At 46.7% G+C, this 128917-nt stretch overlaps 2 protein-coding genes across 2 annotated transcripts; one reads left to right on the top strand and one right to left on the bottom strand.

The window, feature by feature from the left end:
• Positions 1–7411: 7411 nt before the first annotated feature.
• POLR2C (RNA polymerase II subunit C) lies at positions 7412–97147 on the bottom strand. Its single transcript, XM_078668773.1, has 9 exons — positions 96962–97147; positions 65725–65774; positions 65282–65350; positions 22774–22826; positions 18774–18902; positions 18507–18558; positions 18122–18290; positions 8841–8915; positions 7412–8012 (listed from the first exon to the last, which is right to left on the bottom strand). Exons 1-9 carry the CDS (start codon positions 97045–97047, stop codon positions 7868–7870), a joined length of 828 nt encoding a protein of 275 aa, XP_078524899.1. The 5' UTR covers positions 97048–97147; the 3' UTR covers positions 7412–7867.
• A 475-nt stretch (positions 97148–97622) lies between these two features.
• CEBPZ (CCAAT enhancer binding protein zeta) lies at positions 97623–101761 on the top strand. The gene has a single exon (XM_078670905.1). The coding sequence runs from the start codon at positions 97863–97865 to the stop codon at positions 101220–101222; it is 3360 nt and encodes a 1119-aa protein (XP_078527031.1). The 5' UTR covers positions 97623–97862; the 3' UTR covers positions 101223–101761.
• The last annotated feature ends 27156 nt before the right edge of the window (positions 101762–128917 follow it).

Here is a 128917-nt window from a genome sequence, read left to right as displayed (position 1 = left end):
AGGAACTGTCCACCCCTCTAACTGAGGCACAATGGGAATATTGCTGCGGACAGCTAAGATAACTCTCTCCCAATTACAAACTCAGACTGATACATTTCAAATATCCTCACAGGTTCTATAGAACACCTTTAGGCCTGCACCACATGGGGCTTAGGGAAGATGACAGCTGTTTGCGTTGTAAATACTCACCTGCTTCCTTCTTACACATAGCATGGGAATGTCAGAGGATAGCGAATTATTGGACCAAAGTTTTTGCCACAGTGAGCCAGATGGTTGGAGGATCAGAGGTTCCATCTCCGGTCCTTGGGCTATTGGGATATGTTAAAGACACCTCGCCCAAATTGCATAAGTTAAATGCATTGCTGTTATTGTATGCTAAATGCCAGGTTGCGGTGCATTGGGGTAGGAGAAGAGCACCATCTCTCAAGGGTTGAATAGCGGACGTCACATATGGTCACACACAGCTGTCTGTTTGATTTGAGCTTGTCCCCTCTTCCTCCCGCCCTCTGGATATCTGGGAACCATTCCTGACATGGGTTCGGGGACAGACTGAAGCTACGGATGGGGAGCAATCTGGGAACCCACAGACCACGGAATAATGAGATGTTTTGGATTGTGTCATTGGATATTCTTTAATGCCGATGTATGTGTGTAATTTGTTTTCTGTACTTAGTGCTTTCTATTTTTTTTTTCTCTTGAACCAATGGTGTATGAGGGACGGATACAATGATTGTAACACCGAGATACTATATGCACTGTAACTAAGCCACAGTCAGGTTTATGGTAACAACAAACTGGCCTGTTATGTTGTTGTAATGTTTTGTATTTGCACAAAATGTCAATAAAAAAAAATCTACAGCTCCAAGATACATGCAGAACCATATACTAGGGACTTAAAAGTAAATTAAATGTACCTATCTGGTGTATGTCAATTTGCCCATGAGAGAGTTCACAAACACTTTGTTAGCAATGGCAGTCAGAGTTCCGGATAGAAACCAGTAAGGAGAGTCTGCAGGTCTGCTGATGCTCTGATCAAACTAATCGTTCTCTAATAGTCCTCTCTCCTACGTGCGCCACAGACACTGGGAGGTACTGTATCTCTGTATTTCCTGGACACACACTCTCCCTGCGAGGCTGATAGGCTTCTTTCCTCTTTCAGCAGGCAAGCAGGTTTCTAGGAACTTCGGGAGCTCTACAGGAGCTTGCAGCCTCTCTAGCAAGAGATCAAGACCTAAGGTAAAGTCCTATCACCCCGGGATACGGTCAGGCAGACAACAGACTTGGTTGCACAGCAGTCCTAAATATCTGTAGAGCACTCCCTTTTTTGCCCAGAGAGGACTTGGAACTAGAACAAGTGGGGTAGCGGGGTCCCACTTTGTAAACACAACTGGTAGACAGGAGATGTGGATCCAATCTGAAAACCGTGCATCTGGTTTAGGGTAAGGGGGTTCTCCATTCAAGTGCCCTTTCCAGGTTGTGCTCCAGACACAGCCTTTCTGTAGAGCAGCGGTTCTTAACCTTTTGACTTCTGTGGACCCCTACTGAATAATTACTAGAAGCCAGGGACCCCTGCCTAAGCAATTACTTGTACATCAAACAAATTTAAAGATTATGAAATACTCTACTTGAATCACAAAATTATTTTAAAGGGATGTTTGGCGTTTTCAAAATGTTTCATTTCTAAAAGACAGAGGTTAATGCTACACCCTAGCATATCACTTTGCCTTTTATGCTAGCTCTCTTTTTGTCAATGGCTGCCTGTGCTGCTTCAGTTGAGGCCACTGAGCTTCCATAGGAGGTTCTATTTTCTCCCATGAGTCAAGAAAAGAATGGCAACTTATTTTTAGCTTCCAATTTCACTTCCGTTCACATTTAAAGTGTGTTTTGAAATTTGCTTTCAGTTTTCAATTTTGCTTTTTTAAAGTTTTTTTTGCTAATACCATTTAATTTTTCAAAGTGTAGCAGACCCCTAAAGTAGGCATTGCAGACTCCCAAAGGTCACCGGACCACAGGTTAAGGACCACTACTGTAGGGTGATGTTTCTCACTGCAGGGTAGTCTCCAACACTGAGCACCCTACATAAGTGTGAGGTTTCTGCACCCAGTTGCCATCAGCCCACTGAAAGAGTAAACAGGAAAAGACATAAGGGTAGGCCTCAACTAAATATTTTCTCACCTTGCAGAATAGTCTGCAGTTCTACCCCTCACTCATTCCATCCACCATCCAGCAGCTCCATGCTAATGAAAAGGCCTAATGAAATATCAAAAAGAACCCTGTTCCCACTCTCCTCACTTCAGTGTCTAGTTCTCCTCCTTCTAGCTTTAAGAATGCAGGCAAAACACTGTCTAGGAACACAATACTAACCTTCATCTTGTACAAAGCCAGGCCAATGGTGTCCAAAATTAACCCCGCAGGCTCCATTACCCTGGCTTACTCATACACATCATGCAGGCTACACAAATTAGCATGCTCAATATGCACACTGGGTGTTAGCAAAAAATACTGGGTCAGAACCTGACCTTTACATGTGTGGGCGAATAGACCACCACTCCAGTGACTCAGAAAAATGTGCTGATCATACTGTGGATTCTAAAAAAGATGGTACGCTGCCATTACCACTTTGTGACAAACCAAACTGACAGGGGCACAGGTCCACTGCAACATAAAGTTAGCATTGTTTAATATTTGGGATCCCACTGACTTGAATTCCAGGGAGCGACGGTGGGTTACACTTGGGCTCATGATCGCTAAGAGGAACATCGCACGGCTTTGGAGAGCTCCGGGCCGGCAAAAAATAGCGGATTGGTCCAACGATATGGACTGGTGCATGGTGACAGAAAAATGTATCTATGAAGCAAGCGGGTGCCCGAGCAAATGGACACATATCTGGGGACAGAGGAACACCTACAGAGGGGAGATTTGTGTGCTGCCGACAGCTAGAGAAGTTGCGGAGGGATTTGATGTCACATTATGAATATTGCCATCTAGATATTGCAATATGTGCCACGGGAGGGAGTAATGACTGTATCGTGTGAGTTTCCTTGATTATCAGTGCCTTGATCATGTAACATGCCTATTTCTTTAATAAAAGTTTATTTAAAAAAAATTAAAAAATAACAAATTGACAGGGGCAAGTCCAAGACCTACGCGTGCCTGGAACAGGCCTATGCTCCTGCACATACTAGATTAGTGAGACTCCAGGGCCAAAAATAAAAAGTATAGCAGATACACGCCATCGGGCATTCAGGGAAGGGGAATATGCCTGTACACCATGCAGAGGACATTCGTGTTCCAAAAGACAAATGTCATCCCCATTCGTCAGATGCATCATCCCTTCCTTGGTACAGGTCATACGATGTTACAGGTAAGACCCGCTGAGGAGCTGGAGAAACTGGCTATGCTGGAATAATCACAGATCAAGTTGGACAGAAGGAGGTGGAGCAGATTGCGGAACCACTGGCTGTATAGGCATTACTAGCATTACTGGCAACAGCAGTTGAGGTTCCCGGAGGGAGAGTCTTTCTTATACCTCCTAAAACATAAGCTTCAAATCCTCCCTCCCCCCAAAAAAAGTCTGTTGGCCCTTGATAAGGGTTGAGACGTTACACTTAGTTAGTCTCTGCAATGATGCCTTTCTTCTCACTGATGTAGACGATAATGTGCATCTTCTTCCAATGGATCATCATGGATGTAATGAATGTCCAGATTTTGGTGAGTATGAGCAGAAGAGCCATCTTGTTTACATTCATCTTCTTCATCATCAGAATAGATCTGCATCAACTCTAGGTCTTCAGGTGCAAGCTCCTCACTGTAGTAATCTTGACGGCAGTTCAGCCGTGATCCTAATTGGTGAAATAACTGCAGAATAGGAATGTTTGATGTGAATGCGCCGATGGGTAAAAACGTAGCAAGTGCAGTCGTCGTCAGTGGCATCACCCCCAATGAGGTGACTGTAATCAAAATGTGACCTTGTTGGTGCAGTTGGTAACAGTGATGGAACCGCAGTTGAAGGTTTTTTCATCAAAGAAGCAGACAGTGGTAATGTTACTGTCGACTGCCAGATTGTCGCTTAGTTCTTGGGCATAGATGGGGCGGGGGCGTTACCATTTGACAAGGCTACCCTTGTCCTTGACAACAGAGTTTTCATAGACAGCATCTTCTTGCTCTTCATTGACGGAGGATCAGGCAACAACTTCCTGGATGATGTGGCTGTGCTCTTCGAGGGGTATCTGAAAAAACGGTCTCTATCGAAGAAAGTTTCACAGATCCCTTTGCAGGAGCCAACTATGAAAACTCACTGGTCTTCTGTGCTTTAGTCTTGACTGGAGGCTTCCTCTTGTGGCAGCTGTCTGGTTCTTAAGAGATTAAAACAGTGGGCGCTTAGCTGACAGAACGTTTAGAGTTGTCCAGGTTTTGCTTTTGGCAGCTTCCAGTAGAGAACTTTCTACAGTGTCACCATTTGGTGGCGTTGCCTTAAGTGCTAGTAATAGCCATCATTCTCTGTGCTGGAGCTACAATTCTTGCAAAGGATACATTTTTTGAAGAATGTTCATCCTTATTCAAGCACTAGACACTACGTATCAAGATCACAAAAAACACCTTTTTTGTTCCACAGGATTCACAAGAATTCAAGAGGCTTTCTAGAAGTGTCTTGCATGATGTGACAGATGTCACTAGGATCAGCCACCCAACCACAAAAAAAGAATATTGCGGCTCATCTGCTGCAGACAAGGGTGAAGGAAGAACAAATCAGCGACCAAAAGGCTGAAAGACACTGGGCAAGTTCACTTTTGGAGAGTAGAGGATTCCATTCCAGAAGCACTGAAGAAAATCAGACATCTGGTGCTCTTAAGGAGACATGGAGCTCTGTACCAAGCACCTGATTGGCTGGAGGTCGGGTACTGGTAGTACTGGTAGTATATGCTTCTTTTCAATTTGTTTTCAATGTTTGATGCTGCACTGGGATGGTGCTATGTTAACATGGACTACAGAGGGCTCCAAGCCCGACGCTGGGGAATAATTCAAGACTGTGACTCTATGATAGATCAAATGCTAGAGATGAAGACATTAGAGATGATTGAACCCTTTCCAGGGATCTGTGGTTGGGAATATCTATCTCTGAAGTGAGCCCCATTAGTGTGACTAGTATTTAATTTTGCTGTGCCATTAAAAAGCTTCTATTTTCTTAAGACAAGTAATGGGCACAGCTGTGAATTATTGTGTTTCTTAGTTGACTTTTGAGCTGAGTCTTTGTACCCCACACTACTTCCGCAAGAAGCCTTCGACCGCTCACCCTCACTAACCTTATAACCAAGTGCAAAAGGGGTGTAGCTCACCCAGTAGCAAGGCCTCAGCAGGAAAGAGCTAATGGCACCAAAAGCAAACTGCCTCAACCACCACAGTTGTGGCCCAGTAGCCCTCTGTCTGCCCTGTGGCCCACCCAAATGGGACTTGACACAAAGTTCTGAAATCTGGTGCATTGTCTTTCTCTTGGCTGGTCAGGAAATCATGTAAAAGGGGGACTTTATATTTATTTCTTTTTTCTGAAAGAGGAAGGCAGGCTGTTTTCTTCAGGTCTGGGAAAGGCTATTCTAAGCGATACATGCTTGGGAATAAAAGCCATGGTCACTTTTGGCGAGAGTTTATGGGGGGAAAGGTGGTCAGCAGATGGAAAGACTCGTTTTAAGAGTCCTAGAGGGATATATCTCAGCACCTCTGAAGACAATCAGCAGAATGGGATCCATAAACACTTTTGAAAGCTGCTGCAGCAAACTGTAAGCATATATGTGCTGCAATCAACAGCCAATGATACCTTCTGAAATTGGAGTTATGGATCTTTGTTAAATCCATAAAATGAGATTTTGAGCTTGTTGAAGTCTCTGGATGAGCCATGAGGTAAGCTTGCATAAAGGGTATTACTGTACACAAGTAGAGCACAAGTGTCTTGCATTTTAACAGCGGTATAATGGGCCATGGTTATGCCAGTTGTTAGTAGCAATATAACTGTACTAAAATGGGCATCTTCAAATAAAACAAAACCCCAGGATTTTTGGTTTGTATTTGTGCCACGATTTCGGGGGGTGGGAGGGACAAAAATGTGTTGGAGTGGATATTCTACAGAGCAGAAAAGCATTGTAGGCCAAAAAACATTGTTCTCCTTTAGCCACACTGAGTTGTAAGGAACTGGTGAACATGCACTTGTTTACTTTTTTAAAGAAAGACTCAAGTCTCAGCTCTAATTGTGATCAATACCTTAGTGCCCGTGCTAGACTGACACAAGATAGAAAAATAAAAAAGGGAGGAGGAAAATATCAAAATAGCACAAGAGAAAGACGAAACAAGGCAGAAAGTACGTTTTCAGAATTATCCCCATTAGCAATGGTGTTATTTAAAATCTCAGTATCAGCTTGAGGCTGCTTTATAGCTTTTAGTTGCTACTGTGAAGTTTATTTGCCTCTTATTGTGAAGTAAGTCGAAAGGAAGCACAGCAGTGAAAACGTCTAGTAATCTTGTCAGTGGTTATTTTTTCTGCTTCGTACAATTAAACATCTCTGTAATTGGAGCTTCAACAAGAGGTAGGAAAGTGCTTTAGTAGTGGTACAGGGCAATACAATGATCAGAAGTTTAAATCGTAGAACCACATATTTTACCTTTCGATAATACCTGAACATCTCCACCAGCCTTTTACTCCGTGAAATATGGTGTAATGACTGGTCGGAATTAAATTTCCACAAGTTTTACGCAAATTAGCAGACGGGATCCAAATACAGGCGATATGCAAGCTGCTATTACTAGCTCATGAATGTCTGTGCCATGTTTAAACAGTTGGCCGCAGGCCCTGCATACCAAAGAATTTTACAAATAGCCATTTGGACTTCGAAGGGGGAAGACAAATACATTCTGACCAATAATAACAGAGGCAAGACATTGCATAGCGCACTCTAGAATGTGCCGGAAGACAATGAGATGGCCAGTCTAGGCATCGTCTTTAGGGAAAGTCCTACCTGTAGGTCATACTGCTTTTAGAGTCTCAATGGCCGAGGCACTACATCACCAAAGCAGGAGAATAATTCCTCCTTGTAAAACTGTGTCAACTAACCTACCTCACACTCGCTCACTCTTCTAGGTGAGTGAAGCACACAAGAATAATCTGGGGAATACTGGGATAAATCATAATAATGCATTCTTGGTTGATACTCGGGTTAACAGCTTGCATCCTGTTGCTTTATGATTTTTATGGTCAACTGTACTCTACAAGACATTGCTATTTAGATTATGCAGTGAAGTATAGTTAATGCAGCTAAACCACTGGTTGGGTTCTATGTACAGCGTATTAATTTGGTACGCCCCAAATAGCGCTTTCATATAATAATCTTTGTTAATTCCTTGGATAAAAAAAAACGCACTTCTATTTAAAGAAAAACATTTAACTTTATTTCAATATTAAATAAACAAAATGAAAATCCTAAACTCACAGGGATTATTTTTTTTTTTTTTTAGAAAAATAGGATAAAGTGTGATACCTTGGACCACAAATGAACAATATATCCTGATGCGCATGAGAATAACAAATGCAACCTGATTATCGACAGACTCAGAGCCACTTGCTCAGCAGTCATAATCCCAACTATGGAACAAAACATCTACCTCCAAAGAGGAGATCTCCTTTTTATAAATCGGGCCTCTCGCACTATACTCTTATTTCTGACCATCCTAAGCTCAGGCTCTGAATCACATGATCACCTGCATTTCCAGTGCCACGTTAAACACTGATTAACTTATGACTGGGTCTTGCCTGGGAAATTAGGTGAGTCTTTCTGAAGTAAGCTAAGCACACTATCCACTACTCCACTGGACCGGGTGTGGTTCAGTTAATGGTCAGTACGTCACTCTGGATTTCATGGCTCAGCTGTGTCTGGAGGTCACTTAGCTTCTTCTTAAGGCCCGACAGGCCTGACAGAACAATGGTTTCCGGCCGCAGCGATCCGCAAGTCTCCACATTATAGTAAAATCTGAGGACAGAAATATAGAGAATCAGCATCTGAAAATGAACAATCTACGCCTCCCTTTCCTGGAAAGCTCCACCTGCTCCAGTGACTTCTAACCACCTCTCTGTACATTCCATTTACTAAGAACACTGGAGAGCTCTTGGTGTATGGTGTGAGCTTGACCAAGTTAGAGTAACACTCAGGATTACGGGATAGGAATGAACAAAAACCTACAGCAAACACCAGAAAATGTTGTGTTAGCAACAAACATTTCCAAGACGGACACATTTTCTAAACAAATGACACACATTCCTAACAAACTAAGTGCAGTTTTCTTGGAGCTCTCAATGAAAGTAATGGTGGCACATTAATTCAATTGAGGAATTCAAGGAAACCTGGCTAATCACAGACGTGACAAGGGCTCCAACCACAGCACGTACCAGAGATTTCCAACGGCATTTAACGATCCTTCAGGTACAACAGTGTGCCAGAAAAATGGACCATTACAGATCCAAACGGTTGCAACTGTAGCACTCACTTCAAATCTGGTCTACACATGAACCTCATAAAAAACACATAGTACAGCCCATACATTTTGGGCGCCATCCACTTATGAAAGCTCTCTATCAGGGAGAAATAAACTCCAAAAGAGTTTTACATGCATCCTTCAAAGGTCAGAATTACCGGCATAGCCAATGAATAATGCAACAGAAACTGTAATCGTCCAGTGAATTCTGTTAAACGCAGCTCGGTAGCAACTTCAACAGCAATTTAATGATCGAAGAGCTCTTTTGAAAGTAAACATGTTTTCATCTGTACAGCAAACTAGAATAATAGGCTCCGGCTCTTTACCTTTCTGGCTTCCCGTTGGGATCATATGGGGCTTCAGCTTCATCCTCATCTATCTCAGAGTACTCACTCTTTGGCCTGGAAGAAAATAATGGAGCAACATTTCAGACATCAAATACCATTTCACAGATCGATGACATCACTTCCATACTTTGTGGTCTCCACTGACTTATCATGCATGTAAGAATACAGTACAAACTCAGCCGCCTAGTTCGTAAGGCAAAAGACAACAATGTCTCATATCTGACGAATCCACTCTCCATCGGGAGATCTCAGAAACCACAACACCCAATATCTTTAACTTTCCAGATTCGGAAACTCCTGGGTACTGAAACAATTGTTTTAGAACTCTATCTTCTGGAGACTAGTGTACGCTATCTTAATTTTTCATGTCCAATATCAAAAGATCCTGGTTAGCTACATAAGAATATCAAATGAAATACAAGACATCTGGAAATTATACTTACTTTGAAATAACATAAAACTCTGGAAAACTAAACTACAAGGGTTAATGAACAATGATGAAGAAACCACCGGATTTCAACTTAATGGCTCTTCCGGATCTGCTTCAGGCAAGCATCACTTGTCCAACACAAGATCCTTCAAGTGATTTTTAAACCCCAATGAAAGAGAAGGATCTCTGAAAACTAGTAGTTTTAAAAAAGAGATACTGTTTTTAGATTCTGGTAGAAATAGGACAAGCCGTTGTACTTGAGGCACATAAATGTCCATAAAAGATCAATTATGCAGTGTCCATCTTATCTTTCTAGCCTCACAGGAGAAGTTTGGTGGCTAAACTAGAGATCTGATCGCAGCACACTAACCCTCAGTTCCATAGCCACTTGACAACACTTTTGCCAAGGCGGCTGGTGTTGTTCAAATGGCAAAGCCATAGCTGCCTGCAGGGGTACTTTTTTGTGCGTGCAAGAGAGATTTCTTGAGGGAGAGCCAGAAACAATTATTATTATTTTTTTTTAATTTTTATTGAAAATCAACAAACAAACAACATAGTACACTTCACAAGGCAGATAATCATTTCCGGGAAACATGAGGAGACGGGAATCAAATCCATAGCATATGCATACATTATTTCAAACATCAAATCCGGGTTGTGGGGGGGGGGGGGGGGGCAGCGAGGAAACCACTCTATATATTTAGTTAAAGTGCGAGGACCAGGAATACCATCTAGGGAGACAAAGGGAAGTCAAGGGTAGGGTCTTGAGGGGGAGTACATACATTCCCACGATACGCATTCCATTGAGACCAAATTCTGTTCCATTTCTTAGGTCTGCCCCGTGACAAGTACACCGTCTTTTCTCTGAACATGCACCAGTCCATGTTTTCCTTCCACACCGATATAGTGGGCGGTCTGTGGGAACCCCATAATTGCGCAATGTCTCTTTTCGCGATCATGTTACCGAGGATTGCCCAACAGATCTGTGCCGTGTTATAATCATTCGGTTCCCATACATTATGGAGACAGCGTCTGGCCTCAGGCAGGAGTGCAACCCCCATGACCCTTTCCATGGTGGTATGTACTCGGGACCAAAACGTAGCCACCTCAGGGCATTCCCACAGTATATGGAGGAAGGTACCACTCATACCGCACCCACGTTTACACAGACCATCCACAGAGTACCCCATTCATACCAGACGCGGACCAGTGACATACACGCGATGAAGGATCTTGAGCTGGACGAACCGAAGGCGGGCAGGGATGGCCACCTCCTTGGAGAGGATACGGCCATTTGCCAGTCCTCATCGTCCAACTCCAACCCGTCAGCAGTCCATAAGGCCCTGAGGCGCACAAGCAAGTCAACTCTATTGTTATTGAGCTTTTTATAGATCAGCGAAATTGTGCTATCAGGTACGTAGCCGTCAAGGATACGGTCCTCTAGAGGCGAGGACTCAGGGACCACCGTCTCCTTGGGGAAGACAGACAACAAGGCGTGCCGTACCTGAACATACCGAAAGAATTCCTTGTCGTCAAGCTCATATACATTCTTAAGCGCCTCAAAAGTCTTAACGTTCCCTTTGGACCAAAGATCGTCAACCTTGCATATACCTATCATGTCCCATTTATCAAAACCTTTTGTTCTCCACAAATTGCTCAAAGCATCTGAATCATACAACGGAGTTGCACGGGACAATCTATCACACCATCCCAGGGCAGCATTTGCATCACGCCACACTCGCACAGCAATTTTAGTGGGTCCAGCCAGAGTCTTATAGGGTCCCTTAGAGTATAGTGCCCTGTTGAAATTCCCACCTGGCAAAATATACTTATCCATTGCAAAAGCTGGCGTTAGACCGGGGGCATAAGTTGCATGATTGACCGCACTCAGCTGGGAGGCCCAATAATAGCGTCTGATGTCTGGGAGAGCAATGCCGCCATCGTACCATGGAAGAGTCAGCCGTCTCTGAATGCCCTCCACTTCACGAAAGTAGCCAGGAGGAATAGGATCAAAGGAGTTCTGGAGTGCGTATAAAAATCTGGGTAGCGACATCATCTTGAAGAGAGCCGCACGTCCCAAGGGTGACAGAGGCAGCCGGCGCCATCTTACAACGTCAAGTTTGAGCCGCTGAAGAGTAGCTCGAAGGTTACGGTCGTATCGAACGGCAGGATTCAAGGAAACATAAATACCCAAATACTTAAAGCCGGACGTAGCCAACTGAATCGGGAATCTACGGGGCAACGGAGGGAGCTCCCCGGCCAAAACATAGACACATGACTTGGTCCAATTGATGACAAGACCAGAGTTCTTCCCGAAGGAGGTCAGAACATCAAAAAGCACATTAAGGGGACGTGAGGTAAAGAAGGATATCATCCGCATATAGCGAGATTCGGTCCTCAAAGTCCGGAGTGCACCGAATGCCCTTCAGCGAGGGCTCCCAGCGAAGCCACTCAGCTAGCGGTTCCAAAGCGAGGGCAAAAAGCAATGGGGACAGTGGGCAGCCTGCCGAGTACCTCGCCCGAGCGTGAAAGTGCTGGAGACCCTTCCGTTAACAACTACCTGGGCCAGCGGCCAGCGGTCTTTCATACAGAAGCTTCACCCAGGCAATGAATGTCGGACCGAACCCAAACTTGGCGAGAGCAGCCCAAAGATACGGCCATTCTATGGTATCAAAAGCCATCGTGGCATCAAGGGAAGCCAAAATGGCCGGCTCAGTTAGAGTCCCAGTTCTCGCGAGAACTCCATGGAGCCTCCGCAGATTAAGGGCGGTGTTCCGGTGCGGAATAAAAACCAGATTGATCCGGATGAATCAAGTCACCGATCACCCTAATCAATCGGGTGGCCAACAGTTTAGCAAGGATTTTGGGTTCGGCATTGAGTAATGAAATGGGCCTATACGAAGCACAACGATCACGGGGTTTACCCTCCTTGTGAATTACAACTATGGTAGCCAGACGCTGATCGACGGGGAGGGCACCAGAATCAAGGGCCTCAAAAAACATGTTCCTTAAGTGAGGCGCCATTTTGTCAGGCCGTAGCTTATAGAGCTCAATGGGCAAACCGTTGGGGCCCATGGCCTTCCCCGACCGGAGGGCACGGATGGAGACTGCGACCTCGTCTACCGTGATAGGAGCATCCATTAGAGCCCTATCCTCATCAGAGAGGCAGGGCAAGGCAATATCGCGCAACAACAGCCGAGAGTCATGTTCATCCCTTTCACTGACCGAGGCATACACCATCCGAAAATGATCCACAAAACACCCAACAATACCCACTGGGTCAGAAACACGTTCACCAGTCGACCTCTCAATCACAGGTACGACTCGATTCGATAACGATCAGAAGTACCGGAGACCTCAGAGTTAAAATCCCCACCAAGAATCAGAAAACCTTCAGGCAGCCCCAATAGAAGCCGCCCGAGGTCAGCAAAGGTTGTGGCCTGTAGGCCTAGAGGGACATAGACGGTGACTACAGAAAGCGTCTTACCCTCCCATCTACCAGAGAGCGCAGCATAGCGACCCCTGTCATCGAGCCTTATCTCATCAATTTCAAGGGGAAGAGAGGACCTGATCAAAACACCCACCCCTCTGGAGCCAGAGGTGAATCCGGCATGTGCAACTAGTCGATATCCACGTCTATTCAGCGCCTGGCAAGCATTGCCAATTAAATGAGTTTCTTACAGTAGGACAGTATCAGGGGAGTGGCGTCGAAGGAACTGCAGAACAACCCCTCGTTTTATTCTGTCTCCCAAACCCTTGACATTCCAGGATAGCAGTCTCAACTCACTACCCCCCATCCCGAGAAAGGACCAGAGCCCCGCCCCCATGAAGCCCCGCAGGTGAAGGAGCTAAGCAGACAATACGATGCCATGTGAAGGAAACAAAGAAACAAACACTCCCTACCCCCACCCCCAACAAAAACCCGTTACAACACCCCCCACCCTGCACCCCTGCATTCGAACTGAAAACCACCCCAACTTGCAGTGTGCCTGTCTCCCAATCATGAAACTAGTCTACATGAAGAACCCCGGAGGTGGAAGAATCCCTTACACCCCGCCACCCTTGGACCCATCAAAAACAATAGTGAAAGAACAGTTAGCAAAACTCAGCTGACAAACGATTAAAAAGGAACACAGACGTCGGAAACCACAATGTCACTCTTGATCCGACGTGCCCCTCTCGGCGCCACCGGGGTGCTCAGATCGATCATCCCTTTTCGGCAAGGAATTAAGCCAGTCACTGACACTGTCCGGACGGTCAAAGAATAAGGTTCGCTCCTCATATTCGATCCGCAGCCGAGCCGGAAACAACATAGCGTACTTGAGGCCCAGGTCTCGCAGCCGCTTCTTCACCCCCTGAAACCCCAGTCTCTGTCTCTGGACCTGAGGAGTAAAGTCCGGATAAAAGTTCACAATGGTATTATCGAACTTCAAGGGGCCATGCTCCCGAGAGGCTTGGAGAATAGCGTCTCTATCTCGAAAATGAAAAAGCCTGGCAACAATTGGTCTCGTGGGGGCATCCGGCTTTACCTTCCCGCTCGACCGCAAAGAATTTGCCGAGTCCGGTGGGAGCTAAATGATTCAGGACCAGGTCCTCTACGAGGAGGTCGACAGCAGAGTTCTCAGGATTTTCCGGCACACCAATGAGGCGCACGTTATTGCGCCTGGCCCTGTTTTCATGCTCCTCAAGCCGACGGGCCATCAAGTTGTGTGATGATCTCAGGTTGCCGATCTCAGTCTGTGCGTCCGAAACATCATTGATCAGGCTAGAGGTCTTCAAATCCAATGCTTTCACTCTCTCATTAGTTTTGGCCATGTCCGCTCTAATCAGCGTGACATCTACGGCAACAGTGTCGATTTTAGATGCAAGAGCCTCTTATTGCTGTCCCATAGAGGCCTGCATACCTGTAATGGCACTCATGACTTCACGAAGAGAGACATCTGTAGGCGCGGTCGAATCGGCCCTGGAGTCATCAAGAATACGGCCGGTACCGCCGGGGGTTCCCATCGATTGGGTGTATCGGTCCATGACGTTGGTCTGGGTATGTCCCCCGCGGACCGGCGTCTTTGTCTTGCGCTTCTCGATTTCTGGTTTGGTGGCCATATTGGATGCTGTGCCCCGAAGGGGCCCTCTAGACCTGGTAAAAATGGCCGATCTTGGTGGGGCCAAGGAGGACAAGAAATAGGCCAAAACCGGTAAAATGTCAATAGAGCAGGAGGCCTAAACTCTCAGGAGAGGCAGAGCTCGACAACAGGGCAAAGCCACGCCGAATCCGGAATGAGTCTGGGAGAGTGTCGGCCACTCTGAGCTCAAAGTAGAAAGCGAAACCGAAAGTGGGGATGAGGCCGACTGGGGGGGATCCCCTCCGGCTGTTGTTGTTCAACTACTCCCCGGCCTGTGAAACAGCAGAGCCCCCCAGCCACGTCCGGGGCAGGCCGAAAAAGTTAAAGTCGATGTAAAAACAGCTCCCGGCGTCCAAATTCAATTTTGAAAAGGATGTTGAGATCAGCAAGAGTCCGTCTTCAAAAGCCCATAATCAGAATAAGGATATGTTAAGGATATTTGCAGAAGGGCGGCGCGGGTCTCGGGAGCCCTCGGCTCACGCGACCATCTCGGATGCCCGCGTAGCTCCTCCCTGAAACAATTTTATCACCTTTTGGTGGACCATGTGAATGCCTTTGCCATTCAAGCAACACTGCTGTACTATCTTCAAAACATGTTGACTTCACTACAAGGGGAGCATTGCCTCCAAGCATTAGCTCTACCAGCCACAATACTTCTCAGCTTCTTAACAGTGGTGCCAATCAATTTATTTTTCACAATATGCCTAAACAGTGGTGACTGTCTTTCTAACAGTGGGGAGGCTCGCACTAATACTCCAGCAGAAATAGTATCCTGACGAGAAGCTTTGTTAAGACTGCCAAACATATTGCACTTAACATTAGGAACAGTCGCTGGGTGAGATGGCATTTGATCCCAAGTAACTGGTGGCAAAAATCTTCTGCACCAGCCTGTGTAGGACAAGCAGAAGTAAAGCAGAAGCCGAAAGGACAACATATGATGGTCTGGAGAAGTTTCTTGAGGTGCATTAAAATTAAGAAGCTCCAGGTCAGTCTTCTTGCGTGCTTCCTCAGCTGAGGTGGGCACTCAGTTCACTTCCAATGTAAAATGTAGTTGTGACATCCTGGCATAACAGCAGCATGCCTGATCAATGTTTTAGTGTTGTTAACAAGCAGGTCTCATTTCTGCTGTAAGACCACTTGGATGGGTGCAAAGCAACAAGACCATAATCATCCTCACATCCCATTCGCTTTGCGAAAAATCGTCTCAATGCCTCTTCAGGGGTAGTAAGCTCTATATAAATGCAATTATAATTGCGTGTGTGAGGGGAGTATGCAGTCACTGGTTAGAGTTTTAATGCTTTCCAAACATTTCAGGATTACGATCCAAATTTAAGAATTACAAAATTTTGTGACCCACCTAGGTTTAACAGACATGAGGCGAGGTGATTTCTTGAGGCGAGGTGATTTCTTAAGGCGGGTGATTTCTTAATGTAATAGTAAACATGCTTTCAAAATGCTGTGAATTGCCAAAATAACATACTTTGTTTTGCACTCCTTTCTAACAGCAATTGTTTGTAAATGTTACGACATTGTCTATGCCCTTTGATATTTCTTTATCAGACTGTGCACAAGATGTTGATCTGCCCATAAAAGTGGCTGATGGTGAACTGTACTCCTGTACTGGAGCACTTTTCAGTCCCAGGTTCTGGCCTGTGGCTTCGGTTTACTATAATAACATGGTTTCTGAGAAATCTTGGTGTCGATACCAGTGATTTTAGCAAATTTGTTAAACCCATTCTGAATATATAAACAATGCAATGCACCATGTCAGGATTTGTGCTATATATCTACATATATATCAAGGGGCATTGTAATGTTTTATATGAGCACCAGATTACGCAAGGGCAGATTCATTTGATTTAAAAAAGGGAGGTTAGGTGATTTGCCCAGAGCCTAAGCCGGGACTCAAACTTGATCCCCAGATACAAAGTCAACAGCTCTGGCCATTAGACCACATCCATATAAAGTCATACACAAGTTGAATGATTGTCTATGATCATGCATAGTGAGCACATTTTCTGCTGAAATGGCTTTGTGAGGTAATAAAAACGTTGCAAAAAATACTGGAATGTTCACCGGGAGTCTTGCATGGGAATACTTAAGTGGGGATTCAATCGGGGCATCAAGGATAAATCAGACCTTTTTTACCAGTTTTCTTTTTATTCAATATGAACGGGATACCCTGCATTGTGCAATCAGGCTGACACATAGATTTCAACTTTTGTGCACAGCCTCCACCTACATAGTATCTAGAGGTTAACCTTACAAGGCAGCTGAAAAGAACTGCCTGAATGGATTTTTCACTTAGACTCTTACTATCTTTGGGTATTTTTTTGTTTTTGTTTTACATGAACTCTAGATATACTGGGGTGCCATCATTACCCATACTCCAAAACTTAAAACTTGCCTAATAATCTGCATAGGTCTATAAAACACATTCTGAATGTATAACAAAACCTTCCCCCTTTCTGAACGCCCTCCTGCTGCAGATGAAAATGAAGAAACCTGCTAAGGTTTATTGTTGGTAATTCCTTGTTAATGTCTCCGAAAACAGAGTTTTTTGGGTTGTTAGGGTGTTACTAACCACTACTAATGCCTCCAACATCCCTTGCATAGTTCCTTGAATTAACAGCAGCAGCTTGGTCATAGCCAGTGAGTCTGAATGCAAAAAACGATTATTTTGATCCATAGATGTCTCAACAGATTGTTTAAGTTTATCCACTGTGTTCTCATGGTAACACGTGTGACATTGAGAGGGAGTTAACTGGTAAGTTACTACGTTCTCTAAAAACAAAATCTTCTCGCAGAGAGAATGACGATGGAACTTAATTATACAAAAGAGGAAGTTTAGGTAAGAAAGACAGATATCACCCTTTCGATGAGACCACAAGAGGAGCATCCAACCAACCATTATCTCTTCTACAAAGGGAGAACGTCTGAACAGTTTAATTAAATATTCAGAAGGAACTGAGGCATGCTAAAGCCGTTTTAATACTGCTTCCCACTCAATCCCTTTGAAACATTTGTTCAAAGTTCTTAAATGATGAAGCCAGGACTGAAAAGCTCTATGCAAGCAGGCTCTGAAATGCAGATATATGTGTGGTCCACAACACTGCCATTCACTGCACCGTCTCTTTTCTTCCAAGAGGAACTTAAGAGAGGACCTATTGAGTTATGGCAAGGAGAGGGGGGCCATGTGGCTAGAACACTAGTGTTACTTCAGAGGACGTGCAGAGTCATATAACCTTTCCTGCGGTGCAAAGTATTAACTTTATTCACAAACCGCAATTTATGTGAAATCACTGGTGCAACTCATTGCATTAAAGCACCCCTAATTCTGAAAGAAGCAATGCAACTCTACTAAAGTCTCACTGCACTGCGTGCAGATGATGCTGGTCTGTATACAGTCTAGAACAGATCACCAGTTTCTTACCATAAACAACTATATGTAGGACTAATTTTTCATGAAGATCTACATGTGCTTCTGAACGAAAGTTTTCAATGAGGAGTCTTTAACCTGAAGGAGGAGGCAGATTGAAAGATTTGCACCTTAACCGTGTACAGAGCATTAAGAAATCCCTTTGATGAACAGTGCTGATCAACAATTTGTTTTTTTTCTTCTCCCATACGCACTCATCCTTTCACTCTTCCCACAGCACCACAAAAGTAAAGACCAATTTATCAGTACTTTTTAAACCTGCACTTACCATTCCTCGGGCTTTGGATATACCGTGTGTCGAAGAGCATTGTCAGGATCATATTCGAAAGCAACCCCTGCGGTTGGATTCCACTTGGCGTGCTCTTTGCCAAACCCCTTCTTAGCATAGGCTCGGAGTCGAAGTTCCTGTCCCTTACGGAGTTTTACAAGCAGAATATCTGTAAAGTGGAAGGAATCAACAATGATGAATGGGAAGGCTTCTGAAATTGTCCCACTGACTCAATGCAATGATGAGACGTAATAGGCTGTGAAAAGTTCTTAATTTGCTTCGCACACGGATCCCATCACACCACAAAGATAACCAAGCAAATGGTGCACACACTGATTAAAGACTAACATACATTCATTTGCATAGCACTCAGCATTTCTCTTACCTTCCCGCTCCAGGTACTCGTTCGGGTCACTATCTTTATTCCGAGACGTGACCTGTGTGAAATTAGTTAAAGTCATCAGGTGGGATATAAGAGCTGGACCCCATCAATTAAAACAAACAATAGCATAGCACACTAGGTCAACAGAGAAGGGGTAAATTCTGCAGTACAAACCTAGGCTCACTTTTGAAAGAAGGGCACTGAAAACATGTTTAAATAGTGAAGATAACCATAAAGGACAACTGGGTGAGGACAAGAGTTAGAACTGACCGGGATAACCCTGGGATTGTTGGAAATGAGGTCACGAGAGGTTACGTGCCGGGTCTGGTCATCAGTACACCGCACGTCCAGTGTAAACTCCACAGAACACTCCGGGCAAAACTCGTCACATATGCAATCCTGAGGGAAAAATGAGAAGATGGGTGCAAATGAAACCGTGACTTGCGTGAATACCTTGACAGGTCAACAGCTAAAGCAAAATCTGACCCAACTCAGATATTCTGTTAGGTAACTATATCTAGTCTAGAGAAAATCTGACATCCTAGCGCTATAATATAACAAAAAAGAATTTTGCACAGGATTACTCTAATAGGTATATCAAGGAAACAGTAATAATATCATGAATAACCGAAACCCAAGTCTCTAACTACCTGAATTGAACTTGTTCTAATAGGGAAGTAAAAATAAAGTGCTTTAGTTTAGTATACTAAAGCAAACATATGGAAATTTGTGAAGTGGATTAAGCAACACATCAAATTCTTCTTTCCATCCAGTAATTACTGTGAATCTCAGGAGTGAAGTTGCTTCAATAGATCATACAGTGACCTCAAGATCAGCTCAAAGAAAACTTTAAAGGAGCGAACATTCCAACTACACTAACTGTGGCAAAATGGAGACTTGCACGGGACTTCTAAAAAATCTTCCAGCTAAGACAAGCAAAAAAAGAAACCCTGTTCAAGTGTGAAATTAACATTCGAGTGACAGAAAGGTAAAAGTTGGCCTAGAGCAAAAGGCAATTGTGACTTCCCAAGTTAATTTTCCGACCTCACTTTGTAAAAGGAGAATTACTCACTTCATAAAACTGGGACTTGTGGAATCTTTCTATGTGGGTACACATACATGTTGTATAGAAAGGAGTAAGCAAATGTGAATGCCTCGTTAAGGATGCAACCTCACTTTGCAACAAGGGAATTATTCACAACGTACAACTGGAGCTACTAGAATCTTTATATATGATGTGAGTGCACACCCAAACACATTCTATAGAAAGGAGAAAAAGTGTGACTTTCTAGTTAATGTTGCAATCTCATTTCACAAAAAGTTGTTCAGAACATAAAATTGAGGCTACTGGAATTTTGCAGCAATGCATGACAATTATGCATTAGGGTTCGTTAAACTGTTGTGCAAAGGAAAATTAAAGCATGCATCGTATAGGTAGTTGAAAACAAGGTGCGTGGCATGGATTGCAAATATCTAGCCATTATGTCATTTTAACTTACTGATATAGCAGAAAGAAAAAAATAATATATATATATATATATATATATATATATATATATATATATATATATATATATATATATATATATATATATATACACACACACACAGACACATACATTTTATTTTATTTATTTATTTATTTAGAAAGTTTTATATAGCGCGAACAAGATCTTTGCAGATATCAGAGCGCTTTACAGGACACGGGGGTGATAGAGTAATAGAATGTAATAGTTGAGGTAATAGTTGAGGTAGTTAGGTACAAGGTGCATAGTTACATAGGTAGGTAAAAAAAAAAAACAAGAGGTAGGTCACAGGTGAGGTAGTGTCTGTACAAGGTGCATAGTCAAACAGTTGCGCCAATAATATAAAAGTACAAAAATAAGCATATACTTTTTTAAGCGTGCTTAAACTGTTTTTCTGGAGATAACATAAAGGTGGGCATAGTTGAGGTAGGTGAGTGCAGGATGTATAGTCACACAGGTACATCAGTAGTACAAGAGTAGGGATATTTGAGGTGGTGTAGGTACAGTGTGCAAAGTCAGACAGGTGCGTCAACAATATAACAATATACAAAGAGGGAACGTATACAATCAAATAAGTCATAATACAAGTAGTACAAGTAGACCAAGGGGTCAGGCAGGTATTACGGAGCGGATTCATGAGAAATACAGAATAATAGATCATGTGTATTTAGCTATGAGGATCGCTTTTACTTCTTTCTTAAACAGTTTGTTGGAGGAGATGAGCCTGGTTTCAGGAGGGAGTGAGTTCCAGATCCTGGGTGCCATTCCTGAAAAGGAGCGTTTATAGGTTTTTTCCTTCCGGAATCTTCGAGGCTTCAGTAGAAGATTGCTTGTGCTTCTAGTAGTTCTAGAGCCACCCGAAATTGTCAGCTTTTGAGTGAGGTAGGCGGGTGAGTTCATGTGTACAGCCTTGTGAGTCATACAGGCGATTTTCAGATGTATTCTGGCTTCAAAAGGTAGCCAGTTCAGGGATTTAAAGTCAGGGGAAATATGCGAGTGTTTTTTTGATCCAGTGATGAGTCTCGCTGCAGCGTTACATACATACATACATACATACATACACACACACAATACATATATACCTATATCACTGAAATAAGCAAAGTTTTATGTGACGTTATAGTTAGGTGATGAAACCTGTTAAAAACTAATGTTTGTAAGCACCCCCCCCCCAAAGAAAACAATGCAATTGTCCAGTTACAGTTTAGTAAACGGACTATAACTTGTGCCCCCATTCACACCTCATATTACATCACTCATGACAAGTTAAATTACACCACCGATATATTTTAAAATTACATCAATGATGACATCATCAATCTAATGCTCCTACAATTCCTTTTTAAACCCCTAAATCATTTTAGAAAATAAAGTATGCAGTAAAGATCCCACATATAAAAAAAAAGTGTATTTGAGACAATTCTGATTCACTATGGTAAGATTTATATGGTGCAAATTTTAACTACCAATAAACTTTTAACTGCAAACAGTACTTCATTTAAACAAGGTACAGTCTTTGGGTCTAGATGTAACTCACAGAATACCATCCAGTATGAAAAGGGTACAGCAAACTATCACATTCATTGGAATGATGTCTTCAATGACGTCATCAGGGATGTACTTTAACATGTCATGAGTGGTTTAATACGGGCAGTCATAAGCAGTGCATGGTGGGAGCGCAAGTTATAAATAGTTCGCTGAACTATTAATGGAGAATTTCAGTGTTTTTTTGGGTTTATTAAAATTAGTTTTTAACCCATTACAACATCTAACTATATGGCTATTTCAGAGAGAGAGAGAGAGAGAGAGATATACAAAATATATATAACAATGACATACAACTTGTTTTCAATAACATAATACAATGAATAGTGAATGTATAGATCTTTTTTAATGAACGGGAAGATCATATTACCCAACTACAACGTCTCTTTAACTTGTGTTTTTTCAGAGAATTTCTAGTTTAAAAAAATAAATCATATTCAGCCAACACCACAACTGTGCAAGGCCTTCGGCCATGTACAGTGTGGGTCTGGCTCAGGCCCGCCCTCCACACCCACAAGTGGCCAACCCACAGCAGCCTGTCCACCGGGGTCAGCTTGCTTTGTTCTCCACTAGCGTGCCCCTGGCCTCTGTGGTCATAAGGTACCCACTGTTCCCCCGGCCCCATGTTCTCCATGTGGGTGCCCCTTTCACCCTTCCTGTGTAGTCCAGTGTGCAGCGCATGCCTGCCTGTCATGAATGGTCAGCTTGCTGCTCCTGCCTGCTCCCTTCAGCCTTTGCAGTCAGCTTGCTGCCCCTGCCGGCCTGCCCTATGTGGTCAGCTTGTTGCCTCAGTCATTACATGAAAGAAAGGATCTCTGCATGTTTCAACACAATTTGGCACCCCATTTTTTTAAACCGGCTTACATAACATTGATCCTAATATCTTTTGGCAACCATTAACTGCTTCTTGGTGTATTCAAATTCGAAGTACAATTCTGCTTTTATTCAAGTCTACGATTAACATTATAGAGCATTGCCCTAAGCATTAAAGCAGTTTGTGGGAAGATTGATGGTGTGACTATGTATTATAAGGGATAAAATACCCTTCACTGTATACTGAAAGCATATAGCAATTCCCCCTGGTTTTTGTGACTTTATAAAGGAACTCAGCCTTTGCTGATTTGCAATATCCTAATAAGTGTGAGTGCTTTTTAAAATGTTCAAACAAAAATCAATTATTTTCATTTTTTTTTACTTACCCTGGAGTACTGCATCTTATCCACAATATCATCACTGGTGAGAGGGATTAGGCCTGAGGGTAAATGAAAAATGTTTAGTGATACTGGGAAGCAGAAAAGAGTCAACATGATATCAACCACCCAAACAAAGACCATAATCTCACAGAAAAAAAAAAAAAGAATAAGCCTGGAGAAATTACAGGCTTCTCACAGATCCAAATAACTGGAAATACTCAGAACCAAAAGATGTATGTGCCACATTGCTAAAACAATATGTGAGCCTCAGGGTTAGGGTTATGAGGGCTCCTCAACAAAGGAAGTCAATCTCTGCATGAGAGGATCATGTACTGCCAGAGTCAATCAATCAATCAATAAACTTTATTTGGTTTTTGTTTGGAAAACCATAAAAGTTGTACAAATACAATACATAAAAACAATTTATACATTAATACAGAATTTAAAAGAAAAGGCCCAGTACCACACGATAAATCAGCTAAAAACATATCTAAATAAACAGATTTTACATATCCATACAAGTCGTCGATTTTACAGATTCTTTTAAAAACCCTACTATAAAGAAAATACAATAATTTATTTATAAAGCTTTATATAGTGCGGACTAGACCCGATGAGGGTATCAGAGCGCTTTACAAAAGTTACTTCAAAAGGAAAGTTGAGTGCTAGTCACATAGAAATCAGAATCTAACATGAGATCGTCCTTCAACAATTGGAGATACACAAGGGCTGGTCTGACTGGTCTAAAATTCATCCTTTTTAGGTTTTGCCTGGCGTCCACTGCGCAGCAGTGTTCGCGCTGGCGAAATCTTATGTTAGACAGTACGGGGCTTTGTCCCGCCTCTCTCTTCCATTGGCTAGCTCCATAAATGAAGGCTAGCCATTGGAAGAGAGATCTATCCGTCATTGCCAGAGCAGATTTGTGGGCGTTCCGGCGATTTTTACTCATCCCGCCCCTTTAACAACGTCATGCGGCGGTGGGCGGATGTTATATATTTTTTTGTCTCTGCATGTTTTTGCCATTTTGGAGGTGTCTTTTGCAGGGGTGGGCGGCGCACTGAGGCCGCTGGCCGATGTCGGACGAGCTGCAGACGGCAGGAGTCACCGCAGCAGTGTGGTGTCGGTTGCGAGCTGCAGACGGCAGGAGTCACCGTAGCAGTGTGTTGCCGGTTGCTTTTGTAATTTGTTCACTTGTTATGTGGCCGCCAGAGGACGCCCTGCCCTGACTATCCCCGCGATCCCGGGCTCCCGACCCACATATCTCCGCTTCCTGCTTGGCAGAGCCGCCGCTCACATGCTGCTGAGCGGAGCCCCGGCGCCCGCTCCTCCGTGCCCGCCTCCCCGCAGAGCCCCGCGGCCCTGCTGGGGCCCCCGCAGGCCCACAGCACGGGACAGCAATGCATTGCCGGCATGGCCCGCTTGCTCAAGGAGCACCTGGGCTTCAAGAGCAGCGCCAAACCCGTGCCCCCGGCGCCGCACCGTCCGGACTACCGACAGACGCTCCCGGGGGGGGGGGGGGGAGCCCGCGAGCCCGCCTGCGCCGTCACCCCCGCCCCGCAGCTGGACATCGTCAGCGCCTACAAGCTGCAGAAGGAGCGGGACTTTGAGGACCCTTACAGCAGCGCTCCGGGGGGGTGCGCCGACCCATTCGCCCCCGGGGGGCCCCGGATGGCAGGTTCCTGTCCCCCAACCGCCGGCTCATTAAAGTGGAGGTGGAGAAGGCGCCCCCCCCCGGTGTCCCCGGGGGCCCCCTCACCTGGCCCCGCAGCAGCCAACAAGTCGACCCCGACGTCGCCATCACCGGAGCCGGCCAAGCAGGACAAGGTGAGCCTGGGCAGGTAGAGATCCGAGGGCAGGAGGGGGCAGTAAGTGGTGAGAGACCTACACTGTGCGAGTGCCACTTCATAACAACTACACACATACTTCGGAGCGGCAGGTAACCCCTACAGAGGGGGTAGTAATACTACCTGTGGGGCAGGGAGGTCACCCCTACAGCAGTCTTCGGGGCACGCCAGCCATATAGCTTGAAGAGGGGTAACGACCCGGATCCGCACTGAGGGTGGGAACAACAGCCCGATCGAGGGGGGCAGGCTTAGGAGCCCCAGACCAAGGGAGCGGGCACATTGATGCCAGCTAGAACATGTTGAAGGGATAAACTCCGTGCCCAGGGGCATTACTCCCAGCCATAAGCTAAGGACTGAAATGTTTTCGACTGGTCCTACAGTAGGAGCAGTGCCCCCTGCCTTGTGCCGTAGGTGAGGTACCCCCATACTAATGCAGAGCTGGGCTGCCAGCCCCTGGATGGGGCATTAGTAATGCCTGGATAGTGGCCGAATGCCAGGAGCTTCCTGGTGTGCCTTTAGTGTAGGTGATCGCTGCATAGTGAGTAGTGGCATTGTGCCCGACTTTGTGTACTGTGACCCCAGTCCCACAAACCCTTTTTGCCGTACCGCCCATGAATCGAGATTAGCTTCCCTTCCTGGAAGGTGACACGTTCTAAAGGTCGGGGATGCCGTTTAAATTCCCCACTCGCAGCTTCATCCGGACATAGAGCATTTCCCGAGCAGCGGCGTGTGAGCACCCCTCTTCCGCGCAAACACACTTCGCTGTTGCTCCAAGAATGTGTCTCTTTGTAACACTGCTTTCATTTACTTTCATTATCTGCTCGTGTCTGTGTGTAGTCCCTGGGTCAAGAGATGCCTGTCCGTAGCGCAGTGCCAGTGGGCACCCATTATGCGGCGACAACTCACGTTTCTAAGTGGCTATGGTACATGCCTACAATACCAGTGCCTTGATGTGATCTGTTATGTAGCCGAAGCCTCGAGATGGCAATACTGGCACTTTCACCTCAATGTAGCACTGACTGCGGCTGGGACACTAATCACACAGACAGATCTTTTATGAAATCTGGCACCCAGCCATGCCCAGTGGACACCAATCTATCGTTTTTTAAAGACCTTCAAATTTGACACATTGGTTTTCAAATTTTTTCCACTGGCGGAAGATGAGCTTGGGCTCACTTTGGGGACACTAAACTTGTGAAATGGATCCAATTTGCTATATTCGAATATAATGACAAAACAAGCATTTACAATGCAATGGTTTTGCCTTTGGAAAAGTTTGAGCTATTGACATTGTAAATGACAAAATTTGTATTTATGTGTTGGTTTTGAAAATAGATAAATAAATGGCATTGTCATTTACATTGCCATTAGCTTAATCTCTCGCAAATGTGAGACCTATTGTACCCTACGGACGAGCTCAGCAGACAGCAATTACTACCACACACACACACCCAGAGCCAGCCACACACACACACCCAGAGCCACACACACACACACCCAGAGCCACACACACACACACCCAGAGCCACACACACACACACCCAGAGCCACACACACACACCCAGAGCCATACACACACACCCAGAGCCACACACACACACACACACACACACACACCCAGAGCCACACACACACACACCCAGAGCCACACACACCCAGAGCCACACACACCCAGAGCCACACACCCAGAGCCACACACACACACCCAGAGCCACACACACACACACACACACACCCAGAGCCACACACACACACACACACCCAGAGCCACACACACACACACACCCAGAGCCACACACACACACACACACACACCCAGAGCCACAGGGATTCCTCGTTGGACTGCTCCTGCAGACATGTTACTCCTGGTAAACCAAACAGTGTCGCAATTCATACAGAGGACATATGCCCTATAGCACTGATCAATTGAGGTAAATGGCCAAAAAATCTATAGCCAACAGAAATAGGGTCAGAAAAATCTGGGGCAAAACAACAAATCCCATATGCTATTCACGGTAAACCAAATATTGTCACAATTCACACAGGGCCAGAAACCTATAACCAACAGAAACAAGCATTAGGAATGCATTAGGGCTCGGGTTTGTTTGAGTTAGAGATAATGGTATTGTAAATGGCAATGTGTTTTAGGCATGTGTTTTGGAGTGGAAGCATGTGGTGTGTGTTGGAGATATGTGTGTTGGATTGGAATGTTATCAATGGTGGCATGCTGCACTTTAACGCATTATCTTTAAAAGGTAGAGTGCAGCATAGTGCGATAGGTACAATATACATTTGTGGATGCCTTATCAATTGGTGTGCATTGATGGGTGCTGGGTGTGTGTGCCTGTAGGAATTGTGCAGTGATGGCTGTTGGTGTGTGTGTGTGTTTGGTAAAAGTTGCACTGACATTGTTTATGTGCGTGGGTGTTTAGCGCCACTGATGCATGGTCGTGTTTGTTTTTGGTGAAAGCGTACATTGATGGTTGTTGGTGTTTGTGCCTGGTGAAAGCATTCATTGACGGCTAGGGATGTGTTGTTGTGTGTATTTTGTGTGTGTAGTGGTGAGTGTGTGGTGGTAAGTCTGTGGGGGTGAGCCTGGGGGGGTGAGCCTGGGGGGGTGAGCCTGGGGGGGTGAGTGGTGACAAGTGTGTGGTGTTGAGAGTGTGAGGTGTGTGGTTTGTGTGTGTGTTGTGTGTGTGTGGTGTATGTGTGTGTGGTGTGTGTATGGTGTGTGTGTGTGGTGTGTGTATGGTGTGTGTGTGTGGTGTGTGGTATGTGTGTGTGGTGTATGTGTGTGTGGTGTTTTCTGCACACTCACACACTGCCCCTACACATTCACACACTGCTCACCCGCACACTCCCAATTTCACCCTGCATAGTCACACACTGTTTATCCTGCACACTCATTCTGCACACTCACACAATGTGCACCCTGCACCCTTACACACTGTCTCTGCAGTCACTCTGTACTCACTGTCACTCTACACTCACTCTGCGCTCACTGTCACTCTACACTCACTCTGCGCTCACTGTCACTCTACACTCACTCTGCGCTCACCGTCACTCTACACTCACTCTGCGCTCACCGTCACTCTACACTCACTCTGCGCTCACCGTCACTCTACACTCACTCTGCGCTCACCGTCACTCTACACTCTCTGCGCTCACCGTCACTCTACACTCTCTGCGCTCACCGTCACTCTACACTCTCTGCGCTCACCGTCACTCTGCGCTCACCGTCACTCTGCGCTCACCGTCACTCTACACTCTCTGCGCTCACCGTCACTCTGCGCTCACCGTCTCTCTGCGCTCACCGTCACTCTGCGCTCACCGTCACTCTGCGCTCACCGTCACTCTGCGCTCACCGTCACTCTGCGCTCACCGTCACTCTGCGCTCACCGTCACTCTGCGCTCACCGTCACTCTGCGCTCACCGTCACTCTGCGCTCACCGTCACTCTGCGCTCACCGTCACTCTGCGCTCACCGTCACTCTGCGCTCACCGTCACTCTGCGCTCACCGTCACTCTGCGCTCACCGTCACTCTGCGCTCACCGTCACTCTGCGCTCACCGTCACTCTGCGCTCACCGTCACTCTGCGCTCACCGTCACTCTGCGCTCACCGTCACTCTGCGCTCACCGTCACTCTGCGCTCACCGTCACTCTGCGCTCACCGTCACTCTGCGCTCACCGTCACTCTGCGCTCACCGTCACTCTGCGCTCACCGTCACTCTGCGCTCACCGTCACTCTGCGCTCACCGTCACTCTGCGCTCACCGTCACTCTGCGCTCACTGTCACTCTACACTCACTCTGCACTCACTGTCACTCTACACTCTCTGCACTCACTGTCACTCTGCACTCACTGTCACTCTACACTCTCTGCACTCACTGTCACTCTGCACTCACTGTCACTCTACACTCTCTGCACTCACTGTCACTCTGCACTCACTGTCACTCTGCACTCACTGTCACTCTGCACTCACTGTCACTCTGCACTCACTGTGACTCTACACTCACTCTGCACTCAGTGTCACTCTACACTCTCTGCACTCACTGTCACTCTACACTCTCTGCACTCACTGTCACTCTACACTCTCTGCACTCACTGTCACTCTGCACTCTCTGCACTCACTGTCACTCTGCACTCACTGTCACTCTACACTCTCTGCACTCACTGTCACTCTGCACTCACTGTCACTCTGCACTCACTGTCACTCTGCACTCACTGTCACTCTGCACTCACTGTCACTCTGCACTCACTGTCACTCTGCACTCACTGTCACTCTGCACTCACTGTCACTCTGCACTCACTGTCACTCTGCACTCTCTGCACTCACTGTCACTCTGCACTCACTGTCACTCTACACTCTCTGCACTCACTGTCACTCTGCACTCACTGTCACTCTACACTCTCTGCACTCACTGTCACTCTGCACTCACTGTCACTCTGCACTCTCTGCACTCACTGTCACTCTGCACTCTCTGCACTCACTGTCACTCTGCACTCACTGTCACTCTACACTCTCTGCACTCACTGTCACTCTGCACTCACTGTCACTCTGCACTCACTGTGACTCTACACTCACTCTGCACTCACTGTCACTCTACACTCTCTGCACTCACTGTCACTCTACACTCTCTGCACTCACTGTCACTCTACACTCTCTGCACTCACTGTCACTCTGCACTCACTGTCACTCTACACTCTCTGCACTCACTGTCACTCTGCACTCACTGTCACTCTGCACTCACTGTCACTCTGCACTCACTGTCACTCTGCACTCACTGTCACTCTGCACTCACTGTCACTCTGCACTCACTGTCACTCTGCACTCACTGTCACTCTGCACTCTCTGCACTCACTGTCACTCTGCACTCACTGTCACTCTACACTCTCTGCACTCACTGTCACTCTGCACTCACTGTTCCTCTACACTCTCTGCACTCACTGTCACTCTGCACTCACTGTTCCTCTACACTCTCTGCACTCACTGTCACTCTGCACTCACTGTCACTCTGCACTCACTGTCACTCTGCACTCTCTGCACTCACTGTCACTCTGCACTCTCTGCACTCACTGTCACTCTGCACTCACTGTCACTCTGCACTCACTGTCACTCTACACTCTCTGCACTCACTGTCACTCTGCACTCACTGTTCCTCTACACTCTCTGCACTCACTGTCACTCTGCACTCACTGTTCCTCTACACTCTCTGCACTCACTGTCACTCTGCACTCACTGTCACTCTGCACTCACTGTCACTCTGCACTCTCTGCACTCACTGTCACTCTGCACTCTCTGCACTCACTGTCACTCTGCACTCACTGTCACTCTGCACTCACTGTCACTCTGCACTCTCTGCACTCACTGTCACTCTGCACTCACTGTCACTCTACACTCTCTGCACTCACTGTCACTCTGCACTCACTGTCACTCTGCACTCTCTGCACTCACTGTCACTCTGCACTCACTGTCACTCTACACTCTCTGCACTCACTGTCACTCTGCACTCACTGTCACTCTGCACTCACTGTCACTCTGCACTCACTGTCACTCTGCACTCACTGTCACTCTGCACTCACTGTCACTCTGCACTCACTGTCACTCTACACTCACTGTCACTCTACACTCACTGTCACTCTACACTCTCTGCACTCACTGTCACTCTGCACTCACTGTCACTCTGCACTCACTGTCACTCTACACTCTCTGCACTCACTGTCACTCTGCACTCACTGTCACTCTGCACTCACTGTCACTCTGCACTCACTGTCACTCTGCACTCTCTGCACTCACTGTCACTCTACACTCTCTGCACTCACTGTCACTCTACACTCACTGTCACTCTGCACTCACTGTCACTCTGCACTCACTGTCACTCTGCACTCACTGTCACTCTGCACTCACTGTCACTCTGCACTCACTGTCACTCTGCACTCACTGTCACTCTGCACTCACTGTCACTCTGCACTCACTGTCACTCTGCACTCACTGTCACTCTGCACTCACTGTCACTCTACACTCACTGTCACTCTACACTCACTGTCACTCTACACTCTCTGCACTCACTGTCACTCTGCACTCACTGTCACTCTACACTCTCTGCACTCACTGTCACTCTGCACTCTCTGCACTCACTGTCACTCTGCACTCTCTGCACTCACTGTCACTCTACACTCTCTGCACTCACTGTCACTCTACACTCTCTGCACTCACTGTCACTCTGCACTCACTGTCACTCTGCACTCACTGTCACTCTGCACTCTCTGCACTCACTGTCACTCTGCACTCACTGTCACTCTACACTCTCTGCACTCACTGTCACTCTGCACTCACTGTCACTCTGCACTCACTGTCACTCTGCACTCACTGTCACTCTGCACTCACTGTCACTCTGCACTCACTGTCACTCTGCACTCACTGTCACTCTGCACTCACTGTCACTCTGCACTCACTGTCACTCTACACTCACTGTCACTCTACACTCACTGTCACTCTACACTCACTGTCACTCTACACTCACTGTCACTCTACACTCACTGTCACTCTACACTCTCTGCACTCACTGTCACTCTACACTCTCTGCACTCACTGTCACTCTGCACTCACTGTCACTCTGCACTCACTGTCACTCTGCACTCACTGTCACTCTGCACTCACTGTCACTCTGCACTCTCTGCACTCACTGTCACTCTACACTCTCTGCACTCACTGTCACTCTACACTCTCTGCACTCACTGTCACTCTACACTCACTGTCACTCTGCACTCACTGTCACTCTGCACTCACTGTCACTCTGCACTCACTGTCACTCTGCACTCACTGTCACTCTGCACTCACTGTCACTCTGCACTCACTGTCACTCTGCACTCTCTGCACTCACTGTCACTCTACACTCACTGTCACTCTACACTCACTGTCACTCTGCACTCACTGTCACTCTGCACTCTCTGCACTCACTGTCACTCTGCACTCACTGTCACTCTACACTCTCTGCACTCACTGTCACTCTGCACTCACTGTCACTCTGCACTCACTGTCACTCTGCACTCACTGTCACTCTGCACTCACTGTCACTCTGCACTCACTGTCACTCTGCACTCACTGTCACTCTGCACTCTCTGCACTCACTGTCACTCTACACTCACTGTCACTCTACACTCACTGTCACTCTGCACTCACTGTCACTCTGCACTCACTGTCACTCTGCACTCACTGTCACTCTGCACTCACTGTCACTCTGCACTCACTGTCACTCTGCACTCACTGTCACTCTGCACTCACTGTCACTCTGCACTCACTGTCACTCTGCACTCACTGTCACTCTGCACTCTCTGCACTCACTGTCACTCTACACTCACTGTCACTCTACACTCACTGTCACTCTACACTCACTGTCACTCTACACTCACTGTCACTCTGCACTCTCTGCACTCACTGTCACTCTACACTCACTGTCACTCTGCACTCACTGTCACTCTGCACTCAGTGTCACTCTGCACTCTCTGCACTCACTGTCACTCTGCACTCACTGTCACTCTGCACTCACTGTCACTCTGCACTCACTGTCACTCTACACTCACTGTCACTCTACACTCTCTGCACTCACTGTCACTCTGCACTCACTGTCACTCTGCACTCACTGTCACTCTGCACTCACTGTGACTCTGCACTCACTCTGCACTCAGTGTCACTCTACACTCTCTGCACTCACTGTCACTCTGCACTCACTGTCACTCTGCACTCACTGTCACTCTGCACTCTCTGCACTCACTGTCACTCTGCACTCACTGTCACTCTGCACTCACTGTCACTCTGCACTCACTGTCACTCTACACTCACTGTCACTCTACACTCTCTGCACTCACTGTCACTCTGCACTCACTGTCACTCTGCACTCACTGTCACTCTGCACTCACTGTGACTCTGCACTCACTCTGCACTCAGTGTCACTCTACACTCTCTGCACTCACTGTCACTCTGCACTCACTGTCACTCTGCACTCACTGTCACTCTGCACTCTCTGCACTCACTGTCACTCTGCACTCACTGTCACTCTGCACTCACTGTCACTCTGCACTCACTGTCACTACACTCACTGTGACTACACTCACTGTGACTACACTCACTGTGACTACACTCACTGTGACTACACTCACTGTGACTCTACACTCACTCTGCACTCAGTGTCACTCTACACTCTCTGCACTCACTGTCACTCTGCACTCACTGTCACTCTGCACTCACTGTCACTCTGCACTCACTGTCACTCTGCACTCACTGTCACTCTGCACTCACTGTCACTCTGCACTCACTGTCACTCTGCACTCTCTGCACTCACTGTCACTCTGCACTCTCTGCACTCACTGTCACTCTGCACTCACTGTCACTCTGCACTCACTGTCACTCTGCACTCACTGTCACTCTGCACTCACTGTCACTCTGCACTCACTGTCACTCTGCACTCACTGTCACTCTGCACTCACTGTCACTCTGCACTCACTCTGCACTCACTGTCACTCTGCACTCACTGTCACTCTGCACTCACTCTGCACTCACTGTCACTCTACACTCACTCTGCACTCACTGTCACTCTCGCACTCACTCTGCACTCACTGTCACTCTGCACTCACTGTCACTCTGCACTCACTGTCACTCTGCACTCACTGTCACTCTGCACTCACTGTCACTCTGCACTCACTGTCACTCTGCACTCACTCTGCACTCACTGTCAATGTGCACTCACTCTGCACTCACTGTCAATGTGCACTCACTCTGCACTCACTGTCACTTGCTGTCACTCTGCACTCACTGTCACTCTGCACTCTGCTGTCACTGTCACTCTGCACTCTGCTGTCACTGTCACTCTGCACTCTGCTGTCACTCTGCACTCACTGTCACTCTGCACTCACTGTCACTCTGCACTCACTGTCACTCTGCACTCACTGTCACTCTGCACTCACTGTCACTCTGCACTCACTGTCACTCTGCACTCACTCTGCACTCACTGTCACTCTGCACTCACTGTCACTCTACACTCACTCTGCACTCACTGTCACTCTACACTCACTCTGCACTCACTGTCACTCTACACTCACTCTGCACTCACTGTCACTCTCGCACTCACTCTGCACTCACTGTCACTCTGCACTCACTGTCACTCTGCACTCACTGTCACTCTGCACTCACTGTCACTCTGCACTCACTGTCACTCTGCACTCACTGTCACTCTGCACTCACTGTCACTCTGCACTCACTCTGCACTCACTGTCAATGTGCACTCACTCTGCACTCACTGTCAATGTGCACTCACTCTGCACTCACTGTCACTTGCTGTCACTCTGCACTCACTGTCACTCTGCACTCTGCTGTCACTGTCACTCTGCACTCTGCTGTCACTCTGCACTCACTGTCACTCTGCACTCACTGTCACTCTGCACTCACTGTCACTCTGCACTCACTCTGCACTCACTGTCACTCTGCACTCACTGTCACTCTGCACTCACTGTCACTCTGCACTCACTGCACTCACTGTCACTCTGCACTCACTGTCACTCTGCACTCACTGTCACTCTGCACTCACTGTCACTCTGCACTCACTGTCACTCTGCACTCACTGTCACTCTGCACTCACTCACTTATTTATGTTTCCTTATGTTTATGGCCCTCTCGCTACTCACTGCCACTTACTTTCACAAAAGGAAACGCCTGCCTTGTTCCATACACAAGATAATGTCAAACAGCCGACAAACAGTGCCACTATTTTTGTTCACCATGCTCCTAAAAATACTAAATTTATTTTATAGTGTTCCCTATTACAACATGTAGGCGTGAGGCTAAAGGCTGTTCGAGTTTATCTATAGAAGGGCTTGAGCGAGTCTTTAGGGGCCAAAAGTCTTGAAGAGAGGATATGAAAGTTGTCACTTGTGCCCTCAAAGACTACATTTGCTGGTACGTAGCAGTGGCTGCTGCTAGCAGCCATGAAGCACTCAGTCCCTTCCTTGCAGGCAGTGCTTAACTTGTGCCGGTGCTAAGCACCGGCACTTCTTTCTCAGGGCCGTGTCTACATGGGGTCGGTGCTGTTAGGAGATTCGCCGAAGAACAGTGAACAAAAGAAAAACTCACGCGCTGTTTCAGGTTGTATGTAACTTGAAACTCGTGTTTTTCAAGCGTGTGAAACCAAGTGCACAATGCAGATGCCCATGTGTGAACTCCGCGATACTTAGTCGCCCCAGAGGCACAAGGCAGTCACCTTGTCTTATCAGGATGGTGGGCGTGGAATTTTCTTTCACTTTCCTGAGGCCTGTTGAGTCCTCTGGCCTGGGGCGGGGACGGGTGCGCACAGCACTAGAGACAAGAGAGGCTGTGTTGACTTGGAGTAAACATGTGAATCTCTCCCTCACCCCCACCCCATGCTGGCCTGGAATGCTTTTGCTTTATAGAGCAGGGGCTGGAGGAGGGGCCCACAGTGTATTTGGCAGTTGGCGCACGTGGGAGAAGTAACGGGTGCAGATTGATTTTTGTTTGCAACTTGGCATGGTCTGCATTGCTCTGTAATGCCCCCTACTTTGGAGGTGCAGACAGTGTGTCTTTGTAGATTGGAGCCAGGCTACAGCCCCAGCCTGCACGTCATGATGAAATGGCTTGACTGACTGTCTAATGGGAGAGCAGGACATCTGCATTATTAAGTATGTGAAAATATCAGCTAATACATTACATCATTAATTCTGTAAAGTGTGCACAGCGTGTTGAGTTTAGTAAAGAGATGCCATCCGAAAATGGTCTAACTCATGGGCACCTGCATTGTACACTTGCACTCACAGTGCTTAAAAACGAGTATCAGTTTACATATACATCCTGAACCAGCTCGTGAGTTTTCGATAACACAGGTTAGGATTAACTTCAAGGGATATGGGTGAGTTTCCCAGTTGACTGATGCAGAGCTAGCACGTGTCACAAGCCCAGGTGTGGGTAACTGATACAGTCAATGCTGTTTATTTTCCCTACACAACGGAAATGGCTACATCACTTTGATCGTGATATTACGGATCATATCTCTCCTGACACCTGGCAACTTATTGGTCAACTTTCTCTTCGTAATAAAATTGCCCCTTCACTAATGCAATCTAAGTTTTTCTCTATGAATCTCCTTCATTGGACTCCTACTCGCTTATATTCGCTTCATCTTAAAGACGATAACTTGTGTTGGAGTTATGGTTTATTACCGGGCGATTTTCAGCATATGTTCTTTGGGTGCTCCCTCCTCCAACCCTTTTGGGATCTGGTGCACAAACATCTTATGCTTATTTTTGGTATTCAATTCCACCTTTCCTTTCCTTTAATTATATTAGGTCCGTTAGCTTCACCGGTCCCTCTTCCTTTGGATGCTACGGAATTGCAATTGTTGGACTTGCTGTTAACTGTGGCAGTGAAGATCATTCTCATGGAATGGAAGTCTTTTTCTTCAATTTCCTATCATACCTGGTGGGCTTGGGTCTCTTTTTTACGAAGTGCTCATACTTCAGTTGATCATGCTCATCTTTCTCCTTCCATATCGGCTGGTGTTTGGTCTGCCTTAGATTCCTATATGGAGTCAGCCTCGAAAGGGTTGGTTGCTCAATTCCCCTTTGATTTGTCTGTTTAAATGTGTTCTCCTTTTTTCAGGAGGGTTCTTTGGAAGTCCACTCTCTCTCGTTCTTCTTCTCTCTTCTTCCTTTCTCTGTCCTCTTTTTTCCTCTTTTCTATTCTCTCTTCTTCCTCCCCTTTTTTCCCTAATATGCCATGTGATAGTGTTACTCGACAGTTATGACTACGGTCTATTAATTTTTCTCATTTTACTGGTTGCTCTATCTGACTTCAGTAACCTTAATGTATTAGACATAGTTCATGAACTATTTATTGTTAGACTCATATGTTGCTTGTACTTATCTGATTTCCATGGTATCACTATTGTTTCCACCTTATTTCCTTATGTGCTCCTTTAAACTAATAAAATCTTTTGAAAAGAAAATGCTGTTTATTTTCCCACTGCATTCTGGAACTCGTAGTCCTGATTTTATAATAGCACCAAGTGACACCTAGCTGCACGTTGTGAGGGTGCCAGCTAGTCATTCCGTAATTTGCCAGCCAACAGAACCAAGCATGCAGGGAATTGTAGTTCTTATATTCCTTTTATTGGCACAGGTCTGCAAATCTCTGTATGCTTAGTGTAGTTGGCTGTAAAAACAACACTGCATGAAAGTCAGTCTCATTAAATGGATATCTGAAGTTCTGTGCAGCAAGGAAGTGGACTTTTGGTCCATATGAGAAGAGGCTCCTACTACGTCATAGTACTGTAGAGTCAGTGTGTAGGGCCAGGAAGAGGTTCTCCCAGTCTCCTCTCAGAGTAAACATGAGCTTTGTTTATGTGACACCACAGTGGCGGCCGTAAACATTTTACTTAGGGGCAGGCAGTACAGAATTTTTAGGATTAACTTCAAGGGATATGGGTGAGTTTCCCAGTTGACAGATGCAGAGCTAGCATGTGTCACAAGCCCAGGTGTGGGTAACTAATACAGTCAATGCTGTTTATTTTCCCACTGCATTCTGGAACTCGTAGGCCTGATTTTATAATAGCACCAAGTGACACCTAGCTGCACGTTGTGAGGGTGCCAGCTAGTCATTTCGTAATTTGCCAGCCAACAGCACCAAGCATGCAGGGAGTTGTAGTTCTTATATTCCTTTTATTGGCACAGGCCTGCAAATCTCTGTATGCTTAGTGTAGTTGGCTGTAAAAACAACACTGCATGAAAGTCAGTCTCATTAAATGGATATCTGAAGTTCTGTGCAGCAAGGAAGTGGACTTTTGGTCCATATGAGAAGAGGCTCCTACTACGTCATAGTACTGTAGAGTCAGTGTGTAGGGCCAGGAAGAGGTTCTCCCAGTCTCCTCTCGGAGTAAACATGAGCTTTGTTTATGTGACACCACAGTGGCGGCCGTAAACATTTTACTTAGGGGCAGGCAGTACAGAATTTGTGTTTGCGCATCATGTCTTGCACATGCACTCAACATCTTTTTGAAGAAGTAGGCACCTTTGTGCACATAGTCACTTAGTATGTGTCTGGATTGCTCCAAACAGTAATGTTATATGGGTATCAGCAACTTTCCAATATGGGGAATACGGCGCCAACATTTAACTGCACTAGCCTCGGGCATCTGAGCGTATTTTTTAGCACCGGCACCTTTTCTTTTACAAATTAAGCACTGCTTGCAGGGCATTAGCGAGCGTCCGTGGCCAGGAGAGCAGGAGTGCTGCTGCACCGACTCCGGCGTGAGTCTAGAGGTTCATAAATACTGGTAATAAAGGGGAGCATTTGAAGACGTAAAGAAGCAGGCACCTCACCTACGTGCTTGAAAGAGCCAGCCCAGTGGTCGAAGCAAGCATTCCCACATAGTTAACATCCACGGATAAGAGCAAAGTGTTGCAATTATAAAATTTTCATTTCAGTAAAATACAAATAAAAGTCTTTAGTTTACAATGTCAATAGGTGTGTTTCAAAATAAAAAAAAGGTAGATACGCACAGTGTCAAAAAAAGCAATTACTATTACAATTTGCTGCATTACAATTCACACACAGTGCGTCAGAATTGCAGACCCCACATAGTTAACACCCACGGATAAGAGCAAAGTGTTGCAATTATAAAATTTTCATTTCAGTAAAATACAAATAAAAGTCTTTAGTTTACAATGTCAATAGGTGTGTTTCAAAATAAAAAAAAGGTAGATACGCACAGTGTCAAAAAAAGCAATTACTATTACAATTTGCTGCATTACAATTCACACACAGTGCGTCAGAATTGCAGACCCTAGTGTAAAGTCGAATGGAAGCACAGGCTGAATATTACCATAGAATATTACACATTAAACGATGCAGACGAACGCGCGTCCGCCAAACTGACTGCAGAATGGTGAACGCGCCCCGACCATCTGGATTCCATTACCGCGGCACCCTGACAGCTCCTAATTGAAATTTATGGACTGCCGTGCACATAACCGCACAGAAAATGCAGGAACTGCCCAACGTGAAATATATATGGCCTATTGCGTTAAGGCTACTACAAACACGGCACCGCGAGGACCAATGAATGAATGAATGAATAAAATTTATAATGCGCAAAACAATAACCCGAAGGTATCAAGGCGCCTAACAGAACAGAACAATAAAAGAGGGAATCACTACATCGCTACAGGTACGCTTGCACAAAAAGGTGGGTTTTCAAGGCCCCTTTGAAAGCCTGAAGGGTGGGTAACGATCTTATTTCCAGGGGGAGAGCATTCCACCATTTAGGGGCCAGTGTGGAGAAGGCCCTGCCACCCCATTTCGCTCTCCTGACACGGGGGGTAGATAGCAGGAGTCTGCCAGAGGACCGCAAATTTCTAATGGGAGAGTATCGGGACAGAATAGATCCAAGACCAGAGGGGCTATTTCTGGCCAAAGCCTTATACGTCTTGCACACGATCTTAAAGTGAATCCGTGCCTCAACAGGGAGCCAATGAAGCAGCTTTCTAGCCGCTGTAGCAGAGGAGCGCTTAGGAAGGTCAAGGACAAACCTGGCCGCTGCATTTTGGACTACCTGCAAGCGCTGCAGAAGGCTCTTTTTCAGGCCCGCATACAGCGCATTGCAGTAGTCTATTCTTGAGCCTATAAGGGCAACGGCTATCTGTTTCCTGGCCTGAGGGGAAAGGTAGTTTCTAATCCTTCTCAGGATATGGATAATGCCCCAGCAGGTGGAGATGGTTCGACTGACCTGCTTGGTCATGTCGAGGGCAGGGTCTATCATGACCCCCAGATTTTTGGCAGAAGTAGGGGAGGGACAGGCTCCTAGTGAGTCTGGCCACCAGCTGGAAGACCAAATTTCCTCTTTTCCTCCGAACACCATCACCTCGGTGTTCTCTCCATTTAGTTTAAGCGAGTTGGTAATCATCCACTTGCCTACTGCCTCCATACAGGATCTAAAATTGGAGGCAGTCGGGGCGCTAGCAGAGGAGAGAGAGACTAGGATCTGAGTGTCGTCTGCATAGGAGACTATCTCCATCCCATAAGATCTGATAAGCCTGGCAAGTGGGGTCACATAGATGTTAAATAGGGTCGGACTAAGTGCCGACCCCTGCGGGACCCCACATTGCACAGGAAGGGATGGAGATAGGTACTCCCCCAGCTTCACTCTTTGCACCCTGTGAGAGAGAAAAGACGTGAGAAGATCCAGAGCTGCACCCCGCACCCCTATCTCACTCAGCCGAGTTGTTAATACTGAGGGAGAGAGGGTGTCGAAAGCCGCGGTTAGATCTAAAAGGATCAGGAGGGTGGTCTGGCCCTCATCAACCCGTGTACGTATGTTATCTAGCACGATGGTGAGGGCTGACTGCGTGCTGTGATCCCTCCTGAAGCCATGTTGGGAGAGATCAAGGCATTCCGAGCTTTCGATAAAGGCGGCAAGGTGCGAGTCGAGATGCGACACTAGCATCTTAGCTGGGGCAGGGAGTAGGGAAATTGGCCGGAAGTTTTTTAAAACCGACGGGTCCAAGGAGGGTTTTTTTTAGGAGTGGCTTTACAACCGCTCTTTTCCACTGAATGGGAAAGACCCCATCTCTCATGGATCTATTCATAATGTCCATGTTAGACGGCGACCTGGAGGGTCGGCCGAGCACAAGGGAGAGGCCTCCAGTGAGGACCGTCTCTAGCGATCGCACAGACAGGTAACTTCCCCCCCCACAGATGGACACCACACGAAGATCAGGGTAACACCTTTTATAGGCAGTTCTTGGAGTAGGGTGGTACGATACAAGGCGATCAGGACACGATGATCCTCTCAATTCTAGTCTCTAGTAGGGGAAGGGGGTAGCGGGACAGTCTTGGTACCCACAGGTACTGAGGTGTAATGGTGGTAGCTCACAATCCTCGAGCTCGGTGTTCGGACGGGTCAGGCCGCGGCAGCGCCAGCAGGTCCCGAAGAGGTCGTAGGTGGCAACGGGCCGCGGCAGCGCCAGCAGGTCCCAACGAGGATGAAGGTCACGACGGGCCGCGGCAGCGCCAGCAGGTCCCACGAGGATGAGGGTCACAACGGGCCGCGGCAGCGCCAGCAGGTCCCACGAGGATGAAGGTTGCAGAGGGCCGCGGCAGCGCCAGCAGGTCCCACGAGGATGAAGGTTGCAGAGGGCCGCGGCAGCGCCAGCAGGTCCCACGAGGATGAAGGTTGCAGAGGGCCGCGGCAGCGCCAGCAGGCAGGACAATAGTTCACAAGGCAGGGCTGCGGCAGCGCCAGCAGTCCGTCAAGGATGAGTTCGTCGCGGTGTCTCTCGACTCCAGGATACAACTACCTTCCTGTCCTGGGGCTGCCTCAGTTATAGGTCTGGCGCCCTTTGATGTCCGGACTCTCGCTCTTGGAGGTCGGGAGGTCTGGGATGAGGGAGTCCAGACACCCAGCAGGGGGGTGGAGCCAGCGCCCGAGGAGGCTGGGGGTGATCGGCACCTGGCGGGGGAGAGCCATCGACACTTCTTACTCCCATTGACCTGCCAAGTGGTCCGTTCACCTCCTGGGTGGATGGTGGTGCCGGGATGTCGGGGCCTGGCCAGGCCCAGGGTCGGGGTCGGGCTGAGGCCGCGCGGCCGCGTGGTGCCGTGTCCAAGATGGCGGCTGGGCAATGGTGCTGACGGTGGCCCGGGCCCGTGACACAGGGACATCCGGGAGCCGGCGTCCCATGGGGGACGGGTTGCGGGTTTGTTCTGTGGGTAGTACCTGGAAGGCCGGGACCCGGGCCCTGTCCTGCGGGGAGGGAGCGAGCCCTTCATGGGGCCTGTCCAACATGCGTCCCCCCCAGCTGAAGGCGGGGAGAGTCACCCATCTTCTTGGGGACTTTCCTCGTCGAGGCGGAAAAAGCGGGACAGGCCGTCCGCGTTGGCGTGGTCTTGACCAGGGCGATGCTCCACAGTGAAGTCCATCCCCTGCAGGGAGATGGACCATCGAAATAGTTTGGGGTTCTCCCCCCGCATCTGCATGAGCCATTGCAGGGGCCGATGATCTGTCTGTACCCGGAAATGGGTTCCGAAGAGGTACGGCCGGAGCTTCTTGAGGGCCCATACCACTGCGAAGGCCTCTCGCTCAATGGTGCTCCAGCGCTGTTCTCGGGGCAGTAGGCGTCTGCTGATGAAGGCCACTGGTTGGTCCACTCCCTCGGGAGGTGGAGGTGGTCTGTCCAGTGGCGGCTGTAGACCGCGATGTCGTCCAGGTAGGCGGCGCTGAATTCTTCGAGGCCCGCCAATACCTTGTTCACCAGTCTTTGAAAAGTGGCTGGAGCGTTCTTCCTGCCGAAGGGCATCACTCTGAAATGGTAGTGCCCGTCCGGGGTGGAGAAAGCGGAACGTTCTTGGGCCCTGGGGGTGAGGCCGATCTGCCAGTAGCCCGCTGTCAGGTCGAAGATGCTTAGGTAGCGGGCTGCCCCCATGCGGTCGACTAGTTCATCTGCTCGGGGGATAGGGTGAGCGTCGGTTCGGGTGACCGCGTTCAGACCCCGATAGTCGATGCAGAATCGGAGCTCCGGTGTAGTGCCCGGGGCCGCGGCCTTGGGGACCAGGACGACCGGGCTGGCCCAGGGACTGTCCGAAGGTTCGATGACCCCGAGGGCGAGCATCTTGGAGACTTCTTCTTGGATGCATGTACGTACCCGATCCGGTACTCGGTACGCCCGGTGTCGGACAGGAGGACTGTCCCCAGTGTCCACGTCGTGCAGGCACCAGGAAGTGACTCCGGGTGCGAGGGAGAACAGGTTTGCGAACGGCAGCAGGAGGGCCCGGCAATCTTGACGCTGCTCTGGGGTCAGGGCCTCGGAGAGTCGGACCCCGTCCACCGAACCATCTCTTTCCCGGGTCCTCAGTAGGTCAGGGAGGGGCTCGGAGTCTCCTTCTGCGCCACTGTCGGTAGCCATCAGCAGGCTGAGCTCTGAGCGCACGAAGTGGGGTTTGAGTCTGTTGGCGTGGAGGACCCGGAGGGGGTTCCGGGGGGACTCCAGGTCGATGAGATAGGTGACGGGACTCTTGCGCTCGATCACCTTGAAGGGCCCCGTCCATTTGTCCTGCAAGGCACACGGTTCGATGGGGGACATCACCCATACCTGCTGACCCGGTTCAAACTCGATGGAGGAGGCATGTTGGTCGTACCACTTCTTCATGTCCTCTTGACTGGCCTCCAGATTGGCTTTAGCGATCTCCCTGAATTTCCGGGTCTGATTGCGGAGGGTCAGGAGGTATTTGTAGACGTCTGGAGGGGTTTTTAGGGGGGCCATTTCCCATTCCTCCTTCACTAGGCTGAGAGGCCCGCGAACGGGGTGTCCGTACAGGAGTTCGAAGGGGCTGAAGCCGAGGGACTTCTGGGGGACTTCCCGGTAGGCGAAGAGGAGGCACGGTAGTAGCACGTCCCACTGGCGGCGTAGGGGTTCTTCCAGCCCCATGATCATCCCCTTGAGGGTGCGGTTGAACCGCTCGACCAGTCCGTTCCCCTGGGGGTGATAGGGTGTTGTGAATCGGTAAGTGACCCCGCACTGCTGCCAGAGGGATTTCATATACTTTGAAATAAAGTTCGTACCCCTGTCGCTGACGACTTCCCGGGGGAAGCCCACTCGAGAGAAGATCCCCATTAAGGCTCGACCCACTACTGGGGCTGTTATAGTACGAAGGGGGACCGCCTCAGGATAGCGGGTAGCGTGGTCCACCAGGACCAGGATGAAGCGATGCCCCTGTGCTGTTCGGGGGTCCAGGGGCCCCACAATGTCTATTCCCACCCTTTCGAACGGGGTGGTCACCACGGGGAAGGGTTGCAGGGGTGCCTTGAGTTTGCGGCCGCTCTTCCCGCTGGCCTGGCAGGTCGGGCAGGACCGGCAGTGGTTGGAGACGTCATTTCTCATTTTGGGCCAAAAAAAGTGAGTCACCAGGCGGTGGTAGGTCTTGTCTTGCCCCAGGTGCCCAGCCAGGGGGACATCATGGGCCAGGTTCAACAGGAAGTCTCTGAAGTGGAGGGGCACCACCAGCACTCGCCCGGCCCCCAGTTCTGCGATTCTCTGCTCGCTGTACAAGAGATCATTGTCCCAATAAACCCAGTGGGCCCCTGTGGTGTCTCCTTGGCCCTGGGCGAGCGCTTGCTGTCGCAATCCCTCGAGGGAGGGGCAGGTCTTTTGCTCCTGTCGGAATTGTTCTTGGGTGGGCCCCCCTTCTTGACGCCACTGAGCCAGGTCGGGAAGCTCGGGGGGCTGTGTGGACCCCTCTGTGGTGGGGTCCGGATGGTCGGTCTGGAGGAAGTCTTCTTCTGGAGCGATCGAGGGCGGAGGTGCTGCCCATTCGGGTTCTTCTGGTCTAGGGATGGTGCGGGTGGCCATGGACCGGGTGGTCACGCACGCCCAGTCCGGGAGACCCAACATCCCCAGATGCTCTCTTCTTTCAACAGCTGCCCACGGGGAGCTCTCGAGATCGTTCCCCAGGAGGCAGTCCACGGGGGCATCGTCGCGGACAGTTAATTTCAGCATGCCGGACACTCCTCCCCATTCGAAGGGGACGCAGGCCATCCGACACAGGCTCTCCGAGTTATCTGCCGATCGGACGGGGCAAAGCACGTTTGGCAGGATTTGTTCTGGGGTCACCAGGTGACAACGGACGGCCGTCACACTGGCCCCGGTGTCACGCAGGGCCTCGGCCTTGCGCCCATTTATGCTCACCCATTGGCTGTACTTCCGAGTGTTGGCGGGCAGGGGAGTCCGCGGGACCATGTCTCCTCCTCCTAGGCATGCCAGGGTCATGGCGGCGGGTTCCCACTCGAACTGCTCCGACTCGTAGGCCTCAGAGTCTTCGGAGACTTGTTCTTCTCCTAGGGCGGCGGCCGCCACCTGGCGGGGCCCGGGAACCTGGTTCTTCGGGCAGGTCGGGTCACTGGCATAGTGGCCGACTCGCTGGCATCGATGACACGTCACGTTGGCTCGGAACCCCGGGCGCATCGGGGGGTTTCCCCGGCCTGCTGGGGGCGGGGTGGCGTTAGCGGAAGCGGCTGGGACCGCGTCTCTGCCCCGGCTCGGTCCTCCACCTCCTCCCCGGGGGCGATGATGACCTTGGTTGGTTCTGTTCTGCTCGTTCGGCCCACTCCGGGCCACTCGGGTGCTCTCCCACCGGTCAGCCTCGGTGGCGAGCTGCCGTGGGTCAGTCAATTTACTGTCGAGGAGGTGCTGCCTGAGCTCGACGAAGCAGTTGTTGGAGAGGTGCTCCCACACAATGAGATTGAAGAGTTGTCCGTAAGTGGTTACGTTGTTACCCTTGATCCATCCCTCGAAGGCCCGGCTGAAATAGTTCACGTATTCCAGCCACTTTGTACCTGGGATCCGGGTGCAGTTGCGGAACCTCTGGCGGTACATTTCGGGCGTAAGCCCATATCGACTGAGGAGGGCGGCCTTCATGTGGTCATAGGACGTCATTTGATGGTCCGGAAGCTGCAGCAGGGCATCACGGCCCTCATTGACGAATCTCCCCCACAGACCGGCTCCCCAGTCACTTCGAGCGACCCGGTGGGCAGTCATGGCGATCTCATAGGCCTTGAACCACTGCTGTATGTCGTCGTTTCGGTGATATTCTCGGACCACATCCTTGGGGATGTGGACCTTCTGCTCGGTAGTACCCGGGGAGTGCGGTGGCTCGGGCACCCCTAGGTTTTTGTTTAGTTTGCGTATTTCTATCTCCGCTAGTTTGCACTCGTGCTCGTATGCCAGTCTTTTTTCTTTGAGATCCCTCTGTCTCTGTTTTTCCTCTCGCTCTTCTCTGAGCCGTAAGTGTTCTAAGTTTATTTTTTGTTCCGCCAGCTTCAATTCTCCGTCTAATTTGAGTCGTGCCAAGTCTAACTCGTGTAATCTATTTTTTTCCCGCTCCTGGATCTCTTCTCGGGAGGGGCCTGTTCTCCGTTCTTCCGTCAGGGTGGTGTTGACTTCCGGGGCTACGGGGTCCCGGGGGGTTGCGGTATTCGTCTCTGTCCAGGCCTCTAGGGCGTTTTTGAAGTCTTCCTTTGTGCTTAGCCCGGTGGTAGCAATGCCTAAGTCCATGCAAAATTGTTTGAGCTCTCGGTGGTTGTATTCTTCCAGCCTTTCCATCTGGAACTTCTCCGCCGATCCGCTCTCTTTGGTCGTCATTGTGGTTTTAGTCGTAGGGTGAGTTACTGTCTGTACGGTACGCGTTGGTTCGGATCGCGCCGCTGGCCACCAATGTTAGACGGCGACCTGGAGGGTCGGCCGAGCACAAGGGAGAGGCCTCCAGTGAGGACCGTCTCTAGCGATCGCACAGACAGGTAACTTCCCCCCCACAGATGGACACCACACGAAGATCAGGGTAACACCTTTTATAGGCAGTTCTTGGAGTAGGGTGGTACGATACAAGGCGATCAGGACACGATGATCCTCTCAATTCTAGTCTCTAGTAGGGGAAGGGGGTAGCGGGACAGTCTTGGTACCCACAGGTACTGAGGTGTAATGGTGGTAGCTCACAATCCTCGAGCTCGGTGTTCGGACGGGTCAGGCCGCGGCAGCGCCAGCAGGTCCCGAAGAGGTCGTAGGTGGCAACGGGCCGCGGCAGCGCCAGCAGGTCCCAACGAGGATGAAGGTCACGACGGGCCGCGGCAGCGCCAGCAGGTCCCACGAGGATGAGGGTCACAACGGGCCGCGGCAGCGCCAGCAGGTCCCACGAGGATGAAGGTTGCAGAGGGCCGCGGCAGCGCCAGCAGGTCCCACGAGGATGAAGGTTGCAGAGGGCCGCGGCAGCGCCAGCAGGTCCCACGAGGATGAAGGTTGCAGAGGGCCGCGGCAGCGCCAGCAGGCAGGACAATAGTTCACAAGGCAGGGCTGCGGCAGCGCCAGCAGTCCGTCAAGGATGAGTTCGTCGCGGTGTCTCTCGACTCCAGGATACAACTGCCTTCCTGTCCTGGGGCTGCCTCAGTTATAGGTCTGGCGCCCTTTGATGTCCGGACCCTCGCTCTTGGAGGTCGGGAGGTCTGGGATGAGGGAGTCCAGACACCCAGTAGGGGGGTGGAGCCAGCGCCCGAGGAGGCTGGGGGTGATCGGCACCTGGCGGGGGAGAGCCATCGACACTTCTTACTCCCATTGACCTGCCAAGTGGTCCGTTCACCTCCTGGGTGGATGGTGGTGCCGGGATGTCGGGGCCTGGCCAGGCCCGGGGTCGGGCTGAGGCCGCGCGGCCGCGTGGTGCCGTGTCCAAGATGGCGGCTGGGCTGGGCAATGGTGCCGACGGTGGCCCGGGCCCGTGACACAGGGACATCCGGGAGCCGGCGTCCCATGGGGGACGGGTTGCGGGTTTGTTCTGTGGGTAGTACCTGGAAGGCCGGGACCCGGGCCCTGTCCTGCGGGGAGGGAGCGAGCCCTTCATGGGGCCTGTCCAACAGTCCACCAAAGGGGGCAGAAGGATTTCCTTGCATTGTTTAAGGATCCTTAGGGGACATAAATCTAGGGGAGAACCAGATTTGGTCTTGTTGAGTAGATTGTCAAGCGTATCTACGGAGAGAGGGGGAAAGGAATCTAGGGTTTTCAGGGAAGTTGATACAATGGGGGCAGGGTCCGTGGTCTCTAAGAAGGGGGGCCCATTCAAAAGAGATTTTTGCAGCTCCAGGGCTGAGTAGATATCAGATATTTCAGTCTGAAAAAAAGGAGGCGATGTCATTACAAAGCTCTTGGGACGCCACTACAGGATCAGGGGATTGGAGAGTTACGAGAGAATCTACGACCCTGAAGAGCTCTTTAGGGGAGGACAAAGAAGAGGTCAGAATCGTGAAGTGTTCTTGTTTAGCCTTGATAATTTCGGCCTTGTATTTTCTGAGTAAGATCTTATGACCTTCCTTATCTTTAGGATTCCACCCAGTGTGCCAGAGGCGTTCCTGTCTCCTAACCTCCCGTCTCAGGAGTCTCAGATGCTCTGAGAACCAAGGGGCCGAGGGCCTTTTCCTGGTGCGTCGGCAGGGTTGTAGAGGGGCTAGTTCATCTAGAGCTTCCGTCAAGGTATTGTCAAACTGTGTCGCGGCTAGAGAGGCACTTTCCTCCTGAGCGGGGCACCACTTAGCTGCCCACTTGGAAAGGGAACTGTTAGAAATGGCCTTGTAGTTCCTACGGAGTTCCTGTTTGCTCGGTATGTTAGGGGGCAGAGAGATACCAGGAAACCTAAGTTGGAATGGAACGGCCATATGATCAGACCATGACAGATGGATCGGTTCTTCAATCAATATCTTCTCGTCATTGGTAAAGATGCCATCGAGGGTATGGCCAGCTCGATGAGTGGAGCCTTTGACCAACTGATTGAAGCCACAAGCTGACATCATATCCAACAAAGAGATGGTGTCTTTATTGTTGGACAATTCTAAATGAAAATTGAAGTCTCCAAGTAAGGTAAAATCTTTTCGGCCGAAAAAGGGTTCAAGAACTTGAAATAGCTGTTGTCCGAAGTTGGTACGAGGGCCTGGAGGGCGGTATATCAAAATGCCATTTAGGAGGGTTCTGTGGCCGCTTTTTATGATAAAAGAAAGGGCTTGGAAACTATCCTTGGGATCTGTGAGGGCGACCGTGTGGCAGTGTAAATGGTCCTTGTGAAGAATAGCAAGTCCTCCACCCACCCGACCAGATCTATCGTGACGGTTCAGGCAGTAGCCTTCAGGTATTGCTTCGATAAGATCTGGGGCAGAGGATTCCTTAGCCCAAGTTTCAGGGATGAAAACCAGAGAGGGTTTTCTGAGGGAGACAAATTCTTTAAATATAACGTTGTTTTTAATGAGAGATCGGGCATTCAGAAGGATACCCCGTTCTGTCTCAAACAAATTAACCGGATTTATGATGGGTGCCTTAAGCTGGAATCTAGGAAGAGATTGAGTGTTAGCAGCATTGAGAGTACTGCAGTTACAAGTAAGCGGACGTAGCAGGTCCTCGGGGGAGTAGGTATGCAGGCAGGAGTGAATCGGAGGTTTAAGTGCGAGTAAGATATGAAGGGCATATTTCAACTGTGGGGGCCTGGAAGTAGTATGATCAAACAACCAGCTGTCCAGCCCGTCCTCAGCGCGGACGGGCGCAGACGGGCTGGACTCTGGCGTGACTCCGGCGGGCATCCGACGCGTCCGCAATCGCGTCCGCTACGCGGAGAAGCCCTTCCCTCTTTTGAAGACAGCTAGAGCGCGTCACGGCGCACCCCCACACAATATGGCCGCTGTCCTAGCCTCGCCTCCCCGGGACCAACTCTCAGCGTCAACACTCAGCTGAGAGTGGCCCAGGCGGTAGAGGGAGGTGAGGAATCAATTCACAAATGAAGCGCTGATTAAAATCAAGCGACAAGCTTTTACACAGCTAACTTTTAAAAAACGATCCTAAAATGCTTTTTTTGTTCAAGCGTAGAATTGCTGGCAGTATAGGGAGGAGAAGAGCGTAAGAACCTCCGGCTTCCGCCTCAGAGGGTGAAAATAGGGATCTGCGCACAAGAAATGAGCCCTTTTGAAGACAGCTAGAGCGCGTCACGGCGCACCCCCACACAATATGGCCGCTGTCCTAACCTCGCCTCCCCGGGACCAACTCTCAGCGTCAACACTCAGCTGAGAGTGGCCCAGGCGGTAGAGGGAGGTGAGGAATCAATTCACAAATGAAGCGCTTATTAAAATCAAGCGACAAGCTTTTACACAGCTAACTTTTAAAAAACGATCCTAAAATGCTTTTTTTGGTAAGATGGTAAAATAAAGTACTGAAAAATCTCGCGCACTGAGGAATTTTATCTGCACGATTCAGAACCTCTTAACAATACGGCTCGGAGCTCCGCCCCACTTCTGACGAAGTGGTGACGTAGGCCGAGCCCTAAAAACGGGGTCAGACATATGGAGCGAACTAAAACAGGTAGACTATGTGTCCTCATACCGGAGATAGAGCAGTGACATCCCCTAGACACAGCGCCTGTTTACACTATGGCACCAACGTCACATGAGCAGCTCCGCAGAGCTATGCCCGCCATTGTTTCTCACCCCATTGGTGTGCCGCAGACTTTGCTGGTGTAGTGCATGGCTAATGCAGTGTGCCCCCACCTCAGACACTACCCACCTTCCCCCACAACCATGGCCAACACCCGCATGACTGCCACACCCCCGGCAACAATATTCCGAACACCATACCACTGGAAAATCACATTGAAATAATCAACCCCTACCGTACGGGCCATAGCCTCTGTGCAACACTCTTCTCCATCCCTGTGCCCCCGTGGGCAGGAAAACACCAGGCACATTTTCCTGGTGCTCCCAATTCATTAGTTGCTCATCACTTACCCACGACACCTCCTCAGCTCTACTGACCAAGAGACCCCCAGATTTCTTGGGCATCCAGGATCTCCCCCTCCCCTCCCCAATGAACCACAGTCCAGCTGCTGGGTGAATATTTCAACTTGCATGAAGACTGCTGACTTAGACTCTTCTCTCTGAGGTTCTCTCATTGCCTTGCAACTGCCTAGAGGCAACGTGCCTGCTGCGCTCTGGTCTTTCCCCTCAGTCCCTGACTGCACCACCTGCTCCTGACCACTGGCAGGTCATTACCATGCCTGGTCCATGCACACATTTCCAAGAATTAATCACAATGAATAGCAAAGCATTTACCTTAAAGTGCAGGCAATTCGTCCGAAAAATTTCAGTCACCAGTATTCATACTGGAACCACTTTGCAAAGAACTTACTTGCACTTTAATTTTAAATATATGGAATTTATGCACAGCAGCCCAGCAGAACGCACGAGGAGACTCCTGAACCAAAATCAAGTCGGAGGGCCTTGCACCTTTTAATCCGCCCCCCCGCCCCACACCTCCATTAAATCTATACTGTTTAGTTTGCATTAAAAACCACAGAGTCCCTGGTCGACAGTAGAATAAAAACAGTGTGCCATACAAAACAATGTGGTGGACGTCACCCTTCTTCTTCACTGAAGTACAGTCAAAAAGAGGTGATGGAAATAGAAACTGGAGAAGCAAATGTGCAGAGCAAATAAGGATCCTCGCGTCCACAGTGATCACAAAACAACTGTTAGATAATGTATGCAATAGCGTGCAGACTAAACAAACCCCCAAATAAGTTGGGGTTGACCGTAGGCCAAGGTAAAATTTACCTTGGATGAACCCATTTCTTCTGTACTTGTGCTAAAAATATATCCAATGGTAATCATCATAACCACGAAGTTAAGCAGCACACACACAGGGGGAGCTTTGGTACAGTAACACAAATAAAATGTGCCTTTGCTGCAAAGAGACAACCCATCATTATAGTAATAGACGCAAACTGTGCCCTTGACAGAATTTGCTTAAGTGATTACTAAGTGTCATTTTGAAACTACCCAACACCGATCGCTGCTCCAAGGCTTCTCCGTCTGATTTACTTTTATCGAAGTGTTAGCCGTTTTTGTAAATCGCTGAAACCACTAGTTAATAAGTGCGCCAGGAAATCGGTAATAACAAAACAGAGACAAAGAACCATGCGGTTTCATCCGAACTGTACAATGGGAGTGTTGAAGATGGAGAAGGCACAGAAGAGATGCCCAGCATACGTCACTATGTCTCCATTGGAGTGAAAGTCTTTAAAGCGCACCCCCCCCCCTCAGCCAATCTCCAGGACCTGACTAGCTAACAGGTATCTATAGGCATGGGGAAAGAGTCTTGGTGCCTTGCTCAGAAAAATCACCGCAGCGTTAACTCCCACCAATACAGTGCGGATATCCCCGTCCAAAACCCACAGAAACGGTCGCCTGAAGCTTAGGGTCAAACAGAGAAGTGCACGTCATGCAAGCTCAAAAGGGGCATCCCCGGCGAGAAACAGGAATCGCAGATGACCAAACTCTTCAAAATTTTGCATATTTATATAGCGCGAACCAAAAGCACTGGAGCGCCGCACCGGAGCACAGCATCAACACATTCGGGCACGGGGCGACCAAGTAACCGCCACAGCATCACAACTCGACAGGCCCAGCTTGCATAGGGGGCCAAGCAAAAGAGGTGCGCGGGCTGAAAGCGCACCGGCAAGAATACCTCCCCTGTCTCGCCAAACATGAAAGAAATTGGAATTCTCCACACACACACACACCAAACCCCCCCAGGCACAGCCGATCACACCAATCCTCGACAGACCTAGTTAGCAGAGGAGGCCAAGGAAACAAGCACCTACGGGCACACAGACAGCGGGAGGGGGGACGGGAACGGACAGCAGGAGGGGGGGCGGGAACGGGCACACGGACAGCGGGAGGGGGGGCAGGAACGGGCACACGGACAGCGGGAGGGGGGGCGGGATCAGACAGCGGGACATCGCGCAACCCACCCCTGAAAACGACACTTCAAAAATGGCGAAAACAAAGCTTTAAAATAAATAAATAAACCACCGCCCACCGCCGCATGACGATCGCAAAGGGGCGGGATGAGTAAAAATCACGGGAACGCCCACGAATCTGGTCCGGCCATGACGGACAGATCTCTGTTCCAATGGCTAGCCTCCATTTATGGAGCTAGCCAATGGAACAGAGTGGCGGGACATGAGTACACATCTCTAGACATAAGATTTCGCCCTGCGCAAAAGTCTGCTGCGCAGCTTTCCGCGAGGCGAAACCTAAAAATGTGTCATTTACAATAGCAATCGCTCAAAGTTTCCTAATGCGAGACCTATTGCATTGTAAATGCTTGTTTTAAAACGTCTGTGGGCTTTCAGGCAGCTGTCTTCAACCATAGATCTGTTGTTTCACTGTCAGTGATGGCAAGACGCACATCCACACACAAAGTAGTTCCCTTCAGTGCCAAGGAAAACGAGCACTAGCAATGTCGAAAGGCTGGCAGCCAAATTCAGACATTTTACCTATTCCTATGCTTGTTTTCTCTTCCTTCCAGAAACGAATATTATGCTAAACTTTACCAAATGGATTATGCGCAATGGGACAGATAAAAAAAAACACTATTAATTAAGTAATATTGACAGGAATGGGACAAATTAAAAACACCATTAAAATATTGGCAGGCTGTGTTTCTCGGGAGATTCCCACGAGTGTTATTTTTCCACTTCAAAGATTTCTTCATTGTTAGTTTATAGAATGGAGTCGTTCTTTGAACCCTGTGCTCTTCTGGCATGTGCACCCTCCCTGCCTATGACAGTCTGTCATGTATCCCCACTTCCGGGATCCTCACCCTGCCTCAGTAAGCCGTCAAGTGAGCGCATAGCACATTTGACATTCTATCGTACATGCCACTTGAGACCCACTGCCTGGCGGATGTATCAACCCGCTGCGACATCTCACATCGTGCAAAGGTGACATCTCGTTTTGGATGTGAACAGTGCGCGCATGTGAAGTGGTGGGAGTGAGGAGGAAGACGCTTGTAACTGAGCAGAGGTGGAAAGAGGGGTGGATATCATAACAGAAAGAAACTGGCTACAAATAGCTCACCTTCCCGCTTTTCTGAGAAAAAAATACCTAAGTGCACAGTCTTTAAATAGAAAAAAACTATGGATTATCACTGTACCATGCAAAATGTAAAGCGTCTTAATGATTCTTCTACCAGCACTTTCATTGATTCTGTCTGCTTGCAGCTGCAAAAGTGTTAACACAAGATTTTTATGGCAGTCTTTTTTGATGTAGGTATTCGCAAACTTGAAGTGACACTCTTTCACCATATTTGTGTATGCACGGCGGGCTTAGGCGATTTGCCCACAGTCATATGATGCTGAGCCGAGGAAGATTCGAACCTGGGTACCCAGCTCTAGCCGCTAGGGCACATCTCCTCCCAGACTGGAGAAATTAGCCGTCCTCAAACGTGTTTTAAACGCGTACACAGATCAGTCAGTCATAGAGCTGCTCTGTTCCTAAAAACGCGGAAAACCATTTGTGATTTTTCTCCGGGAACTGTTAATTTTTACCTGCAGACAAACCCCAGGTGCATCTATTTCTCGACAGGCCCAGCTTGCATAGGGGGCCAAGCAAAAGAGGTGCGCGGGCTGAAGGCGCACCGGCAAGAATACCTCCCCTGTCTCGCCAAACATGAAAGAAATTGGAATTCTCCACACACACACACACACACACACCAAACCCCCCCCACGCACAGCCGATCACACCAATCCTCGACAGACCTAGTTAGCAGAGGAGGCCAAGGAAACAAGCACCTACGGGCACACGGACAGCGGGAGGGGGGGCGGGAAGACGAACAGCGGGAGGGGGGCAGAACGGGCACACGGACAGCGGGAGGGTGGGGGGGCAGGAACAGGCACACGGACAGCGGGAGGGGGGGCGGGAACAGACAGCGGGACATCGCGCAACCCACCACTGCAAAGGACACTTCCGAAATGGTGGAAAACAAAGCTGTAAAAAAAAACAACAAAAAAAACAACACCTCCCACCGCCGCATGACGATCGCAAAGGGGGCGGGATGAGTAAAAATGGCCGGAAGGCTCACGAATCTGCTCCGGCCATGACAGACAGATCTCTGTTCCAATGGCTAGCCTCCATTTATGGAGCTAGTCAATGGAACAGAGGGGCGGGACATGAGTACACATCTCTAGACATAAGATTTCGCCCTGCGCGAAAGTCTGTTTGTGCAGCTTTCGGCTCGGCGAAACCTAAAAACGGATGCAGGAAAAAGTGGACGTTATATGGCTCGGCGCCTGCACGGCATTAGTTGAGATAGGACCTCGAGGGTCTGTGCTGGCCTAGCCTTTGCACCATCTCCTCGTACAGCTGTTACAAGTACAGCACTCTGATCTCACCTATCCATCCCCCTGCTGTGCCCCTTACCCTCCGTTTTGCCTGTCCCACTTTTCTACTGCCTGACTCTGATCTGCACCACCTTACCCGTCGATTTTCTTCCCGTATCACTGCCCCCTCCTGCCTGTCCGATACCCACACACCGTATTGCTTCGTGTCCTCCCAACACCTCTTCTGCTCCTTGTACCAGCCTCACTCTTGTCTATACACCCTCCTTCTCCATTTCATCTCTCCTTCTCCATATCACCCCTCCTTCTCACCCTGCTTCTGTGTCTGCAGACACCATCTCTGTACTGTTCACCTTTCTGCCTACACCACCTCCCCTCCGGCTTCACTCCCTGTACATGGCCAGCTTCCTCTAGCACCCTCCTGGTGGTCTAGTCCACCTCCGTGCCTATTTCACTCTGCTCACACAACCACCCACACTCCTGTGCCATCACCCTCTTTCCAGTCTGTGCCATTTATATTTTCTCTTTATCACCCTCCACCTCTAGTGCTTGTGCCAGCCTTCATACCTACTATAAACCCCTGTCTCTTAATTGTGCCACCCTTTATTCGCACTATATGCCCGCCTGTTACTTGTGCCACGATTCTTGGCCATATGACCCTGCTCTACCGTGTCTGTTCCACCCTGCAACCTGTCAATCCACCCAGCCGTCATTCCCTTTGTGACCTTGCACCCATCCCTTCTACGAATTTTCATCACTCGACCGCACTATTCGCTACACCACTGCCACCCTCTGCCATGACCCCCTTTAGCCCCTCCTCCCTTTTAACCTTTTGCATGCTCATGACGAGCTGAGCTCGTCATGAGGCACGGTGCTCATGACGAGCTCAGCTCGTCATGGGCCGTGGAACGCTCAGGTGCGGGGAGAATTCCCCTGCTGTGCTGAGCGTTCCACGGGAGCCAATGCACCTGTGACGAGCTGAGCTCGTCATGAGGACAGGAGCGTCGTAGCTCATGACGTGCTCAGCTCGTCATGAGCATGCGGGCGCTGTGCGCACCCCCTCCCCCCCAGCACAGCGGGGGAATTATCCCCGCAGCGTAGGGGTTAAAGATATTCACATTGTTTGTATTTGTTTGCACCCTCACGTTGTCACACCTGCGCCCACCTGCCAGTCCAGCCTCTGCAGGGAGACCCAGCTCTGTTAAAGTGCAGCACTGATGAAGATAATTAACCTTAATTTCGAAGGACGGAGTTCTGTGACGTCACCTTGATGAAAACATATCTAGCTATAAGTTGGAGTGAGGAAATCCCAGTTTCTCTTTAGAATATATGCATATTCCGTGAGCCCCTGGCTACTTTAGGTGGAGTTTTACCTTTACATGCAGTTTTGCGGTGCCCCCAGCCGCTAAAAAGTGTCGAAATTTTGGGTTGGGGAAGTTGCAGAGTGATTCATATAGCCTGCTCGTGTGTTCTTGAATGAATCCTTGTCTCAAGCTTTGCTCTCATCAGTTTTATTTTTAATTTATGTGTGTTGTGCAAAGGTTCCGTAAAATTGCTACATAAACTGTTTTCATGTCTTCAAATCTTGACTAAGGAAAGAAAATTGCCAATTACTGGGTGTTGCAACAGTGAATGTGTGCAAGCTCTGTTGGTACTTGCATTAGTCACAGAAAGTTATTTTTGTCTCCTGAACTAAGTGAGCAAGTCATACAGATGCCTTTGGGTATAAAATGGGCAATGATGTGGGTTTTTTTCTCAAAATGATTTAACATGTTCAGAAGGCAGGAAGGTCTGAAAGATGACTTTGCTTATCTGAGCGCGCTGTAGAAAAGTTTTGGCCTTTTTATTAGTTTTTGGGTCGCTCGCTTGATTTATAAATCCCTGGTAACACTTTCTTTAGTAGGGAATGGTGGTCACTGAAATGAGGATAAGTGTAAGGCATTAACGTCTATTATGCATGTTTATGGTGCGACGACATAAAGCTCTTGGTCTACAGCTGGGTTAAAAGCTCTTGGTCTACAGCTGGGTTAAACCACAAGGCAGGCAGCCGAGTGGTTTGTATGTATTATAAGTTTATTTGAGGACAGTTTAAACAGCTTTATTTTTTTTTTAAACAGGGAAATGTTTATTGAAAATGTAAGAAAAAAAGTGTGCCATTTGATTTTTTGTGTGTGTGTAGTGTGGGGCTCTGTGTGTGGGGCTCAATGTGTGTGTTATGGGGCTCTGTGTGTGTGGGGGGCTGTGTGTGTGTGTGTGGGGGGGGCTCTCTGTGTGTGTGGGGGGGCTCTGTGTGTGTGGGGGGGCTCTGTGTGTGTGGGGGGGCTCTGTTTGTGTGTGTGGGGCTCTGTGTGTGTGTGGGGGGGGGCTCTGTGTGTGTGTGGGGCTCTGTGTGTGTGTGTGGGGGGCTCTGTGTGTGTGGGGGGGCTCTGTTTGTGTGTGTGGGGCTCTGTGTGTGTGTGGGGGGGGGCTCTGTGTGTGTGTGGGGCTCTGTGTGTGTGTGGGGGGGGCTCTGTGTGTGTGTGGGGGGGGCTCTCTGTGTGTGTGTGTAGGGCTCTGTGTGTGTGGGGGGCCAAGGGAGACAATGACCCTGTCCACCTGACAATCTCACAGGTCCACAAAAAGTTGCTTGTGCTTGCTGTACTGCCCCCACTCGTTGCTTGTGCTTGCTGTCCTGCCCCCCCTTCGCTTGTGCTCGCTGTCCTGCCCCCCCTTGCTGTCCTCCCCCCTCGTTGCTTGTGCTTGCTCCCCTGCCCCCGTTGCTTGTGCTCGCTGTCCTGCCCCACCTTGCTGTCCTGCCGTTGCTTGTGCTTGCTCCCCATCCCCCCGTTGCTCGTGCTTGCTGTCCTCCCCCTTCAGTGCTTGTTCCCCTGTCCCCGTTGCTTGTGCTCGCTGTCCTGCCACCCTTGCTGTCCTGCAGTTGCTTGTGCTTGCTCCCCTGCCCTCCGTTGCTCGTGCTTGCTGTCCTCCCCACCCTCCTCATTGCTTGTGCTTGCTGTCCTGCCCCCTTGTTGCTTGTGCTTGCTCTCCTGCCCTGCTATTGGCATTGTAAATGACAATGCCATTTATTTGTGTTTTTTTTAAAAAAACAAATAAAAATAATGTCATGAGCAATGCCAACAGCTCTAACTTTTCCAAAGGCGAAACCATTGCATTGTAGATGCTTGTTAAAATAGGAACTAAGAAATGTCTTGGGGAAATTTATACAATTTGCAAAAAAACACAAAGTGCAGCAGATCCTGCAGAGACTTTCCGTCGCAGGTAACTAACACTTGGCCTCTGTTAACCCCCTTAGGTCTGGCTAGCAAAAGATGGAATAAATTCTTCCGAAATCTGTTTGAGCATTAAATACGTCCGGACACTAGCACTTCGAGGTTGGCTAGCAAAGAGAAAGGTCAAAGAGGTAGTCATAATAGTGCGCTAGACAGCAAAAGGGATTAGGTCGTTACAGTCTTATTTGCTTGCAGATTAGGAAGAAGGAATCATACTGGCGAAAAATCACAGAGGGAAGTAGAGTCAGATAAGGGTTCCCCCAATGATTTCCTCTCTTCCTTACTATTTCAGGTGCTGGAGATACTAGGGGGGGGGGGGGGAGGGAGTACAATCGGCCACCATTGCACATCTGGAAGATCTCCTAAGGCAAAGGCCAAGGAACTCGTGCACCATGGTGGCGGGTGACCTAAATTGTAAGTTCGAGCCCCTGGGCCTCGATGATATGTTAGGCATAGAGGAGGAGGATGCGAGAAAGGGGATTCCGGCCTTGGCTCTGCCCCCCATTAAGAAGTGGACGCAAGTGGCGTTACAAATCAACGCATTAAACTTGGAATTCGACCTGAGGGCGGTAAATGGGAGGTCCAAATCTGATCTGAAGGGCGCACATACATACAACAGGCCCAATCATACATCGAGAATAGATTATATTCTTCTCGATGTATGCTTATGGAACACTCTGAGCGACATGGAGAGTATTGAGAGTATTGAAAGTGATCATAATCTCCTGTCTCTTGGTCTGTCTCCAGAGTGGTTAAGAGGCAAGGTCGGGTCTCAACAACTCTTGTCGGCACCTAACACCCAGAGGATCAGTGTATCTAACTGCGGGAGGCGGCTAAAATGGCCCAAGATCGCCCTGTCCAGTGAGAAACTATCTGCCATAGGGGCCCTGCTGGCTGAAACTCAGAGTAAATTGAACTTATTGCCTGGTGCACCTAAGGAGGCCACGCAGGTTTTTTGTGCCCTAATTGGGGCACTGGGCAAACTCTGTTTCTCCCAGCAGCGCCCCGGGTAAGTCCAATAGGAAAGATCACGGGACAAGACAGGGCTGGTATACTGCCAAATGTAGGTCCCAGAAAAAGGCCTTGATAGGGGCTGTTAAATCTAAGTCCCCATTAGCTGTTAGAACAGCAAGGAAGGACTATTCTCTGACCATAAAGGCAGCGAAAAGAGAGTGGGAGGAGAAGTTCTGGGAAGATCTTTTGACTGCAAGTAAAGGAAAGGATGCAAGGGGTTTCTGGAGTTTGATTAGGAAAAAGAACAGGCCAGACGGTTCGCTGGTCACATGCAATATCCCCGCCCAGCTCTGGTACACTCACTTTGAGGCCCTGTATTCTCATCCTGAAGGGATTGTTAGCGAGTCCTTTTCCTTGGAGAACGACACAACAGTCAGCGATACGGTTGACTTCACCGAGAGGGAGGTGGAGGCTGTAATTAAGTCCCTGGTCCCTCTAAAGGCTGCAGGGCCGGATGGGATACCCGGTGATTTGCTTCTTGCCAATCCCAAGGAATGGGGAAAACTGGTCGCTATGTTATTAAATGCAATCATGAAGGGCGCTTTAGTACCCGATTCCTGGAAAGGGGCGGAGGTTGTCCAGATTTTTAAAAAGGGTTGTCGGGACAACCCCGCCAACTACAGGCCCATCAGCCTAATTGACTCTTCTCAAAAGGTGGCAGGGAAGGTGATTTTGGGGAGGGTCCTCCAATGGGCTGAGGAGCACAAGATACTGTCAGACTTCCAGGCGGGTTTTCGCTCAGGTACGGGGACGATAGAACAAGCATTCAGGTTGACCCTCCTGTACTGGAAGGTGGTGGTGCTGGGCAAGGGCAGTCTTTATTTGGCCTTTATTGACCTGAAGACTGCCTTGGACCTAGTACCGAGGGAGGAACTATGGAGGGTTCTGCAGGGGCTGGGTCTACCCGCCTATATCCTGTCGCTCCTGATTAAACTTCATTCAGATAACTATGCACAGGTGCGGTGGGGTAGTAACGGGGAGAAAAGCAACAGAATCCCAGTGCAAAGGGGTGTCCGCCAGGGATGTGTGCTGGCTCCCACACTATTCTCATTATATGTGAATGGTGTGGTTGAGCATCTGCTTAAGGAACCTGCAGATGCTCCGTCCCTGTCGGGCACCCGGATCCCCACCCTGCTCTTTGCCGATGATACCTTGCTCATCGCAAAAACACCGCAGGGTCTCCAAAAGCTCCTCACCCGCTTCCAGGAGATCTGCTCCCTTAGGGGCCTGATAATTAATGTAGATAAGACCAAATTCTTGACTATGAATCCGCCCAAAAAGCCAGGGCCCCCTCCGATCTTAAACACTGTTCCATTGGAGAGGGTCCGTCAGTTTGATTACTTGGGGATTCGCCTCAGTAACTCTATGAGTTGGTCCCCACACATCCATAAGATGTTGTTTAATCATAAAAGGGTGACTGGTGCCCTACTTAGGGAACATCGTTCTTCCCCTAAACATTGTATTGCCCCAGCCATAGATATTTATAAAGCTAGAGGGGTTGCAGCAGCTTTGTATGGGGCAGAGTTGTGGGGGTCCTCAACCCTGGAGGTACCCGCTAAGGCCGAAAGTAAATTCCTGAAAGAACTCTTGGCACTCCCATCAAGCACACCCACAGTCCCAGTGCTTCTTGATTTGGGCTGCAAATCAATTACGGACCAGGTGCGATTACGGCCTCTGCTTTTGTGGGCCCGCCTGTGGAGGGTCCTGGAGCTAGCCTCCTACGCAGCAGGTCTGTCTGAGGTAATTGCAACAGAGGGATGGCATCGAATCAAATGGCTAAGGGACATTAAGAGCCTACTGGTGGAGCTGGGTTTGGAAGATTCCTGGGCTACTCGCTCTGCCCCTCCGAAAGCCACCCTGAAGAAGATATATTGGGACTGGGTAGCCACCAAACTCATTCGCAATCCTCGTCACTGCAATTCGACCGCAGCATTCCTGAGAATTAAAGACGTAGTTGCCTATGAGCCCTATTTGGACTTAATCTCCATTCCCCTGGACAGGGCTCTCTATTTTAAACTCAGAGTGGGTACCTTACCTTTGGCCGACTTGATGTCCAGGTGGAGATCTTCATCTTCCCAGTGCTCAGCCTACTGTGCGGTGTGCTCGACACGGGTGGAGACGGTAGCACATTTCTTTTTTGAATGTCCTGACTATCGTGCCACAAGGAGACGTTGGCTAACACCACTGTGCAGGCTCCTAGGCACAAGACAGCATCTGGTGGCCCTCCGTATTTTATTGACTAACACATCCCCCCCCATTGTCTGTGGTGTCTCAAAATTTTTAAAATGGGCTTGGATGATCCGAGCAAAAAGGCTTTCTATTTCAATTTAATCCTATTTTTAACTATTTATTGCATTTTATCTGATTGTTTTATGAATTACAACAGTATGTTATTATAAAGCCTTGTAATTGTATTTTGCAATGTATAGCTTTAAAGATATTTACGTATCGAAATAAAGCTTTTACAACAACAACTATTTCAGGTGGGGAAAAGGAATTGAATGTTGAAGATTGTACTGAATGTTGAGGTTCGATGTTCTATCTGTCCCCTTCACTTCAAAGCATACGGAGAAAGCGTGTACTGGATGGTTTGCAAAAAGAGGAACCGTATATATGCTTTATGGGCGGAGATGTTGTGATCATGTTCAACATAAACTGTTTTTTCTCAGACCTATGCCATTCCAGATGCGTTTTAAATCTCTGTGAGTGCCAGTCGGTCTCGAGATTCTATATCCCACAGAGCTCAGTCATAGGCTGCTGGTTTTGGGAGTGGTAATTGTAGAAATATATCAGCCTAATCATAGGCATGCTTATGCTCCCTTTGGGTACCATCATATCTGTTGGCAGCCAGTGGTCTTCCTTTTCAGTATGACTGTATCTAGGATACAGACCGCTAGTACACCACAGGCAGCCGGTTCATAGCACATCCTCTCTAAAGACTGATCCACCACATGCCAGATTGTGCTTAAGAGCCATACACTGAGAAGAGCTGGAGAGTTTCCAATCTTAAACGAGATCTCATCATCACCGTCTAAATTATCACTTTTTATCACACTTAGCTGTGAAACACTTTTGTTGCAGTGCATGTCTCTCTCTAATTGCACAAAGTTGGGGTCAAAATATTATGCTCGCCATCAAGGACAGATCAAACCTTTATTCAAAAAATGAAAAATCCTTTAAAGGGAAAATCAATTTAATTTGATGTTGTAGTGTGAGAAAGGAAAAGACAAGTTATTTTGTTATGAGCACCCTTGCATAAGTATGTGCATACCTCTCATGGCAGTAGGCAGGAAAACAAAAATCGTATTCGTCTGTAGTGGGACAACGTAAAGGACTAGTTTTAGCATTCACCTGTGGACTAAGGGCCCGATGTAGGTAATTTAATTTTACCACTTCTTAATTACCGAATCATACCGATTCGGTATTTAAGAAGTGGTAAAATGGAGGGGGGGGGGGGGGATGTAGGTATTTCAGAATCGGTAAATACCAAATCGTTGAGATTCGTTATTTACCGATTCTGTAAATACCGATTCGGTAATGCCCATTGATTCCTATGGGCATTGAAGCCCATAGGAATCAATGAGCATTACCGAATCGGTATTTACCGATTCGGTAAATACCAATTGGAGCAAGGGTGCAGGGGGTGTCACTTTGACACCCTCTTGCACCCCAAATACAGGCATGTGTGCCATGTGGCACACAGACATGCCCTAAGGGCATGTCTGTCTGTCACATGGCACAGGTGTACATGCACAGATGTGCATGTACACCTGTATTCGGTATTTTATCACCCAATAGGATTGGGTGGTAAAATACCGAATTCTGGAGGCCTGTAGCACTGTAAACAGTGCTACCTACATCTGGAATTTACCGAATCGGTAAAATTACCGATTCTGTATTTTACAGAATCGGTAAATTTACTGATTCGGTAAATTTACAGATTATGCAAAATATTGCCTCCTACATCTCAATCACCAAATACCGGTCGATAACGGCCGAATTCGGCCGTTACCGACCGGTATTTGGTGACCTACATCGGGCCCTAAGTATCTAGGTACATTTCTGTTTGGCTTGAAGATGGTGTAAAGGTTCAAGGAAAAGGGTTGGGGAGATATGGGCTCACATGTAAGGTGAACTCACCTAAATCCCATCTTCTTGAAATTGGAAGCAAGGCCATGCTTGTGAACATATAAAGAAGAGCAATAAATGTATAACAACATCAAAATCTCTTGTTTTTGTATTTTTGATAGTGTTTTAAAAGCTTTTCTATAGGAATATTTGTTATTATGACATATAGTACTCGACGTTGATTTTTTTCGCTACTGTGCTTTCACAAGCTAGAGGGTCCTTCCATTGTTCGAGGATTGTCTTAGGTATCAATGACAATTATTAACCTCATTAATCCAGTTACTTTGGAACCAAGAATGTATGGGCTCTAATCTGTATCTCTATGTTTTTGCTTGCTTTCATTTTTTGTGCGGGTGTCTTTTCCGGCTCACCAAAATAGAGGGAAACAAAACAAATTGGAGCACATAGTCAGGTAAGCAGATGAAAGAACCAAACATTGTGTTGATTTTGCTTTTGTCTCTGCTATGATAAACTCAGATGTTACACACCATCCTTGTTGGCAGATTTGAATCCCATGTTCTGCCTGCTTTGGGCATCTGTTTTTAAAAAAAATCACTTACTGAAAATCATTTGATTATATGAATACGAGCAATAGAGAATCTTGTAAAACTACTCTTAACCGTTAACTGTTCCATAGTAGGAAAAGGCGACCTATAACTGTAGTATTAAGGCGTATGCCTACTTTAGATTTAAAAGCTTTGTCAGCCTGCAAAAAATAGTTGGCTTGGAAACCCATCTAATTTACTCGAAAACGCATTTAGGCGTTGATCATAGATTCAGCACAATTCATGATGAAGCCATCCTGAAACCCAAAATTCCTTTATGCTTTAGGTGCTGTTTTTGCTTTGTGTTTTTCCTGTGATGGAGCAATGCGTAAGGTTATAAACAAGTGTGTCAGACAGTAGCGGACCCACACTCCTATTCACAATGCCACCACGGCCACTGATTGTGTATGAGGCCAAGGCTTCTTCAAAGGATTGTGGTATACTTTGGTCCATAATAATTTCAAATCATTTCAATACCCACAACTCTTGGGTGCTGAGAAATTGTTAGCACAGCCAGCTTTTCTTTTTTGATTAGAGGTGACACTGGCAGCTTCTATGGCTCTTAAACAAGGCCAAAAAGCAGTTTTTAGTAGGCCTGGGCGGAGTTCTGCGTAAGTGACAAAAAATCTCCACCAAGCTACGCGGAGTTCGTTGAGCGGTGGAGTGGGAACCTTGCCCCGTTTGCACTGATTTTTAGGTCTGTGTGTTTGTCCCACACTGTAAATTCAGCACAAACGGCATCTCGCACAGTGTTAGAGGGCACTGCTTTTTTCTGCTGCTCAAGTAGAAATTCTACTTGAGTTGCAGCTTCCTCAACGCGAACGGAAAGTTTCTCAACGCGAGCGGTTGCGACCATTCTCATTGAGAAATTTTGAAGGGAAGTGGCCTAGCGTTGGATTTTACTCGCCCTCGCTGGCCAACTTACTGTTGGCCAGCGAGGGAAAAACTTGGCTCTGAGTTCTTCGTAACTCTGCAGAGTGCAAAGAACTCAGCCAGAGGAGCAGAGTTCCCCATCTAGGCTTAGTTTCTAGCACAGTGTTGAGAGAACTTTCTGCTTGAAAGTTCTCATCAAAGCCAGTGGATTTTAAATGGCACAAGAGCATTTTTAATCAATTTAGTAGGAGCATACACGCTTAATGGCCTGTCAGTCTGGGTAGCTGTAGAACTTACGTATTGTTAAAATAACATTTGGAGGAGTATTGAACAACTCCAATGATTGATTTTGCTACTGCTTCTCATCAGAATGAATAAAACAAATGAATCTGCCTAGACTTGGCTTCTATGACATATGATGAACCCATAAGAGGCTTTTGCAGTGGAGCAGGGGGCCAGATCCTGATGCACAGGTTCTGTCCCTATGCTTTTAGGAAAAACCTATGCACAAAACTTGAAAGAGATATTGTGGTCCCACAGGAAAGACATTGCACATGTTGTCTACATGCATATGAATGGACAAAACATAAACTAGTACTTTGCCCATTTTCAACCTTACATAGATGGGAGAAAACCATTAACTGGTAAGTCATTGTGGAGTTCTTGCGAGAATGGTTCAGTGAAGCCTAAATTTAAGATGCTTTAAGGCAGTGACCCTTGGCCAAAAACTACGGGGGCTCACTTTTAGCATAGCAAAGGTATGTGCACCATCAGCTACCCAATATTCCACAAGTCCAATATTTTAGTTTGGTTCTGCTATTACCATATACATGTCTTCATGAGCCCTCGATAATAGTACCCCAAAACAGAATGGGTTTTTCTCCATGAGCAATGGCTCTTTGGATAAGCCATACCCATGAATACAGAAGGGCCTACATCCTCATTTCACCAAAATAGTAGCCTTCCCATAAAAAAGTTCAATTACAATGCACACATTGTGTAAAGGTCTCTTAGGTACAGTATACCCACACAATTCCTCTGCCTTGCCCATCAGAAAAACAAAGAAAAAATATGTCACGATGTCAGAACTCACCCACTCTGTGCGCAATGAACTCATCGTGGAGAACTGAGGAGTTGGCATCAATCTGTATCCAGTCTATCGCTGTAAGACAATGAAAATCATTAGAAAGAGAAAACTGATGAACCAATGTTATGGCACACCAATGATGAGCCTAAAGAGTGAAACACTGAGGCGAGAGTGAAAAGTTGACTGCTGAGCAGCTTTAGTTAGAGCCAGAGATCCAAAAAGGATAAGTGGACAAAGAGGAGGTGCTGTAAAAGGGAGTTTGGCCATAGCAAATTGCTGGTAGGGGGGACACAAAAGACAGACTATTTAAGTATACAAAAGAGATGGGGTACATCACAGAGGGAAGGACACAGAGAAAAACAGTGCAATAATAATAAAAAGAACTGGAGAGGGGAGGAAAGAAGAATGTGGTGATTGCTGGATAGACTGTTTGTTAACACAGGACATACCTATGGTCGGAACTTCAGCAATGAAGACTCTACGGATGGAATTAGCAATCCTAAAATAGAGGAATGGCAACTGTCAGGCGTGAAGCATAGCAACAACACATCTAACATGCAACAACATTTTAGCTAACCTAGATAAACCTTGAGAACCCGTGATTACAACACTCAAAGGAAGTTCATATAGTATCATCCGCACTTTTTTCTAGAAGTGGGATCGCAAAATAGAGTATTGTGACTGGATTGACATCAGAAACCAAGAATTTCTAAAACCTTAATCAGTGCCTGGAGATAGGAATTGCCATGAGACTAAAGGCCTGGTTTAGATCTTGGTGGAGGGAAATATCCAGTTCGTCATATAATGATCCAATTATATCCTATGGAGATTGTAATACGGCGGACGGGACATACGCCATGTTTGTGACAGAGTATTCCATCCGCCGAGATATAAATAAGGTCCTACATTTATTTCTCTCCAGGAAGAAAAAATTAAAAGGGTGTGGGTTAAGGGCACTGCCCTGGTTCACTTCTGTTTATGCACACAACCTTGAAAATGTGTCTTCATTCCCTGGTAATCTCACTATAGCAGCTGGTCTTGAGCAAAGCATTTAGAAATTTAAATAGATCAGACTTAAAATATGGTTTACCTGAGCTATGGTTTTGGCTCAAACTTGCGAAACCACTGAAATTACCCAGCTATTTTTAGTACTACACTCCATAACTTGTGCTGCCTACCATGTTGTTACTCCTTTTTAGGTCTCGCCTGATCCAGCGCATGCGCTGATCTGGCCAAGACATTTAGTGTACGGGTTTTCAAAGTGCTGCCTGTGACCTAAAACGATTCAAAAAGGGGGGGTGGTGATGGACAGAGTATTCTGAATTAAGCAGAACACTCCTACCCAGTCAAAAGATCAGGGCTTGATCCATCACCGTTTTTTAGCCCACTGCACCATCCCAGTTCAGAACCTGGCTACATGCAAATTAGTCTGGCCCTGGCCCAGTGCATCATGGGAACAGGGCAGACCAAACTACCAAGCCAATTCTTTACTGGAAAGGAAACAAGCTTCCGGGGACCGGTTTCTGGCATTGCAGCCGTCTTCGGGCCGGCTTGCTTGAATCCTGATGGTGCAGTGAGCAAGGGACTCACATCTGAGCATACCCTTCCACACTTGTGGTGGCTAAAACGATTCAAAAAGGGGGGTGGTGATGGACAGAGTATTCTGAATTAAGCAGAACACTCCTACCCAGTCAAAAGATCAGGGCTTGATCCATCACCGTTTTTTAGCCCACTGCACCATCCCAGTTCAGAATCTGGCTACATGCAAATTAGTCTGGCCCTGGCCCAGTGCATCATGGGAACAGGGCAGACCAAACTACCAAGCCAATTCTTTACTGGAAAGGAAACAAGCTTTCGGAATTGGCTTGGTAGTTTGGTCTGCCCTGTTTCCATGATGCACTGGGCCAGGGTCAGACTAATTTGCATATAGCCAAGTTCTGAACTGGGGTGATGAAGTGAGCTAAAAAAACGGTGATGGATCAAGCCCTGATCTTTTGACTGGGTATGAGTGTTTTGTTTAACTCAGATACTCTGTCCATCACCACCCCCTTACATGAATCGTTTTGGCCACTATAGGAGTGGTAGGGTATGCTCAGACATGAGTCCCTTGCTCACTGCACGACTAGGATTCAAGCAAGCCGGGCCGACGACGGCTGAAATGCCAGAAACAGGTCCCCGGAAGCTTGTTTCCTTTCCGGTAAAGAATTGGCTTGGTAGTTTGGTCTGCCCTGTTCCCATGATGCACTGGGCCAGGGTCAGACTAATTTGCATATAGCCAAGTTCTGAACTGGGGTGATGCAGTGAGCTAAAAAACGGAGATGGATCAAGCCCTGATCTTTTGACTGGGTATGAGTGTTCTGTTTAACTCAGATACTCTGTCCATCACCACCCCCTTACATGAATCGCCTGTGACCTAAAGCTTGCGTGCACGCGTGCAGCGGCCATGTGTCTTTCCACGATCACTTTCGCGGGCAGCGCAGCCGCATCACTTTCGCGGCCAATGCTTGTTTCCTACTGTTCCTCCTTATTACACCCTTTCCACTCCCTCCTGTCCTCTCAGCTGTATTCCCAATGCTTGTTTCCTACTGTTCCTCCTTATTACAACCTTTCCATTCCCTCCATATTTAATTCCTTTCTCCTCGCTGCTTTCTTCCCTCTTGCCTTCACTTCTTTCTCCATTACAGTTTTTCTACGGATTCTCTCCCTATTCCATCCTTTCTTAGCTACGGTTCTTCCTTCACTACCTCCCTCCATATGTTTCTGTCCACCCTCTTTAGTATCTATTTCATTCCCTCCTCCCTCCCAGCGTCTTTCCTCCCCACTACCACTCCCCCGTGGATAGCATATCATGTCGAGAAGCACTCTAGCCCAGAGCCGTCTCCCGCCTGCCTGTGTGTGAGAACAGCGTCCTCCAGAGACGCCATTGTTTCCCGCACTTTCTGGGAGGTGTTTTGTTTGCCTTTGTTATTGCGCTGCCTTCCTTATCTCCCCGGCTCCTTTGTGGCCCCGACCGAGTCGCTTTGCGGCGGCTGGTCTGACACCCACGGCTTAAGGACACTCCTATGATTTCATTTACAGAGGGCTTGTAAGAGAAAATTGCTGTTTGGCGCACAAAACCGCAGACGGGAGCCCCGGCCGCCGATGAATATATTTTCCTATGACCGCTGTACTTCCGGAGCCCGGCTAACAATCACTTTGGAGTTTAAGAATGGGCGGATTTAAATGGCGCATTGTGGTTCAGATGTACGTGTAAATTGAATAATGGCTGGTAATCCCGCGGGTCTGTCGCATACAACAAAGACGCCTGGTGTCTGCCTGCCTCTTCCTTGACAGGCATCAGGCAGGTCCTTTGTCTGGGGGATTCTGGTTCGCAAAGTGTATCCGAGGATGTACATTGGGTAGGGTGAGATCCCTTTTACGGACGTCTTTTGTCTGTTCCCCTGCAAAAGGCCTCCGCTCCTTGATGGGGCTGTCTTGCACTCTTCGGAGCACAAGAGCAGCCCCACCCGCCCATTGTCATTCTGTGTGGGGTTGATTGCCACACACGAAATAACAATGGGTCAGTCTGGGACAGTATGTGGTGGCCTCCTCCAGCCTCGGTCCAGGGCAGGGCTTTCTGTTATCTGGAAGTGCAACAAGCATTGGCATAGCCAATAGGTCTCTCCTTTGGGACCTTTTAAGTGTTTAGCCATGCAACAGTTGATGTTGTTGCACGAAGGATATTGTGCTGCATAACTAAATACTTATAAGGTCCCAAAAGCGAGACCTATTGGCTATGCCAATGCTTGTTTTGTTTCTGAGCCGTTTTGTGTTTTGAGCATGGTAAATGGAGAGTATTATGGTGTATGTTGTGTGTACTGCTAAAGAAAACTAGAGACTTTCAGTGATTTTGCGCCAGATAATAACTCATTTTCCCCCAAAAAATGTTAACTTAATTTTCAGCCTCCACAACGTAAGGCCTTCAGCTGTGCACAGTGGGGTTGGCAGCAGAACATGGCCCATCACACCATAGTCGGGTAACACTTTCAGACAGCCTTCTACTGTGCACAGGGGGAACTGCTGTGTGGTATGGCTTTCAGACAGGCCTTCGTCCAATCCATTGCAGGCAGCTAACACAGGCTACTCATAGCCATTGGCCAAGCACAGCAGTGGTTGGCCCCTGTGTGCAGCAAGGCCCTGCTGCTTAATTTCAACCACCCACTAGTGGAGTGGTGTGGCTCACTGGTTAGAGGCGGCAGACTCGAGAGCAGAGAACGGCCCGGGACCAGGGTTCGATTCCCGTCGCGGCAGGGTCTTGGACCAGGATCAGCGGACTCGATATTTCTCGCCTCGGTGCCTACTCTAACCAGGGATCACACTCGGCAACTCTGGGCATTAAGCTTGCCTCATCTCCACAACGGCCCCTCACAAACGCCGGGGATGCCTGGTTTCACCTTGGAGACTCCCAGGAGGGACTATCTCACAGGGAAAGCCAGGACGGGTTCCCCAGCGGTCTATAGCGCTACGAGGCCTGCGGTGCGGGTAGCAGTGCGCTTTACAAGACACACAATTACAATTATTACAATTAATTACTAGGCAACACCTTTGGTGGTGACCAATCCACACTGGTTGCCAACACAGGACACATGCCCTTTGGCTCTGAGAAGCAAGATTTTTCCCCATTTTTAGGTCTCGTCTAGGCAGCGCGCATGCGCTGCTCTAGGAGAGGGCCTTTAGCAATCGGTCTTCACTTTTCAAGCAATGCACTCGTGCTTGTGACGGCATCCACCTTGCGTGCGCAAGCAGCGGTGCGGCCACGTTAATTACAAACATATGGCCCCTGCGCGCCACTGCTCGCTCCGTGGATGCCGCCACAAGTGCAGTGCTTGGAAAGTGAAGACTGCTTGTTTCTATTAGAGTGTGTGTTGTTTTGCTGTCTCGCTCGTGTGCTGCTTCCCGCCTCAAGCACCGCTCCTGTGCGCTCCTCGTGTTGGTCCTTCTTTCCCCAGCGCATCCATTGCATCCTCCTGCGATCTTTTTCTGAATATCTCTTCGCTAACTAGCTTCGAATCAAACCACATTCATCTGGCTATTTCGCCTACAAATGTATTTTGGAGATTATAATGATTATTTTTCAGGCAGCCAAAGTGGTTGTTGTCATTCATTTTTTGCTGCTAAAGTTTAACCAGAGTCCAGTGTGAGCATTGCAACCTGCAGCATGGTGCTCATGCTGTACCTTCATTTTCTCCAGCTCCAAAAAGCCTTTCTATATTTTCCTGCCGTGGGCAGTCTGTTATCTTTCTGCACTCTCCCTACTCACAGATTCTTTCTCTTTGTTTCTATGGCGCCCCCTGCCACTCTCTCCCTTGTTTCTTGGCCCTTTTGTTTTTCTACTGTCTGTTAACATAAGATGTTTATTTTTCCTTTTTGGAGTGGTCCAGTGTTGAAGAGCCCAGAGATTCCTCACAATAACATGTCAGACTCACATATTCACTCTATGAAAGCCTCGCACACCCACACCTGAAAAGAAGCTGGAATTAGCTGTCGGCAGGTAAACATGCCCTGAAGTTCATGGAGGGACCGGCTTACCGCAATTAGATTTCATTGTAGGCTTTACGCAGATTCGGTTTCTTTAGCAGATTACATAAAATCGTAAATGAGTGCAGTCGAAACACAATTTAATAGAGGAAGTGCAGTTACAGCACCCTCCGTTGTTGTCATAGTACCTCGGTAGCGGTCTATTTACTCGTGCTGCTTGCCATCTCCTCCCACAAGCTAACGGCCACAGTATAAGGCTGAGAGACAACATTTTGGGGTTGAAAGTTCAGGCCCTTGCCTTGTTTACAATCCCATAGGTTGACTTTGCCACTCCCAAGAAGAACACTTTCCGGGTCCGTAGTTCAAGCCTCGGCCTCCTTCCTTTTTCGTTATGTACAGTCAGTGGCTATACCTTCCACACCCTCAAACCCCAGTGGTCCATAGTTTCCGATCAGTCACTGAATAGCCTTGCTCCATGCCATCACTAACATCCTAGCTAGGTATTGGTTCAATCCGCATCTAGTAACCTCCATTCCTTCACCTTTTCTATGTTTTGGTTTGCCTAGGGGACCACACTGGCCTTTGACTATCACAATTGTGATTGACATTACAACACATTTGATTAGAAAGAACGCATTCATTAAATACATATTTCCATTTTAAAGGAAAAGAGTTTAAAACAATTATCCCCAAACAAGCTTTAACAAGCACTTTAAAAATGCAAAACTCTCATGACTGCGCCCCAGCCTTGTTAAAGCTATTTTTTTAATTGATCTTACCCTTTAAGCATTATTCTAAAATCTTTATGTGTGCCAATTTCTTTAAAAAAATATAGTTTATAGAAAATGCTGTAATTAAATAAAATACAATTTTGATTTCTGGACTTAGCCAACTACAAGACTGTGAAACATGAAAAAATCATAGTGTGACCCTTGTGCATTGATAGACTTCCATTACATCCTGCTCAGAACCCTCTTCTGTCGGCATACTTTCATTTTCTGCATTTATGATAGTAAATAAGGGTCATTGAAACACACAGCATTGAGAAGTTGAGGACCAATGCCTTATTAGGTCGAGCCTAATTAGCACACACTCTCTCTTACTGACTGACTGACTCTCACTCTCACTACTGACTCTCACTGACTGACTCTCACTCTCTCTCACTGACTGACTATGACGCTCTCTCTCACTAACTGACTCTCTCTCACTGTCTATCTCTCACTGACTGACTCTCTCACTGACTGACTGACTCTCTCACTGACTGACTCTCTCACTCACTGACTGACTCTCTCTGACTGACCGTCACTGACTGACTGACTCTCTCACTGACTCAGTGACTCTCTCTCTCTCTCACACACACTGACTAACTGACTCTCTCACTGACTGACTGACTAACTGACTGACTTTCTCACTGGCTGTTATACAGGTACTATTTCCAACCTTCACCCTCCTGTTATTTGTGCCCCCCTCCCCCATAACAAAAAAAACCATAACAAGCATCCATTGGGACAGGCACACAGAAGTTGCCAGCAATGAAAGGACAAAAAAAACATCAAGACATTATTTATTGCGAATACTTTTTAGGTCTCGCCTGGCGTGGGCTGCGCACATACGCAGTTTTGCTGGCGAGATTTAATTATTTAGAGGACTTTCAGTATCGGGCTTTAAGCCCCGCCCCTCTTTCCCATTTTCCGGCATCACCGTTTATGCTAAGTGGTGGCCAGCCATTGGGAAAGAGCTTTTCCTGACGTAGACTTTTCTCTCTTTCAAACGGCCCACTTGGACGGGCTCGTCTGATTTCCGACGTCGCAAAAGCTTTCTTATCTTTATGGGGCCATGTGTTTCAAACACATGGCCCCATAAAGACAAGCTCCGGCGCGATCCTCTTTCGTTTCAAGTGGGCTTAATAACGTTTTCTTTTTGTTTACTAAGCCTTTTGCAATGTATGAATACTTTCTGCAGTACACAGTAGTTAGTTTTCTGTGCATGAGGAGTGTTTGGAATGGGTAAAGTGTTTTAGCGTTTTCTGGAGGTGCCTCTTCGTGGCATGTTTTCTCCGGCACTTTGTAAAAGGTGTTTCTGACTGTGCCGTGCGTGGCACGTTCCTGCAAAGTGTTGAGCCAGTGTGAGGAGGGAGCAGAGTACACTCAGTTTCTTTAAAGCCCGCTCCTCCTGCACGGTCAGGCCTGTGGTGAGAGAGGGAGGGAGGAGAGAGCTCTCTCAGCGTTGCCTTTCCTCTTGTCTGCACAACTCCAGTCCAGAGATCAGCGGCAGCGCCGAGAACACCGCCCCCCCCCAAAACAGAGCCCACCCGGGCTCTCCGTTGCCGCGAGGACCCCAGACTCAGCCCTGGACATGAGAGCACGCTGCTATGGTACTTATATTGCAGAATACATTAACTTATTTGTTTTCTTGCCTGCTTGTGTGTTTGGTTGCGTTTTCCTTCTCGTACTTCAGTCTTTTTTGTACTTACAGAGCTTCTCTTTTCTTGTTTCATTACATCTCATGAGGGGGTGAGAGTGCTGGCGGTGCCTTGTTGCAGCTTTTACTTGCAAACATAGATTATTCTCTGCAGCATGTCTTTAAAGTCGCCTCCTCCTACATGCTTCCCTCACCCCCGCCCCCACTCTCGCATCTCACATTGGAGGAGAGGTGTTGGGTGGGGGCTTGTATTTATTTCTGGGCTGCGGCCCCCCGTTGCTCGCAAAGAGGGCTGCCTGGCAGTGCTGCAGGGGAGGGAGGGAGGGGGGGTTGGCAGTGAAGGAAGGCGGAGCAGGCTGGCACTGGGCAGCGAGAGATCCAGGGAGAGGGCAAGGCTGGAGACCGGGCAGGGTAGGAACAGAGGGTAGAGGGGGGTGGGTGCAAGAGCGGAGAGTCCTGTGGGGGGTGGCTGGCTGTGAAGGAAGGCCTAGCAGGCTGGCACCAGGCAGCGAGAGATCCAGCGAGAGGGCAAGGCTGGAGACCAGGCAGGGCAGGGTAGGAACAGAAGGTATGGGGGTGGGGGACAAGAGTGGAGAGTTGTGTGTGTGTGTGTGTGTGTGTGTGGGGCACCTATGTCATGATGCCCCTGTCTATCTATGTTCTTGTATCTAGCTGACCCCATGTATATATGACTCTGTGCCTCCACGTGTGTCTCCATTCAGTGGTGCCCTGTGCCCTTCAGACCCTGTGCCCTATGTCACCTCTGACTCCTAGGCCTCTCTCTCAATCTACCTGCTTTCATGCCAGCATGTATGCAAGACCACCTGTTCCTGCACCTTGTCAGTGGGCGTCGTTTTAGCGTCCTTCTCATCCAATGCTACACACGCAGCCCCCGCGTGTATCCCCCTTCCCTCATTCCATAGACCCCGGCTTGTACCTGCCCCATCTTCCCTAGGCCCATGCTTGTACCTGCCCCCCTCCCCTAGGCCCCCGCTTGTTTAAGGACTTGTGCCCTGCCAACTGGGAAGTTTTCCTGCTAAGTGAGTGGTGCGGACTTGGGCACTCCTGAACCAGAGGTGTTTGAACTGCTAATTTGGCCGAAAAATAAAAGCATCACACTACAGAAAGGGCTGGCTTACTTTAAAATACCAGCACATAATCGCTCTCTTGGTGTAATTATTTTAACAAATGGATCCAGAGTCAGGTTCTGCCTTCATCACTGGACCCCAGTCCACACCCAATTTAATATGGTCCCGTAGCAGGAGGGGGGCAAATCGACTCATTGCCACAAAAAAACACTCCAATTTCTTGTTTTCAAACACATTAACAATTCCCCTTTCGACTACAATATTACGTTCTGGGAGGTTACTTGCTTGATAGGAAAAAGCTTGCCCGTATCCTCGTTTTTGATGGTTTCCATGCCACATCTGTGAAAAACGGAATTGGCAAATAATCGTCTCTGCTTTATTTAAAATGAAAATACTTGTATTAACCACTGCAATTATGGTTGGGCGTGGTATTTACAGAGAACATTTCCATAGGCAAGCGGTCTGTGTAACAAAAGTTTCATCCTGGTTTATAGTTTGCCAATAGATATATTTGATCTTTATGACGACCATCGTTTTAAAGAAAAAGGAAAAATAACGAGAAAACGTTAGATAAAGCCAATTCCTTGTACAGATTCATAATAAATCTAGGTCTTTTATGACAATTTCCAGAATTACATTAATGTCAATTTAAAAAAAAGCAATGTGGCCTTGGTAAGCTGGGGCGCTGGTTAATTCTTTTCTGTCACTAACATAAGACACAAAAAGAAAAATGTACTCCAAAGTAAACGTGGCTACTGTATAATTACAAAACATAAATCTAAAAGAAGCACTAATGGGGATGTTCTACAAGCCGAGTTTTGTTTTTTAAATAACAAGTCTTTCATTTTCACTTTATTTGAATTTGTGTAGAAGACCATCATTAATCAGGCCTAATGGAAGGCAAATTGCAGGCAGTCATGTTAAACTGACATTACATACATCTTTGAAACCATTCTCTCTAAACACTTTATTCACTGTTAAATTATCAAAACTAGACACTTAGTATTTCTGAATTAGTCTTTGCCTTTCAGAAGCTTGTCACTTTATTTTGTTGATTTATGTGCTTTCTAACATTACTCTTGGCTTGAGAACACAGATGTTTGAGGGTCCCATTATAACCAATTCTTTTAAATATATATTAAATTGGCTTGGTTCCATCTACAGGAGTATTATTACTCTCATCTCATGCACTGTCGCATTTTGTGTATCATTCCACCTCCTTTGTATTAATTATTATTTTACATCTCAAAAGTTCACGTCATAATTATGCATTAAATGTTTTAGCTTACAGGTGTAAAAACCAAAAGTTTGTATGGTTTCATCGCCGGAGTAGGTGTCTTTTCAATGTTTTAGACAGGACTCGAAATTAGTCAGACCCATTGGCTTTGCCAAGGGTTGTTTAAACTATTCAGTACAGCGGACATGCACAGGCCCAATAAAAAACGGTAAAATTGATATTAATGGGGTGCTATTGCCCAAAACTCGGGTAGGTCCTTCCCCCATGGTCAGACAAATGTTGCTCTCTCGCGGTCTTGTCAGTACCTTATCATGATTCACATGAGATGCTCTGAAACCAGAACAATCTTGTTTGTCAATGAGACAAGATACAGAGGGACCAATTAGAAATGCGGCCACGTTACAGGGAACCATCTCAGCATAATGGCATAGCCCTGGAGACCCTAGGGCCTCCCTCACAAGGGGCTTGCTCCTGAGGGAGGGAGCAAGAAGCAACACGGACGAGGAAGGGAGGGGGAAGCAACATAGATGGAGGGAGGAACAGCGAGGAAGGAGAAGTACACAAGGGGCTAGCTGAAACAAGAAGTGAAAATGCAATAGGTCTCGCCTTTGATTAAGTTAAAGCAATGGCAAATGGCTTTAACTTAATCAAAGGCGAGACCTATTACATTTTTAATGCTTGTTTAATGTGGTCGTTCAGATGTATATAATGCTTTCTTGATCATATATAAGGTAACAAAAATGCTTCTGACACTTCTTTATTATAACTTTTCAGCATGCTGCAGACTTCTGTACAGCACAGCTTAAAGACATAGGCAAAGTCAATATCTGTGGCTAAAAACGTAGAAGGTCCCAAAGGCGAGACCTATTGCCTATGCCAGTTTTTTTTATGGGAAAGTTATTTTCTTTGTTTTTGTGAACATTTTCATTTTTCAGCACACACTAGTGACTTTATTGCTGTAAGATCGCAATTTTCATTGAAATCCTTCACATCTTTTGTGGTTTTACAAAGTTTTGTTTATTGTTCTAAACATTCAAAAGCCTGTGGACTCCTCTTCGTTGTGCGTCGTGGGACTGGTTAGCCTGATGGCTACCAGCAATTTCTTCAAATGTGATATTCTGCCACCTGTTATGCCGTTTTCTTTAATAGGAGACACAGGCGGATCGGGTGGTTGTTAACTCTCAGCCCAATTTAGCCACACAAATATGACGAAATCAAAAAAATAAGCAAATAAAAATTGCACTGGGGCCTATCCTGTGAATATGCTGTTGGTGCTAATGCTGGTTTCAAAATTCACAAAACCAGCACATAAATGGACAACAGATTTGTCCTGAGTTTAAACACTGTTCAATTTATGGTGTGTGGGCCTGGTCATTTGAATGCAACAACTATCCCCTATAGCACATTTAAATAAGTAGACCGCATGATTAATCACTCTCTACCAAAGGTTAATATTCAAGGTGAATAAGGTTCCAGTCCAGTTTTCTTATCAAACATGTATTGCCAGTGTTCAGCCTGATTTCAAGTACTTTCAATAATTATAAAAACGAGAGCAAAGAAATGTACTTACACAAGCATTAGCAAAGCCATGTTGATTTTTTTGCCATGTTGTACAACAGTGCGAATAAAAGTTTTAAATAAAACAACTTTCAACCATGTTCCAGAACAGCTGCACTGTTGCACTTGATAAAGCCAATAGATCTTGTATTGGCAAGATCTATTGGCTTCGTGAATGCTTTCTTTTTATCTGGCAGATGTGGTCAGGGGGAGAAGGAGAAAGCAAACGCGGCAGTTGGGGTGGGTCGAAGGGGTCAAGCAACATGCAGAAGGGGTTGTGGGGACAGGGGAAGCAACGACCACATGGAAACAAGGGAGAGATACCGGTCAAGTCAAGACATGGGAAGGGGTGGTAGGGGGTGACGAGGGAAGCAATGACGGGGGAGGGAGCAGGGGGGAACAGGTCGAGCTACAACACTAGAGGGAGGGAAGGAGACAGGCCAAGCAACAGCGACCGACCCACAATGCAGAGCAGGACGGTAGTAGTGAGTGTTGAAGCACAAGAAACAAGCATTGGAAATGCAATAGGTCTCGGATTTATTTGAGTTAGAGCTAATGGCATTGTAAATTGCAATGTCTTTTAGCCATGTGTTATGGAGTGTATGCATGTGGTGTGTAGTGGAATTATGTGGGTTGGATTGGAATTGTAGCAATGGTGGCATGCTGCGCTTTAGATTAATATGTTTAAAAGTAAAGTGCGCCATACTGCAATTGCTACAATAGTTAATTGTAGATGCGTTAACAATTGATGTGTGCACTGATGGCTGGTGGTGTGTGTGCCTGTAGAAATTGTGCACTGACGGCTGGTGGTGTGTGTGCCTGGTGAAAGCGTGCACTGACGGCTGGTGGTGTGTGTGCCTGGTAAAAGCGTGCCCCGACGGCTGGTGGTGTGTGTGCGCCTGGTGAAAGAGTGCACCGACGGCTGGTGTTGTGTGGGCCTGGTGAAAGCGTGCACCGACGGCTGGTGGTGTGTGGGCCTGGTGAAAGCGTGCACCGACGGCTGGTGGTGTGTGGGCCTGGTGAAAGCGTGCACCGACGCCTGTAGTTGTGTGGGCCTGGTGAAAGCGTGCACCGACGGTTGGTGTTGTGTGGGCCTGGTGAAAGCGTGCACCGACGGCTGGTGTTGTGTGGGCCTGGTGAAAGCGTGCACCGACGGCTGGTGTTGTGTGGGCCTGGTGAAAGCGTGCACCGACGGCTGGTGTTGTGTGGGCCTGGTGAAAGCGCGCACCGACGGCTGGTGTTGTGTGGGCCTGGTGAAAGCGCACACCGACGGCTGGTGTTGTGTGGGCCTGGTGAAAGCGCGCACCGACGGCTGGTGTTGTGTGGGCCTGGTGAAAGCGCGCACCGACGGCTGGTGTTGTGTGGGCCTGGTGAAAGCGTGCACCTACGGCTGGTGTTGTGTGTGTGTGGGCCTGGTGAAAGCGTGCACCGGCGGCTGGTGTTGTGTGGGCGTGGGCCTGGTGAAAGCGTGCACCGACGGCTGGTGTTGTGTGTGTGTGGGCCTGGTGAAATCGTGCACCGACGACTGGTGGCGTGTGTGTGTTTCTGGTGAAAGCGTGCAACGACGTCTGGTGGCATGTGTGTGCCCGGTGAAAGCGTGCACAGACGTCTGGTGGCGTGTGTGTGCCCGGTGAAAGCGTGCACCGACGACTGATGGCGTCTGTGTCTGGTGAAAGCGTGCACTGATGGTGTGTGCCTGTGTCTCTGTGTGTCTCTGTGAGACACCGGGGTCTGTCGTCTGGAATGGAAACCTTGGTCAGATGGGGGAGCATGGAAATGTTGCGCTCCCGTGAAAGAGCTGGCAGGTGATTGGGGTCCCCCTTGAAAGCCAAAGACTCTGAAAGCAGTGCCCCTGTCTTTAACACCACCACACCAGTGTGCCTCAAGTAACATCAGTTGTCCCAGTGAAAGCACTGGACTTCACTGGCACCAAAGCATGTAATTTGTGTGATGTTGGAGGGGGGGTGAGGGGGGTTATGGCGGGAGTCTCTCAGTGGTGAGCTTGTGTCACCTCTGAATTTCTTGAGGTCTTGCAGATCTTACAGGTCGGCTTCAGAGGAAGCAAAACAACCATTGTCTAAATGCCGTTTCTGGTTCTAGGGGACCGGAGGCGCCCCCACTTTATCATGTAAGAAAATTTATGTTCAAACCACGAATATAGGAACTGCATTTCCCGGTGACTAAAAGCGCCAGCACTCTGAAAGTTTTTTTGCCATCACGACGCGAACGAGCAGTTCATGTCAGTGACAATTAGATTGGGGAATCAATTCATATATACAGATGTGTATTGTAATGCGGTATCCATGGCATCTTGTTAATGTTCTCAGTTTACAGCGAATAGCTAAAGCACATACTGAAAAATACATTCGCTCATGGTCTCCAACTGGGGTGTATGTGTGTGAGTGTGCATGTGTTTGTGTGCGTGCAATGTGGAAGAAGAAAGAGATAGGGTGTGTGCATCAGAGTGAAAGTGTGTGTGTGAGAGATCATGGGAGAGAGGGCAGAGGTAGAGTGTGTGCGTGTGTAGACAGGCAGAAGAACGCATATGAAAGACTGCTTATATGTGTGAGAGGTGTGTCAGGATGAGAGAGAATTTCTATGTTTCTGTGTTGAGGAGAGAGAACTGAGAAAGAACTAGAGGCAAACAGAACCAGGTATGAGGGGCAGGGACTGTGTGGCAATGTATGTGTGTATGGTTGTGTGTGTGTGTGTGTGAGCACAACAACGAGTGACATTGTTTGTGAGACAGAAAGAGTATGTGTGTATGTGTGGAGAGAGAGAGGGAAGGAGTAGAGGGTATGCATCCTGGTGTGTGGCATGAGTGCTGTGACTGACACTGCCTGTGATAGCTCAGTTTATTGCTACATATTGTAGAGACAGGCTAAGTTATTTAATGTCACAGTGCCATTTAGCATGATTGAACACTGCCATTCATCGCCTTGGCCTATCACTCCCTAGGCCGACTAATTGAAATGCTGTGGTGTTGATAATTGCAAAGCACACAGTCTCTTCGACAAAGAGACTAAAATATCAGCGTGCTAACGCCAAACTCTTACCCCTGCAGGCGTGGACTGTAGTTGCCACTCCTCCTCCTCCAGGGGATCCCGGGTGAGCGCCGCAGGGCCCCATGAGGCAGCCGATAATTCAGGTGCTTGCCTTGTTCTCGCGCTTCTGGCGGCCTGGTTGGTACTGGTGAAGGTGGTCATATAGGTGGTGTAAGGGGGTGGTGGGCGCGGGTTCTGGCTGGGTACAGCCTGGACAATGCACGGAGCACCGATGCCGTGGGAGCTGCTGCTGCAGGCAGTGCGCCCGATGAGAGTTGATGTAGCTGGTGGGAGGGGGGCTGTCATGACCCGGGGGAGGGTGGGGGCTGATCTCGGCAGGGGGATTCAAGCAGAGATAGTGAGGGTAACAGCAGTCGGGACCCCCAGGGGCACGGGAGCCACCGGAAGAGGGGCCACGCAAGCCTTACTGGGAGGTCTCCCATATTTGCATCCAGAAGGCATTGGTAAGGCCCTTCTTCTCCGGCTGAATCCAGCCGAACGGAATGTCAGAGCGAAAAGCTTTCGTTATTCCTGCCACGCCACCCGACAGCCTGAAGAGAGAAGCGTGCGTGCATCATCTCCCTCTACTGCGTATCTCCCACCTATCATGGCGGCATTAGTTTAGATGACAGCGCGTCTACAGGTATTCCGCAAACAAAACTAGAATTTTTAAATAACAGCACTGAAAGCAACAACAACAAAAAAGACTGAGTCGTGCACGCGCGCCACTGCAGGCATATGTCTTCAATTATCGCGCCCGTGTCTGCACGATAATTGAAGACATATGGGCTTTGGTGCGCGTAACAGACACCAATAGGCCATGGACGGAGCTACGCGACCACCCATAGCCTATTGCGTGTTCTGTTTTAAAAATACAAGCACACAAAGGCCAATGAAAATGGACCTAGGAAATAACACGCACGATCTGCGTGGAATTTCCAGGTCTATTTTCAAAACCCCGAGAAAAGGACTCTGGCTGCGTGACACTGCTGCGCAGTGTACGCTAGGCCCGAGATCTAAAAAGTAGCCTAGGTCAGATTAAACTGGCAATAAAGAACACTCTGAAACAAAGGAAACAGTATTTGGTCCATTTTCCAGGGGAGGAAGAAACAAACACACAAAGAGAAAGTAAAGCTGGTGCTTAAAGACAAAGCAAAAATCATGAAGTGCAGTGTGGTCTGATGGAATCTAAAAATCACAAGGGCATGGCGGTAATTTAGTATGATCAATGCAAGGTTCAGGATTGACAATCATATAGTTTAGTGTTCAACCATGGTCTTGTGAGTAAATATACATGGTTACAGTTCTCTACGTTCGGAATAGTCGTAAATTTCCGTACACCTCCGTGCCCATTACCAAAGGTTACAACCGAAAGACATTTAGATTTAAATATCGTCACCATTTCTTTAAGAGGTTTAATACACGATTTCGATGTAAAATTCAAAATAGCCTCCACGCCTCTCAGTAAGTCAGCCAACCATGTGTGCCCCAAAGTGCTCCAGCTTCAGATGTCATCAAATAATTCCCCCCCCCAAGTAATCTCAGTGTTATTTACCATATAGGACCTAGATTTTAACTTTCTAAAACCACAAATTATTTACTGGGTCTTAAACTGGTTTATTGTTAAATTTAAGTTTGCCATAAAAATGGACAATTAGTCCAACAGTCTCTGTAGCCCAAGTGAGGTCTGAGCTATGATTACTGCATCTTCTGTATAAAGAAGGGCAGGTATGGGACGAGTGCCTACTTGAGGTACACCTAAACCAAAATGAATTAAGTGTTTTTAAAGCCCATTGATATAAAGAGTTAACAAAAACGGTGCGAGCACACAACTCTGCTGTTCAACTCTGGGAAGTTAAAAAGGTTTCATAGTCTCTATGTTTGGGTTGTATCTGACTCTAGCGGACACCTCAATGTGCAGTTGTCTAAGAAAGTGGACAATGTTAACCTCCACCCCCAAATAAAGCATGGCATCCCATAGTTTGGAGCAATATACATGGCTGAAATCCAAGCATAAATCTATAAAAGCTAGTTGAATTCTCGCCTCTTTGGCTATGGAGTATTTGTTTATGAGGAGGTAGATGTTAAGGCACTGCTCAACTGTGCTTGAGGTCTGCTCTAAATCTAAACTGTATGTTGGAAAAGATATGATTTTCATGGACCCACACCTCCAAAAGATCTAAAAGAATCCTGTCCATTACTTTAGCAGATGAATCAATAAGTGAAATCGGTCGGTAGCATTTCGGAGCACCCTTGCCACCCTTTATAAAAAATAGGCACAATGGTCGCATGAAAACGAGTAAGACAGACCTAGCAATGGCTTTTAATACATTTGCCCAATAACAGTAGAAATGTTAAGGGCTTGATTTCGTAACATTTTACGCATGGGTTTCCCTTTCCCATGCGCAGGGTGCTTAGAATCTTTTTTCTTCTTGACTAAGGAGCATAACGAGTCAGTGGTTGAATAGGAGCCACCATTATCCACATGATCTTTCGTCAAGGGTAGGTCAAAAAACACTTGAAATCTCACCTCTGAGCTCTTTTTTAGGTGGCTGCAGATAAACAATGTCACCTTTACATTTAGTTGGACTGTCAAATCTCTCAAAAATAGATTTTTTGCCACTGCACAGTTGTTTTTGAAACAGAGTCGAGCTTCTGATAGATTGCTCCCACAGCGTTCATAAGGAAACTGACTAAGTTACATATTGGTCATTCCTTGCCAATGGAGGCAGCAGATTTCCTCTTCTTCATTTCCCTGTACATGTATATATTATATCAAATTACAGAGTAGTAAATAGCAAGCCAGAGAATTCAGGCCCGACCCAGCCCCACTCCTCAGGGCTCTAACGGGCATCCACAGACCTGTTCTTGCCCCAGTCCTCGCCTTTTGTAGCGCCAACAGTAGTGGACATTCCTTCACGAAGAATTAATGGGCAAGTGAGTCCTCTGGATTCCTAAGGCCAGAAGAGCAGTCAACCTAATAGCTGCCCTAAGAGGCCCCTCGGAGTGCTACATTGGAGTACTTTGAGCATGTTATATGTGTACCTTGGAAACTGCTACAAGAAAAGTCAAGTCAAGTAACACCAAGCACAACTTTAGATTAAATTCCCTCCTCCCCATGATTCACTTGAATTGACTCCACTCAAAGGTATAATCTGTAGATCTGTTCTGATGAAGGAGTGATATTCAACAATGCTCCAATTCACGGTCAGGCAAAGGACTGCAAATCCCAGCAATCACCCCCAAGAACCACTTGCTGAAAGGACACTGCCCACCACTCTGCCACACGCACTTCTTCCCCCAGCTGCCCAAGAGAGGTGAGCTCAGTAGGTGACAGATGCCCATAAAAGCACAGGAACAGGAATTCAAATGAGGTAAAAAGTGAAAGGTTCAAGCCTAACACAGCCGCTGCAGAACAAGGCAACCAGCTGAGGCAGTAGCAAAACTAGCAGGAGGGAGGAATGGAGAACTGAAGACACCAGAGGAGTGGGCATTGAATAGAAAAATTGGCAGAATCCAAGTACTAACAAGCATTTACAATGCAATAGGTCTCGAATTGACGCAAGTTTGAGCTATCGGAATTGCAAATAACAATGCCTTTTATTTTAAAAACATAAATAAAAGGCATTGTAATTTACAATGCAAATTGCTTAAACTCGCGTAGCTGCGAGACCTATTGCATTACAAATGCTTGTGTGCGGAGACTAATCCGATACAGGGTGATAGGTCACCGGTCCGGAAGGCAAGTAAAATCATGATCACTTAAACCCCGTATCGGGGTAGCAAGCTCAGCTCAAAGCGACTTGAAGGCAATAGTTACCCCCTAAACAATAGAATGTTAATCGTATAAACGGATAGTTCATTATTTAAAGGTGATGCTTAAAAACTGGCAATGTCACAAAGGAAACAGAGATTAGTAAAGGGAACGTGCATCCCTTTGAAGTAATGAGTGTAAAAGGGCAGAAGGGTAAGGCACTCAGAGGATCTGCTCCTGTGTCTCAGCGATAGAGCGCTCTCTGTAACTGGCACACAATGAATTCTGCATGGAGCGTTTATACGTGCCTTGGGCTCACTGAATGTATTCTGCGATGGAGCGCTGTATGCGTGCCTTGATCTCTCTGAATGAATTCTGCAATTCAGCGCTACATGAGCGCTTTGGGTTCACTCAATGAATTTTATGATGGAGTGTCAGGTGAGCGTGGGGCTCGCTGAATGAATTCTGCAATGGCGCGCCTCACGCGCACATTGGGATCCTGAGCTCTTTATCATCCATTGGGCTCCTTGAATGAATTCTGCGATGGAGCGCTTTCTTGCGGCATTTGACCTCACAGCACTTCCTGCGCACCTTGGTATCGTTGAATGAATTCTGCGGCAGAGCGATTCATGCGTGTGTTGTGTTCACTTTCTGAATTCTATGAAAGAGTGCTTTATGCGCACCTTGGGCTCACTGAATGAATTTTGTGAGGGAGCACTTCAAGGAAGCATTGGGTTCACTGAATACAATATGAGATTAAGCTCTTTATATAGGCATAGGAGTTACTGAATGAATTATTAGATGAAGCGCTTTATGCCTGTGTTGGACGCACTGAATTCATTCTGCGATAGACAGCTTCATACGCGCTTTGAGCTCGCTGAATGAATTCTGAGAGATGGCACGGTCATGTTTACTGAATTAATTCTGAGATGTATAGCTTCGTGCTCGCTTTGGGCTTGCAAAATAAATTCTGCCACGGATCGCTTTGGTGCGCCTTGGACTCACTAAAAGAATTCTGCGAAGGAGCGCTATCTGTGCATGTTGGACTCAGTGAATGTATTCTGTGGAGGAGCGCTTTAAGCGTGCCTTAGGCTCAGTAAATGAGTTTTGTGACAGATCGTTTTATGCGCTTTTTGTTGGGCTCACAGCACTTCATGAGCGCACTTGGCTCACGGAATGCATTCTGAGATGAAGCGCTCATGCGCGCCTTGTACCTACAGCGCTTCGACACGTGTGGGACTCACTGAATGAATTCCCACGTTGGGGGCCAGGAGTGAGGCCCGGCATCGCAGCAGCAGCAGCAGTGTGTGCCCTGCATCCTGGGTGCCACCCTCACCAGCCGGCCAGATTACCTTTCAAGGTTGGAGCAGCCGCCTTCCCTCCACCCAACTTCTAATTACACCGCTCTCCCGGCAGCCATTATACATGGCACGTCAGCTATAAGGACAGGGCATGGACAGGAGCACACGGGGCAGGGGTGACTGAAAGGAAGCACGGAGACCGTCGTGATGAAGACTTCCTTTATTTACGTCCAGCATCCAGCTCTCCCGGCAGCAACTGCCGTCCCAGGAATTCATGAACACATTCCACAAGAAGCCACGAGACAACATGGCTCGTGGAGAAAGCTCGTGACAGAAAACATCACATCCCAACACATCCCCCTTCCCTCAATGAACAAACAATAAACAAAGAAAAGAAAATAAATAAAATAAATAACAACTAACCCACCCCATCCCTAAAAACAAAAACAAAAATGGAAGAACAATCGCTCAATAAGTGACAAAATCCCGAAACTTCACAGGAACAACTCTGCACCTGGTGGAACATCGTTGAGGAATAACCTCATTAGAAACAGAACCAGGGTTGGAATCGGGCAAAATCCGAGGAGTGGTACTAGCAGGAAGTAAACTTGAGTCAGAGGTGGGCAAAACGCGAGATCTCAAACCAAATTTGTTCTTCACAAACTCCACCTTATGCTTAGGAACAACAGAAACACAAGACTTGTTCCAAACCTTACCATTCTCCAGAACCACCACATGGTCCTTAACTTCCTTAACACGAACAGGAGGGGAAAACCGAGCTAGACCCTTACGCACAAGCACAGGTTTCCTGATTCTCACCCAGTCCCCCGAGCGCACAGGAGATGATCTAAAACTACCCTGAGCATAATTGGCCTGAGTACAAGTTCTAACATCAGCCACCTTACCTAGCTTGACCACGTCAACATCCTTCCTCAACATCCAATCCTTGTTCAATTCCGAACCAGCTACTCTACCCCTGAGTAAAGTAAAGGGTGACACACCCGTGCTAGAATGAGGGGTAACCCTTAATGCCCACAACATGTCGGAAATTACCTTCTTCCAATTCAAACCATTGATGTTGGCCAACTGCAATTGATCTTTAATCACACGGTTCAACCGCTCAACCAAGCCATTGCTTGAAGGGTGATAAAGGGAGGTGAGAATGTGCTTGATGCCATGAGACTTCAAAAAACTTTGCATTTCACCAGACACCAACTGAGTGCCATTATCAGACACCAACTCTTCTGGCAAACCCTCATGCAAGAAAACATCTTTAAAGAAATCAATAACCGTAGCAGAATTGATACCCTCAACAAACTTAATTTCCGGCCATTTTGACATGTAGTCAATCATAACTAGCGCATACTTCGGAGTCATTCCAAGATTATAAAATGGGCCAGCCACATCAAACGCCAACTTATGCCAAGGCAATTCCTCAACCTGTACAGGAGTCACAGGAGAGGGACAAGTAACCTGAGACTTATCACTCAGAACACAAACACCACAGTCACAAACACAGTGTTCGATGGCCTTATCCACTCCAGGCCACCAAAAATCTTCACGTACCCTTCTTTTCATAGCACGAATACCCAGGTGACCAACATGAGCCAAATCCAAAACCTTCTTGCAAAGAGCTTCCGGAACCACCAACAAACCACCTCTACGTAGAACACCATCAATTAAAGATAATTCATCACATACCCTCCTGAAAGGTACTAACTCTGAAGGCAAAGACTTGTCATCGGGCCAACCATTAGTCAAGTAATCAATAACACAACACAAATTCCTATCTTCAGTTACAGCAAGCTTCCAATCAGCCTCCGATAGCGTAATGCCAACCTCTGACACAGAACTAACCGCACACACCATTTCCAAATCCCCACCACTGTGTTCTAAATCATTGTGAGGCAGAGGCAACCTGGACAAACAATCAGCCACATTGTTCCTAATTCCAGGCACATATTCCAGACGATAATCAAACTCACTAAGCCTGTATTGCCATTTAGCAATGCGAGGAGAAGCCCTCCCACCACCTTTAGTAGTGAAGAGATCAATAAGAGGCTTATGATCAGTCTTGAGTGTGATATGATTCCCCCAAAGAAAATTCCTGAAATGCTGCACACCCCACCATAAGGCCAAGGCCTCCTTTTCAATGGTAGAATATGTGCTTTCAGCTCCACGAAAAGTTCTGGAAGCAAAAGCAATTACTTCCTCCTTACCATCAGACCTCTTCTGCAAAAGAACTGCCCCAAGACCCACATTGCTGGCATCAGTAATTACAATACATTGGTCGTTGATATTAAAAAGCTTGAGAGGACGTGCCTGCACAATTGTATCCTTCAGTAGTTTAAAATCATTTGCACACTCCTGTGACCAATCATACTTTACATTTTTTTTCAACAAATTTCTTAAAGACACAGTCCTATCAGAAAAATTACGAACAAACTTAGAATAATATTCAACCAGTCCCAAAAAGGAACGTAGTTGATCCTTGTTCGAAGGTTCTGGTGCATTTTGAATGGCATCCAACAATTTCATTTTGGGCTCCACCCCCTTAGCTGAGATGTGATGACCCAAATAATCCACACCATCCCTGAGAAATTTGCACTTGTCCTTCCTTAATGTTAAACCAAACTTCCTTAAAATTTCCAAAACTGTTCTCACTCTGCTATTATGCTCATCCACAGACTTTCCATAAATGAGAATGTCATCCTGAAAGAAGACGACTCCTGCAGTATCCTTAAAAAGATTGCCCATAAGGCGTTGAAAAACTGCGGAAGCCGACGCCAGACCGAACGGCATCCTCAAATAACGGAAGGCACCCTCAGGAGTCACAAAAGACGTAAGGTAAGGTGCCTTGAATCCTTGCTTAACACAACTTGATGGTATGCCGAAAAAATATCCAGGGTGGTAAAATACCTGGCACCCTCCAATGTAGATAGCATTTCATTAATGTTGGGTAATGGTTGTCGATCAACCCAAATACAAGCATTCAAGTCGCGCAAGTCTACACACATCCTAAGAGACTTATCGGCCTTGCGCGCTAAAACTACGGGAGACAACCATTCTGACCCCTCTATGGGTTCAATCACTCCCAAAAGACGCAATCTCTCCAGTTCATTCTTTAATTCGTTTCGCATACTAAGTGGTACTTTGCGAACCTTGTGTGCAACCGCTCTAACCCCCTCTTTCAAAACAATTTGGTGCTGAAAACCCTTGAGTTTACCCAACATGTCACAAAAAACTTCCGGAAACTCATGCGCCCATTCACTTTCATACGAAACACTCAGAGAGTGCACAGACTCAAAATCAGGCAAAGAAGCATAATACTGTTTAGCCTCACGTCTCGACAAAACCATGTCCTCATGGTTAGGATCAAGGATCATGCCAAGCTCACCCTGTTCATGCCAACCCAACAAATTTGTACCGTCTTTGACAACATAAATAATAGAAGATGTAGAATCACCTTTGAACTCAAGCTCACCTCTAAACTTTCCTAATACTTCCACTCTTTTGCCCCCATACGCAAACATCTTAATAAAGGACTGGGACAAAAGAACTCTCCCTAGCATGTCTAAATCTTTAACATTGACTATGGAGAATGGAGAACCAGAGTCCGCTAGAAATTTGATACACACACCATTCACGTTAATGGAACAAATCGGGGACTTCCTTCTCCGAGACCCATCCATAGAAGCTATCTCAACAACACCATCCGCATCCATGGGAGAAGCAGACAACATCAACAACTCATATTGCTCATCATCATCCACAACATACTGGCGTTCATCAATGCTCTTCACTATGTGTGAAGACCCTCTCTGCACACTAGTGGCCTTGCACATACGTGCTAGATGACCTTTCTTCCCACACTTGAAACAAGATTGATTAGTAGCAAAGCAAAATTTGAAGTTTCCCAAATGAGATCTACTACCACATCGATAACAAGATAACCCTTGCGCATCATTCCTGGGCTTGTTGGCAGGAATTAAAGAACGAGGAGAATTGGGATTGGATGTCCTCCGCTCAGAAGTCTTAATAGCCGATTTAGTGGTGACAGCATTGATTTCAGAAGATTCCGCTGGAACCACAACAGTTGACGCAGGAGTACTCATCTCCTTCAAGCAAAACTGGGAATGCTCAACTGATTTGGCCAAGGTCAACGCAGTTTCTAAGTCAGGGTCACCAGAAGATAAAAGTTTTTCACGCACCTTCCTGTCACAAGTGCGTTCAATAAGCTGATCTCTAATAATTTCATCCCTAAATTCCCTGTAGTTGCAATTAACTGCCAAAATCCTCAAAGCTGCAACGAAATCGTCAATAGACTCCCCGGGCATTTGCGCACGTTGCAAAAACTTGTGACGCTCCAAAACAGTATTCCGTTTGGGACTAAATCTTTTGTCCAGAGTTTTGATAAGGGAAGCATACTCATCCAATATTTGTGCATCACCGTCATCCGCTGAAACAGATATTCTTACTTCTTCAAGAGGTAAAGTTTCAAGAATGGACCTTCCTTCAGGCCCCAAATTGTACACCAATAACGCCTTCTTCTTTTTAGAGGTGAAGGTATCACCATCAATGGCTTCAATGTAAGCTTCAAACGTGGCTTTCTACTGCTTCCAGGGCATAGGAGGAGGACCAGAAGACTGCAAAAAGGGAGGTGGCGAGGCTACTTTTTCCATTTGCGTGGGTGGGTTGCTGCCACAAACACCAAGAAGAAAATCCAAGATAATGTTTCCAGGAAAATGTTTTTTTTTTTTTTTTAATGCCTGTATTCTTTTTTTTTTTTTTTTAAACAGAGCATGAATTCACAAAATTGCAGGAAGGAAAACACAATGTCATATTATGGCCATGAGGGTATGCTAATCTGCTCAGAATGATAATGCACGTCACAAAGCAGGATAATGCGCGTCGAAATCTGCTCGCAATTGCAGTGACAGCAAGCGTCACAATATGCTTTTCACACAGAGCGAGAGCAGAACGAGAATGGCAGCACGCAGTAGAAGGAATGACGTGCAGAGCTCGCGCGTAAGCTCGAGAGGAGCAGAGCTCGTTTAGGCACTGAAACTGTCAACACGGCAAAACTTTAAAAAAAAACGAAGAAAAAGATAATTCTTTCATAAGACTCACGGCCCAAGTTAGTCACATCAGTGAGGATGCGTGAACGTCGTGTCACTTCTGTAACTTCACAAGCACTGTCCAAAGACTCAGACGTCACGGTTGCCTCTTGCTTTAAAGGGCAAAAGGTAACTCTAAGGAGAGGCGAAGCACTGGACCCTCGTCGCCAGTGAAAGGAAGCACGGAGACCGTCGTGACGAAGACTTCCTGTATTTACGTCCAGCATCCAGCTCTCCCGGCAGCAACTGCCGTCCCAGGAATTCATGAACACATTCCACAAGAAGCCACGAAACAACATGGCTCGTGGAGAAAGCTCGTGACAGAAAACAGCACATCCCAACAGTGACATTTGAGGAACAATGCACAGGCTGCCGGGTGTGTGCACAGAGCGTATGGCGCGCTTCCGCCGAGCGCATGATCGGTATTCTGCAGTAGTCGCCTGGCGCATGCACTGATGAGTGCACATGGGCATGAGCGCGGCAGAGTCACGAGAGAGGTGAGGGGGGCACATCCATGCCACTCTCTCCGGCCTCCAGCACGCTGGCTCCTCCCATCACATCCACAGCATCTCTCAGCTCCTCTTCCCCAGAAAGTCAGGTCTGTCTCCTTCGCACATCACCACCTCGCATCTGTCTCCGAGATACAAAAATAAACCGAGATAAGGAGAGCTGCTTTTAATTCAGGTCAAATACTTATTTTGTTCAAGCTGCCTTGCGGTCTATACCATTAAATCTGGTATCAAGGTGGAACCTTATTTAAGGCCACACACAGACTCTATATATAGTCCTGAAGAAAACCCCCCCTCAGACGATCACACAATCGCATTAATGTCCAGGGGTCGAAACGTCGACGCATAATTATCAAGTGTTAATGTTTACCCAGAACAATCAGGAATAACTAGAATTATTGCTAGTTGGGTTGAAACATATTTTCACTTACCTCACACTGTGTTTAAATGTATGTCTTGAATATATGTTCAATTGTGATGTGTATATTGGGCTGTGATTTGTAAATATATTTCTTTGTTTTCACATCACCAATCTGTTGATAAGTGGATTGTAGATCATATATCTGTGTCGGCATATATATGTTTTGTTCTCATTTATGAGTACACAACTTTCACCTAATGTGTTTTAAAATCATATATTGATTCAGAATTACATGAGTTTCTTTTGTTTGGACTTAGAATTTGACATATTTCATCAAATGATAGTCTCATCTTAGTAGAGGGCCCAAGTATACAAATAATGTAGACCCTTTCTAAAGCTAATAGGTGGCAGAACCACTGTTCACTCAATGTACGAATCCCCAGGTTCTGCACATAACCGGGTTACCCCATTGCTTTATATGCAGTTCAAGGTTATAGCAGGTGTTCAAATGCCATTTTGTGCTCATTATATTGCACACAAAGGAGGTAATTTCGAATATTGCTGCATTGTTCTACCTGCAGTCAAGTGTCCACGGAAATGTGACAGCTATTGTTGACAGAATGTTCTGCGTATTCAAGCATAAGAATCATTTTTTAGGTCTCAGTTTGTGGTGGCACGCATGCAATGTCTCGAACAGAGACATCCTATATCTACTGTTGTGGACTTCAGCCCACCCATATGCTTTCCATTTGCTGGCTTCCACGTCGCTCTGCTATTCCTTCTCCTCATTGGTCCATGGTATGCAAGCGTCCTGCCTCTTCCCGAATTAAGCCCTCCACGAGCGCAGAGACCAAGTACTGCTTAACATCTGCAGTGGCTATTTTATTGCATTGTTTAGGTGCTCTCTCATTTCTGCACGAGCACTTTTCACGCATGCGCTACAGTTTAAACTCGTCCATTCTTTGTTTCCTGCTCGCGCCACCATATTCTACCTCGTCTTGCCATGAGGGTTCAAGTCCTAGTGCTAGGGGTCCTTTACCCCACGAGGACCGTATGGCTCGGCTCTGATCCCAGTATATCATTATATTGTTGTATTAATTGTTCGCCCTATAAGTACCCCTCTGCCTTTATAGGAATACACTCATATCCCAAAGTCGGAACACACGAGATGAGACGCATAGTAGACAGGAAACATTCGTTAAGCTGAAAGGGGGACCCAGCAATAACGTGGCCACTGAGGGAGACAGAGTTGAGGGGAAATCTAGGAAAAGACACTGAAGAGCCAAGGCTCATCTCAAACAGTGGTCAACAGACGATTAAAAGACTGTCCAATTAGAATACCTTTGTTGCTTTTCGCACCACCTTTTCCCTTTGCAGGCCTGCCAGCGTACATCGATTAACTCATGGGGCGGAATACAACAGCATTGACATAAGAGAAGAGTGTGCGTAGTGCCTCTAACATGCTAAAATGCTTTCCACTGTTAAAAGTCAGGGAATCTCCGTGTATGAGAAATAAAAATATAAGTGTTGCATGCATATGAAGAAAAGTTATGTATTTTCTCTACAATCTATAGCACAAATATGCCAAATTAATTGTTACAATATGGCTGCTCCTTGCTGTGGCATTTGGGGGCTTCCTGGTAATGGGTATCGCTGGTCTTTTTTTTTTACTTTTGATTATCGCATACATAAATTCTGCGCCAAATACAGTAATGAAAAAACATAGCGCTCCCATTTATGTACTGTTTTCAGGTTTGGCGCAAATGGTGGTAGTTCTGGGTTAGGGCATAGATGTCGGTTTCCTCAGTTTTGATAGATGTATGGGCTGTTACCCACAAAAAATAGATCAATCCAGCAAGCCACCGTGTTGATGTATATGCTACTTTTCCTTGCATTGAAACCGCCTCACAGTTAAACTGATTATTCTGGAGGCACCCCTTCCCCCATCCACTTAAAATGTGACTTTTTTTTAGGTTTCGCCTGCGATGGCTGCACATGCGCAGTCTCGCTGGCGAGATCTAATGAGATTGAGGAGCTTCCACTAGCGGGCTTTAAGCCCTGGCCCTCTTTCCCATTGGCCGGCGTCACCATTCATGCTAAACGGTGGCCAGCCATTGGGAAAGAGGTTAGTGTGAAGTACACTTTTCTCTTTTTAGTCCGTCCCACTTGGACGGACTGACTTGACTTCCTGCTGGCGTAAAAGGTTTGTTATCTTTATGGGGCGAAACAGATGGCCCCATAAAGAAGATGATAAACCTTTTACGCCAGCAGGGAGTAAGGCCAAGCCCGTCCAAGTGGGACGGACCAAAAAGAGAAAAGTCTACGCAAGCGCTTGTTCTGGTTGGCTTCCCACTGACCTTTTTTGGCCCGTTTAGAAACAATTTGAGAGCGCCAGATAACCCGGTAATGAGCAGAAGCCCCTTTAAGCCCTGGAAATCACTTACTTTCATTACCTATTGACCGTTGGGCTTAGCTGCGACTACGGTGTGGACCTTTCAGGCCTTTTCGAGAGCCCCACTCATTGAAAAGCGTAATTCAATATTTGCGAAGCGTAAGGGACAATTCGCGGCCGTGTTTATTGAGGCCCCTATCTCCAAGTGATTACTTGAGGGCTGAAAAAAAGGCAAGGCCGGCCCTTTGTTTGGGGATACTGTATACGAGGGCCGGGCGAGGACTCTGCCAGCAGAGCCACCGGCTCAGTGTGGGCGTGAGAGGCCAGGGCGCCCAGTCCGTGAAGTGGTGCTGTGGATTAGATATTGTACTGCGGAATATTGCAGGAAATAAGCTCTTGTGGCTCGGGTAGAAAACCGTTGCTGCGGCACTCCAAGCAGGGAAATAAATTATCTGCGAGCCCCCAGCCCCCTCGATCTCAAAGTGAATTATAACGATCCCCGTTATCGCTACGATCTGCTTTTTATTGCTTTCTGCGCCCCATTTCCAGCCCCTCCCCTCTCCAAGACTTCGATCTCAGGCAAGCCTAATAATAATGCAGGCAGGAAGTTATCTTCAGAAGGGGATCTGCGTGTGAGGAGGCAGCACAGGAGCTGTCTAGGCAATTACGCACTTTGACCACAAAGCGGAACCAGAATACTTCACTTGTCACGGCTTTTCTGCACACGCTCTGAAATGTCCTGAAGATAAATAGTTTAATTTCTCACCTAGCATAATCTGCCGCTCAGTTCCGAATTTGGATGAGGAGGAAGACAAACACGTTTTTTTCTAATCCTCCCTGCTAACAACGTGGCCAGAGAAGTTGAGAAGGCGTCGTGGTGATTACCTGACGCCTCAAGCACCTTAAGTGCTAATATGGCTGCGTGCCCGTGCATGTATCCTGCCTGTCAGCACCGTCGCCCCAGCAGCAGAACCGATGTCACTCACCTGCTAGGTTACTGCCCAGGCAGTGAGGAGCGTTGGCCACTGAGCAAATGGCGCTCTACACGGAATTGGATAGGTCTTGAGGGGCTGTAGAGTGTATGTGGGCGAACTATCCATGGATGATATATAATAGTGCCTACAATCTTGAATAGAAAAGGTGTAAGGGGTAGATGGTGTGAAATGGAGAATCGGATCTAGCTGAGGGGTGGGGGTGGAAGGGGGATGGGTTTTTGCTATTCTCCACCCAGCGGGCTTATGGCGGTTTATCGTAGGACAACAGCAGGAGAGAATCAGCCTGGCTGAGCCAGAAGGCAAAGTAAGGGAGTAGCTAGAACATTAAAATACCCCCCCCCCACTTCGAACCAAGCAAACTAAGCAAGTCATCATGACCCTCAGCCGAAGTGCTCCCTTGTCTCTTCCATCCATTCATCCATCCATCATCTTTCCATCCATCTGCTGATTGATATGCACAATTTTACCTTCACATTATCTCATGCATTCATTCTATTATTCAATTTTTCACCATTCTGTCTGTCCACCCATCCATATCTAATCCTATCCATCATCTCCAAACTTATCCTTCAAACCTGTCTGTCTGTCCATCCATTCACTCATCTATCTCCCTATTCGCAATTTCACTCATTGAGTCATCCATCCATCAATTTGTTCACACCATCCATCTATCCATCCACTACTCCACTCATCTATCCATACCCCTTTCACTCACCCATCATTTCACTCATCCTTCCGCTCAGCCACCCAGTCATCCATCCATTTACTCTTTCACTCATCCATCCATCCATTTACTCTTTCACTCATCCATCATTTCATTTACTCTTTCACTCATCAATCCATTCATTTACTCTTTCACTCATCCATCCATCCACGCTTTCGCTCATCTATCTATCCACTCTCTAATCACTACTACTCTCTACTACTCACTCTACTCTCTACTACTCACTCTCTGCAACTCAACTCTCTACTACTCTCTCCCTCTACTACTCACTCTACTACTCTCTACTCATTCTCTACTACACTACTACTCACTCTCTCCTACTCTCGACTACTCTCTCTACTACACTCTACTACTCTCTACTACTCTCTCTACTCTTTCTCTACTACTCACTCTACTACTCACTCTACTACTCACTCTCTACCACTCTCTCAACTCTACTCACTCTACTACTCTCTACCCACTCTATATTACTCACTCACTCTACTACTCTCTACTTATCACTCTACTACTCTCTACATCTCACTATACTACTCTCTACTACTCTCTCAACTCTACTCACTCTACTACTCACTCTACTACTCACTCTACTACTCACTCTACTACTCACTCTACTACTCACTCTACTTCTCTATTACTCACTCTCTACTACTCACTCCTCACTCTCTCTATTACTCTCTACTTCTTACTCTCCACTACTCACTCTCTACCTCTTACCGCACTACCTCTCGCTCTACTACTGTCTATCTCTCTACTCTACCTCTGCCCGCACACATATGCACATATTATATATATATGCATTTGTATATATCAGGCGGGCAACTAGAGCCAAATTTCGGGGGGGGGGCTAATTCTTCCAACCATAGACAGAGTGGCTGTAAGAAGGGGTGAACACATAACAAAAGCCTCATTTACAAGTAAATGGTCTTTTAAAGACCTGTTAAGTACTCGGGTGCGGCTGCAATTAGATGGTCGCCAGCCCGCGAAGCTGTCGCAGCCCGGGTTGACACACACGACGGTGGGGGCTGAAGCCCCGTGGGCCCAATGGGTGTTGCGCGCCTGATATATATATATACATAAACATATATATATAATCTGCATATCTATATAAATATAAATGCATGCATACATATACATATATGCATACATATGCATGTTATGTACATAAAAGTTTCAAAGACACTAACAAAAGCAAAGCTAAAAAGCCACCTAATTACAAACAAAATTGCTTTAACTTAAACGAGGGCGAGACCTAATGCATTTTCGATGCTTGTTTTTTACGACCCCAATGCTTAAAAAATACTCCATGTTCTTGCTTTATCCCGTTTCATTCCAACCTACATAATTCCACTCAACATCACATAACTGCAATACACACAATATGATTCAACATCATGGTACATTATTCCACTCCACGCCACTCCACACAATGCACTTCACGTAAATTCACACAAGCAACATAATTACATTCCACATAATTCCCTTCTGCCCCATGCCACATACTTACATTACACATGTTTCAACTAAACACAGCAGGCATCAACTCTGCATCAAAAGAGCTGTAAAATCCTCGTACAAAGAGCAGGTTGGAAAAGGTGAGCCTGGGTGAATTTGGATAAGCATACCGAGAAACATGAGTTTGAAAAGCAGGAATAAAAAGGTAGCCACTTACGCAAGATCAGTGTTCTCCACAATGAACTTAACGTTCTCGTCGGTCAGCTCTGTGATGCGCACCGTGGGCTGGTTGGCGTAAGGCATGGCTGAACATCAAGGCTCCGCCACTCGCTTGGACAACACTGTACACTACAGACTGAGTCCAGACCGGAAGCAAAGAACCGTGACCCGGAAACAGTACCCAACGAGAGAAATGTAGTGCGTCCAAGAACACCCATCGCCATAAAAAGACACAGGTCCTGCCATAACGTTCTATTAAATACCTTAATGAAAGTTTATAATTGATTATGTGTTGATACAAACAGTCCTCCGCGTCGTCAAAGAATGTGCCTCAATTAGGTTGTGCTTAGAGCCTACATTCAACGCATGACTGTTTTGCTTTAATCTCATTTTTAGGGCATGACTATCAGTGAATGCGCATCGTGACTCTGCTGTGGGAGTGCTATTGCGAATCCTCTCGTACCCTGTTTAAAAATTAAATAGTAGTGAATAATATATTTAACAGTTCATGTCCAATATGGCCGCTAGCCTTTCATATATTAGTCCATTAACTGCGCTCGCCCATTATTCCTTTCCGTCCATAAAGGTGTGGAATCCTAATACAGATCGCCTTCGAGCAAGGCTCGTTATGAGGTTAGGTGAAACGTCATTTGATTGAGAAAGCCGGTTGATTCAATCGAGTTTTCAGACACACTGTGATGTTTTGCCTGACCTCCTAATGGCCGGCACTGTGACACCCTCTGTGCTTTCGGCGCAGGTTCTGTCGCAGAGTTCAACACGTTCTGTCTTTCCGCTCAGTCCCAGCAACTCGTGGCTGTTCACCTGTAGAACAGTTCCGCTCGTTGCCTTTACTCACAGAAAGTTCATCGCAGTCGCTTCGTTCTGACAGCCGCTGCACTATGGGTCCTTTGGGCAAGGCTCGCCGCCAGCCCGCGACCAAAGCCTCTAAAGGTTCGAACATGTTTTCAGACGAAGAGCAGCCAGGAGAAGGGGACATGGAAGAAGGAGACGGAGGCAACCAGGGTCAGGACTCCAAGGAGGGGGCCCAAGCTGAGGACGGCTTCTCTCTGGAGGAGGTGCTTCGGCTTGGGGGTACCAAGCAGGATTTCATCATGCTGGCCGGGCTCGGGGACCCAGATGAGTTGGTATACGGGGGCAAGAAGGGTGCAATCGATGATTTGAAGCCTGGCGAGCTGGAGGCTTTTATCCGCGGACTGGGCGTTGATCGCTTTCCAGAGAGTTGTCGCTTGCAAGTGGTCGAGAGCTCTGGAGAAGTGGGCAGCCAAGTTGCCACTGAACAGAATCAAGTGGTGTCCATCAAAAAGAAAGGGAGAGAGTCTGCTGAAGCAAGCAACAAGGCATCCTCTGGGAACACGAAACCTGTAGATGCCCCTGACCAAAAAAATAAAAGTCCTAACCTCGTCAGTAAAGGCGCCCCTGGCATCGTGGGAGGAGACACCCCCTTTCCAAAGCCCAAGACTCCTGGCCAGATGGCGGAACAAGCCAACTTAAATGAGAAGACATCGAATCAAGTCAAAAAGAACTTTAAGCAGCAGCCGCTCCAGCTGAACGAAGTCTCCAGTACCAGTGAAGCAGCAAAGAGAACTGCCAGGCAAGATCCTTTCCAGTTCAACCCTCGGCCCATCCTGCTGGTGAAGCCAGGAGGCAAATGGTATGACATGGAGTATGCAAAGGAAATAACTTCTCAGCCACAGGACACTGTTCAGCTCTCCAACTACAAGACTCTTGCCCAAAAACTATACGAGCATGAAGCAGACTTGTACAGGAGCAAGAAGGACCCGCAAAAAGGGTCTGGTTATGCTTGGATGAAAACTGTAGTTTCCTCAGGTACATTGGCTGACAGAATGGCGGCCATGACACTCCTCATCCAGGATGCTGCAGTCCACACCTTGACATTCATTGAGACACTGGTGAACCTGATAAAAAAGAAAAGCAGTAGGCGACAGTGTCTCATGGCCTTGGATACCTTTAAGGAACTATTGCTTTCTGACCTCCTGCCAGACCATCGAAAGCTTGTGTCTTTCTCCCAGCATCCTTTTGACAAGCTGGAAAAGATGTCCAGTGGCAACCGAGATGCCAGAGACAGGCGACTGATCCTGTGGTATTTTGAGCATCAGCTAAAGTGCCAGGTTGCAGAGTTTGTGCATGCGTTGGAGACCTTGAGCCATGATACTTTGCTAGCCACAAAGACACGTGCACTTGCAGTGGCTCATGAACTGCTTTGTACAAAGCCGGAAGAAGAGAAAGCTCTGTTGGTCCAGCTTGTAAATAAACTGGGGGATCCCCTATTTAGAGTAGCCACCAAAGCTACATATCTCCTGGAAATGTTGGTTCAGAAGCATCCAAACATGAAAGGTGTTGTCTGCTACGAAGTAGAAAGACTTCTGTATCGTCCAAACATCAGCCAAAAAGCACAATATTATGGGATTTGCTTTTTAAATCAAACTATTCTAAGCCACGATGAAAGAGATCTGGCTAATAATCTGATTACAGTGTATTTTTGCTTCTTTCGAAGTTGTGTAAAGAAAAAAGACATGGAGTCTAAAATGTTACGAGCTTTGTTAAGTGGGGTCAACAGGGCTTTCCCATATGCCAACATTGGTAGTGAAAAGGTGACAGAGCAACTAAATACCTTGTTTAAAATGGTGCACAACGTCAACTTTAACACCAGCGTCCAGATCTTTATGTTGCTTTTCCAAGTAATGGACTCTCAGCAGACTGTGTCACATCGTTATTATGCAGCACTGTACAAAAAGCTACTCGATCCAGACCTGGCACACTGCTCCAAACAGTCCATGTTCCTCAACCTTGTCTACAAATCGATGAAAGCGGATGTCGAGTTAAGACGGGTGAAGGCCTTCATGAAGCGACTGCTGCAAGTTACCTGTGGAAGCATGGCACCTTTTATTTGTGGAGCTTTGTATCTTGTATCTGAAATTTTACGTCTCAAACCATCTTTACGTGCTTTGCTGCAGGAACAAGGTGAGTCTGATGAGGAGGAACATTTTGAAGACCTTGAAGATGATGATAATGAAACCGTTCATGACCAAGAAATGAAACAAAAAAAAGAAACCAAAAGAGATTCAGTACACGCAGGAGGTTCTACCACAGCAACGTCATGGGTACATCTTCAGACTCTAAAAGGTGGGAAAAGTTCAAGTGTTTATGATCCTTTGAACAGAAATCCTTTGTTTTGTGGTGCAGACCGCACAAGTCTTTGGGAGCTCAGAAAGCTTTCAGAACACTTTCACCCATCCGTAGCCCATTTTGCAAAAACAATTTTAGAGGGAAATAGCATCCAGTACACCGGAGATCCGTTGCAGGATTTTACCTTGATGAGGTTCTTGGATCGCTTTGTGTACCGGAACCCCAAACAGCAAAAGACAAATGAGAACCGGCCTGGTGCAGCAATGCGGCCCAAGAAGAAAGTTTACATGAACAGTTTGCACACTCATGCAGTTAATAGCAAGCAGTTCCTTGACCGAGAAGAAAGCCAGATACCTGTGGAGGAAGTGTTCTTCCACAGGTTTTATAGAAAAGTTGCAAGTGAGAAAAAGAAACCACGACTTGATGAGGATGATATCGAAGATGTAGATGATGATGAGTTTGAGAAGGTGCTGGATTCATTTGAAGGGGATGCTTTTGAAGTTAGCATAAGTGACAACCTTGACTTTGCGAGTAATGTCAACAAGAATCCCAAAGGGAGAAAGAAGCGTGGAGGGGATGCTGGATCCAGTTCGGACTCTGACTTTGGAGACGATGAGGAGGGAGACTTGGATGATGAAGTTATCTCCTTGGGTAGCATGGACAATGAGGATTTTGGAGAAGAAGTCGGAGAGGAGGCAGGTGCATTTGTAGATATAGGAGACGATGATGAGGAGTCTGATGTAGTTGATACGCCATCCCAGGTTTGCAAGGTAGGAAGTAAGGCTGGTAAGAGAAAGAAAACGGAGAGTGTACCAGTAGTATCTTCAAAGCACAGAAAGAAAGGGTTCAAAGGTGAGTCCATGTTGTCTGCAGCTGCTGAAGAGTTTGGCTCCCTCTTGGATGAAAATTCAGGAGCAAAGTTTGACAATATTGGTATGAATGCAATGGCGAACAAAGAAAATGCAAGCATGAAACAGCTTAAATGGGAGGCAGAGCGGGACAGCTGGCTAAACAAGAAGAACTTCAGATCGAAAGGGAAAAAGTTCAGTCAAAGAAAACCTCCTAGAAAATTTCCAGGGAAAAGGAAATAAGTGAACTATCCATTCTTCAACAGTTTCTTTTTTTTCTTGCCATAGCATATACCTTTTTCTGCACTACGTAATACTATTTTTCAGTATGTAGAAAGGGGTCAACTGTATGGAGGTGTTTGGATCATCATGCTATAGCAGTTCATTGCATTCACAGCAATGGGGGGGGGAGGATGGTCAGTGTCCATGGGGAAACCTTATAATGTGTACAAGTGTTGTATGCTTCATGCATGCTCGCTCAGTCAGCGACAAGGCATGTTAACCATGTGATGTTAGGAATTCCACCCGGGATTCCTAGAGCATTTGAACAGCTGGCAGATGGTGCAGCATGCAGCAAGGATTGTGGGTACCCAGTCTTGAGAATAAATATCCTAGAAGAAGCAATGCACACACACATTTATTGACATATCAAGGCATTATATATGTTAATCACTGTCTTATTTGGTGACCATTTAATATGTTATTGTGTCACTCTGGCTGCTGGAGATCATATTTCAGTGAATTAAAAAATATGGACTTTGCCATGCTGGCTGCTACATTTAGATATTGTTGTGGAGGCTCGTTTCTTACTGTTTGCTAGCAGTAGAGTATGAAAGTTCATATGTTATGTTTGTAGGCGAGAACACAGCAGATTTTGTTGGAGCCTTCTGTCCAACCGTCTGGAAATTGCTACCTACGTTCTTATCCCGATTCTACACATCGTGCTGTCTAAATGAGAACCGCAGTTTTTTTATAGTTGACATGCAAAGGTGGGGGACAAAGCTGCTCCTCCGCATCAGGAATACTATCATTTTTGAGAATTTGCAACACCCTGGGTCCTGAAGTGAAGCAGGTGATAAGAAAATAACGGTGAATGAATGATCTGTAATACTACAAAAGTGCCCCTTAAGAGAATTTTTGCCAGTGTACTTTTTTAAAATATTTTGTTTATTCGTCTTTTACGTTTTGTGTATTCTCAGCTATTGTGCATTATTTATTTCACATCTTTCGTTACATTGCAGGAATTTAGCTTGTTTTGGTACTCTTGTACTGGTCAGCATAGATAATTGCTAATTAGGCAAAGTTTGTTGCTTAACAAAACCAGCTTTAGAAAAGCCATTTGTCACCTTTTCTACTTGGTGCAGATCCGTTTGCTTTGACAGTGTGTCTAATTTGCACCAGATGTTGCTGTTCATACACCTACACGATTGGCAGCCATCTTGTAATGGAGTTTTAAAAAAAAAACCACTCCATTACAAGACGGCTGTTGCAAATATGAGTAAATGTATATCAGTTATTTTGGAATAACTTTTCATTGTTCATTCCTGTGAAGCAATTTAATGTGCTTTGGCAGAGGTTTTAGTAAAAGGGTGCCAGACAGCGGGCAAAGGCATGTGGAGGAGGAGCGGGGCTCAAGAACAGTGGAGAGATTACCACAAAAGACTACTTAAAGCCTCAAGTAACTGTCCATGAAATACAATGGCTTTAAGAGCAGGCCCGAAGCTGATGGCGGTTTCTAAACCAGCAGTGGCAAAGCCAATCAGTCTTGCCTATACAACAAGAGCTATTGACATTTTGACATGTTGTACACCAGTGTGTCTGCATTTCAGCATGGCTACAAATTGATTGTGTGGAGTGTTCTAGAGTGTGGGAGACTGGATTTGTTGAAGTGGTGTCAGAGTGAAATAGGGGGAGTGGAGTCTAGTGGTAGAGTTTCATAGAGTGTAGTGTCATAGGTTGGAGTGCAGTCGAGTGGAGTGGGTTGCAGTGGATTGAGGTAGTGGGGTGGATTGAAATGGGGTGAGGTGGATTCGATTGGTTTGATGTGGATTGGATTAGAGTAGGTTGGTTTGGAGTGGGTGAATTAGACTGGAGGGAGTGGATTGGAGTGGGGTGGACTGAACTGTGGTGGAGTGGATTGGAGCAGAGTGGGGTGGACAGAACTGCGGATGGGCTGGGGTAAATTGGATTGGGGTGGGGTGGACTGGAATGTGGTGAATTAGATTGGGTTGAATTTGTAGTGGAGTAGATTGGATTGAAACAGGGTGGATTGGACTAGAGGGAGGTGGATTGGATTTGGAGTGGGGTGTGGTAGATTGCAGTGGGACAGATTGGATTTGACTGGATTCGGGTGGATTGGATTGCTGTGGGGTGGACTAGATAGCAGTGGGGTAGATTGGATTGGGGAGAGGTGGATTGGAGTGGGGCGTATTGTTTTGGAGTGGGGCAGACAAGAGTGGTGCTCTTTGGAGTGGGCCAGATTGTTTTGGACTGGAGCTGAGTGGAGTAAGGCGATTGTTTTCGATTAGAGTGGGACAGATTGTTTTCAATTGGAGTGGGGCATATTGGTTTGGATTGGTGTAGGGCAGATTGTTTTCGATTGGAATGGGGCACATTGGAGTGGAGCAGATTTGTTTAGATTGGGGTGGGGACAGATTGTTTTGGATTGGATTGAGGTGAATCTGCTTGGTGTGGGGCCGTTTGGAGTGGTGCATATTGCTTTGGATTAGACTGGGGAAGAGTGTGTTGGAGTGGGATGGATTGGAGTAAATTGGATTGGCGTGGGGTGAATTGGGATGGAGCGGCTGGTTTGGAGTGGGGTGAAATAGGGTAAGGCAGATTGTTTTGGATTGGAGTAGGACATATTGTTTTGGGATTCAGTAGAGCAGATTGTTTTGGACGGGTTGTAGGGCGAATAGGAGTGGGGCAGGCTGTAGTGGAGTGGAGTGGGGCAGACTGGAGTGTGGTGGACTGAAGTGGATTGGATAGAGTGGGGCAGATTGGTGTGGGGTGGAATGGCATGGACTGGAGTGGGCAGATTGGAGTAGAGTGTACTGCATGTTTTGGGTTAATGCGGCATTTCAGAAATGATACACAAGAAATAGTTACTTTGCCATTAGATAATCCTCATCTTTTGAAAACGGCGACCTTGAAAAAAAAACAAAAGAAAGCATGAGTGCAAAGTGAGAAAAGAAAACTTGGCAAAATAAAAGAAACCTAACTATAGAAAATAAATGTTTGCTATTTTTTTTGTCCAGCTGGGCACATTTTTCCAGTCACACGCCTTCTGTTTGCAGGGCGCTAAAAGTTAAACAGAACAATATAGTACCTCGATCCCGCCATGAGCAGCGGAGGAACACTGATTAAGTTGAATCATTCAGTGTTTGGTCCCTGCTACACAGAGAGGAATGGACATGTTAGGCCTGCCTTGTCGAATTGCAATGCTGTAAAGAAGAGTGCCACGCAAGTCAACACATGGTAAGAAACAGGCTGGCTCTAAGCCTTTTTATGTATACAACAGTGTCTCGCAAGCAAGATGCATGTGCTAGCGCAGGCTCGACTCCAAAACCAAGGTGACCCAAGATACAACTGTGCATGAGATCACTCACTGCCAAAATCTGGCACACTAACCACTTATGGCACTGCTCCACCTGTCCCGATTGTCAGCTGTAATTGTAACTGCATCATTTTAAACTTTATTGCCTTTCACATTAAAATTCAGGTTCACTTTTTTTTACCCATGCACACAAACCCATTAAAAGCAGTTTATCAATCCCAGTAAACTAATTTAAATATTTAAGTACTAGTACCTCAAAATGTATCTAAACAATACTAAAAGATACTTTTACTACAGAAAGCAATCTCAAAAAAACACAGTTGACCTCATGAGGTTGCACCCTCAGAGTTCAATCCTGAGAACACCCAGTAGATTTCCTTTCGCATGGTAGGGGTGAATCCTGACAACACTAAATAGATTTCCCTTAGAAGTAATGCAACCACACACAGACCAGTTTACCATTTACAGCAGGTAAAACGAAAAGGTGGTGCCCCATGAATCTCTACTAGACTTACCCAGGTGAAGTTTCTGTTTGGAACGTAAAAGCTATACAATAATATCCGTGAGATCATCAGGGTTTTTTGAGTGGGTTCTCTTCAACCTTTCTTTCAATACCGCTCACACAAAAATGAGCAGGGGCATAATAGGATGAGCACCAGTAAAGTAAATACAAAACATGCGACAAGCCAAGCTCAAATTTAAGCATACGCTTATACGCCCTAGCCTGTACTATCATCAAAGCGGTTTACATGTGTCGAAGGGTCTCGGTGAGGATCCTGAAAGGAAAACTCTAGAACCTGAAGTTATTGCCTGAGGGGCAGCAGTACTGCTTCATTTTTAAATAAATAAGTGCCAGAGCCCTTGCCAGGAGGCCACTGCAGCTTGCATCATCCATTGCCCTGCCAATGACAGTGCCTACACAACTACTAACCATCACGCTCCTACAAGTGTGCCAATTCAGATTATTACAGATCCTCAAAGCCAAAAGAATGGGTTAGGTGGCAGGAATTTGACGGTTAAAATATATATTGTATTATTAAACAACTATTGTGCTAATTGAAAATTAGACAAACAGTACCACCATGTGGCAGACTGTCATAAGTGCCGGTGTTGACAACTAAATGCCGGTGCCGAGCACCAGAAACCATCTGCTCAAATTAAGCACTGGCAGGGAATTGAGACTTGTGTGCTTCTCTGGCACACTCTGTAGTACATACAGATGGTGGGAGAGTGCTCTGTCACCCCAACATGGATGTTACACAATTTTGTTTTAGAAAGAGCATCTTTCAGAATTTAATTAAACTGCAAAGGTACGTCTTAAAATTTATTGTGGACACCCTTGTGGTCAAGGTACTAAGTGGGAAATGATGAATTCGCCAGGTGTCTACATTTGTGTTGTCTGGTTGAGTGGTGTAGGAAGCTGGCTCTTTATATGGTATACCAAAAAGAGATATACTGTGCAAAGAGTCCAGATATTCCCTTATGAGTTGACAGGGGCTGGCTCTAGCAATCTAAGGTGCTCATCTAGGGGGAAGTGGGGTCGAGCAGCCTTAGGCTTATCAAAGAGGAGTGTTAGACATCTGCAAATGCACACAAAATTCAATAAATGATGCACACAATTCAATAAGGAGATCCATGCCAAATTATAAAAATAACATGTATCTTTATATTTAGGCACCAGAATCTATATGATCAGGTAAGTACGTTTTTCAAGAGAAATAACTTGTGCGTTTGAAAAGTTGACACTTTCTGCATCTTTCGGAGGTTGCAATGTTATCCCATGGGAGAAAAGCCAAATCCGGCATACACGTTCTTTGCATCGACTTACGAGACCCACCACCTTGGCTTCAGGTGAGTATCAGGCAAGGTCCAAGGCAGCACTAGCAGGTCACCTCCAGGGGCGCTAGGGCGGCCGGGTGCAGTGGTGCAAAACAGCGCCAGGTTCCCAATGCAAATCAGTGGGGATCGGTCTTCATAAACAGAGGCTGCAGGGTCAGACTGGGAGGCCAGTCAGGCTGAACCAATGGGGGATCAGGCCTCACAATGCTCAAGGAAGGGAGTACACCTTTGGTCCTCTTCTCCAGGGGCGATGGGTGCAGAAGTGTCCTAAGGCATTGGGTTTTCTTCACTGGGAGCGTTTGGGGTTGAAGGGGTCTGCAAGGAAAGGCTGCAATCAGCAATGAGAAGTCCATAGCGGAGAAACCTGAGGTGGGCATCAAGTCTGAGGACCACGTTGGGACCGTTGGCCCACTTCGGCTCGGGTGATGTGGTGCTTTTCGGCGTCAATTTTTCACAGTCTTGGAGCGTCACAGCTCAGTCTTTGTTACCTACAGGATGCAGGGGAACCGCTCCGTTGCTCCACAGGAGTGCCTGAGTCTTTGGAGAAGCGCTGGCAGTCCTCACAGGCTTTGGAGGATCAGCTGCTTGTAGGGCAAGACGACTTTGGCGCAATCGTCCAGAATAGGTGAACAGGCCGGCAGGGCTGGTGCCAAGTCAGTTGCTTCTTCTATAGTACTTGCTTTCGAGGCTTTTCTACCCTTCTTTTAGCTGGCAGGATCTTGTTCTCTGGTGCCAGGTGCTCCCCTAGATACTGAATTTAGGGGTGCTACAGGAATGTAGAGTAGTAGCCAATTGGCCACCTGCCTGTGGGGTCACTAGCCCCCCCCCTATATGACTAATTCCTAAGTTTGCCATCACCAAGATGGCTAATTTTGAAATGTTGCCTCCACTTCAGTTAGCCCATCTTAGAGGTGGCTCTAGCCTGAGGGTGGACACGCCTATCTGACTAGCTAATTTTCCCACCTGTCCAGGTGCCAAAGGACTCTGGACAAAGGGGGTTGGCTTCCTCTCCTGTGAGAGAAACCAGATTTGCATACCAAAGGCAGTGGGCTCTTTGAAGCTCCCCTGCCTTGGAGTGCTAATCTGCAGGTCATCCTGTAGGAGGGTGTGAAAACCCTCTGCTCAAGCAGGCTTGGTCTTTGGCCCCCTAAGAACAAAAGCCCTCACCCTTGGGGGTCAGAAACTCATCTCTGGTGAAGGATGGCGTAAATCAGTCAGTCAGCACACCTGTAGCTGGTAGCATTTCAGGGGGCACCTTATGCCCTCTGTGCACAAGTATTAATACATCTGACACTGGCATCAGTGGGGTTTATTAATAAGAGATGTTTGATACCAAACATCCCTATTTTCAGTTAAGCCATCATGTATTTGGGCAACTCAGTTTCACCAGTGTCCAGTACATGCATTAAAATTACCTCCCTGATCGCTTGTACTGGCGGTAATGGAACTGACCAGCCCCATGGCATATCTGCTCATGCAGTTAAGCCCTCACATGTAGTATAGTGCACCCCGCCTTAGGGCGGTATGGCCTACTGTAGGGGTGACTTATACTTAGGGCTCCAGGTTTCATGGCATTTATTTTTTTAACATTTCCGTCTGTATTTATCCATATTTATTTTTCTCCTTTTATCTGTATATATCTGTATTTATTTTTGTCGCAAGCAAAAAAAGACGTTGCAGCTAGTATTTTTCCACATTTATTTAAATAGACAGTGCGCACAGTTGTTATAGGTTTAGCTATATGTATATATGCGCCAAATATGTTTCATGCAACATCCACACAAAAAACTTTTCTGTTAGATCAAAACAGGAACTCACATATGAGAAATGGGAGTGGTGTCACATAGATTACTTGCAGTAATATTAGTGGTCTCTGCTGTGTTAAAATATTGAAAACACTGTCACTATCCATGATTATTAACGGTAAACACATTTAGAATTTAGACAAGTGCATCTGTGCACTTTCAGTGACCTGGCCAAAGACGGCAGCAAGCTCTCAATTCAGAAAAAAATTACAGGCCTTTGCATTAGTCCTTCCAGGCTCTATTTCCCTCACATTTCTGAAGCATGAAGCCTAAAATATCCTACAACACCCACATGAGCTGGCAGATTTTGATTCACACTTTTTAAACTAAGTCCTTCTCTAATGCAAAACACTTTTTTCATAAGTTAAACAGTCTCTGCTTTGAAGACATTGGGCATGTATCACTTCCCTTATTTTACTTTGTACTGCCTAGTAGCATTTGAACAATTTACTGTAATTCCACACAGTGTACCTGCAGCCACAGTTCTTTGTTGCACAGTGAAGAAACACAACGATTTAACTTCAAAAGGGGCTTACAGATATGCCCTGGCTGTCTCTCAGGAATTTTGTTTCTTCATGCTGCACCAAGACAGAGAGGAAAGTTTCAATTTAAGGCCTGAAAATATCTGAAAGCGAAAGAGACCTAATTTTCCTAATGTGTTTATACAGCCGGTCTTTCTGACCTTTTTGGGGTCACACATTTCTATCTGCGCCAAGTACTCGTGCTACTAACAGCGTCCCTGCTTCCTCTAATTTGAACACCTGTAGTGGTGCAAACAGTGCAATACAAGTCCACCCCCACCCTTTCACTTACCTGTGACCTAAATCTGACTGGGGTGCAGGCTCAGCGCCGGAGCTCCGGAGACGTCGAAGGAACAGCTGAAGGAATTTCCCGTGCCTACCAGAGATTAATGGCCCAGCAGGTGCTAATGTGGGCAGGCATACACCACAATCAGGAAGAGGGGCGTGGCAGGCAACCCTAGCTGGAGCACAGATTGCAAAAAAAATTCTTGGAATCAGTGAATCCGATTTGGTTGTATTTTTCCGCTTCTATTTATAAATACAGACGGAAGAAAAATATTTTTCCGTCTGTATTTATATGTAAAAATCTGTTTAAAGCTGAAAACCAGGAGCCTTACTTTTACTGCATGCAGTGTAAGCAGGAATGGCATACAGGCTGTGCCATGTCGCATTTTCACTTTTGTCTGCTCCAAAACACACAGGCTGCAGAGGCAGTTTGCATGAGCTTGTTGAGGGGGCTACAATTCGTGCAGCAACCCTTGGGGAGCCTGTTTAGTACCTCGTGCCCTAGGTACCAGGGGTACCGTTTACTAGGGGTTTACAGAGGGTACTAAAGGTTTTGCCAATTGGGTAAGCAATTGCAGTTTTGGGAAAAAGATCTGTCACTGGGGACCCAGTACACATCCAGTCGAACTCGCATCAAATACCATGCAAAAAAGTGGGAGTGACCATGTCATTTTCCTACATAACCCTCCCACACAATGGACTCCTACCCCTTCACAAACCTGTAGTACCCAGTCAAACCAAGTAATGCCCTTACTTGAGTCTGGTTGGTTGGAGCTACCCATGCCACATTTGTCTGGATCTTGGGTTTTAAGAGTTGAACTTGGCCGCCAACTACAAGGTGGCCAAAGTATACCACAGAGCCCTGCACTATCTGACCCTTGCTTACCTATGATGGTGAGGCCTGCATTTTGCAGTGCCTCAAGACTTTCTCAAGGTGGATCAGGTGACCCTGCCAAGTGCAGCCATAGACCGCAATATCATCAAGATATGCTGCACTAAAAGCCTCCAACCCAGCAAGGACTTTGTTCCCCAACCTTTGGAAGGTAGAAGGGGCATTCTTTAGTCCATAGGGCATAACAGTGATCTGGTAATGCCCATCTGGGATTGAGAACGCAGATTCCTTTTTTGCTCCTGGAGTCAGACCAATCTGCCAGTACCCTGATGTAAAATTTAAAGTACTGAAAAATTTGGCTGCCCCTAACCTGTCGATTCATTTATCAGCCCTAGGAATTTGGTGTGCATCTGTCTTGGTTACTGCATTGAGGCCCCTACAGTACACACAAAATCTCAGCACTGTTATACCACCCTTGGTGTGAGGTTTGTCAACTAAGGTAACTGGGCTGGCCCAGTGGCACCTCAAGGATTGTATGACTCCAAATTCCAGCATCTTGCTTACTTCAGCTTTGATGCCCTCTTTGACTTGGTCAGACTGCATCTAGATTTTATTTTTGATAACTAGGATGTCTCCAGTGTCCACATCATGGGAATACCAGCTGGTCTGACCAGGGATCAATGAGAAGAATACTGTTGCAGGGCTTGCCTGCAGTAAGCCGAAAAGCTGATGAAAATACAACTCATTTCACTGACCTGTCTTTAGGGTTGTGAGAGAAGGGGTCAGGGACAAGTTCACTCTTCCTCCTGATCCTCATCGGTGACCATCAGCATGGCCACATCAGCCCTGTCATGATACGGTTAAAGGCGGTTCACATGGATGACCATTTTGGGCTTCCTACAAGTGCCAAGGTCCACCAGATAGGTGACCTCCCCTTTTCTGTCAAGGATGGGGTAGAGTCTACTTCATTTGTCTTGGCGGGTCCTAGGAGGCACAGGCTCCAAAATCCACACCTTATTCCTTGGTTGTTAGTTCACCAATGCACCCTTTTGATTATACCAGAGCTTCTGGAGCTCTTGGCTGACCTCATGGTTTTTGGATTTTTTTTCCATGTGCCATTCTGGAACGAAGGCTGAGTACATAGACCACTATGTCTTGTTTAGGCTCTTTGAGAAGTCTCTCCCAGCCTTCTTTCACTAGACACAATGGTCCCTTTACAGGAAGGCCATACAAAATTTCAACTACTTGGCACTTTTAACTAACCCACAAGGTTTAATGCCAGCTAGGACAAATGTAGTTGTATTTTTACCCTTGATGAGTTTTGTATTAGTTTTAATCAAAATTGTCAAAGATCCATGGTCTATACTGGAATAGTATATGCTGAATGGCTGGAGATGTACTGTAATGTATCACTTTGTGGTTATTTTAATTAATCAGACAATAAAGTTGTATTCATTCAAAGAGGGAAGTACCTACTCCCTTCTGTGATACTTCTCTGTAGGCAAAAAGCAGGCATGGCAGTAAGAAATCCCATCTCCTTAGTTTTTCAGGGAGTCCACCAATCGTACCTTTCGTGTTATTTTTTGCATCTCTCAACTAAACCTTTTGTTTGGGGGTGATATGGGGTGGTAAACTTGTATGCCACCCCACATTCAGCCCACATATGTTTTTTGGTGTCCAGACATGAAGTTTGTACTTCTGTCTGACACTACCTCCTTAGGAACACCCACTCTGGTAACGATACCAATAAGGGCCCTAGCTACTGCAGTAGTAGTCCTGAGGAGTATTGCTTCATGGTACCTGGTGGCATTATCCACCACTACCAGTATAAATCTGTTCCCTGATGCTGTTGGAGTGTCTAGGGGGCCAACAATGTCAACTCGCACCATTTCGAAAGGGAACCCCAACCACTGTAAGTGGAATTAAGGGGGGCTTTGGGTGGCCACCTGCTTTGCCACTGGCTTGGCAGGAGGCATAGGACTTCAAAAACTCCTTCTGGGACATACCTTGCCAGTAGAAGTGGGTAACTAACCTACTCCACGTTTTGGCCTGGCCAAGATGACCAGTTAGTGGGATGTCATGAACCAAGGTGACACCATGTTTGGGGTCGCTGGCCTCAGTGTAAAGGAGATAGGGTCTGTGGGAGCCATTGACCTCTCTCTTTTTCTGATCAGCAGCATGAGGTCTCAGGATTTCAAGCGTGAGCCAGGTCCTCTGTCCCTGATACAGCTCTTTCCTAGAGGGTCCCACTGAACCTATGAGCTCTGCAGTGTACCGCCCTAGTTCCTGGGGTTCAGTTCCCTCTGGGGCTGACAGGTCTTCTCCCATAGGAGAGGGGACCTGAGCTTGTGGCTGATTTTAAGCTGGTTTCCCAGGCTTCCTGACATTTCTCTTAGAAGGGTGGAGCATTATTCCAGGCTCCAACTCTTCTTTTTCACCCTGGGCTTTGCTTGTGCTTTGTTTTGACACACACCCATTCAGGTATACCCAGCATAGCGACAGGGGTCTTTCTTTCAACCTCAGCCCATGCTGAGGACTCCAGATTATTGCCTAGCAGACAGGAATTGCAGAGTATATCACCACCTTCTTTTGGCCAATAACCCCTCCCCATTCTAAGGAGACCATTGCCATGGGATGGACGTTAGCCTGATTATCAGCATTCAGGACTGTGAATGACTCACCAGTCAGGTATTGTCTTGGGGTTACCAGTTTTTCAGCCACCATGGTGACTGAAAAACTTGCAGCTGGATCTCTCAGGGCTACAATTCTGATGCCATTTATAGGAGGCTGTTTGTATTTTTCCATGTTAGTGGGCCAGACAGCCAGGGCAGCTACCTCCACCCCACCCTCTGAGACTACTGCTCTCTGACATGGTCAGGACTCCCATGGGATCCCATCTGGAGACTTACCACTGCGTTTACTGCCAGTGCACTAGGGGACTCTTTTTAGTTGGGACAGCTAGGGTGTTGGACTTGGCCCTTTTGGCAGGTTCACCCCTGAACTTTTTGATTTGAACTCTGACATTATGATAGTGATTTCTGGCTTCTGCGTACTTTAGCACTGTGGCCCAGTGTAAAGTGCGTGCGCTCTCTGAGTGCGTGTGGTGAGATTGGCCTGCCCTCCCCTAGGAGTGCATGGGGAATATGTGTGTCCATGGTAGTTCCTGATGTGTGGGGAGTGCAGGGGCGAGTTTGGTATGTGCGTACTCGTGAGATTAAATGCTGCGCGATGATGTGCGCAGATCTATTGCGTCTAGTGGAGAAGTGCCACTTTTAGAAGTTTGCGAAAAACAAGGAGATAGGTCCCGGGACACAGGGTCAGCTGGACCATAGAATAATTTCAATAAAAAAGAGATGCCGGCCCTGCAATTTTTAATGGCTACTTGATTCAAGCAACAAACCAAATCTTTGTTTTGATTTGTATGGTCTGATTTATTTAAACCATTTACTTTTTTATATAACAACAACAACAACAGTGGAGTTATTTTATACCTCTTTATACCTCTTTGTAGGAGTAAAAAGACGTAACCACCGCCGGCTGGCGGTTGGGAGTAGATTGTTGACCAGCTCATTACTGATTGGAACTGATACCAAGTAAAGGCACAGACCATCGATTTTAAGGTAATTTCCAAGAGTGTTCAGTGGCACTACAGGCATGGGCTGACCCAACCATTACAATATCTTAATTGAGATTGTCATAATTTTTTAGAAAACACTCAACACCAACTGAAAAAGAATTCTTGAATATTCGGAAACTCGCTGCCAACCCGAAAATAAAGGTACATATATTTTCGAAAAAGTTTTGGTAGAGGGCAATTTACATAGGGGATGAAAATGAGGAACATAATATCTCACTCATTTTCTTTGTACATAATTTTCAGACGATTAGAACGAGAAAGCCCTGATGAGAACTTGTCAAATGACAAAGCAAGTTCGAAACGCGTCGGCAAAAGCAGGAAGGATTTAACTGATCTGTGTATTAACCAGACCATTGAGAAATTTGTATTCGTTACAATTTATTTGTCTCTTTTTCCTTACTGCGAACTGCTTTACTTTCAAAATTTAGTTTTGCAAACATCATATAAAGACTAACGCTTCTCGTATTACTGTATTTACATTTTTATGTACACTGAATGATCGTATGTTACTTTGTTACATGTTTGAATGACTCACCAGTCAGGTATTGTCTTGGGGTTACCAGTTTTTCAGCCACCATGGTGACTGAAAAACTTGCAGCTGGATCTCTCAGGGCTACAATTCTGATGCCATTTATAGGAGGCTGTTTTATTTTTCCATGTTAGTGGGCCAGACAGCCAGGGCAGCTACCTCCACCCCACCCTCTGAGACTACTGCTCTCTGACATGGTCAGGACTCCCATGGGATCCCATCTGGAGACTTACCACTGCGTTTACTGCCAGTGCACTAGGGGACTCTTTTTTAGTTGGGACAGCTAGGGTGTTGGACTTGGCCCTTTTGGCAGGTTCACCCCTGAACTTTTTGATTTGAACTCTGACATTATGATAGTGATTTCTGGCTTCTGCGTACTTTAGCACTGTGGCCCAGTGTAAAGTGCGTGCGCTCTCTGAGTGCGTGTGGTGAGATTGGCCTGCCCTCCCCTAGGAGTGCATGGGGAATATGTGTGTCCATGGTAGTTCCTGATGTGTGGGGAGTGCAGGGGCGAGTTTGGTATGTGCGTACTCGTGAGATTAAATGCTGCGCGATGATGTGCGCAGATCTATTGCGTCTAGTGGAGAAGTGCCACTTTTAGAAGTTTGCGAAAAACAAGGAGATAGGTCCCGGGACACAGGGTCAGCTGGACCATAGAATAATTTCAATAAAAAAGAGATGCCGGCCCTGCAATTTTTAATGGCTACTTGATTCAAGCAACAAACCAAATCTTTGTTTTGATTTGTATGGTCTGATTTATTTAAACCATTTACTTTTTTATATAACAACAACAACAACAGTGGAGTTATTTTATACCTCTTTATACCTCTTTGTAGGAGTAAAAAGACGTAACCACCGCCGGCTGGCGGTTGGGAGTAGATTGTTGACCAGCTCATTACTGATTGGAACTGATACCAAGTAAAGGCACAGACCATCGATTTTAAGGTAATTTCCAAGAGTGTTCAGTGGCACTACAGGCATGGGCTGACCCAACCATTACAATATCTTAATTGAGATTGTCATAATTTTTTAGAAAACACTCAACACCAACTGAAAAAGAATTCTTGAATATTCGGAAACTCGCTGCCAACCCGAAAATAAAGGTACATATATTTTCGAAAAAGTTTTGGTAGAGGGCAATTTACATAGGGGATGAAAATGAGGAACATAATATCTCACTCATTTTCTTTGTACATAATTTTCAGACGATTAGAACGAGAAAGCCCTGATGAGAACTTGTCAAATGACAAAGCAAGTTCGAAACGCGTCGGCAAAAGCAGGAAGGATTTAACTGATCTGTGTATTAACCAGACCATTGAGAAATTTGTATTCGTTACAATTTATTTGTCTCTTTTTCCTTACTGCGAACTGCTTTACTTTCAAAATTTAGTTTTGCAAACATCATATAAAGACTAACGCTTCTCGTATTACTGTATTTACATTTTTATGTACACTGAATGATCGTATGTTACTTTGTTACATGTTTTTTGTTGAATACTTTTTGTCAAATGCTTTTCAGTCAAATGCTTTTTGTCAAAATATGTATATGTTTTATTGTATAGATGCAGTGTTTTTCTCATGCAATTAATGTCTTAAGTTGATGAGATTTATATAAAAAAGTAAATGGTTTAAATAAATCAGACCATACAAATCAAAACAAAGATTTGCTTTGTTGCTTGAATCAAGTAGCCATTAAAAATTGCAGGGCCGGCATCACTTTTAGAAGTTGGCATGTCTGTGCAGTGAATGTGAATTGACTGTCTGGCTTGTGATTGGCTGGAGCTGGCTGGTGTGCTTGGCTCCAGGAGTCAAGATGGGTCTGCCCGGTGGTGAATTGGGGGATCTGCATGTTGATGGGAGGGAGGAGTTGCACCTGGGACCTGAATAGGGCTGGACCTTCCCTCCACGATGTTGGTTCCACCCCCTGTGGTGTGTCTGATGTCCCTGGCCTGTCCTGTGAATAGGGGGAGGGGCTGAGCAAAACAAAGTGCTCAAGAACCAGTTGCATCTGGTTCGCCCCTTGCCTGCACCTTTGGAGACAAAGGATTTTGTGTATAAAAGAGGGGCTATGACCCCATGAAAATTTTCTTGTTCCTGACTTGAATCTACCAGGGGCGCGCTGCTGCTGGGGCCCAGGGGAAGGCTTGCCTCCCTGGGCCCTGCCCAGCCCCTGGATGCCTGGAGGATTTTCCTTGCTGGGAGCTGTTTTGCTCCATCTTTGATGTCCAGGACTTCTTGGGACCTTTGTTGCTCCAGTTACTCTGTTAAAGTGGGTTTTCTTTTACCCTTAGCGCATGGGAAGCGCTTTATTTTAAATTGCCCTGTTATTGAGGGAGCCTACCCCTCATTACTGCATTTATTGTTGCAGTGTGGGTGCCCACCCCGCTTATTTGTATCTCTAAGTACGCAGGTGCCCACCCTGCATCTTTGAATTCTTTTATAAATTCATATGGGTGCCCACCCCGTTTTTGGGAGCCCAAGCGGGTGCCCACCCCGCTCCTAACTTTATTTTTCTAACCGAGGGTGCCTACCCCTCGGTATTGCGGGGAAAAGAGATGCCGCCGCAGCCGCGGTAAAGCAGGAAGTCAGGCAGACATCTGCCTGGCAGCGGGCGGGACTTCCGGTTTCACGGAGGAAGTCCCGCGCAGGCCCCAGCAGCCAGAGAGTCTTCGAGAGCCTCGCTGGCTCAATCCTGAAGTCCCGGTCCCGAGACTGGGGACCGGGTGAAGCACGGCAGGTGCGAAGGCAGGGCTTCCGAGAGTAAGGTAGAGCCCAGAGTGGTGCCTTGAAGGCACGGGGACAGAGAGAGTTCTTATGAGCGGCCCGCCTGGCAGCGGGCCGCTCCAGCGTGGGGCATGTTGTGTTCCCGAGCCCGTGTGTGGCTCCAACGATGGGGGCATCTCTATTTTAGGAGCCAGATGGCTCCACATGTTGCCCAGGGTTGCCAGAGTCTCAATGGCTCCACCAAAGGCCGTCTTCTGTTTCCAGGGCCCCGGGGAGGTCCCGGGGGCCCGTGTTCCCCCAGAGCCCGTATGCTCCACCCTTTGGGGGCACATTTGATTTCCAGAGCCTAAAGGGCTCCAACGGGCGCAGCATTGATTCCTGAGACTAGATGGCTCCAGCGGGGGCAATATTTCTTTTAAAAGCCCATGTTCTTGCCCACATTTCTGCTCCCTGATTTCAAGAGCCTAGAGGGCTCCAACGTTTGGGCGCAGTTTTATTCCTAAGGGCCAGCGAGAGCCCATGTCGCATTTGTGACTTTCACAGCTGCCCAGCAAGTAGTGGGCAGCTGCACCGTTTAAGCATTTCTTTCAGGGGACAGGTTCTTTTAGACTCAGGAGTGAGACGCACTCCTTCGCCTCACCTTGGCCTCCTCAGCTGCGCAGCACTTAGTGACAGCTGCAGCGTTTAGGCCTCCAGTTCTTGTTCTCAGCTGCCCAGCAAATAGTGGTCAGCTGCAACGTGTTGGTTTTGGCGCAATGGCGCAACCTTGACTTTCGCTGCTTAGGCAGCAGCCCTGACTCTATGGACATAGGGCATTTGAACCCCTTTTTAGATGGCCAGTTGGCCAGGGGGGATTGTTACATTTATAGGGCGCAGGCCCGAATGTGATTTATGTGCTATTGCTTTTGGGTTCTAGGAAATGTATTGTGTATCCTATGTTTTGCGCGCCCTGTTGGTGCCTCTGAGATATGGTTTATGCATAGGAGGTTGTTTTACCTGTTTAGGTTGGTGTTAGGGAGATTACACTTCCCTGGTGATTTACGCCCCTAGTGTAATTTTTACTTAGGTGGTTAGGGTCTAATGTATTTAGACTTATGGGATACTGTGCCTGTTATGATTCATAATACAGGTTGACGCTGGGAATAGTGTCTGCCAGTGATTACTGTCTGTGTTCTAAGTTCATATATTCTTTTACTATTTCTTTACGAAGTGCTGATTCTGGTTGCTTAGCAACCCCTTTCTTTTGGTCACTCCCACCATGAGTTGTCTTGGTTACCCCTGATTGACCCAGTTGGTCTGCCTTCTTTACAAACTCTTGAGGAGAAAGTGGACCTAGGTCCTGATGTAATTGCTCAGGATCACAATTACTCAACAGATGCTCTTTCATAATAAGATTATAAAGCCCATCGGAGTCTTGCATATTGTTACATTTCAACCAGCCACCTAGCGTTTTCATAAAAAAATATATATATATACCCAGGTCTGACTTGAGGTTTTAAAAACGAGTTTCCCTGAATCTGATCCTGTATTTCTCAGTGTTGAGTCCAAAGCCCTCAATCAGGGTGTCCTTCATGAGGTCATAGGACTCAGCATCTGACTCATCTACAACAAAAGGATGCAGTGCCGCAAGCAATTATGCTTATTGAACAAAACAAAAGCCAATCCTGGAACTATGATCCAACAACACTAGAGTTTCAAAGACAAGCTGCTTTGATTAAAGCAAAAACAACCTATTTATATTTTAAGCAAATTTATTCTTTTTTGTGGAAATATCATTTTTCTTGTTAGCACCTTGTTTATCGTGCATGGAAAATACAAAATACAAAAAGCATACAGTTATATGTACATTATATACAAACAGTTAAATCCGCGATTTCAAACACACTTGGCCGTTCATTCATACACCATCCATTCACAACAATAGAACAAATAATAATAGATAACAGTGCGTCCAAGCAACGGAAAGCAAATCAGTCCAAAATATTTCTTTTCATATTTTTGCAAACTTATTGTAGTTGAAATTCTCACAAGATCTCTTGTGAACCCAATTAAATGCAAAAAAAGATTGGCCAGATGCTGGACGAAAAAATGGTCGACGCGTTTCAAACCCCTATAATTAGGGTGGGGTTCTCCTCAGGACCGGATAGGTTCTGAAACAATAAAAATGACTGGCTTTAGCGCATATGTATGGAGCATAAACAACTATGAGAAAGAAGGGATCAACTCCCTGTGTTCAGCTAAGGCTTCCTACCTTATTCCAAGAAAAGGAACGTAATCAATGGTGGATAGTTAAGTTTCCAGTCGAGTTGTATTTTCCCAAAAAGATGTAATGCCAGCAACTGTGCGGGAAGAACAACAAACGCGACAACATTTACTCATGTGTCACCCCTCGCATTCTTACGAAACATTCATGTGCAATTACGAGCTGATGCGGGCAGCCCTTGTACTTACCCGCTAGAGCACAGTTCCTAGTTTGCCGCTTTGTCATTAGTTTTCAAGGCGTCGGCTCCTGTTCTGTGAACATGGAACGAAATAAGCGTTAGCTGTAGGACGCCTAAAGAGCTGGCTTCACAGTTGACCGCAGCGCGGTATTACGTACCAATGTAGGACGAAGGGAGCAGTCCTTCTCCTTAGGCGATTTCCATGTTTGGCACAACAGAAGACCTCGGGTGGAAGCGTATCCTCAGTGCTTCCTGGTTAATCACCACTGCTTGGGATTTCTGGGACTTGTAGTTCCAAAGACGGTTATGCCACAGAGGTGAAGCAAAACCCGGACCGGACTAGACAGTATGTTAGTCAGTGAGACTTTACACAGTAGGCTTGTAAACCAGGAAGCACTGAGGATACGCTTCCACCCGCTAACGCTTATTTCGTTCCATGTTCACAGAACAGGAGCCGACGCCTTGAAAACTAATGACAAAGCGGCAAACGAGGAACTGTGCTCTAGCGGGTAAGTACAAGGGCTGCCCGCATCAGCTCGTAATTGCACATGAATGTTTCGTAAGAATGCGAGGGGTGACACATGAGTAAATGTTGTCGCGTTTGTTGTTCTTCCCGCACAGTTGCTGGCATTACATCTTTTTGGGAAAATACAACTCGACTGGAAACTTAACTATCCACCATTGATTACGTTCCTTTTCTTGGAATAAGGTAGGAAGCCTTAGCTGAACACAGGGAGTTGATCCCTTCTTTCTCATAGTTGTTTATGCTCCATACATATGCGCTAAAGCCAGTCATTTTTATTGTTTCAGAACCTATCCGGTCCTGAGGAGAACCCCACCCTAATTATAGGGGTTTGAAACGCGTCGACCATTTTTTCGTCCAGCATCTGGCCAATCTTTTTTTGCATTTAATTGGGTTCACAAGAGATCTTGTGAGAATTTCAACTACAATAAGTTTGCAAAAATATGAAAAGAAATATTTTGGACTGATTTGCTTTCCGTTGCTTGGACGCACTGTTATCTATTATTATTTGTTCTATTGTTGTGAATGGATGGTGTATGAATGAACGGCCAAGTGTGTTTGAAATCGCGGATTTAACTGTTTGTATATAATGTACATATAACTGTATGCTTTTTGTATTTTGTATTTTCCATGCACGATAAACAAGGTGCTAACAAGAAAAATGATATTTCCACAAAAAAGAATAAATTTGCTTAAAATATAAATAGGTTGTTTTTGCTTTAATCAAAGCAGCTTGTCTTTGAAACTCTAGTGTTGTTGGATCATAGTTCCAGGATTGGCTTTTGTTTTGTTTAATAAGTTCAGTTGGACTCAGCCTTTCTGAGTAAGGAGTCAAGGCCCTTTTTGATTCTCGCAAGCAATTATGCAGCGCCATTTTAAAAGTACAGGGATGTGTCATATTTACAAAGCATCTCTGTGCTTTCCCCTGTACTGGCGCGCAGTTGGCTGCCCTGCACAAACACAGACACCCTTGCTCCACGGTAAAAACAATCATTGGTGGTGTTTTCTTCTTTCAATGTGTGCTGCAGAATGCAACACGCATCAAAAGAGGAAAAACGAGGAGAAATAAAATTATTTCTCCTTGTTGTGCCTCCTTATGCCTCTCCCTGGGGAGGCGTAAGATTCGGATGCATTACCAGGTTTACGAAATGTAAATCTGGGAATATGACTAAATCCATGGGTGTTGCGTGGGAACACCCACAGCATCACACATGGCACGCCCCTTTCCGGCAAAGTGATGCATGAAAATGGGTTGTATTTACAAGGCCATGAAAAACCATGCATGGTGGCTTTGCATGGTCTTGTAAATCAGGGCAAGCACACTGCGCCGTGGTGCGTAAAAAAGAGTTACGTACCGGCTGCTCAACGGGCTCGTAAAGCCTCCCCCAGTGTCAGGAGCCTATCCCTACACTTTCCTGAGAATAGCTTCTAGAGAAAAGAGCCCCAATAGTTCTTGCTCTGTTGCCTTATTCTAAAAGCCCTCTCAAAAGCAATAAACCATTTGGTGATGTCATCACCTTCTGTGTATTTAGAGACAATCCCTTTGGGGAGCTTAGGGTCAAAAGCTTCTTCTTTCTCCCTATTTATTATTTTGCTGCCACAAGAGATGGGTCCTCTCATCACAGCTCGTTCTTTCTCTATAGCTAGGATTTTGGCTTCTAGAACCGCCCTCCGGGCTAATCTCTTTAGAATGAGTTCCTCCTCGGGGAGGTCATCTCTCTCTCTCAGGAGGAGGCTCTACACTCTCCTCATTTCCACTGTCTCCAGACTGACCCTCAGGGAGATCAGTGTAGTTCTCTGGATGGTTTTTCTCATACTCAGACAAGAGCTCCTGGAGCTTTGCCTTGGTAGGAATAATAGGTCAAGTTGAGCTCCTGAACCAGATCTTCTGTAGAAGACATTGTAACTAAAGCTGGGACATTTTTTAGAAAACGAAAAAAAGAATCTAAAATAGACTTTTGGGCCTTGCCAGTAGTACACTTTTTAAGATTCTAAACCGTTTCACTGGGGGGGGGGGACTCAACACGAGGCCCTTACAGTTAGTTTAAACAATGTAGAAAAAATTTTAACTCAATAAAAAAATATTTTTTAGCTAATGACAGTTTCGTATTCCTTAGTGGTAAAGGAGATATCAAGTCTTGTATCCCACTGCTGCACCACCAGTGTAGGAAGCCAGCTCTTTATATGGTATACCAAAAATAGTTATACCATGCAAAGAGTCCAGGTATTGTCAGAAGATTGCTCTAGAAATACCAAGGTGTTCTTCTAGGGAGCAGTGTGGTCGAGCAGCCTTAGGCTTCTCAGAGGGGAGTGTTCAACATTTGCAAATACACACAATAGTCAATAAAGGATGCACACGACTCAGGAAGAGATCCACACCAATTTATAAAAATAACAATTTTTTTTTATATATAGGCACACGAATCCATACGATCAGGTAGGTACGTCTTTTAAGAGAAATACTTGTTTGTTTAAAAAGTCAACACGTAGTGCATCTTTCAGAGGCTGCATTGTTATCCTACAGGAGAAAAAACAAATATGGCATACAAGGTATTTGCAGCGACTTACACAACCTTTCTCCTGGACTTCAAGTATCGGGCAAGGTCTGAGGCAGCACCAGCAGGTCACCTCTAGTGGCACTAGGGCGGATGGGAGCAGTGGTACAAAACAGCATCAGGTGCCCAATGCAAGTCAGTGGGGATCGGTCTTTGTGAACAGGCCCTGGAGGGTCAGACTGGGAGGCCAGTCGGGCTGAACCAAAAGAGGGGCTCTGGCCTCACGATGCTTGGGGGAGGTGGAGGGGAGGCACCTTTGGTCTTTTTCTCCACGGATGACAGATTCAGCGGTGTCCTTAGGCGTTGGGTTTTCTTCACCATGAGCAGTCGCTGTGGATGGGTCGTGTAAGCAGAGGCTGCAGACGGCGTAGAGAAGTCTACAACAGTGAAACCTAAGGAGAGCTTTGAGTCGGGGGCATCTGGGGGCCATGTTGGGACCATTGGTCCACTTCAGCTTGGGCTAGGTGGTTCAGATGCAGTGGCGCTTTCTGACTTTGGGTTTTGGTAGTCTGGGAGTCTCGCAGTTCAGTCTTTGGTACCTGCAGGCTGCAGTGGAATAGCACCACCCTTGTAAATCAGTAATGAGTCCCTACATTTTGGTTGAAGAAGAATAAGACATATTGCACTCTAAATACTTGTTTTGTTATGGTTGGTGGCAGCACGGCAATACTGGCAACGGGAGAGAAGGTTGGTTTTCAGGGCAATAGTAGGGGGGTGAGCACCGGACAACATGGACAATAAGAGGGAGGTAGAGCGCAAGCCAAAACAGATAAGCTGAACGAGGGTAAGTGGGGGTATGTGTAACGACCGGATTTTTAGGATAGGCAGCCACCAGCCGTGGCTAACCCAGCCGTCACGCAAACACACTCTTCTCAGGCCGCTATATGCAAGACATTTAGAAGACTCACCTGAGAAGGTGAAAAGAGGCTATTTACAAGCCTATACAATTAGAGTTATAGCTAACATCTAAGGAATTCCATGTTTTATATCCTATGATTCTTACTTTATAGTCCCACGGCAAGCTGACCTGGACCAACCTACCCCCTCTTACGTCGGAGGGCAGCTTATTTTGATTTAACGACGCCAGACTTTTGATTTAGAGTCGCCAGACTATTGATTTAGAGTCGCCAGACTATTGATTTAAAGTCGCCAGACTATTGATTTAACGTCGCCAGACGGTTCCCTAACCCTTAGGATTAATAACATTTATACTTCCCACTGGTGAACCTGTTATTCCCCAATGGGGTGTTCTATAGGGGTCGGCGGTACACTTAAGGTGTACCGACAATATTTACGAGTCTCAATTTAGAAGAGCTATCTCAATAGAACATTTGGGAGTTCCTTCCAGCCATAGGCTACACAATCTCTCATTTCTCAGTTACCTGCTAGAAGGGTCTACTCACCTGCTAACCTGCCAGTATCTGGTTAAAAAGAAAGGTTAGTCCTGTCATGGAAACAACACTCAAATATGGATCGGATATAACATCATTTATTTATACAATTAGACACATCATAAGCAAGATAATTATAGTTGCAATTAGCCATCGTCTACAACCTAACAAAGGAGGAAAGATGGATTATTAACTATGGGTCATCTACACTAGCTTAGAACGCCTCACCTTAAACGTGCGTCTTTCCATCTCAGAAGCGGGGCTGGTCCCTCTCTCTCTCTCTGTCTTGGGTCTTCACTCGCTCGGGACTCTGCTCTCCCACCATGGCTCACGAATACACGTCTGCACCGCTACGCCTCGTCTACGCTGCCTTGGTTCCAAAACTCGAACCCTCTTCTGGACTCGCTCTGTTTCTACCACTCCTGCATGTTGACAGTGCAGGATTCTCCTCTTCAGTAAAAGCTAGCAATTAATCACCAGCTCTCGGACCAACTTCATCGGTCTGCTCCGCACGTTGCTCTCTCTCTATCTACGCCTTGCTCTTCGCTAATATCTCTCTGTCATTCACCATGGAAATTTCCAACCTTAGGCCGACTCCCACCAAATTCCTGTACCAGTCTCTGGCTTCTCACGCCGTCGGCAGTGGCCACCTGCGCGTTGCGTCTTCCACCAGTGAACAAAATACATTCTTCTGATAAGGGCCGGTCTCGGCCGGTTTTCCCGCTAGCGAATAACAGGTTAGATCTAAATATTATTCTTACTCTGGAGGCGTCTCGCACAGACGAGGCAGCTATCTAAAATGGATGCGACAGCCATCCAAAATGGCTGCTCTCTGGTTTTGGGCCTACAGGCCTAACTAACGGTAAAAAGGCACTAAACCCTGTCAAAGCGCATAGCTAAGCCTTATTAATAAGCGAAAAGGTATCTAAGACTGAAATGCTAGTAGATTATAGTCACTTTTGATCTAGGGGAAGGCTAGAAATTACCCAGGCCTTACACTCCACTCCTGACTATGAGTACTAGTATTGAAGGATTAGTAGGACAACTAAATTAAGGGGATCGTATTATATTTTCAAGCTGCATGTATGTCGTTAGATGAATAATATGAAACAATACTAAAAGATCTAGCCATTACATGTGGTCGGAATAAATGGAAAAACAATGGTATACATTGAATACAGCAACAGATGGCAATCAAGATGCAAATTATGGAAACAATTCCACCTAAAATTTGGCGTAAAGAATGCAAATCAGGTAACCAGCTAAAGAGCCAGTCAAACCACCCCCCGTCCAGATGTTCCCTCACTTCTTGGGTCAGGTCATGTAACTTATTAAGTTGGGATCTAATGGATTGGGAATGGTCTGACAAGTTGAAACAACACATACCCTCAAAATCCGAACAGCCATGATCATGTTTCAGCAATAAGTAATCAATAGCGGCTCTATTCTGTAAAATGGCACGGCGTTCTCCTTGATTATCTAATAACAGGTCAGTTAAAATCGTAGAAGTACTATTAAGGGATTTCACCATCCAGCAAGCAAGTTTACATATAGTTTTAGCATTGTGCACAGCTAACGCAGGAACACCTACAATAGAAACAGCTAAACTAAGGTATTCAGATTTAGAATAAAGATGGAGTGATGAATCACAATCACTGGACAGCATGACATCTCGTGTCACACGGGATGAAATTGCACCATCAGGGGAAAATAACAAAAGACTCAACCTTGTCAGGGCACAGGGGCCTCCGGAAATATTAGTCAGTATATAGGACCAGGATACATTGCCACAGGAAAAGAGCCATCCAGTCGGTAATGATACATGATAATAATGACTTGCAGTTACTACGACACGTTTACAGTTCATTCCGTTGTCAAGGGAAACGCAAGAGTTTGCAGTTCTAGTTCGACACAGAATTGTCTCATGGGGAGAATACGATGTAGCATGTTCTAATCTTAATTGGGCACATTTGCCTATCAATTTAGGGTCACAGGTAAATCTGTAGCACGTATCCCCCTCAGTAATATTAAATGTTATGATTTGAAACGTTCGTGGGGGTTCCGGGTCAATCAGGACAGTACATGAAGCACAATAACTGTAGGGTGTGAAATCCGGATAAATGAATTCGGAATGAACTCCAGAAACATTAAAGAAATGTCGAAGGGAAGCTATGGATATAGGGACTGCTACAAGGCATGTGGTAAGGAGGTCATTAATGGACTTCATAGGAGTTAAGCAAAAATGAGAAGAGTTAATAAGTGTATGGGCCAGGCTGACCCAAAAGTTAGTATCAACGTCCCACGCTGCAACGGAGCGACGTCCTCTGCCCACATGGTGAATCTGGTCCCGGACACTCTCTTGACTCTCGTCGCAGCAGACCCACGGGAGTCCAACAACGACACATCCGACAGCAGCAATCCACGTAATGATCTGCAATCCAAATAACAAGTATCATTTATTCTCGCAAATAACATTTGTTAGCTGGGACTACGTCCCAGCCTTCTTGCCCTGGCCTCATCACTAGTACTGTATTGTCAGATCCTGTTGCAATAATTTCGGCCTGTTCAGGGGGATTATTCGGCGACTGCACCCAAACTCTAGCTCCGGGATTATTGGTGGAGCCAAAGCCACCTGCACCACGCATTGTTAACAGAGTTGGAGCTGCACCTTTTTTAATCGCACCACTGAATACAGACATAATAACCAATTGGGCAATTCTATCATTTTCGTGAACTGCTACTTCAGAATCGCCACTGTTTAACAGGATGACTTTAATTTCTCCTTGGTAGTCACTGTCAATTACTCCGCCAAGCACCTGGATACCTTTTAAAGCTAAACCAGATCTTGGGGCAATCAAGCCGAAATGTTCAGTAGGTATTTGGACACCAATTCCTGTTTCAATTACAGTACTCACATTAATTTTCAGTACAGTATTTTTTAAAGAATGCAGATCTAAGCCTGCAGAACCAGGGGTAGCTCTACATGGAGCCAAAGCTCCGGGTGTGATTTCCCAATAGGACACTGTGCGTATAACAGTGTTAGGTTTAACATCAGCTGTAGGAGGGAATAAACGCATTAAAGGAGAATGTGAATACAAATATGGACGATTATTCAGGATCAGTAAAGCATCAGATAAATGATCTCTCCAATTCTTTAAGGTACCGTCTGACAATTTATGTAACTGGTCTTTCAGTAGACCATTCATTCGCTCAATCAGACCGGACGCTTGTGGGTAATAAGGTATATGAAACACCCAGTCGATATTGTTTTCCGCACAATAATAATCGAGTACCAATCTTCCTTTAAAATGTGAAGCATTGTCAGATTGCACCTGAAGTGGAGTACAATAGTACAATGTAATCAAATCTAAAGTCTTCATAGTATTGATTTGTGTAGCATTTTCACAGGGAAAAGCAATTAAAAAACCACTAAAAGTATCAACAACTGTACAAACATATTGGCAGTTTTTGCTCATGGGTAATGGACCAATATAGTCTATCTGCCACACTTGGGCAGGAGATTTACCACAATGCAACTGACACTTCACTATACGAGGCACTTGTCTATGTTGGGAATGCTGACATACAGGACAGTGGAGTATGGTTGTTTTAATTAAGTCAAGAGGAATGTAAATGCCTCATTCAGCTGCCCACCTGCTAGTAATTTTCTCGCTATAATGTCCTGCCTTTTGGTGAGCCCATTTCGCCAAGCCCGCCAGATCAGAATCTCGTTGGTCCACCACTGCCTTAATGATTTTGGAATGTTCATCTGCAATATTATTGAATAGTTTATCTAAAGAGTCAATGGGCATATGAGCATCAACATGAAAAACTGTTACATCACTTTGAGGAAGGAACTCCCAAATCTCCTGCCACAGCTCTTTGCCCCAGATCTCTTTTCCGTGGATCGACCAATTACGGGACTTCCACGTGGGCAACCACATCACTAATCCATTTGCAGTGGACCATGAATCAGTAAAAATATGACATTTTCCCGGTAACTCTTGTTTCAGAACTTGGTACACAGCATATAATTCTGCAAACTGGCTACTTCGCCCTTCACCAGTAGTGCTCAATAGCTTTTGGGTCACGGGGTTATAGGAGACGGCCTTCCAATGCCTCTTCTCTCCTATGTACCGGGCAGAACCATCCGTAAACCAAACGTGTTTTCTATCCTCCACGGACAGATCATCGAATGGCATACCCCATTTAACAGGAGATTCCTGTACTACCGGTACGGAGTGTTTAGTTTCTCCCTCATTCAATGGTGCCTGCGCCACTTTCTCATGCAACATTGCCACTCCTTTTGGACCCACGTGAGCCCGATCCTGTATATACCACTTCCATTTAATTATGCTCATTTCCTGAGCATGTCCAATTCTATGAGTTTTTGGTGAACTTAAAACCCATTGCATAATAGGAATCTCTGGTCTCAGAATCACATCATGTCCCAATGTTAATTGCTCCGTGTCTACTAAAGCCCAGTAACATGCAAGCAATTGTTTCTCAAAAGGTGTATAACGCTCACCAGCGTCTGGTAGCGTTTTAGTCCAAAAACCTAGAGGTACTCTAGTATTGCCTTGCTTCTGCCACAAACTCCAATTTGCATACATCTCTTGTACAGATACATTCAGATCCACATCACCATCACGCACTGGCCACAAATCCAAAGCATGCTGAATTGCTTCTTTTGCTAAATCAAATGCATTTTGCTGTGCATTGTTCCATTCAAATGCATTCTTTTTACGTGTGACTTTGTATAAAGGGGCCAAAATCTGACTCAAATGTGGAATATGTTGGCGCCAGAAGCCAAATAGACCAATGAATTTTTGAGCTTCTTTCCTATTTTTAGGGACTGCGAATTCTGCAATTTTCTGTTTCACTTGGGGGATTACTTCTCTATTTCCTTCATGCCAATGGATACCTAAAAATTTTACATGTTGCGCTGGACCCTGTAATTTATCAGGATTAATCTCCCAGCCTTTGCTTTGTAAGTGTGCAATGATTTGTTCAAATTGTGTTCGCACCTGATCTTGTGTGTCGCCTTGAATTAGTATGTCATCAATATAGTGACACACTTGAATTTTGGGATCAATGGTCACCTCGTCTAAATGCTCCGCCACTATCCGATGACAGATAGTCGGACTATGCACGTAGCCCTGGGGAAGACTTCTGAACGTCATTTGACGGCCATTCCATGTAAAACTGAATTGTTCCTGACATTCAGGTGCAATCGGGATGGAAAAGAAAGCATTAGCAATGTCAATGGTTGCATACCATGTTCCTGTATGTTTCTGAAT

This window comes from Lissotriton helveticus, chromosome 12 (assembly GCF_964261635.1).
Source record: "Lissotriton helveticus chromosome 12, aLisHel1.1, whole genome shotgun sequence".
NCBI lineage: Eukaryota > Metazoa > Chordata > Amphibia > Caudata > Salamandridae > Lissotriton > Lissotriton helveticus.
This window is presented reverse-complemented; position numbering and strand designations above follow the sequence as displayed.

Excerpts from the sequence above, each read along its gene's own strand:
- POLR2C (XM_078668773.1), bottom strand. The coding sequence starts at position 97,047 with ATGCCTTACGCCAACCAGCCCACGGTGCGCATCACAGAGCTGACCGAC. Across the intron at positions 65,351-65,724 it reads TGCTGAAGTTCCGACCATAG|CGATAGACTGGATACAGATT; the intron begins GTATGTCCTGTG and ends ATTGTCTTACAG. Across the intron at positions 18,291-18,506 it reads CGAGTACCTGGAGCGGGAAG|ATATTCTGCTTGTAAAACTC; the intron begins GTAAGAGAAATG and ends TCCACTTTACAG.
- CEBPZ (XM_078670905.1), top strand. The coding sequence starts at position 97,863 with ATGGGTCCTTTGGGCAAGGCTCGCCGCCAGCCCGCGACCAAAGCCTCT.